The sequence below is a fragment of the Triticum aestivum genome, chromosome 5A, assembly GCF_018294505.1.
Source record: "Triticum aestivum cultivar Chinese Spring chromosome 5A, IWGSC CS RefSeq v2.1, whole genome shotgun sequence".
Lineage (NCBI taxonomy): Eukaryota > Viridiplantae > Streptophyta > Magnoliopsida > Poales > Poaceae > Triticum > Triticum aestivum.
The window spans coordinates 640,977,248-641,121,426 of record NC_057806.1 but is presented as its reverse complement, the minus strand read 5'-3'; the positions used below and the strand labels follow the sequence as shown (position 1 = coordinate 641,121,426).

Here is a 144,179-nt window from a genome sequence, read left to right as displayed (position 1 = left end):
TGCTAATTAATAGCATTGCATGCAATGAGCTAACCACTGCATGTCATGTTTGGTAGTCTCAAGTCATTAAAAGCATGCACGGTCCACATCTTTTATTGGTTGATATGTCACAAAACAAGAAACGAGGAGGGAGTTAATGTATTGTGCCTAAGTGTTTTGGGAATATTTGGTTTTTGTAAAGTGACTTACACACCTAAACGAAGGGAGTAGTAATTTGGAATGTGATGAGACGCGCTCAAAATTTATTGACGGTTCTAGTTTCGAAGTGCAGAACTATTCCCGGATGGCGTAACGTCGGCATGTTTTCTCGGCCGTGGTGTAGCATATGCCATGGTACTAGTTCTTTTTCTATTGTTGTGTACGTGCAAAAACTGGCACCGTCGGATACATATCTTACACTTGGCGTTCGACAGGAATAGCCTCGTGGCAAGCTATAGACTAGTCTTTTTTTTCAGACGCATTACACCTATCTCTCGGGAGTTCTCGCACGCACCATCACTGCTCCCTAAGTCGATGCCACCCACATACACTTGTACTCTGAGAAGAGGTGCACGCACGCACTCATCCTCTCTCACAGACGCATCTGTAGTTACGAATTGTAGTGTTCTCAACCATCCGATTGGCTTTATGATAGGTTTCACGTTGCTCGTTGGCCTTGAGATTGAGAAGTTTAAACCGCGGAGGCTAAGATGGAGGCGCGAGGTTTTGGTCAATGTGCGGGCTGCACACGGCACCAACACGACACGAGCTTCGTCTGCCTGGTGCGCATGCAGTCGGGTGAGTTGTCCAAGTATAGACACAATAAGGCCCTCGTTGGTATCCGCACCTCGACTTTGGCTGGTCATAGTGGAGAGTATCATAGACTAGTTACTAGTCTATGTTACTAGTACCTTCATAGTGGGTAGTGTCATATAGTATATGCATCATTTGGCGACGATCGCTCTCTATATATGCCTTGTTACCCCGAAATATTTAAGATAAATCTTTGTCTCATTGTGCTCCAACAACTCCATGCATCTCAACCCGCGCCTTGCTATTCCAAAATTACAACGCGCGCGAAAACTCCCACCTCCTGTGAAATCCTGACACGCGAAATGCCCGTGATACCCCTGAACCGAAAGAACCGCCTCAAATCGGTGGGGGTACTTTTGTAACTTACCCCACATTTCGGACAAGCGCATCCCTAAGCCATGGTTCCCCACTCCCATCCCATCCGCCCACCCATTCATACACCGAGGCCGGGAAAACCCGCGAAGCCCCACACCCTCCTCCGTCCGCCACCTAGTCGGAGCCTCTTCGCCGACGACGTCATCCACAGCAACACCTCGACGTCCCTCATCCACCGTACCGGATGAGGATCCGTCATCGATATGGTCGTCCCGCCGGTTCAGCCACCCCGTCCTCCACCTCCACGGAGCTGCCCTGATGTTTCCCTCATCTTTCGCGCCACCTCCATTCCCACACCGCCGTCTTCACATGCACCACCGGAAGAGCATCATCATCACCCTTTCCTCGAATGAAGTTGTGGCCTAATCGGCACCACCAAAGAGGTTATACACTAATTGCCGCTTTTTCTTCTTGATTCGATCTCACGGTGCTGCCAGCGCTCGGTCTCGAGCCGACACGGCGCGGCTCCATCCACGGCGGCGTCGCCGACCACTTCCTCCACGGCGTCGCTCCCTCGGCGGCGACGTCCACATCAGTAGGAACTGCTGCTTTAGCTCTCGCTTGCTCTGCTGCTCTGCTCTTGCTCTCGGCCTCCTGCCTTGTCTGCTCTTGCTCTTGCTCTTGCTCGCGCTGCTGCTCTCACTCTTGCTCTTACTTGTGATGCTGCTTCGATTTAGCTACACTTCAGTCGACTGAATCGACTTTGGGTCAGTCAATTTTCAGGGGGTGGGCGGCTCGCCGGAGTTAAGGAAGAACCATCCGCAATAGGGAGGGGGCTCGCCGAAGAGGTACCCCACTATCTATATTATGGTTCAGGGTGGGGGCAGTGGCGTGGGGATCGCCGAAGAAAAATCTTGGAACGGGGGGGGGGGGGGGTAGAGATGACCAGGGCAGCGGTGGACCCACGGTGCGCCATTAGTACTTTGGCCCAAACATTCCCCCGAATGCACATCCCCCCCCCCCCCGTGGACCGCCTTTTTAGTTTCAAAAAAAATAAAAGAAAATGATAGAAATGTCAAAAAAATAAAAGAAAATAAGATTCCCATGTGATATGTGGTCTAGTTGTTAGCAAAATTTACAAACATGAATTTTCGACTTTTTTGAAAAATCTCTCGAGAATTTGTAAAAATGGGCATAACTTTTGCATATGAACTCGGATGAAAAAGTTTTTTATATGAAAAATCATCTACTCAAAAAGTTACATCCGAATTTAATCGGGGGAACCCCGTTAAACATTTTCAAAATCCTCAAAAACCTAACAGAAAAAAATATACGGGGCTTTTAAGATCTGGAGAGGCAAAAAAATCAAAAAATCAAAAAAGTTACTAATGGCGCACCTGCCCATGGTGCGCCATTAGTACCTTCCCGCCTTCAAAATTCAAAATAAATAAATAAAAATTAGTAATGGCGCACCTTCCCATGGTGCCCCATTACTATGCCGTATATATGGCTGGGCGTGTCCTCTCCTCCTTACCTCTTCATTCTTCTCCTCCACTCCATCTCCTCCTCTCCTCCACTCCATCTTCCCTTCTCTCCTCCACCATACTACCCTCCTCCTCTCCGGCGACCTCCTCCTCCTCTCCGGCGACCTCCTCCTTCCTCCTCTCCGGCGACCTCCTCCTCCCTCCTCTCCTCTCCTCCCCTCCCCTCCCCTCACGGTTTCTCCTCCCTCCTCTCCGGTGAGCTCCTCCTCCCTCATCTCCGGTGAGCTCCTCCTCCCTCCTCTCCGGTGAGATCCTCCTCCCTCCTCTCCTCCCATCCCCTCATGGTTTCTCCTTCCTCCTCTCCGATGCTCCGGTGAACTCCTCTCCGGCGACCTCCTCCTCCTCTCTGATGATGTAGGCGAGCGCCTCTCCGGTCACCTCCTCCTCCTCCTCCTCCTCCTCTCCGATGAACACCTCTCCGGCAAAACAACACGACAAAAGAACGTACAAGATCCAAAACGGGAACAAATTTTGAAATAATATTGTGCAAAAAGACAAGCAAAAAAAACGAGCAAAAAATGGGCAAAAAATCGCGATCCAGATCCAAATTCAAAATTCAAAAATAGCAATGGCGCACGGTGGGGGTTAGATGGTGCGCCACTACTATTTTCCCGCCTACAAAATTCAAAAATACTAATGGCGCCCTGTGGTCTATACTAATGGCGCACCAGTGGCCTATACTAATGGCACACCGTGGCCTATACTAATGGCGAACCAGTGGTGCGCCATTAGTAAAAAATACTAGTGGCGTGCTACTAGTGGCCACCAGTAGTGCGCCATTAGTAGGCAAAACTAGTGTGCCACTAGTAAGTCTTTTCCTAGTAGTGGCGTCACCTCTAGTGCGTTTAGTTTCGACAGTAAAATTCAGTTTCGACAGCAAAATTCAGTTTCGACAGTCAAGTTCAGTTTCGATAGTTAAATTCAGTTTCGATAGTTAAGTTCAGAGATGAGCGGCTGATGTATTTTACATCTAGCACTTTGTGGTTATGTATTTTACGTCATCTATTGGAGATGCTATTAGAAATTCCACTCAGGTTAACGTTGTCTCTCTTATCCTGCTTCGTCCACGGCATCGTACAACTCACCGGAGCTGCTCCAACGACGATACCCTCCATCACAGCGGAGCAGTACCTTGGGCTCCATCTCCAGATGCCTAAGATCTTCTTCCCCTCCTCCGACAGCCAAGTCAGCCGGAGCATCCTCACCGGCCAACCCAATCACGCTGAGATCGGCATGGCTTCGCCAAGGTTGTACACTTGGTGCATATCTTTTTTACTCTACATGTTATATATATTATCCACTGAGCACACGGAGTAACAGGAAATGCGATTATTTTATCCTACTATATGACAAGCAGTGAGGTACCAGGCAACTTAGCTATCAGTGATGGACTCTCTTGAACGCCATCATTATTTATCTCTGCGTGTTTGAGCTATGCATTTGTCGATGGCCCTGGGAGTTGAGCTAGTAGGGTAGTGGCCTGGGTCCAAAGTAATAGAAGTAGCACAAAAACATTTTTTAGTGTAGGCTTTTCCTTGCTCAAGCCTGCATACTAGAATCGCCAATGCTTGAAAGGAAAAGTGAATGAAAAACATAAGAATTGGAAAGTTCCCTACGGTACTACTTTTTATGAATTTGGTGCAGGAATGGAGCAAAGGAAAACTGTAGGATTTGTTCCTTTAGTATCTCCTTGAAAGAAAAACCGTAGGAATTTTAATATCCACTTGTCCTTCTTTTCAAATTTCTATTCATGAAGCACAAGTCTAAGAGATAGTAGCATAATAGCATTATAACCGTACATTTTCTTGTGGTTTGACTTAATCTCACCATGCTTCTTTTCATCCTGTGATCTTCCAATTCTTGTGAACCAAACATCCAGATTGGCAGAAATCTTGTGTTTTTAAATTCTCTGTTTTGCACGTGCATTCCTATCCTATTCCTGTCTATTTCCTATCCCTGCATTGTTAGAATCCTCAAATTCAAACAAGCCCTTACACAATTACTTCTGTTATAAATATGTGTCAAAGAAAACCTTGTGTGGTTTGTCCTGCTCCTGCGGTGTTGTGTTCCACCCCAGCTCAGCTGCTCCAACGACGGAAGGGTTCACCACGGCAGGCATCCGCTCTCTAGACTGTCTTTCGCCGCCTCAGATATTCTTCCCCACCGCCGGCAGCCACGACAACTGCATTGCCATCATCAACTGAGCACATGACCTTGAGGACTACACGGGTCCGCAAGAAAGGTCACACTCTTCCGTGTCTGCTTACATTATGCATCGCTTAATATGATGACATGCTACTTTATGACCTTGAGGATTTGTTCACCTATTAGACTCCGAGTCAGGTCCAAACTTATGCTGAAACTTGAGTTTTCAAATGGTTGTGGGTTACATATTGGGGAAGCAATCAGTACTATCTTTCTACTATCTGGTTAATCTCGGGTGTCTACTATGAGTTTCATGTTGGGTGCAAACAAACATTAAAGGAGCCATTATCTATATTTTTTAACTAAAGCTTTTATCTGGCTGCTATCATTGGTTTTGGGTCTATCCACAGTTTGCTACCATCACTCTGGATTTGTGCATGCACTCCTTACAAAATCTCACTATGTTTTATTTCTATGCATGTCAGTTATTGTACACAATGGAACTGAACATGTAGAGCAAAAGAGATGAGCCTTGCATGGCAATAAAATTTCATGCAGACCTCGCTCCATGCTGGGCGCAAAGGCAGCCCCCCCCCCCCTCCACCCATTTCGGATCATAATCAAGAGAAAGATAAATGTTCTAAGGGGGATTCAGAAGCAGAAGACCACTCCTATTTACCCCATGAGGTCTTCGCTCTAACTTGGCATGCTGATGTTGGTAATATCATGCATACGGTGCCTTGCATTGCTTACTGTATACATCAAAGATGTCATCTCCTTAGTTTAGACATGCTTTGTGTCAATGCCATATGTTTAGTTTCTTTATCATATATGTGAATCATGCAATGCCATCTTGTTTAGCCAGGCATTATATATGTGAATTTTGCAATGCCACCATGGTTAGCCAGTCATCTTATATGTGAATTATATCATGACATCATTTTTATTACGTGTTAAATTTGCGAACAATTTTAGTACATTCAATTACTCTTCCTGTGCATCAGCCATTCGTGATGGTTATGGAAAAATCTGGAGTGGAAACAAGGTCTTCAGAGCAGACAATGCTACCTACTGAAGCAGATATCTTGCTGGTTACAGATAGCTCCTCAGAGGAGGATCTAGAGATAGATGACCAGTCCTATCCCCCCCCCCCCGAGGTGCATGCTCTAGCTTGGCAGGGTTATGTTGCTCATATCGTGTGTATAGTATCTTGCATTGCTATGTCATTTGCTTAGTTTAGACATGCTTTGTGTGAATGCCACCTGTTTAGTGTCTAATTACCATATATGTGAATTATGCAATGCCATCTTGTTGCAAGACATTATATATGTGAATTATGCAATGCTATCTTGTTGCAAGGCATTATATATGTGAATTATGCACATGTTGTTTAGCCAAGCGTCATATATGTGAATTATATCATGCCGTCCTTTTTTTGCATTTGTCATTGCTTTTGTCGACAAGGTTTGTATATTCAACTACTCTTCCTGTGCATTAGCCATTTGAAATGGTGATGGAGAAATCTGGAGTGAAAACAAGGTCTTCAGAGCAGACAATGCTACCTAGTGAAGCAGATATCTTGCTGGTTACAGATAGCTCTTCAGAGGAGGATTCAGAGGCAGATGACCAGTCCTATTATCCCCCTGAGGTGTATGCTCAAACTTGGCAGGGTTATATTACTCATATCATGCATATGTTGTATTGCAATGCTTAGTTTTTACATCATATACACGATATTGAATGCCATCTCCTTAGTTGACACATCATATATGTGATTGCCCTCTGCTCACTTCCTTAGTATATAAATCATATATTTGAATTATATCATGCCATGATGTTTACTTAGACAGCATGTATCTGAATTATGGCATGCCAACCCATTTTCTAAAGACATAATATAGTTATATCATCTCATCCTGTTCACATAGTCATCATATTTCGAATTATGTCATTCTATCCGTGAATTATATCATGCCACATGTTTCCATCCACGGCATGTTTGTGATTTATGGCATGCCAACCACTTTAATAGACACATCATATAGTTATATCATGTCATCCTGTTTATATAGTCATCATATTTTGAAGTATGTCATTGTATCCTGTTTAGTTAGCCATCATACATGTGAAATTGTGTCATGTTATCCTATGTAATTAGCCATCATATATGTGAAATTATGTCCTGCTATTCTGCTTGGTTAGACAACATAAATGTGAATTATTTCATGCCATGTTTTCTTCCCTACTATCCATTGCACCTGTCTATCTTACAATGTCTGTACATTCAATTACTTTTCTTGTTTATCATCCATTTCAATTGGAGGGGGTGATGGCAGTATCTGTGAGAGTAAAAAACACGGTCTTCAGAAAAGATTGTGCTACCTGTCAATGGAGATAGAAACACGGTTGTACTTGCCCAAGAACCAGCCCCACCACACATAACCCAGACTCACGCAGATTCTACCCCTACCCAGTTGGACAGAGAACCAGCTACACCCCTTCTAACCCCAACCCCAGCAGATAGTAACCCAGTTCCCGTTGACACAGCACCGTCTCCGCCACAGAGCACCCAAACACGAGCAGTTAGTAAGGCAACTGCAGTGCCCAAAGCACGAGGACCACCCCTCCGAACCCCAAGTCAATGCTTAAAGAAGAAGAAGAATTTTTCTCAGGTCAGGTTCTGTAGCTATGGTTCATACTACTTTGCTCTTGCATCACTGTATTTACTCATACCAACTAGTTTCAAATTTGAAGGATGCAATTGAAACTCCAATGGCGCAACAGGTATGTTTTAAACCTATTTCTTTAATGTGTTTGTTGTTGTAACTTGCTCTATGTTGATTTCGGTTTCAATTGAATAAACAGTTATGTTCTCATGCCATGCACATTACAAGTGTTGTTATTGCTGTGTAGTTTCCCACACTTATATTCTGTCTATGCTGCTTTGTCTTAAATAGGTATGATTCAAACTATATCTATCTTGATTTGGCAACATAAACTAGAATGACATAGACCATACAGTGACCATACTACATAGATATATGTTTGTTTCATGCTGTTATCATGTCCATCTTACTACTGAACTGGTTTACCAAAATGAGTTTCATATACTACATTCTAAACCTATGATGTGTTTGTTTGCTTCTCTTTTAGAATGCGGATAAAATATTGGAGAAGAGTACCCCGTTATGCAGTGGTAAAGGAAGTAATGAAGATAAGGTTCAAGATAGTGAGACATCCCTGTTGGTCTCCAAGAAAGCTGATAAAAACTATATTGGAGACACTGAGACAACCCGAAAGTCCTGCCTTGATGTAGTGTTCAAGTTACTGGCTACTACTGCTGGCACCAGCTCTTCGAACTCGTTGCCTGAAATCAGTTCGGCTTCTTGAGTCTCAACTTCAAGTTGAAAGACATCGATCAGATGTTATGCGACAGGAAGCCGAAGGACTGAGGATGTCCCTGCAGAATTCAGATGCATACTTTCTGGTGCAACAGCAAGTGCTGGAGGATTTAAGCGCCAAACAAGAGAAAGTTAATAAGCTTGCTAAGCATCTTGCCAGCATTATGGGTGCCCAGGATATTGTTTCTTGAGCTCTTCTGAAGCAGTTTCAGTTCGGGACTTGTTTTGCTGCGGCGTTTATATGCTGCTTTGTTCCCTATATTTGCACTGGTGGAGAACTTTGATGCCCAATGGATGTAATATGTGTAATAGTCGTGATAGTGTAGTGTAAGTTGCTTGCTTGTTTATTTCCTTATTGTCTTGTTTATTTGTTTTCTTGTAGTCAGCGTAGTTCTTTTTCCGCGGTTTGGTAGTGGCCGCAATAACCTATTTTTTAAAACTAGACCACATTAACCATGGGCTACATATTTACTGTAGTTAACATGGGCCTCCTACGGGCCGTAGAAACAATGGGCCTTCTAAGGGCCGTAGAAACAATGGGCCTTCTACGGGGCGTAGATACAATGGGCCTAATACGGGTCGTACACACAATGGGCCTTCTAGGGTCGTATCATTAATGGGCCTTCTACGGGCCGTATGATCGGTTGGCCAAACATGGGCCAATAACAGACCACATTATGGTCGTAAATGGGCTAGAGTTGAAATCATATGTTCATGGGCCGACCATAATGGGCCGTCGTTAATCGGCCATATTTGATGACGCTATGAAAATGGACCAACGTATTAACGGGCCACAAACGGGCCAACTGTAACCACAGGCTGAATTTGGCCCACAAGCAGAAAATGACAGTAACGGGCCGAAAGTAAACGAATGCTGGAAATGAGCCCAAGAATAAATTGGCCCTGAGAAGGCCGGAATATAACATGGGCTGGAAACATCCCAATGGAATAATGGGCCGTTAATGGGTATAAAGTGATACACTGTTCATTACGGGCCAGTTTTACCACGGGCCGTTAATGGACCGGGGGTTACTAAGGGCCTCATATGGGTCAAAATACGTCATGGGCCATACATGGGCTAGAAGTTTAAATGGGTTGGAATTATATTGGATGGCCCAGATGATGCTACTGGGCCTAATTCGGAGAGACCGTAAACAGGCCCTGGGTTAGCGCGGTTAGCGGGCTGTAAATAAGCTATATGCGAACAGGTCGTTAACAAGCTTGCCGTGGGCCGGCCCGCCACCTTTTGACCAAGTCAAACGGGCCGGCCTTTTCATAGGAATGGGCCTCTATTGGGCCATGCCACGTGTTGATGTATCAATGAGTGGATGACATCTGTCCCAACGGTGAGCCGACACGTGTTTCCTCCAGCCAATGATGATTTTACACGTGGAAAATCCCTATTGGTCGGGGATGTTAATGGGTTATCGGATCCAAAACCGGACCCGATAGCTTAACGGCGTTCCGATACGGTGGATGCCACATGTCGGTCACCCTTGACGAAAGCACTTCTGTGACGCGCGATTTATCGTCATGGAAGTGGACACTTCCATGATGATAACTTTGGTAATGTCATGGAACACTTCTATGACAGCACAGGTATGACTATCTTGATTCTGTCATAAAACTGTCATCGATGTGCATGCATGACAGGAAACATGACCTACTGTCACAAACACGTATCATCACGCAAGTCTATTTTTTTGTAGTGACTGAAATAGGCAAAAAAATAGCAATTTGCATTGGGCCTTGGGTTAGTAGGTTAGTCCCAAAAATAATATAAAAGTGTATAAAAGCCCATTAAACATCCAAAACAGATAATATAATAGTATGGAACAATCAAAAATTATAGATACGTTGGAGACGTATCAGTTCTATTTCCTCAACTCTTCCATTTCCTCATTACTGTGTTGTGTGCTTGTTCATATCTGTTCGAAGACTTTGAGTGAAGACTTTCTCAATTTCCTCAGTTCAATTTCTTTAGTCTGTTTGTCTTCATCCTGTTTTATCCTGTGCTTATGCTTTATGTACTCTGTGTCTATTTCATTTCATCATGATATCCATGTTTCTGTTATGTCATGTATGCATCTGAGTATTTATTCCGCTGCATGTAGTTCTTCGCTCAGGAATTTACTCACCCTGAAATTCCTCAGTGAAGAATTTATAAAAATCGTCTATTCACCCCCCCTCTAGTCGACTTAACGCACTTTCAAACACACTCAAATCCGATGAGTACCAGGTAACCTCTCCTGAATGTTTTATTACGATATTATTGAAACCATATTAGACACATGATGATGCGGAGCATCCTACGGACAACACCATGTCAAGAGTCCGTTTGGCAAGTGACATGTCTGACATCTACTTCACACACATAAAGGTGGATCATCTCCTTTACATGTGCTCACTTGACCCCTTCAAGGATGGCATACTACTTGACACTTCACTCGTGTGCATGCTTTGGTATTGTTGGAGCTTCATGGGGGGTGAGGAGGAGTGTGAGCACAACGAAACGACTACACCATCTGTGAGGGAAGCATGGAAGCGAAGACAGAAGAAACGGAGCTGCTGCAAGCTATAGCCACCTAACGTCCAGATGCCATCGGACATCCGGTAGCTGACGCATCCCAGATGGCTAGAAGAACTACAGTTGACGAGCGCTATAGCAGCCAGACGACCGACGATCACCGGACGTCCGACAAGTCCCAGCCACCAGACATCCGGTGCCACCTATCTAGAGAAGAAACGTCAGAAATCTGATGCCCTCCGGACGACCAGACCTCCACGAGCGACCGGACATCCGGTAACCGCGGGACGTCCGACACTGCCTGTGCGCAGAAGGGCCATTGGCCTTGTATCCCTCTCCCACTTACCCCTTCATGGCTTAGACTATAAATAGACCACCTGCCCCTCCTTTCTAGGGTTACCATAGGTTTAGCTCATTTTAGAGATAGATCTTTGCTCATCCTTGTGGTTCTCTTCCATCGAGAGATCGCGGCCTCTACGGAGAAGATCCACGCTTGGATTCAAGACCCCTCACGGGAATATTCCTCGCGGATTCAAGGCCTCCTCACGGAGATGAACTAGTTACCGTTTGTATCGTCCTTTGTTGACTTTGGATTGTATATCTCTCTTTGTGTTCATGGATCTAGCACATGTCTGATCGTTTCTCGTTGATTTGAGTGATTCCTCTCTTGTTCCCTTGTGTTCTTCGTGTTCTTCGTGGGATCCCCTCCATTTCGTGAAACATCGGGCCCTAGGGTTCCACCCTACATCAGCTTGGTATCATGAGCCACGTTGATCATGAATTTGGAGTCTCCCCCACCGTTTTCTAGCCTTTTTTGCTTGATTTCGTCATAAATTTCGAAAAACCCCACCAAAAATAGCCCCAATTTTTTTTGTGATTTGTTGGTTGATGATGTTTTGTTGAATTTGATCCATGGATTCGTTGTGTTTCGAGTGCATCTAGCATCTCCACACGTTTCCTCGTCCTTCATCCACAAAATCTCATCAATTTTGACCCCAAAATCGCGTCCTGAATCTCGGATCTTGAGTTGACCCCGACTCACTGGACGACCAATGTTTTCTCGGACGTCCGGAGCCCCAGGAACCACCAGACAATCGGTACTTACCGGAAGTCTGACCCCCCCCCCCCCCCCCCCCCCCCCCCCCGGTCCAAAGCTGGAATCTTGGACTTCCGACCACCGGACTTCCGACACTTCTCGGACGTCCGACACCTGTAGATATCAACTTCGGCTGATTTTTGTTTCAACCATAACTAATTCATCCGGACTCGGATTTTGCATCCTGTGATCTTCCAATTCTTGTGAACCAAACACCCAGATTGGCAGAAATCTTGTGTTTTTAAATTCTCTGTTTTGCACGTGCATTCCTATCCTATTCCTTTCTATTTCCTATCCCTGCATTGTTAGAATCCTCAAATTCAAACAAGCCCTTACACAATTACTTCTGTTATAGATATGTGTCAAATAAAACCTTGTGTGGTTTGTCCCGCTCCTGCGGTGCTGTGTTCCACCCCAGCTCAGCTGCTCCAACGACGGAAAGGTTCACCACGGCAGGGATCCGCTCTCCAGACTATCTTTCGCCACCTCAGATATTCTTCCCCGCTGCCGGCAGCCACGACAACTGCATTACCATCATCAACTGAGCAGATGACCTTGAGGACTACATGGGTCCGCAAGAGAGGTCACACTCTTCCGTGTCTGCTTACATTATGCATCGCTTAATATGATGAAATGCTACTTTATCGTCGTGTTCACCTATTAGACTCCGAGTTAGGTCCAAACTTGTGCTGAAACTTGAGTTTTTAAATGGTTGTGGGGTACATATTGGGGCAGCAATCAGTACTATATGTCTACTATCTTGTTAATCTCGGGTGTCTACTATGAGTTTCATGTTGGGTGCAAACAAACATTAAAGGAGCCATTATCTGTATTTTTTAACTAAAGCTTTTATCTGTCTGCTATCATTGGTTTTGGGTCTATCCACAGTTTGCTACCATCACTCTGGATTTGTGCATGCACTCCTTACAAAATCTCACTATGTTTTATTTCTATGCATGTCAGTTATTGTACACAATGGAACTAAACATGTAGAGCAAAAGAGATGAGCCTTGCATGGCAATAAAATTTCATGCAGACGTCGCTCCATGCTGGGCGCAAAGGCAGCCCCCCTCCACCCATTTCGGATCATAATCCAGAGAAATATAACTGTTCTGAGGGGGATTCAGAAGCAGAAGACCACTCCTATTTACCCCATGAGGTCTTCGCTCTAACTTGGCATGCTAATGTTGGTAATATCATGCATATGGTGCCTTGCATTGCTTACTGTATACATCAAAGATGTCATCTCCTTAGTTTAGACATGCTTTGTGTCAATGCCATCTGTTTAGTTTCTTTATCATATATGCGAATCATGCAATGCCATCTTGTTTAGCCAGGCATTATATATGCGAATTTGGCAATGACACCCAGGTTACCCAGTCATCTTATATGTGAATTATATCATGACATCATTTTTTATTACGTGTTAAATTTGTCAACAATTTTAGTACATTCAATTACTCTTCCTGTGCATCAACCATTCATGACGGTTATGGGAAAATCTAGAGCGGAAACAAGCTCTTCAGAGCAGACAATGCTATCTGACGAAGCGCATGCATTGCTGGTTACAGATAGCTCCTCAGAGGAGGATCCAGAGACAGATGACCAGTCCTATTTCCCCCCCGAGGTGCATCCTCTAGCTTGGCAGGGTTATGTTGCTCATATCGTGTGTATAGTATCTTGCATTGCTATGCCATTTGCTTAGTTTAGACATGCTTTGTGTGAATGCCACCTATTTAGTGTCTAATTACCATATATGTGAATTATGAAATGCCATCTTGTTGCAAGACATTATATATGTGAATTACGCAATGCTATCTTGTTGCAAGGCTTTATATATGTGAGTTATGCAATGCCATGCTGTTTAGCCAAGCGTCATATATGTGAATTATATCATGTCGTCCTTTTTTTGCATTTCTCATTGCTTTTGTCGACAATGTTTGTATATTCAACTACTCTTCCTATGCATTAGCCATTTGAATTGGTGATGGAGAAATCTGGAGTGAAAACAAGGTCTTTAGAGCAGACAATGCTACCTACTGAAGCAGATATCTTGCTCGTTACAGATAGCTCTTCAGAGGAGGATTCAGAGGCAGATGACCAGTCCTATTATCCCCCTGAGGTGTATGCTCAAACTTGGCAGGGTTATATTACTCATATCATGCATATGTTGTATTGCAATGCTTAGTTTTTACATCATATACACGATATTGAATGCCATCTCCTTAGTTGACACATCATATATGTGATTGCCCTCTGCTCACTTCCTTAGTATATAAATCATATATTTGAATTATATCATGCCATGATGTTTACATAGACAGCATGTATCTGAATTATGGCATGCCAACCCATTTTCTAAAGACATAATATAGTTATATCATCTCATCCTGTTCACATAGTCATCATATTTCGAATTATTTCATTCTATCCGTGAATTATATCATGCCATCATGTTTCCATCCACGGCATGTTTGTGATTTATGGCATGCCAACCACTTTAATAGACACATGGTATAGTTATATCATGTCATCCTGTTTATATAGTCATCATATTTTGAAGTATGTCATTGTATCCTGTTTAGTTAGCCATCATACATGTGAAATTGTGTCATGTTATCCTATGTAATTAGCCATCATATATGTGAAATTATGTCCTGCTATTCTGCTTGGTTAGACAACATAAATGTGAATTATTTCATGCCATGTTTTCTTCCCTACTATCCATTGCACCTGTCTATACAATGTCTGTACATTCAATTACTTTTCTTGTTTATCAGCCATTTCAATTGGAGGGGGTGATGGCAGTATCTGTGAGAGTAAAAAACACGGTCTTCAGAAAAGATCGTGCTACCTGTCAATGGAGATAGAACCATGGTTGTACTTGCCCAGAACCAGCCCCACCACACATAACCCTGACTCACGCAGATTGTACCCCTACCCAGTTGGACAGAGAACCAGCTACACCCCTTCTAACCCCAACCCCAGCAGATAGTAACCCAGTTCCCGTTGACACAGCACCGTCTCCACCACAGAGCACCCAAACACGAGCAGTTAGTAAGGCAACTGCAGTGCCCAAAGCACGAGGACCACCGCTCCGAACCCCGAGTCAATGCTTAAAGCAGAAGAAGAATTGTTCCCAGGTCAGGTTCCGTAGCTATGGTTCATACTACTTTGCTCTTGCATCACTATATTTACTCATACCAACTAATTTCAAATTTGAAGGATGCAATTGAAACTCCAATGGCGCAACAGGTATGTTTTAAACCTGTTTCTTTAATGTGTTTGTTGTTGTAACTTGCTCTATGTTGATTTCGGTTTCAATTGAATAAATAGTTATGTTCTCATGCCATGCACATTACAAGTGTTGTTATTGTTGTGTAGTTTCCCACACTTATATTCTGTCTATGCTGCTTTGTCTTAAATAGGTATGATTCAAACTGTATCTATCTTGATTTGGCAACATAAACTAGAACGATATGGACCATACAGTGACCATACTACATAGATATATGTTTGTTTCATGCTGTTATCATGTCCACCTTACTACTGAACTAGTTTACTAAAATGAGTTTCATATACTACATTGTAAACCCGTGATGTGTTTGTTTGCTTCTCTTTTAGAACGCGGGTAAAATATTGGAGAAGAGTACCCCGTTATGAACTGGTAAAGGAAGTAACGCAGATAAGGTTCAAGATAGTGAGACATCCCTGTTGGTCTCCAAGAAATATGATAAAAACTATATTGAAGACACTGAGACAACCCCAAAGTCCTGTCTTGATGTAGTGTTCAAGTTACTGGCTACTACTGCTGGCACCAGCTCTTCGAACTCGCTGCCTGAATCAGTTCGGCTTCTTGAGTCTCAACTTCAAGTTGAAAGACATCGATCAGATATTATGTGACAGGAAGCCGAAGGACTGAGGAAGTCCCTGCAGAATTCATATGCATACTTTGTGGTGCAACGGCAAGTGCTAGAGGATTTAAGCGCCAAACAAGAGAAAGTTAATAAGCTTGCTAAGCATCTTGCCAGCATTATGGGTGCCCAGGATATTGTTTCTTGAACTCTTCTGAAGTGGTTTCAGTTCTGGACTTGTTTTGTTGCGGAGTTTATATGCTGCTTTGTTCCCTATATTTGCACTGGTGGCGAACTTTGATGCCCAATGGATGTAATATGTGTAATAGCCGTGATAGTCTAGTGTAAGTTGCTTGCTTGTTTATTTCCTTATTGTCTTGTTTATTTGTTTTCTTGTAGTTAGTGTAGTTATTTTTCCGCGGTTTGGTAGTGGCCGCAATAACCTATTTTTTAAAACTAGAACATGTTAACCATGGGCTACATATTTACTGTAGTTAACATGGGCCTCCTACGGGCCATAGAAACAATGGGCCTTCTAAGGGCCATAGAAACAATGGGCCTTCTACGGGGCATAGAAACAATGGGCCTTATACGGGCCGTAGACACAATGGGCCTTCTAGGGTCGTATCATTAATGGGCCTTCTACGGGCGTATGATCGGTTGGCCAAACATGGGCCAATAACAGACCATATTATGGTCGTAAATGGGCTAGAGTTGAAATCGTCTGTTCATGGGCCGACCATAATGGGTCGTCATTAGTCGGTCGTATTTGATGACGCTATGAAAATGGCCCAACGTATTAACGGGCCACAAACGGGCCGACTGTAACCACAGGCTGAATTTGGCCCACAAGCAGAAAATGACAGTAATAGGCCGAAAGTAAACGAATGCTGGAAATGAGCCCAAGAATAAATGGGCCCTGAGAAGGCCGAAAGATAACATGGGTTGGAAACGTCCCAACGGAATAATGGGCTGTTAATGGGTATAAAGTGATACACTATCCATTACGGGCCAGTTTTACCACGGGCCGTTAATGGGCCGGGAGTTACTAAGGGCCTCATATGGGTCGAAATACGTCATGGGCCATACATGGGCCGGAAGTTTAAATGGGTTGGAATTATATTGGATGGCCCAGATGATGCTAGTGGGCCTAATTCGAGAGACCGTAAACGGGCCCTGGGTTAGCGGGTTGTAAATGAGCTATATGCGAATAGGTCGTTAACAGGCTTGCCGTGGGCCGGCCCGCCACCTTTTAACCAAGTCAAATGGGCCGGCCTTTTCACAGGAATGGGCCTCTGTTGGGCCGTGCCACGTGTCGATGTATCATAGGCGCTTTGGGTCCAATGAGTGGATGACATCTGTCCCAACGGTGAGCCGACACGTGTTTCCTCTAGACAATGATGATTTTACACGTGGAAAATCCCTATTGGTCGGGGCTGTTAACGGGATATCGGATCCAAAACCAGACCCGGTAGCTTAACGGCATTCCGTTACGGTGGATGCCACGTGTTGGTCACCCTTGACGAAAGCACTTCTGTGACGCGCGATTTATCGTCATGGAAGTGGACACTTCCGTGATGATCATTTTGGTAATGTCATGGAACACTTCTATGACAGCACAGGTATGACTATCTTGATTCTGTCATAAAATTGTCACCGATGTGCATGCATGACAGAAAACATGACCTACTATGACAAACACGTATCATCACGGAAGTGTATTTTTTTGTAGTGACTGAAATAGGCAAAAAAATAGCAATTTGCACTGGGCCTTGGGTTAGTAGGTTAGTCCCAAAAATAATATAAAAGTGTATAATAAAGCCCATTAAACATCCAAAACAGATAATATAATAGCATGGAACAATCAAAAATTATAGATACGTTGGAGACGTATCAGTTCTATTTCCTCAACTCTTCCATTTCCTCATTACTGTGTTGTGTGCTTGTTCATATCTGTTCGAAGACTTTGACTGAAGACTTTCTCAATTTCCTCAGTTCAATTTCTTTAGTCTGTTTGTCTTCATCATGTTTTATCCTGTGCTTACGCTTTCTGTAGTCTATGTCTATTTTCATTTCATCATGATATCCATGTTTCTGTTATGTCATGTATGCATCTGAGTATTTATTCCGCTGCATGTAGTTCTTCGCTCAAGAATTTCCTCACCCTGAAATTCCTCAGTGAAGAATTTATAAAAATCGCCTATTCACCCCCCCTCTAGTCGACTTAACGCACTTTCAAACACACTCAAATCCGATGAGTACCAGGTAACCTCTCCTGAATGTTTTATTACGATATTATTGAAACCATATTAGACACATGATGATGTGGAGCATCCTACGAACAACACCATGTCAAGAGTCCATTTGGCAAGTGACATGTCTGACATCTACTTCACACACATAAAGGTGAATCATCTCCTTTACATGTGCTCACTTGACCCCTTCAAGGATGGCATACTACTTGACACTTCACTCGTGTGCATGCTTTGGTATTGTTGGAGCTTCATGGGGGATGAGGAGGAGTGTGAGCACAACGAAACGACTACACCATCCGTGAGGGAAGCATGGAAGCGAAGACGGAAGAAATGGCACTACTAGGGAAAACCTTATACATAGAATCTTAGCAGCAGCATGGCATAAAAACAGGCGTTGCTGCTAAGTAGTAGCAGCGCGGCTACGGAAAGCTCGCTACTGGTGCAAAATTAGCAGTAGCGCGTGACGCTTAAACCGCGCGGGTACAAAAATCCACCGACGGTACACAACGACATAAGTTTACCAGTAGCGCAGCACCAGGGAGCGCGCTGCTGCTAATGCCATAGGAGCAGCGCACTTTTTTGTCACCTCACTGCTGCTAATTTTGAAATTGTGCACAGGGTTGGCCCGTTTAGCAGTAGCGTGTGATAGGAAAGCGCGCTGTTGCTACGCTCTTAGCAACAGCGCGCTTTCTCTCCCGCGCTACTGCTAAGATGCAGCACCCACCACCTTTTCCACCTCCACCACCCCATCTCCTCTCCTCCCTTTCCCCTACCTCCCACATCCTCCCTCTCTCACTCTTCTTCTTCCTCAATACTTCTCCCCCCATTACTCTCCCTCTTCTACCTACCTTTCTCTCTCTTCATTACTCCTAGCTATAACTACACCACCTCCATTAATTCATCTCCTTTCTCTTTTTCCTCCCCCTCCACTAGTTGAAGTTGTCTTCTCCCAAATTAGCTAGCTAGGTAGATGTAGCATTTAGTTAAGTGACCTATTTGCCCCCTAACTAGATCTTTCTTTGTCAAGAAGAGCTTTGTGCACTTTTGACCTCCCTACATCATCATCTCCACCGTGTGCTCGATCTCGAGATAGAGGTGTGATTAATATTTCATGCTTTTGCAAAATGGAAATATGTTTATGCATGTGTGTGTGATGTTTTTATGGAAATTGTGTGTGTGGCATGAGTTGACGCCGAATTGTGCATTTGAGTTGCCTATGTTTTGCTGAAATGTCGATTTATTTCCGTTTCGGCGTATTCCGGGCAAACTCTAGATATATATATGTCCTACTTTTAAGGAAGGTCATGCCGAATTTTTGTATGACTTTGATGAATGCATGCATTTTTATAATCAATTTGTTTATTATTACCGTGCAGAGTTCACGATGGTCAGTGGAATGATGGTGGACAGGTGGTTGCGGTCGGCGGTGCAGGACATGAAGGAAAATAACCTGACAGAGGTTTTATGTCCGTGTCGAAAATGCAAAGGAATAGTTTGGCTTGACCCCCATGTTGATGGTCGTGTCGAAGCGCACCTGCTCATGACTGGTTTCGTGGATGGCTATACTCGGTGGATAACTGAAGATGAGGATGACGATGTTGAGGATGCCGACGGGGCAGGCAATGATGACACGGGGCAAGATGAAGAGATGATCGATAATGGCGGTGGCGAAGAGGCCGGACATGGCGGCGGAGAAGGGGCCGGACATGGCGGCGGAGAGAACGACATGGACTCCACGCAGCAGAGTTCGTCGGTACTAAGTTCAATCGTGCGGGACCCTCATGTTCAAGCATTGCTTCGCAAGGAGACGAGTACTGAGAGAGCTGCTTCTAGAGAGGAGGCTAAGCTGGAGCAACTGGTGGTAGACTCGAACACTCCATTGTATGATGGTTGCAATCCTGAGGTGACCCTCTTGAGTTTCACGCTCCAAGTGCTGAAGACGAAGGCTAAAAACAAATGGACCGACACTAGCCTCGATGAGCATCTCAAGTACCTAAAGGATGTTCTTCCCGAGGGTAATCTATGTCCTAGTAGTGTTGATGAGGCCAAGAAGATCGTGTGCCCTCTTGATCTGCCACACGTTAGATACCATGCATGCATCAACGATTGCGTAATTTATCGGAAGGAGCACGCGGAAAAAACAAGTTGTCCGGTGTGCAATGCTTCTCAATACAAGAAGGCCGGGAAGAAATGTCCCCAGAAAGTGGTATGGTACTTACCGATCACTCCCCGTCTCCAGAGATATTTTGTAGATCCCAAGGAAGCAAAGCTAATGCGCTGGCATGCGGAGAGGAAGAAGCCCGACCATGGAGATGATCCGAAGCTGAGACACGTCAAGGATGGAAGCCAGTGGAGAGCGTTGAACAGCTTATATCGGTATTTTGAATGTGATGCAAGGAACATCGTGCTCGGCGCGTGTATCGATGGCATGAATCCGTTTGGCAACCAGAGCACCAACCATAGCACATGGCCCGTGTTTGTATGGATGTACAACCTCCCCCCTGGTTGTTCATGAAATCGAAGTACATTCACATGAGCATGCTTATTCAAGGGCCGAAACAACCAGGAAATAGTATTAATTTGTATCTGGGGCTACTTCAGGAGGAGTTAGACACGTTATGGAAAACACCGGCCAAGACATGGGACGCCAGGAAAGGCGAGTATTTCAACATGAGAGCCGCACTGATCACGACAGTGCACGACTATCTTGGTTACGGATATGTGGCAGGCCAGGTGTGCCATGGATATTGCGGATGCACGCGGTGCATGGATGATACGATGTCTCAGCAGCTAACATCAAGGAAAGATGGCGGGTCTGGGAAAATCGTGTACATGGGGCATCGAAGATGGCTCGAACAGGACGACCCGTGGAGAAACCGTGGAGATCTATTCAATGGTCACACTGAGCATCGAGGACCTCCACGTAAGCGGAGCGGTGCCGAAATTGATGAGTTGTTGAAAAACTGGAAGGAGTGCCCCGCGCCGGGAAAGACGATGAGAAAGGCGCCGGAGCCGCTGCTGAAGGTATGGAAGACGAGGTCAGTGTTCTGGGACTTGGAGTACTGGCACAAACTCGATACACCTCATTGCCTTGATCAAATGCATATCTGTAAGAATGTCCTTGAGAGCTTGCTCGCAACACTGATGAACATGCCGGATAAGACCAAGGATGGGCCGAAGGCAAGAAAAGACTTGCAAGATTTGGAAATCAGGGAAGATCCGCACATGCCGCCACGTAAAATGTCAGACGAGACAGAGACGGAGATAGAGGCACGGGAGAAGAAGGGCAAGAAAATAAAGAATGAGGATTATTGCCCCCCTTCTGGCTTCACCTTAAGTCAGGCTGAGATCAATCAATTCTTTAAGTGCCTTACCGGAGTCAAATTTAATTCCGGTTACTGTGGCAAGATAAGTAGATATCTAGACACGGACAAGAAAAGGTTCAGCGGGATGAAGTCTCATGACTGTCATGTGATGATGACGCAGATATTACCTGTTGCCCTTAGAGGGATAATGGACAAGCACGTCCGTGACACGCTTATTGGTCTCTGCAACTTTTTCGATGTCATCTCTCGAAAGTCGATCAGTGTGAAGCAGCTCTGAAGGCTATAGGAAGAGATCGTTGTGATACTGAATGAGCTTGAGATGTACTTCCCGCCCGCGTTCTTTGACGTGATGGTGCATCTGTGTGTCCATATTGTGGATGACATAATAGACCTGGGGCCGTCATTCTTGCACAACATGATGCCGTTTGAGAGGATGAATGGGATCATCAAAGGATTCGTTCGTAACATGTCCCGTCCGGATGGAAGCATCGTCCAGGGCTATTTGACACAAGAGTGCATCTCTTTCTATGAGAATTTTCTATATGGCGCAGAGCAGCTGCCTGGTGTTAGTGTTGGTTTGCCCGTTAACAAGCACGATGGGAGGCTCGAAGGAGAAGGTCACTACAACGGTCGCAGGGAACTGCACGTGGCATACTCATATCGACGCAGCAACTTTGACAGAGCAAACTTGGTAGTGCTACAACACCTAGACGAGGTAGATCCTTTCGTGGCACTGCACAAAGAAATTATCGCAAAGAAGTATCGTGACCGGGGGGTACGCAGGACGGACGCCGAAGTTACTAGAGAGCACAACTCCACTTTCCTGCATTGGTTCAAAGAGCATATTATTGCTAATCCCCTGGAGGAGGGCTCTAAGGACGGATTTCTCATATACGCCTTAGCACATGGCCCCTCGCCCAACCTCGTAACCTATCAGGCATATGATATCAACGGATACACGTTCTACACGGAGGCCAAAGATATGGACAGTGATGAATATCAGAACTCAGGGGTGACGATGGAATGCATGACCGGCAGCGACAACGGCGCAACTGAATGATTTTATGGAAGGGTCGAGGAGATCTGGGAGCTTGACTACTCTGGACTGCACAACACGACGATGTTCCGTGTCAGATGGGCCAAGAATGTCGAAAGAGAAAGCCGGATTTTCACTACCATGACTATACCCGACGCCGAGAGCGCTACCGTGAATGCTATCGCAAAAAACGAGCCATGGGTACACGCTAAGCACGTGACACAATGCTTCTTCATAACCAACCCATGCAATCCCAGTCGTGTTGTCGTGAGGAAAGGCAAAAGAAACATCATTGGAATGGATGGAGTCGCCAACGAGGAAGACTATGATCAGTACGGCAACCCTATGAGGGAAGATGACGATGATGATGAAGTATACGTCAAAAGAAGAATCAATACTACATTACCAAAGAAAAATCGTACTCCATGGAAAAGGCAAAATCACAATGAGGGGCTCAATTATTCTTTGACGAACAAGAAGGGAAAGAAGCTGACTCAAAAACGAAAACGTCAGCGCTGAGGAATCGGTCAAATGATGTAATATATATATATGTTCCTATTTTGTATACACACTTAATTAGCCATTATTATGCATGGGTCCAATGATGTAATATATATATATATGTTCCTATTTTGTATACACACTTAGCCATTATTATGCAAGGGTCCAATGATGTAATATATATGTTCCTATTATGCTGAGGAAAAGAAAAAGGGAAACTGGTTATAGCAGTAGCGCTTTAGTGAAAAAGAGCTACAGCTAGTCAAGGTAGCAGTAGCGGTTTCTGCAGAAAATCGCTATAGCTGCTCGTAATAGTAGTAGCGTGTTTCGTGTAAATGCACTACTGCTACGTCCACTTAACCCAAAATTCTCCCTCTCCCTACTTCATCCCGCCTCTTTTCCCCCAAATCCCCACTCTCTCTTCCCCGGCCCCGTCGCACCGCCGCGCCCGCCCCCGACCTCGGCGCGCTCGCCCCGACCCCGGCGCGCTCGCCCCCGACCCCGCCGCCCCCGACCCCGCCGCGCTCGCCCCCGACCGCGCCGCCCCCGACCCGTCGGCCCTCGCCTCCCTCCTCTGCTTCCTCCCCTCCCAACCTCGGCCATCGTCGGGCCTGCCTCCTCGCCCTACACCCTCTGTAAACCACCCCCCTCTCTCTCTACTAGCTAGGGTTAATTTACTTAGGTTTTAGTTATGTTAATTAGGTTATCTATTTAGTTATGAATTTAGATAGGTTTCAAAATTTGCTGAATTTATATGCAAATTTGAACTGGACATGTGATATGTGGATATGTCATGTTTTGGACATGTCATGTTTTGGTAAATGATTCGAGTTGCCTATGTTACGCCGGAATGTTGATTCATTTTCGTTCCGGTGAATTTCAGGCGCTCGATATGTCCATTTTTTAGCAAAGGTCATGCCGAAATTTCCCGTGAATAAAGGCATGATTTGTGCTACATAGTTGGCATATCGAGTGCTGGCACATAGATTTCTTTTTTATCTCATTTCTCATTTATTCATACTTTTAGAAATAAATGAGGACACTTAATCATAGGAAACATGTCAAACAACGAAGAAACTGGGCCTTCTGACCAAGATGCAGACGAGATGGATTATGAGGGTGAACAAGACTACCTCGACTTTTTGACTGCTAAGCAAGGTTTACAGGTCCGCCTCGATGATGGTACTGATGCCGACACCGACACCGACGGCGGTGCCGAGACCGGTGGGGAAGGTATCGCCGGGGAAGATATCGGCCCCGATGCTGGTACCAAAAAGAGGCATAAGAAGCAGAGGATACGAAAACCTAACAAACTAGGGATTGGACGACTTGTGATCACAAAGATGGCACCTGACAAGTTTGAGCCGTTAGAGCCGGAAGAACCTCGCAAGTGCTATGGGAACCAAGTAGGATGCATCCTACGGGAATGCGCGAGCATCAATGACGATGACTTAAGGAGTAAAGAACATTTGACGCAATTGCTCCTAACGAAGTTGCACAAGAGATTCAAGTTCCCCGATTGGGATGATAACATAGAACAACCGTGGGATGATCCGAAGATGAAAAAGATTAACAATCACGCCATGGGCATGTTCAGCAATGATTTGGCCTCCTGGAAATCGAGGGTGAAACGAGCTATTGAGGCTGAGGAACCCCTGTCCAAGATTCTGGAGGAAAATCCGACACTTACGGAAGAGGAGTTCGAAAAGTTCAAGGACACTTGCGCTACCGAGGACGCCAAGGCTAAGGCTGCGAAATTCAAGAGCCTTCAGCAAAGGAACACGGGGAAGCATCGCCTCGGAAGCCGTGGCTTCCTCGGTAAAAGGCCCATATGGGATAAGGAGGACGCGGAACGTGAAGCCGCGGGTCTCCCAGACCCCTTCGCGAAGTTCACCAACCCCTTGGAGCATGACTTCATCAGGGCCCGCTACAAGTGGGACAAGGAGAAAAAGGTTTTTTACACAGACAAGATCACGAGGAAATTGATTAGACTACTGGAGAAGCAACACCAGCTTGCAGCCGAAAACCCTACTTCTCCGATGAGGCCCAAGTGGGACACCCCTCTCAACTGGGCCTTGAACAAACTTAAGGGACTCCCTTTGGGCCAGCGGCCGCAATATGGTCGTGTGCACAGCGCTGGAGATGGCGCCACGTGGAAGGTGTTTTACAACGAGGGCCCGGAGGCCAAGAAGCAGAAAAAGAAGTTTAGTCAGGTGGACATCGACGCGAAAGTGAAGCTTGCGGTCGAGAAAAAAGCAGCTGAGGACGCGAAAAAAGCAGCCGAGGACAAATATGAGTTGCTACAGCAGGCAGTCAATGCAGCTGTAACTGCCTGCAGAAATGATTTTGCTACTAACTTGGTTCCAGTTATCATCAACTGGACGAAGAAAAATCCAGACAAGACGGTACATGATTTCCTGTTGCCCAGTTTCGTCGGGAGCAACTCCATGAACAACAACACCATCGCACCTTCACTTGCTCACGCAACTGGGCCTCCTCTCGCAGCCGCTCCCGCTCATAGCAGTCCGTCCTCAGTCTCTGGCGCGCTTGGTGGGCCTTCGTCTTTGGTTGAGCTCGACGCCGTCACGGTAATTACATGTCGCACCAACATATATATATATATATATATATATATATATATATATATATATATAATATTCCATTTTTGTTGCCTTTCGGATGTTTTACGCCACAGACATATGTGTTTGCAGGCGAAAGAAACCCCGTGCACCATACTCTACTTGATCAAAGGCCAGAAGGTGGACGTGGGAAAGGGGATGATAATGGACCCCTTGCAACCCACGTTCCACAACCAGCCGATCCCTACTGGGCACTTCAGGGTTAGTTTGTCCAGTGTGAAATCGAGGCACGAGGATTTGCCTCCTCCAGTACATCATGTGGGAGCGGGCGATGAGACCCCGCCGCGGATTGGAAGCTGCAAGGGTTGGGTGCTTCTATGGCCGAAGAATCTTATTCGTCTGGAGCCGGCCGAGAGCACACCAATAACCACACATCAACAAGCATGCGCGGAGACCACCACCCCGCCTACGCAATTACCAGCTCCTGTAGTGCCGGGTGAGAGCGGCGGATGACATGATGAAGGGGGTGCAATAGTGCTGGCTGATGTAATTTGTCTTGTAGAACAGAGAATGGATGATGAGACGGAGGTCGACCCTATGGATTTCCTCAATACAAACGCGTATGACTGTGACATAGAATTGATGAGTCAACCATATGATGAATCGGGCTATCAGCTTGCTAATGAGGATATGGACGATATGCCCAGGCAGGAAGGTCATAGCAGGGATTGCAAAAAGCCTCTCTTCATGAAATCCTCATAGGACATGCCTGAAGATGCCACCTCAACACAGGCTCAACTATCCCAGCGCGAGGGTCGTACAGTACTTAGCCCGGGAACACTGGGGCAGGGGTTAAGGAAGGGTCTAGAAGGTGTGCCCAAGAAAAAGGAGAGAAAGAGATCGGGGAAGATAGCTGCCTCCAAACAAGCCAGAGCACATAGCAGCCAAACGATGCATTCTGAAGAGCGTGTACCCGTGAAAGATGCGGCCATGTTCCATCTCACGGGCGAGCGATGCTACCGCCGAAACCGCTGGAGGCACTATCAGGGAATCTCAGGAGACTGCACGACCATGTGCTGTCGACTGAGAAAAGCCTACTAGCCTCAAAGGATCCAGGATATCCGACATACGCGGCTCGTGTGCCTGAGGGGAAGTGCTACGTCGAGACACGGCCCGCGGAGCTGTTCTTCCTGCGGTTTGACCGTATCTTTGAGATGTTTCTGACAAGGCGGCTCGATTTTACAATCATCCGCCTTTTTGTGCTACATATGAGCTCTATCATGAACGGTGAAGAAGTCTCGCAAATCTGTGTGGCGGATCCGTACTACATGCACGAGTCTTTCCTGAGTCTCGGCGACTTTGAGCGTGAAACTACTAGGGACTACCTCCAAAACTTCATGGTACAGAATAAGGACCGGGAAATTGTCCTCGTGCCTTATCATCCAAAGTAAGTCAGTTTCGAACAACCCTTTCATACATTTCAATCATTCCTTCTCTCTCTATGGGGAATAATTTGAGGTGTCTTTTCCTGCAGCAACGGGCGCGCCGTCCTTATCGTTCTTTATCCGCAAGTCTCCCACGCCGTGTATTTTGACCCTTCCAGAGACTACGAGAAAAAAGACTACACCCACATAATGAATATTCTAGATGATGCTCTCGAAGGCTTCAGCTTTAGAGGTGGCCACATGCAGATCAGGAAACAAAGGAACAAGAAGATGGGTTTCGCGCATAAAACTAACTTCTCCTGCATCCAAGTCCCAAAACCAAGCAAGAAGGATGGATTGTACATCCTCCATCTCATGATTTAGTTCAACACGGATAACTAAAAGCTTCGCATGAGAAGCAGAAATGATGATCATATCCACAAGTAGCTAGAATCTCATGGAGAAGCGGATTATAAACTTAGAGATGACTTCTTTCGCATCCAAAGTGACATTGCGACGATCATCATGAAAGAAGTTGTCGATGAGAAGGGGATGTTCCACCACGGCCCTATATCGCGAGCTGACGTCCGAACTCGCATAGGCATGCAACGTCTAGACCTCACGCCGTTCAAGAAGCTACGGTCCATCCTCGATGATATGGAAGGATGGAACTTCTAGTGATTTATGATGCTGATGATGATGATATGTGTCGGCTGAACTTGTATACTATTTGTAGCGATGCAACTTTGTGATGTCCACGATCCCTGCCGAACTTGCGTAATGCTACTTTGTTAGTTTGCGTACGATGACCTGCGTACCTCTAGTTAATTAATTTGCATATTGTATGTTGCATCTAGTTGCTAACCCTTTCTTTTTCGGTGTTCTCTAGTATATTTTTTTGCATATATATGATTGTACATCCTCTTCATGAACATGCATCTCTAACAGGTACCTAGTTTCTTGATGGCGAGATGGAACTGCTATGTCGTGTACAAAGGGAAAGTTCCGGGGGTGTACAATGAGTGGCATGAGTGTCAGGCGCAAGTGAATGGGTTCTCGGATGCCAGCCATAAAGGCTTCAAAAGCAGACAAGAAGGAGAAGCTAGTTACTTGAGGTTCACGCTAGCGCGAGAGAGGACTCGTAACCGCCATCTCATGTACTGCATTGTTCCGCTCTCACTCATAGTGATAGCTCCTCTCGTGTATACCTTTGTTTAGATGGATGACGTTGTAGTTGCAAGTATTCGAGACTTGCATGTATCGCTATTTTCGAGATTTATGACAAGATACCACTTTGTGTTGGATGATGATTATGACGAGACTATTTGTATGTATATGCTATGATTACATTTGTGGTCTCGCAGGCATTTGTATGTGTATCATGATGACATTTGTATGTGCTAAAGATTCTTCTATAAAGCCTGTTCAAATACAAAACAAATATGCTGAAAAAACAAAAAAACTACTAAAATTAGCAGTAGCGAGTGGAGAAAAGTTAGCAGCAGCGCGGTTGTAGCAATAGCGCGCACAGGGGAAGCGCGCTATAGCTATTAGCAGCAGCGAGGTTCCTTTAAGCGCGCTACTGCAACACTTGTGTAGCAGTAGCGCGGGTGGACCAGCGCTACTGCTATACGTTAGCTGTAGCGCCTTATTAGTAGCGCCGGCCCCCACGCTACTAAAAGGCTGAAAACCGGCGCTGCTGCTAGGCTTTTCCCTAGTAGTGCGGAGTTGCTGCAAGCTACAGCCACCTAACGTCCGGACGCCATCGGACATCCGTAGCTGACGCATCCCAGATGGCTAGAAGAAATACAGTTGACGAGTGCTACAGCAGGCAGACGACCGACGATCACCGGACGTGCGACAAGTCCCAGCCACCGGACATCCGATGCCACCTATCTAGAGAAGAAACGTCGGAAGTCTGACGCCCTCCGGACGACCAGACCTCCGCGAGCGACCGGACATCCGGTAACCGCGGGACGTCCGACACTGCCTATGCGCAGAAGGGCCATTGGCCTTGTATCCCTCTCCCACTTACCCCTTCGTGGGTTAGACTATAAATAGACCACCTCCCCCTCCTTTCTAGGGTTACCATAGGTTTAGCTCATTTTAGAGATAGATCTTTGCTCATCCTTGTGGTTCTCTTCCATCGAGAGATCGCGGCCTCTACAGAGAAGATCCACGCTTGGATTCAAGACCCCTCACGGGAAGATTCCTCGCGGATTCAAGGCCTCCTCACGGATATGAACTAGTTACCGTTTGTATCGTCCTTTGTTGACTTTGGATTGTATATCTCTCTTTGTGTTCATGGATCTAGCACATGTGTGATCGTTTCTCGTTGATTTGAGTGATTCCTCTCTTTTTCCCTTGTGTTCTTCGTGTTCTTCGTGGGATCCCCTCCATTTCGTGAAACATCGGGCCCTAGGGTTCCACCCTACATCATCTTGGTATCATGAGCCACATTGATCATGAATTTGGAGTCTCCCCCACCGTTTTCTAGCCTTTTTTGCTTGATTTCGTCCTAAATTTCGAAAATCCCCACCAAAAATAGCCCCAAATTTTTTTGTGATTTGTTGGTTGATGATGTTTTGTTGAATTTGATCCATGGATTCGTTGTGTTTCGAGTGGATCTAGCATCTCCACACGTTTCCTCGTCTTTCATCCACAAAATCTCGTCAATTTTGACCCCAAAATCGCATCCCGAATCTCGGATCTTGAGTTGACCCCGACTCACTGGACGACCGGCGTTTCCTCGGACGTCCGGAGCCCCAGTAACCTCCAGACGATCGGTACTTACCGGAAGTACGACCCCCCCCCCCCACCGATCCAGAGCTGAAATCTTGGACTTCCGACCACCGGACTTCCGACACTTCTCGAACGTCCGACACCTGTAGATATCAACTTCGGCTGATTTTTGTTTCGGCCATAACTAATTCATCCGGACTCAGATTTTGCATCCTGTGATCTTCCAATTCTTGTGAACCAAACACCCAGATTGGCAGAAATCTTGTGTTTTTAAATTCTCTGTTTTGCACGTGCATTGCTATCCTATTCCTGTCTATTTCCTATCCCTGCATTGTTAGAATCCTCAAATTCAAACAAGCCCTTACACAAATACTTCTGTTATAGATATGTGTCAAAGAAAACCTTGTGTGGTTTGTCCTGCTCCTACGGTGCTGTGTTCCACCCCAGCTCAGCTGCTCCAACGACGGAAAGGTTCACCACAGCAGGGATCCGCTCTCCAGACTGTCTTTCGCCGCCTCAGATATTAGTCCACACCGCCAGCAGCCACGACAACTACATTACCATCATCAACTGAGCAGATGACCTTGAGGACTACATGGGTACGCAAGAGAGGTCACACTCTTTCGTGTCTGCTTACATTATGCATCGCTTAATATGATGAAATGCTACTTTATCGTCGTGTTCACCTATTAGACTCCGAGTCAGGTCCAAACTTATGCTGAAACTTGAGTTTTTAAATGGTTGTGGGGTACATATTGGGGCAGCAATCAGTATTATATGTCTACTATCTGGTTAATCTCGGGTGTCTACTATGAGTTTCATGTTGGGTGCAAACAAACATTAAAGGAGCCATTATCTGTATTTTTTAACTAAAGCTTTTATCTTCATGCTATCATTGGTTTTGGGTCTATCCACAGTTTGCTACCATCACTCTGGATTTGTGCATGCACTCCTTACAAAATCTCACTATGTTTTATTTCTATGCATGTCAGTTATTGTACACAATGGAACTAAACATGTAGAGCAAAAGAGATGAGCCTTGCATGGCAATAAAATTTCATGCAGATGGTGCAAAGGCAGCCCCCCTCCACCCATTTTGGTCATAATCAAGAGAAATATAACTGTTCTGAGGGGGATTCAGAAGCAGAAGACCACTCCTATTTACCCCATGAGGTCTTCGCTCTAACTTGGCATGCTAATGTTGGTAATATCATGCATATGGTGCCTTGCATTGCTTACTGTATACATCAAAGATGTCATCTCCTTAGTTTAGACATGCTTTGTGTCAATGCCATCTGTTTAGTTTCTTTATCATATATGCGAATCATGCAATGCCATCTTGTTTAGCCAGGCATTATATATGTGAATTTTGCAATGACACCCAGGTTACCCAGTCATCTTATATGTGAATTATATCATGACATCATTTTTTATTACATGTTAAATTTGTCAACAATTTTAGTACATTCAATTACTCTTCCTGTGCATCAACCATTCGTGACGGTTATGGAAAAATCTAGAGCGGAAACAAGGTCTTCAGAGCAGACAATGCTATCTGACGAAGCGCATGCATTGCTGGTTACAGATAGCTCCTCAGAGGAGGATCCAGAGACAGATGACCAGTCCTATTTCCCCCCCGAGGTGCATGCTGTAGCTTGGCAGGGTCATGTTGTTCATATCGGGTGTATAGTATCTTGCATTGCTATGTCATTTGCTTAGTTTAGACATGCTTTGTGTGAATGCCACCTGTTTAGTGTCTAATTACCATATATGTGAATTATGCAGTGCCATCTTGTTGCAAGACATTATATATGTGAATTATGCAATGCTATCTTGTTGCAAGGCTTTATATATGTGAATTATGCAATGCCATGCTGTTTAGCCAAGCGCCATATATGTGAATTATATCATGCCGTCCTTTTTTTGCATTTCTCATTGCTTTTGTTGACAATGTTTGTATATTCAACTACTCTTCCTGTGCATTAGCCATTTGAATTGGTGATGGAGAAATCTTGAGTGAAAACAAGGTCTTTAGAGCAGACAATGCTACCTACTGAAGCAGATATATTGTTGGTTACAGATAGCTCTTCAGAGGAGGATTCAGAGGTAGATGACCAGTCCTATTATCCCCCTGAGGTGTATGCTCAAACTTGGCAGGGTTATATTACTCATATCATGCATATGTTGTATTGCAATGCTTAGTTTTTACATCATATACACGATATTGAATGCCATCTCCTTAGTTGACACATCATATATGTGATTGTCCTTTGCTCACTTCCTTAGTATATAAATCATATATTTGAATTATATCATGCCATGATGTTTACATAGACGGCATGTATCTGAATTATGGCATGCCAACCCATTTTCTAAAGACATAATATAGTTATATCATCTCATCTTGTTCACATAGTCATCATATTTCAAATTATGTCATTCTATCCGTGAATTATATCATGCCATCATGTTTCCATCGACGGCATGTTTGTGATTTATGGCATACCAACCACTTTAATAGACACGTCGTATAGTTATATCATGTCATCCTGTTTATATAGTCATCATATTTTGAAGTATGTCATTGTATCCTGTTTAGTTAGCCATCATACATGTGAAATGGTGTCATGTTATCCTGTGTAATTAGCCATCATATATGTGAAATTATGTCCTGCTATTCTGCTTGGTTAGACAACATAAATGTGAATTATTTCATGTCATGTTTTCTTCCCTACTATCCATTGCACCTGTCTATCTTACAATGTCTGTACATTCAATTACTTTTCTTGTTTATCAGCCATTTCAATTGGAGGGGGTGATGGCAGTATCTGTGAGAGTAAAAAACACGGCCTTCAGAAAAGATCGTGCCACCTGTCAATGGAGATAGAACCATGGTTGTACTTGCCCAAGAACCAGCCCCACCACACATAACCCAGACTCACGCAGATTGTACCCCTACCCAGTTGGACAGAGAACCAGCTACACCCCTTCTAACCCCAACCCCAGCAGATAGTAACCCAGTTCCCGTTGACACAGCACCGTCTCCACCACAGAGCACCCAAACACGAGCAGTTAGTAAGGCAACTGCAGTGCCCAAAGCACGAGGACCACCGCTCCGAACCCCGAGTCAATGCTTAAAGCAGAAGAAGAATTGTTCCCAGGTCAGGTTCCGTAGCTATGGTTCATACTACTTTGCTCTTCCATCACTATATTTACTCATACCAACTAATTTCAAATTTGAAGGATGCAATTGAAACTCCAATGGCGCAACAGGTATGTTTTAAACCTGTTTCTTTAATGTGTTTGTTGTTGTAACTTTCTCTATGTTGATTTCGGTTTCAACTGAATAAATAGTTATGTTCTCAAGCCATGCACATTACAATTGTTGTTATTGCTGTGTAGTTTCCCACACTTATATTCTATCTATGCTGCTTTGTCTTAAATAGGTATGATGCAAACTGTATCTATCTTGATTTGGCAACATACACTAGAACAATATGGACCATACAGTGACCATACTACATAGATATATGTTTGTTTCATGCTGTTATCATGTCCACCTTACTACTGAACTAGTTTACCAAAATGAGTTTCATATACTACATTGTAAACCTGTGATTTGTTTGTTTGCTTCTCTTTTAGAACGCGGATAAAATATTGGAGAAGAGTACCCCGTTATGCAGTGGTAAAGGAAGTAATGCAGATAAGGTTCAAGATAGTGAGACATCCCTGTTGGTATTCAAGAAAGCTGATAAAAACTATATTGAAGACACTGAGACAACCCCAAAGTCCTGTCTTGATGTAGTGTTCAAGTTACTGGCTACTACTGCTGGCACCAGCTCTTCGAACTTGCTGCCTAAATCAGTTCGGCTTCTTGAGTCTCAACTTCAAGTTGAAAGACATCAATCAGATGTTATGCAATAGGAAGCCGAAGGACTGAGGAAGTCCCTGCAGAATTCAGATGCATACTTTTTGGTGCAATAGCAAGTGCTGGAGGATTTAAGCGCCAAACAAGAGAAAGTTAATAAGCTTGCTAAGCATCTTGCCAGCATTATGGGTGCCCAGGATATTGTTTCTTGAACTCTTCTAAAGTGGTTTCAGTTCTGGACTTGTTTTGTTGCGGCGTTTATATGCTGCTTTGTTCCCTATATATGCACTGGTGGTGAACTTTGATGCCTAATGGATGTAATATGTGTAATAGTCGTGATAGTCTAGTGTAAGTTGCTTGCTTGTTTATTTCCTTATTGTCTTGTTTATTTGTTTTCTTGTAGTCAGTATAGTTCTTTTTCCGCGGTTTGGTAGTGGCCGCAATAACCTATTTTTTAAAACTAGACCACATTAACCATGGGCTACATATTTACTGTAGTTAACATGGGCCTCCTACGGGCCGTAGAAACAGTGGGCCTTCTAAGGGCCGTAGAAACAATGGGCCTTCTACGGGGCGTAGAAACAATGGGCCTTATATGGGCCGTAGACACAATGGGCCTTCTAGGGTCATATCATTAATGGGCCTTCTACAGGCGTATGATCGGTTGGCCAAACATGGGCCAATAACAGACCACACTATGGTCGTAAATGGGCTAGAGTTGAAATCGTCTGTTCATGGCCGACCATAATGGGTCGTCGTTAATCAGCCGTATTTGATGATGCTATGAAAATGGCCCAACGTATTAACGGGCCACAAATGGGCCGACTGTAACCACAGGCTGAATTTGGCCCACAAGCAGAAAATGACAGTAACGGGCCGAAAGTAAACGAATGCTGGAAATGAGCCCAAGAATAAATGGGCCCTGAGAAGGCCGAAAGATAACATGGGCTGGAAACGTCCCAACGGAATAATGGGCTGTTAATGGGTATAAAGGGATACACTGTTCATTACGGGCCAGTTTTACCACGGGCCGTTAATGTGACGGGGGTTACTAAGGGCCTCATATAGGTCGAAATACGTCATGGGCCATACATGGGCTGGAAGTTTAAACGGGTTGGAATTATATTGGATGGCCCAGATGATGCTACTGGGCCTAATTCGGAGAGACCGTAAACGGGCCCTGGGTTAGCGGGCTGTAAATGAGCTATATGCGAACAGGTCGTTAATAGGCTTGCCGTGGGCCGGCCCGCCACCTTTTGACCAAGTCAAACGGGTCGGCCTTTTCACAGGAATGGGCCTCTGTTGGGTCGTGCCATGTGTCGATGTATCATAGGCGCTTTGGGTCCAATGAGTGGATGACATCTGTCCCAACGGTGAGCCGACACGTGTTTCCTCCAGCCAATGATGATTTTACACATGGAAAATCCCTATTGGTCAGGGCTATTAACGGGATATCGGATCCAAAACCGGACCTCATAGCTTAACAGCATTCCGTTACGGTGGATGCGACGTGTTGGTCACCCTTGACGAAAGCACTTCTGTGACGCGCGATTTATCGTCATGGAAGTGCACACTTCTGTGATGATAATTTTGGTAATGTTATGGAACACTTCTACGACAGCACAGGTATGACTATCTTGATTCTGTCATAAAATTGTCATCGATGTGCATGCATGACAGAAAACATGACCTACTATGACAAACACGTATCATCGGGAAGTGTATTTTTTTGTAGTGACTGAAATAGGCAAAAAAAATAGCAATTTGCACTGGGCCTTGGGTTAGTAGGTTAGTCCCAAAAATAATATAAAAGTGTATAATAAAGCCCATTAAACATCCAAAACAGATAATATAATAGCATGGAACAATCAAAAATTATAGATACGTTGGAGACGTATCAGTTCTATTTCCTCAACTCTTCCATTTCCTCATTACTGTGTTGTGTGCTTGTTCATATCTGTTCGAAGACTTTGACTAAAGACTTTCTCAATTTCCTCAGTTCAATTTCTTCAGTCTGTTTGTCTTCATCCTATTTTATCATGTGCTTACGCTTTCTGTACTCTGTGTCTATTTTCATTTCATCATGATATCCATGTTTATGTTATGTCATGTGTGCATCTGAGTATTTATTCCGCTGCATGTAGTTCTTCGCTCAGGAATTTCCTCACCCTGAAATTCCTCAGTGAAGAATTTATAAAAATCGCCTATTCACCCCCCCCCTCTAGTCGACTTAACGCACTTTCAAACACACTCAAATCCGATGAGTACCAGGTAACCTCTCCTGAATGTTTTATTATGATATTATTGAAACCATATTAGACACATGATGATGCGGAGCATCCTACGGACAACACCATGTCAAGAGTCCGTTTGGCAAGTGACATGTGTGACATCTACTTCACACACATAAAGGTGAATCATCTCCTTTACATGTGCTCACTTGACCCCTTCAAGGATGGCATACGACTTGACACTTCACTCGTGTGCATGCTTTGGTATTGTTGGAGCTTCATGGGGGATAAGGAGGAGTGTGAGCACAATGAAATGACTAGACCATCCGTGAGGGCAGCATGGAAGCGAAGACGGAAGAAATGGAGCTGCTGCAAGCTACAGCCACCTAACGTCCGGACGCCATCGGACATCCGGTAGCTGACGCATCCCAGCTGGCTAGAAGAACTACAGTTGACAAGCGCTACAGTGGTCGGATGACCGATGATCACCAGACGTCCGACAAGTCCCAGCCACTGGACATACGGTGCCACCTATCTAGAGAAGAAACGTCGGAAGTCTGACGCCCTCCGGATGACCAGACCTCCACGAGCGACCGGACATCCGGTAACCATGGGACGTCCGACACTGCCTGTGCGCAGAAGGGCCATTGGCCTTGTATCCCTCTCCCAATTACCCCTTCGTGGCTTAGACTATAAATAGACCACCTCCCCCTCCTTTCTAGGGTTACCATAGGTTTAGCTCATTTTAGAGATAGATCTTTGCTCATCCTTGTGGTTCTCTTCCATCGAGAGATCGCGACCTCTACGGAGAAGATCCACGCTTGGATTCAAGACCCCTCACGGGAATATTCCTCGCGGATTCAAGGCCTCCTCACGGAGATGAACTAGTTACCGTTTGTATCGTCCTTTGTTGACTTTGGATTGTATATCTCTCTTTGTGTTCATGGATCTAGCACATGTCTGATCGTTTCTCGTTGATTTGAGTGATTCCTCTCTTGTTCCCTTGTGTTCTTCGTGTTCTTCGTGGGATCCCCTCCATTTCGTGAAACATCAGCCCCTAGGGTTCCAACCTACATCATCTTGGTATCATGAGCCACGTTGATCATGAATTTGGAGTCTCCCCCACCGTTTTCTAGCCTTTTTGCTTGATTTCGTCCTAAATTTCAAAAATCCCCACCAAAAATAGCCCCAATTTTTTTTGTGATTTGTTGGTTGATGATGTTTTGTTGAAATTGATGCATGGATTCGTTGTGTTTTGAGTGGATCTAGCATCTCCACACGTTTCCTCGGCTTTCATCCACAAAATCTCGTCAATTTTGACCCGAAAATCGCGTCCCGAATCTGGGATCTTGAGTTGACCCCGACTCACTGGACGGCCGACGTTTTCTCAGACGTCCGGAGCCCCAGGAACCACCAGATGATGTCCGACCCCCCCCCCCCCGATCCAGAGCTGAAATCTTGGACTTTCGACCGTCGGACTTTCGACACTTCTCGGACGTCTGACACCTGTAGATATCAACTTCGGCTGACTTTTGTTTCGGCCATAACTAATTCATCTAGACTCGGATTTTGATGTTCTTTAGCTCGTTTTGAAGCTCTTGACATCCCCTTCCCACAAAAATAATTCCAGCATCATTTGACTCCATCAAATTTTTGAAACTTTTGCATCTTTGCCTAGGGCCTTCACCACACACTGGTATGCGTCGGTGCTATACACATCGTTTTTAACCCCTTTCCGCGACGGCATTTGGAACCGTTGCCAAGTGAGTGTGGGCGATAGGGGGTTCCTTCCCACACGACCCAGAAACCGTCATGGATAGGCCCTCCTGGCATACAGGCTGGGGCAAAATGAGCTCCTGTGTGATCGGATGAGGCATCGAAACCAAATCGTTTCCGTTCATATGTACATCCACATGGTGAATCTGAGAAAAACATTTCCGTTCATTTGTATATCACATAGTCAATCCAAGGAATACGTTTCCATTCGTATGTACATCCCACACATTCAATCCAGGGAAAACGTTTCCATTCGCATGTACATCCCACACAGGTTTATGTATAGGCTCATGTGTGATAGGTGTAACTATCACACATGCTCTGTCTTGGTTAACTGTTTGCTTTTATCAACTACATCACGCATGAATTGATGAAGAAAATTGTGTGGCATTGGGCTATCCATCACAATAGCTTTTACTTCTAGAACTGTTCGCAAAGTTCCATGACACATTAAGCAGGTTTATTAGTTTACAATTAATAATTCCAGTATTACGCAAATTCACATTTCATATCGAACAGTTGTTTACCAATTTCATATCAGGCACATAAATATATTTTAACATCACAGTATGATAGCTACCTGAAAACAGCATAGTACATCATATAGCTAGTTCAACTTCATCAGAACAATATTAGACAATATATTCATTTCCCTAATTGAGATCATCCAGGCTCATCTTATTCACCTCTGCTTTTAGTTCAAGAAGAACATGTTTTGCACTGGCCAACTGGGAAAGTGCCTCCGCCTTCGCCAACACCATCTTAGCAAAGTCTGATTAAAAAATCTGAGTTCATTCTCCACCTTCCTCTTTTTATCCCGCATCTTCAAATATTCTTCCGCATTGGAAACACTTTCTCTAAGCCTACCTCTGTTCTCTTCCTCATACATGCTCCACAGCTTTGCTAGGCACATCTTCGAAGACTGTGGCCACTCTTGATCAACCCACTCCAAGTAAGAACACTTGCGTTCATCCTATAATATTTAAAGCTAGATCGGTAACAATTGTAGGGAAATGGGTTTATAGCAACATAGAAAATCACCAATACTTATTTTGAAAAACTGAAGAAACAGGTTAATTATGGCATATCTTCTCAAAAAGATCAATGTGCAAATGAATTAATTGCTACTGAGACAAGAACCATATTCTAAAACATCAGAAGCTATAATTAATTACAACAACGCTACAAGTTCTTACTCATGTACTACTATAAATAATAAATTGAACATTTTATGAGGGAGGTAAATATAACTGCAACAGCAAAGCGACAGTGTTTAGATGACAGCAAATTGATACTAACAGGTGTGTGCATGCACAAATTTAGTAACATAGAACCTATAGCACTAAGGCCATCCACTATGTATGCCAAAACTGATGTAAAGACAATTGTTGCTACATCTCGCACCGGTGCCTTGCACTAGCGAGCCGATGCAGCGGAAAAAAATCAGGGACCCGGACTCCGAAGCACCTAGTTGCTCTGATGCCCAGTTCCTTCGTGCCATAAAGATTTAATATTTTACTGCTTGACTGCTCGGATTTGTGGACCAAAGTTGGCTGCACAAACTGCTGAAGCAGTGCCAAATAATTTTCTAATGGCACCGCTGATGAGATGGTAACATTTTTAGATACTAGGTACAAACTGTAACACTGTCTTAGGATGCGTTAGGTTGAAGGTGTGGTATGAATGGGTTGGGACCATGACTGTGTCTGAATCACATCTAACAAATGATTTGTAACAACGAAAGAGGGTCTAACCTTCTCTGCACATGCCATAAACTTCCTCCCACTATCCACATAATCAAATGCAACTAGTTTCACGCATGGAGATTGATGGTGACAGCGAGCAGACAAATCTTCAGCCACCCCGCTCCATTCATTGCAACTGATGGTCCTAGGGAGCTACAAGAGGAAGAAATGACTCAAATCGATCGTCTAGTTAAAATCCTTCACTCCAAGTCATAGCCCGAGAGAGAGAAGACAGGCCTACACGTATGGTGAAGGAGTTTGAGGAGGAGGAGGAACCGCAGAGGTCATTGAAGAAGACCATGGCGTCCCCGACGATAGGATGCGACATGGCGAGAGAGAGGAAGCAAGCGAGGAAGAGGCTATAGCTTAGGAAGGAAGGAAGGAGGAAATAGGGGAAATGTGATTTGTGGTTAGGGAGAAAAGGGGAGGGAGGAGGGGGCTGGGGTAGATATTTTGGCGGTAGGCCAAAAAATTCAAAATGTGGAGGGAAACATTACGCGCGGTGCCGCCGTACACCATTTACTTTGAACAATTGTGTGCATCGCAAACGATTCTTCTGCTTTACGCGCATGGGATGAGTTTGATAATTCAAATTTTGGTGGAAAATTCCCCGGGTACGTCATTGCGTAATTTAACATCGCATGCTAATTTGGGCACACAAAACAACGTACAGCACATAGACCACACTTACTAAATCGAGCAATTTTAGTAATTAAACAGAGCTAGTTGACCTAAACATTGCTCTAAAAAAAGACCAGCATTAAAAACAAAGCCTATGTAGGCATAATTTTAACAAATCCACTGCCCCGCCGTCCTATGCATCGCCGGTGTGAGATGAGACGTCGATGACTTGTCCTGGCGAAATGCTGCCGTTGGTGGACTCCGTGTCCCCCCTGCTGAAGTCGACTGCGTCCTCGTCCTCGTCCTCGGCACCGCCCTCAAGGTTGTAGTACTTGTAGTAGTGGTTGCGCCAGAGCTCGCGTTGGTACTCCACCGCCGATTTTTCGACAGACAGACTCTTCTCTACCTCGACCTCAGCCACGCGCAACTCCTCCTCCCGGCGCTCCTTGATCTCTGCCGCCTCCTGCATCTCTAGCTCCCGCTCGGCGATCTCATGAGGAAGTAGGTGCTCCATGGCCACCGCCACCTTTTCGGACGTGCGTTGCATGCTGGATTCCGAGGTGGCCTGGAATATCTTGGTGTATGTGTCCTTGATCTTGGCCTGGATGACCTCGACTCGGGCCAAGGCGACATCGGCGGCACGGATGCCAGCTCGAGCGCTCTCAGCGTTCGCAGCCGTCGTCACAGCAACAGCTGCAGCCGTCTCGGCTGCTGCAGCTGCCCTGTCGGCTGCTACAGACGCCCTCTCGGCAGATGCGGCCGCGCTCAATGCGGATGCGGTGGCACTCTCGGCGTAGGCGGCCATGCCCTCGGCACAGGCGGCGGCGCTCAGGGAGGACGCGGCCATCGTACGGGCCTTCACGAAGCGTTTCCAGGGCGTCATCTTTGCAAGAAGGGGTGCGGGAATGGGGATCGGGAATCATGGATTCGGGGGTTGCCGGCACTGGTGCAGACGAGCCGGTGAAGCTTAAGGAGGAAGACTTAAATAGACCCAGAAGTTTTCATCGCAAACGGTTCCTGCAAAAAAACAGTGTGTGATGTTCTGGATATTTTTTATTAGCTGTGAAAGACAGATTTGGAGTAAAGTGGCAACGAATGGTGTTTCAAATGTACGAGAAAATTTGTAGTACTAATACAACTATCATGTCAAATTTTGGAAAATTTCAGTGGTCGTTTGACCTATTAAGACATTTAGGTAATTTTCTAGCCATTTAATGACCGTAATTCAAATTTGAACTACATGTGCATGCAATAGCTAACCATAATGGTTTGAAAGTCATATTTTGTGTATTTGTGTGATATTTAATTCAATGTGCAATAAATTGGAAGGAATTTTCAAACATATTGGTCTAACGGCTATGACACAATTAAGCATGGACTGCCATGGCATTTAAAGTCCAAAAAATTAAAAAGAAAGATCAGAAACACATGAAACCTTGCTTGATGTAATGCTATGCCGCCAAGATGATGTGGTAAAAAAATTGGCATATTTGACGAAAGTTTGGACACACACCCCTCACAAACCGAAACAACTCAGTAGAAGGCTCGTGGTTCCGAGAGGGAACAATGCATGTTTGATGACGAACGGGAGATGGCTTCCCCTTACGACCTTCAAATTGTTTCTACATTTAACATGCACTAATACAACTGTCATGTGAAAATTTGGAATTTCAGGCGCCATTTGACCTTTTAAAGACATTTAAGTGATTTTCTAGCCATTTAATGACTGTAATTTTCAAATTTGAACTACACGGTTTGAAAAATCATATTTTTGTGTACTTGTGTGCGAATTAATTCCATGTGCAGTAAATTAGAAGGAATTTTCAAACATATTGGTCTCACGGCATAGACACATGCATGCAGTGCTATAGCATTTTAATTCCAAAAAAATAAAAAATAATTTAAAAAACATGAAACCTTGCCTGATGCAATGGCATGCCACCAAGATGACGTGGTAAAAAACATTGGCATGTTTTTTTTGAGCAAACACAGTGGGGAAAACCCCCACTATAACTCTGATTTTCATTAATAAGGATAATGTTACATAAACTGTACAATGATCATGGAAATGTGAAGAAAATCTACAAGTAGTCTAGCCAGCTCTGCATTCCTTCCTTCAAGCCAGTTTTGCTTTCTTGATAATCATACCAAAGTGTTCTTTGAAAGTACTGATACAACATGCCATATTCTTTTCGTTGTGATCAAATATGATACCATTTTGTGCTTCCACAAGTCATCATAGAACCAGCACAAGGACGTCGTCCTGGAACGCAACCTGCATGGCAACCTCGACCGAACACCACCAGCCCCCTGTCGCACGCTAGGGTAGGGTCATCAGGAAACTCCTGACGGCACACACACATCAAACTGAGATCCGGCGCGCAGCCACAACACAGCTCGCAAACACCAAAGTCATCGTCGCATGCCCACCACAGATGCCACTGCCACCCGTGCCTGCAGCCACGCCACTGCCCCTAGGCGAGCATGGTGCCTTTGCACATCTAGGCAGCCCCTGCGCCAGCCTCCGGGCCCGGGCAAAGGAGAGGAGATGCCCACTGCCGCTAATCACTACAAGAAATATGTCAACTAGTGACCTTCTGTCAGTGACCCTGGAAGAATTGGTCATAGATCTATGACCATTTCAGACCAATTGGTCGCTGTTCGGGGAGCTCCAAACCCTAAACTATAACGACCATTTTGGTTAGAAAGGTCGTAATTTCCTTACACGAAATGGTCATAAAGTAGATAACACTGGTCTGCTGCCTTATTTCTAGCTGATCATGACCAATATAGATGGTCATAACCTTGTAAATTGTGGTGGGTTGCTATGACTAGGCGCCACCTCATCAGTTTTGCCTATGTGTCATGTCCATGTGGCAGTTTTTTCCCTAGGTTGTGAAGCAACCTATATTTCTGTCATTCCCAAAATTCCCAAAAAAATCTCATAAATTCTTTGGGTCATATCTTCGTCAAATATGTAAAAAACCTTCCTTGTCTAGTTCAAAAATAATTCAAAAATATTCATTTTCCTATTCTGTTCAGAACAACAGTTTGTGAAGGAAGTACCACTTTGGCATGTCCAAATAGTATCCATTTTCTACAGTGCTTTCCTATGCCCAAATAACCATCCTCCACCAAATGCCAGCTCAATCCATTCATTATTTTGAGCCGAGCTTCAACATTCGTATTTATGTCCAGTATGGTAGTTTGTAAAGCAAGTACCACCTAGTCTACTCCTTTTGAGCTGAAATTTTTTGAAGACGGTCTTCTTAGTAACTGATCATCCTCAGCCAAAACTCATGCCCATTAGCCATGTACATTTCCCGTACCGCTAATCAAACACTTGGCTGATAATTCATGTTTGAGCATCAATTGGTCTCCTTGTGAGAATCTTATGTTGTAATTTTCTTCCTAGCACCTACCTGGGGAGTGCCCAACCCACTAGACATGCCTAGGCTTCCCAGAACACATGGCAACACCACAGTCACGCGGTGACCACACGGCGGGCATGCGAGTTTACGCGCTCTAGAGTTGGGGGCCTCGGCCACCACCCAAACCTCGACGTATCGCCACCAAACCATGTATTTATGATTAAATAGGTACTTATGTAACTATAAATGATTTTTGGAAAAAATAAATAGTAAACTATGAGGCAGCTGCAGTTCAAATTTGACCCGCTTCCTACTAAATCGGCGGGAATTTGTCTTTTTCACCAGAGCTGGATCAAAACTTTTGACGCCCAACCATTTTGTCAATTGTGCATTAAATATGGCCTAGTACTTTATAAAATTGATTTGGTCCAATTTTCCAACAAATATATGGTAGGTCCTTCAAAAAAAACTCATTCCGGGCACTCGGAAAATGGAAAATGTATTTTCCGTGCAAAGAAAATGAAAACTCCCTTAGGCAACATTAAGAATTCCAAGATGCACCCTTGTGCACAATATGAGATCATTTGAACAAACTATGCCATGAATGTGGCCATAAGATTGATCATTTGGCTTGAAAGCCCTGAATCTTCATGCATGATAGCTCATTTTTTAGAACACTTTTTTAAAATAATTGTCGTATTACAAGTTTATTATTTTTCCTGGAAACTTGGTCACATATAATGACACAATGCGAAGGTTTCCCAATTTTTTGATTTTTTTGAATTTTTTATGCCCGTTTTAAAATGTGGTCAAAACGGCGGGCTTGACCGTTCCTAGCTAGTGGTTGAATCTTGGAAACTTTTGATGTTTCTCTGATTAAATAGATACTTATGTACCTGGAAATGATTTTTGGAAAAAATAAAGAGCAAAGTATGAGGCCGCCACAGATCAAATTTGACCCGCTTCCAACCGAATCGGCGGAAATTTGTCTTTTTCACGAGAGGTGGATAAAAACTTTTGAAACCCAAACATTTGGTCAATTGTGCATTAAATATGGCCTAATATTTTAGAAAATTGATTTGGTCCAATTTTGCAATAAATATATTGTAGGTCCTTCACAAAATAAACTCATTTCGGGCACTCGAAAAATGGAAAACGAATTTTCCGTGCAAAGAAAATGAAAACTCCCTAGGCAACATTGTTTGACATTCCAATATTCACCCTTGTGCACAATATGAGATCATTTGAACAAACTATGCCATGAATGTGGCCATAAGATTGATCATCTCGCTTGAAAGGCATTGATCTCCACACACGGTAGCTCGTTTCTAAGAACACTTTTTTAAAATAATTGTCGTATTTCAAGTTTATTAATTTTCCTGGAAACTTCGTCACATATAATGACACAATGCGAAGGTTTTCCAATTTTTTGATTTTGTTTTGAATTTTTTATGCCCGTTTCAAAATGCGGTCAAAACGGCGGGCTTGACAGTTCCAAGCTAGTGGTTGAATCTTGGAATTTTTTTGGTGTTTCTCTGATTAAATAGATACTTATGTACCTATAAATGATTTTTAGAAAAAATAAAGAGCAAACTATGCGGCAGCTGCAGTTCAAATTTGACCCGTTTCCTACTGAATCGGCGAGAATTTGTCTTTTTCACCAGAGGTGGATCAAAACTTTTGACACCCAACCTTTTGGTCAATTGTGAATCAAATATGGCCTAGTATTTTAGAAAAATGATTTGGTCCAATTTTGCGACAAATATATGGTAGGTCCTTCACAAAAAGAACTCAATTCGGGCACTCGGAAAATGGAAAATGGTTTTTCCGTGCAATGTAAATGAAAACTCCCTTAGGCAATATTGTTTGGAATTACAAGATGCACCCTTGTGCACAATATGAGATCATTTGAACAAACTATGCCATGAATGTGGCCATAAGATTGATCATTTGGCTTGAAAGTCATTGATCTCCACACATGATAGCTCGTTTCTGAGAACACTTTTTTAAAATAATTGCCGTATTACAAGTTTATTATTTTTCCTGGTAACTTGGTCACATATAATGACACAATGCGAAAGTTTTCCAATTTTTTGATTTTTTGAATTTTTTATGCCCGTTTCAAAATGTGGTCAAAACGGCGGGAATGGCCGTTCCTAGCTAGTGCTTGAATCTTGGAATTTTTTTGGTATTTCTCTGATTAAATAGATACTTTTGTACCTAGAAATGATTTTTGGAAAAAATAAATAACAAACAATGAGGACGCTACAGTTCAAATTTGACCCGTTTTCTACTAAATGAGCGGAAATTTGTCTTTTTTATGAGAGGTGGATCAAAATTTTTGACACCCAATCATTTGGTCAATTATGCACTAAATATGTCCTAGTATTTTAGAAAATTGATTTGGCGCCCATCCATCCACCCATCAATTATCCATCCATCTATCTACAAAAAAAAGAAAATAAAATGAAAAAGAGATACCCCCCACCCGCAGCCCAAACCCTAGGTCAGATCCCATCGACTCCCACCCATCGCACCCCTCCTCTCCTCGCAGTCGCCGCCACCTCCTCCCTCGATCCAGTCCTGTCCCCGGCCTCCTTTCCCCGATCCAGTCCTCTCCCCGCCGCTCCCACCCACCGCCGACCTCGCAGCCCTCCTCACCACCACCGCCGACCTCGTCCCTCCCTTCCCTCACCATCTCTCCCTACCCTATGCCCCAGATCGAGTCGAGCAGGTCGGCCGACGCGCTAGGGTTCCGTTTGGTCAGCTCCGCGCCGGCTCTCCGGTTGGCCGCCCGCCCGACGATGGATCTCCCGCGGCTCTCCCACCAGGCGCTCTTCGCGGTCGTCCGATCCGCGGAAGCCGAGGACGTGCGCCGCCTCCTGGCCAGCGCCGAGGAGTCCGCGCTCTACGTCACGGCGGAGGCCGGGGCGCTCGTGGTCGTGCGCCTCCTCCTCCCGCTCTACGACCTCGAGGCCGCCAAGCTCCACTCCCGCCTCGACCTCGATGCCTTCCACGTCGCGCCAAGCAAGGGCACACCGGTGAGCCCCTCTTCTCGCTCGATTAGTAGCTTCCGCTGGGTTTTTAGAACGAGCCAAGTCCAGTGTGTTTTTGGAACTATTTGATGTTTAGGACCAGTGTGTTGCTATATTTTAGCTCAGCCCAGGGCTGCTGCCTCGACCTCGGCCAGATTAGGCTGAATCCAGGATAGCTTTTTGAGCTGTTTGGTGTTCTGGGCTTTGCAGTTCGATCGATTGCGCTATGGCACTGGATGTGTATGTGAATTATCTAGGGTTGTGGTTGTACCGGTGATAATAATGGTGGCTTTTGATGTTAGATATTAATATTATGCGTGGATGTGAGTAGCTTGCTGAATCAATAGGGGATGAGCTTCTCTGCAATTTATTGCGAATCCGCTGCCCGTCACTCGTTAGGTACTTGAGATGGTACTTGGTCCACTCCATTGTGGCCATAGCTTTGTTAATTGATGTATTCTTATGAACTGGGTACTGCAATTGTTGCTGCTGTATTCATCTCCTTCATCACCAGCGAGTAGGTGCCCCCGCTCTGTTTCGCCTGCCTGAATCAAGTGTGTGTGGTCTGGTGCTGACCTGTCGCCGTTTTGTTTCGTCTGTTTTCTGCAGGGCGAGCGACAAGTGCCAGAGGGAGAAGCGCAAGACCATCAACGGCGACGACCTGCTCTTGGCGATGGCAACGCTGGGGTTTGAGTGCATCGAACCCCTCAAGGTTTATCTGCAGAAGTACAGAGAGGTGCGTGCCTATTTAGTCATGTGGTAGTTTTTTTCTGAACTAATTCAGTATGTTGCTGTTGTGGCCTGAATCAGCTCTGTTTGGCACTTTGTTAGTCTTAGTTGGCAAGATTAAACACTCCTGTTCAGCTAGGTGACTGATGATACCCCACACTGTCTAGCACCAATCAGCTTATTGTCCTTAGAACAAGTGTTGCTTTATCCTTCCAATTGCTGTCATTCAGATTTTCAATTCTTTTCTGTACTGTTAATTCAGATAACTGAATGATTTGAAACACTAAGAAATATCTCCGGAATCCATTATTAAAATGAAGTCTTTTATTCAACTGGGACATGCATGTGTACACTACTTTCTCTTGTGTAGGGCCCAGCTATTTGACCCCAGTTAGCGGCAATCTAGTAGATGTAAAATTTATAAGAGAATAATTAGTGAATATTTCTCCTGCCTGTATCTGCTACGTGTTGTTTTCATCTTGATAGCTAGCAGCCTAGTACCATGAACTTTTATTGTGAAATCTCTATATGCTGTAAAATTAATTGGGTCAGTCACGAAATTGTTGTGAATTGTAAGATGCTTCGAGTAAATGTTTCTTTGCCTTCTCGCGTGTAGGCGGTCAGGCGAGACAACAAGCAGAGGTTCAGCCTGTTGGAGGAGAATGGCGAGCTGGTGATTTGGGTTAACCAGGGGCACACTATGGCAGTATGTTTTCTGCCTAACCCTCCAGACCGTGGAGAAGCAGAGTCGGCCGTTGGCGGGGACCTCGGCAACATGGACAAGATGCTCCGCTGCACCGGCAGTGACGGTATCATCACCATCAAGGCCGACGACGGCCCCGGCACCGTCACCTTCATGTTCGAGTAGCCCATTAAGAAAACCACCCCCTCGATCTGATCCCCCCCCCTTTGCTCCTCGTTGTTCGCTCTTGGTTCCATTGGTGACCCTGGTCTGGATGGATGGATGGACAGATCAGGATAAGATCATGGACTTTGAGATGAAGCTCATGGACATCGACAACGGGCACCTCGGGATCCCCGACTCCGAGTACCAGGCCATCATTCGCATGCCGTCCTCTGAGTTCTCCAGGATCTGCAAGGATCTCAGCAGCATCGGTGACACTGGTATGCTGAATACCAGTTTCCTGTAAATGAAATCTGCTGCACTTGTCGTCTCTATTTCCTGTAAAAGAAATATGCTGAATACCAGTTTCTACCAGTCTGACGGCGACTTGTGTGTGTTGCAGTTATTATCTCTATCACCAAGGAGGGTGTCAAGTTCTCCAATTCGGGAGACATTGGAACTACAAACATCGTTTGCAGGCAGAACAAGACTGTTGACAAGGTATCTTGTGTTGCTTCTCCCCTACTTAGTACTGTGAATCTGTTTCCTCTAGGCATTTAGATAGTGTGACTTCTTAGATATACTGCATACTGAAAGTTAAGAACCCCAACTGAATTGTTCTCAATCTGATTGCTTGCTGGTTACTCAGTTTTTATATCTGGACATAGTGTTGTAATACACTATTGTGTCCCTATGATGTGAAAGTTATGGTCTGAATAGCTTTATATTAGGATCTGCTTGAGTCTCTATGATGTTAAAGCTGGCAATATTACTAATGTTGAAGCTGAAGCTTTAGCTTCAGATTCTCTTGTGCTTCCAACAATATTGCTGGCAATATTACTAATGTGTTAAGTTGTCTAAACATGCTTGCTGCTAGCTTTGAAGTTGATCTAAAGAACCATTCATGCATTTACACATTCATGATTTCCTCTGCTGTTTGTAATTGTTCTGGTTAATTGTGCTAGTAGATATTGCCTGGAATTTGTAGCTGGTAGATATTGTGTCATGTCCTCTTTGACGAGTAGATATTGTTTCATGTCCTCTTAGACGAGTTCATTTATTGAAAAATGTTTCACATGTAGAGTAAATATGTCACAGTAAATCTGTAAAATATCTTCTTTATAGTTTTTCCTCGCATGCTCAGTATTGTGTCTGGCATGTTCATAGAGCCACTTGTGTAGTGAGATGAGAATAACAATTGTACTAGCTGAATTTGTGTTGTCATTCTAAATAACTGTCCTTTTCTGAAACCCTTCCTAATTTTTTGTTCTTGTTCTATTTGGAAATGGATGCAGCAGGTGCTCTTCTCTTGCACATGTCAGGCACCGTCTCCGGCGCGGTGGTGCTTTTTGAGGCGACCGGCATGATGGCGGTTGTGTACGACGGCGACCACAAGCTCTCCGGTGAGTCGGCTCCATCTTCTAGCCCTAGCTCCCACTTTTCTGCTCCTATAGCATGCTCTGTTGGTTTAGAACACTAGCAGCAATATTCTGCATAAGTAGAATGATCTGGTTAATAATAGCCATATTCTGGATAAGTAGAATGATCTGGTTAATAATAATAATAAGTAGAATGATAATATACCAGTGTATCTTTACTTTTTATTTTAAAAGTACTTTGTATTCTATCAGTGACATACCTTTTGTTCTCTTTTGAATGCTCAGATATTTTGCATCAGCCTGTCATTGCTAAGGGAGAAGAGGGACTTGGAGAAGAAATTTTTCCATTAAGCAGATTACATGTTTGGTTGCTACGAAGTACCAGATAGGCTAGTTCTATTTTTTCACAATCCTGGAGTATTTCAGCAGCGCCATGCAAATGCAGTAGCGTTAGGTTTCTGATTCACCTTTTGTAAAAACTTAGTTAGCCCGCAGCGAGCCTCAAATAGTATTGCTGGAATGAATGGTTGTAATATAATAACATTGCACGTTGCTTTTAAAATGTATCAGTGTGTTGTAATGTCAATGGCATAATATATTTTTTTGGATTGGATCAATTTTTAACTGGGCTAGGCCCAAGTTATATTGGACAATTATTTTTGAGGGAAAAACATGAGAGGCCCAGCAAAGAAATGGCCCAGAAAAATACATGATCAAAAAGAAAATCTGCTGGTAAAAGGCCCATGCAAAGAAATCAAATGCTGAATTGTTGGGCCAGACCCATGTACCTAATAAAAGCACAGGAAAAAAATACATTAAAAAGGCCGAATTGTTGGGCTAGGCCCATGTAGAAAAACGAATTGGACCGGGCTGATTCTTGTGCCACATCAGATTGCCACGTCGGATGCCTACGTGGTCTGGGTAGGCTGGTAGTGACCAAAACAAAACAATAGACATATTTTGGTCGTAAACGTCTACGACCTTCGTTAATTTCAGTTTACGACTGCCAGCTTTTGACTTTTTGTTTTTGGTCACAAAAAGGTCGCAAATGAAAAACAATGACCTTTCAGTGACCAATAGTCAAAGTCACAAATTGACATATTTGTTGTAGTGAATGCAGCCAGGGCTTCGCCCGGCGGTGCATGTCGGCGGTGGCGGGGGAGGGGGGCGGGAAGAGAGGGTTGTCGGTGGGATCGATACTCTTACGTCGAACACTTGCAAGCCATCAGCCATCCTCGAAGACACGACCAACACATCCATGGATCCTCCGAGCTCCACCACAACTTTGTACCGTCAGCACCGATCGAAGCTCCAAACCCACCATTGCTGCCCATGTCCATGGCCGCTCAAATATGGTGAGTTGGTGAGGTAACACCCAAACACATTGCTGGTAGCCAGGAACCGTGTCCATGCGGTTGGACGTTGAGGCCGGACTCCACCTAGCCCAAGTAGAAGCCACTAGAAAGAGGCCCAGCCTAACCACCGCAAGGGGCTTTGCCCAGGCATCCTGGGCCTTCACCTCAAAAAAAAAGGCATCTTGGGCCTGCGGCGGTGAGGGGGAGAGTAGGCAGACGACCGGCTAGAACGGCGCAGCAATTGTGCTGTCCGAGCCACCCGCAAGGACCACGTGGGACCGAAAGAAGTGACTGAAAGTCCAAAAGGTGATTTGGTGTATCACTAAACCCCAAGGTGACATGACATATAGTAGTATTTATCATGATATTTTCAAATTAAATACTTTCAGCTCGGGTATTCATAGGAAATCCGAGCATCTGCTGGTCCTCTTTACCTTGTACTCCTTGGAACACCGAGATTACGTGCTCTGGCCAGCTGCCGACGAGTTGTGGTGCGTCGTCGCTGCAAGGAACCTCGCAGGTCGAGGTGGTCGGCCGGAGGGCGCACACCAAGGTGTACCGTGCCGTGTGCAGCACTCTGTAGACCAGTAAACGAAAGGAGCTGAGAGACATCAAACATGGTACTCTGCTGTACCTGGCTGGGAGGAAAAATCAGACACGTTGTATGTACCCGGACGGGAACCGAGACCAGCATGCAGCAACCTCTCGGCCGCGCCGTGGCCTGCTCTGGGTCTCCCGTTCAGAATTCAGATTCCTCCCAAGTTTTGGTTTCAGATTCACAGAATCCACGCGAGAGGAGGCGCCTCGTCTGCCCGGTCCACACACGTACGCGCCTTGTCAAATGACACGCGGGGTCACACGAGAATTTCATTTTCTGAATCTTGCTGCCAAATTTACCCGGAATTGTTGAATCTTCAGTGGGTTTTCCCCTGGTGGTGCTAAGCTGAAAATCGCGCGCGTCCTGGGCCTCAGAAAATTTGGTTGGTGAGCGTCGCAGCCAAGCCAGCGCCAGCCACGGCGACCCAGCAGCAGTTCAACACCACCTCTTCTTCCTCCGCCGGCCACTTACTTGGACACCTCCCCCAGCTCCTCCCTCGATTTTTATATACCACATACTGACACCAACCAAGGAAATCACTAGCTGCTCACGGTGACGGTGAGGATGACCGGAGTTCAGGTGATGCCGGGGGTGGGCGCGGTGACCACGGTCGACGTGAGGACGGAGGGCGGCAAGGCGGTGGCGGGGCTCGCGAGGAGGCGTGTGGCGGTGGGGAGCAGCTCAAGCACGAGCCTGTTTGCTGGTGACTGGAGGAGGAGGCCTCGCCGGGCGACCTGCTCCGTCAGGCTCAGGCAGTGTGGCCGGGGCAGGGGCGGCAGGAGCGGCGGCCTCGCCATCGTCAGCAACCTCGGGGGCAGTTACGATGTTGGCTTTGGCGACGTCGACCTGGTAATTCATCAGCCTCTCCTCCGCCATCTACTTGCTGGAATTCTTCTACTTCTTGTTCTCAATCATCCATATATGTCATGTTACGACCTTGGGGAATTTCTTGGAACATCTCTTACAACAGTTCCTCGGCTGAAAGATTCAGATGATTTTGTTTAGGGATGGTCAAGAATAGGTTTTTTTTAATTGTTGTTGCAGCTTTGTTGCTTTAGGGTAATGAATATGTGAATAGTATTTCAAGTTTCTTGAAGAAAAGAAAATGAAAAATGTTTCCTGTTCATGATGATGCAGCAACTGATGAACTACTTTACCTACAAAGCCGTGAGGACCGTGCTGACCCAGCTCTACGAGATGAACCCACCCAGCTACCGCTGGCTCTACAAGTAACAACATATTTGATCTCTCTCCAGTATGAAAATTCTAGCAATTAATTAGTACTAGTAATTTTGTTATTAAATCTTGGATTCTTGTTCCCCTGACAGCTTTGTTGCTGTAAACAAGCCCACCGATGGCAAGCTGTTCCTCCGCGCTCTTGGAAAGGTATGAACAGATCCACACACATATTTTTGTTCTTCTTGCACTGCTACAAATTAGCATGCAAAATTCCTCGCATGAATATATGTTTTCTTTTGCTCTTGTAACTTGCAGGAGAGGCAGGAGCTTGCAGAGCGGGTTATGATAACCCGGCTTAGCTTGTACGGGAAATGGATCAAGGTAATAATATTTTCCAAAACCAATCAACATGCCACAAATTTTCACCGCAAAAGGAAAAACATCCACTAATTTTACGCACGACATGCCGTATATTTTTTAGCTGCTTAAAAAATTTAAATTATTATTAACATCTGATTTGCTCATGTTTACTTAACCTGCAGAAATGTGACCACGCAAAAATGTACGAGAAGATCTCCAACGAGAACCTGGAGCTGATGCGGGAGAGGCTCATGGAGACGGTCATCTGGCCAACCGACGACACCAACACGGAGAAGATCGGCTGATATGCATGCGGTTTCAGTAATTTCAGCCGCTGAACTTCATTAATTAATTAGCTCATCGGTTAATTAGGTAGAGCGAGGACTATGCATGCACACGATTGAGTCAAACATGTGTATATATGTATGTGATCTAGCACAGAGTCTATATGGTTGGGTCTTTTGGTGGAGATACTGCAAGCTGTTTGTGTTGGTGTCGGTGTGTAATGTGCCGCCTGTGTTGATAGGCACATTGACTAGCTGGGTTAAATGTATGGATTTAGTCATCACCCATCAGTGCAAGGGTGTGTTTGAGCCCGGAGTTATATACAAATGCTCACGTGTTATGTGCCTCTCCATCTCAGTTTTATGCATCTCTCAATACTGTCATTACAACACTACAGAACAAGTTTGTCTCCACCACCCCTTATGTAAAAGCCATGAGTTGTGGCCGATCTAAAACGTCCAAACCGCTCGGCTCTACCATTGCATTTGACGGTCCTAGATTGATTCTATGTTTAACACAACACAATACACCTTATACCTTTGAACGTACAGCAAAGTACTCGTTAGTCATGACTGTCGTTACTCGTATGGCATTCCGCACAATTCGCTATAAGAAATTTGTTGATATATGACAGGTTTTTGGTGATGTTCTTTGGAAACATCATATAATGGCCTAAATCCGGTTTCAACTTTCCTTCAGTGATCAAAAGCGGGCTAACCAGTCCCAATTGGGTGACACTTCTTTATGTTGAAATGATGATTGCTGTCATAGATGTACAAGTAACATAGTTACTTAAATTAAAAATAAAGATGTTCATGCTTTAGATGCTACCCCCACTCAATGTTCAAACTTTTTTTCCAAAATACACAAAGAGTTTGTCATGAATTTAATAAATTCAAATCACACACTTGTAGTTGAAACTTAATTTTGAATAAAAAAAGGTTTATATTTAAAAAGTTCAAGTTTGGAACTAGTAAGATTTAATTAAATTTTAACATGTGCTTGCAGCAATCCAGGGCTGGCTCCTAATATTTTCAAAAAGTTTGAAAAATATTTCAACCTCAAACATTTTAATTTTTTTTCAACCTCAAACATTTTAATAACTATCTATTTTTTCTTAGGCCTTCTATTTCTTAAGCGGATCTCTATTTTGAGTTGAAATGGCGAAAAGAAGGAAAACAAATGGGCCAAAGCCCATTTCTTGATCCTGCCCTTCTATTTCTATTTCCTTTTCACCCACCAGTAAATGGGCTGAAGCCCATCTTTGCTTTCTTCTTTTTCCTTTTTTTTTTGTTTACACACCGGGCCATGGACCATAAGCTAACCGAGGTCAGCCCAAACTACCAATCTAACACTCTCCTTTCTTCCGTTTCTTCTGTTTATCCTTTTAACAAAAAATATAACTTTAAGACCAACTTATTCTTGGAAACAACAAAACTATTCATATTAACCAGAAAAAAATTAATATTATGTGGAAATCTTCTTAATATTTCCACATTTGCATTTATGTCTCCAAAAATAATTAAGTATATCTATTTTGAAATGTAATAATGAATAAATAATAAAATAAATTGGGCAACGCCCATTTTTCTCCCTGTACCTTTATTTTCTTTCCATGTCTACAACTAACAAATGGTCCAAAGCCCATCTTTACTTTCTTTTTTCCTTTTATTTTTACCCACCGGGCTATGGTCAAGAAGCTAACCGAAGCCAGCCCAAACTGTCCAGCGCTCTCTATCGTTTTTCTCTCTCTTTCTTCTATTTCACACTTTTAGAAAAACTAAAATTAAAATAAACTTACTCTTGTAAAGAGAATAACTACTTCATGTGAACCCACAAGAGAATGAATAATATGTGGAAATCCCCCATCAATATATTTATGTCATTTGCAGGCATGCCAATAGTAGGATTCAATATGTTTTTGGGAAAAAAAGGTGTAATGTAAGATTGCAAAAATAATTCTAATAAGCTTGACATTAATTTTTTAGAAGATTTGAGTAAATTACGACAATAGCTTGCTTTCTCGTGGGACACATAGTTTGCCTTGAATATGATGATGCTTCCTGAGAGATGCTCGTGTTAAAACACAATGTGCAGTCCAGGTTTTCTGAAAATCCCCTAAAAATTTAAACAGGATCTTATCAAGTCACATAGGGTCCCATGTAAAAAAACACATGATACTTAGACTGAATAAATAAAAATAAAAATAAAACTGAAAACCAATAATATGCATTTAAAGGTTCAAAGTTTCAAAAAATAATACATTAGATTTATTTATGTATTTTTGACAGGAACTAAATCTTTACAAAATTACTTAATATGCTTTTTTAGTTTAGAGACTTATTTGAGGTATATGCAGTTCAATAAGGAATCAAATCTTGTAGATAGATAGAAAACAATTTAATACATAAATAATAGTACTCCTTCCGTGCCGAATGTTTTATATTCCCGAGTGTGAAAAGCCAATGCTGGATAGACGGTTTAGATACGTCACTGAGTGCCCCATGGGTCATCTTGTTTCCTATTCAGTGGAAGCTACGTAAAGCATCCCTATATTAAGATGAAGTAAGAATGCATCAGTCATCTTATTTTCTCTCTTCGATGAAAGAATGTAGCTCCTCTTTCAACCCGGGCCTCCCCTCTAGGGAACTGTTTGAGTTTTAGCATCGCCCCCTTTTCCTTTTGATCATATTACACTTGACTCGCTGCACAACATTCCGCTTTCTGCGCCACGCTCGTATGTGTTTTTACACTCCTTGAGACCAAAATTGGGTAAAGAGATACAAAAGGAGAGGAACACCCTCTCGATGAAAGAACGTGAAACACTTCGGTTTCTATAGAGGTACAGGAAACGGTTGGGGGCAATATGATAGGTGAAGTGGTTGGATTTTGCGAGCTTTTCCAACCACTGTTGGATGTGATTCCAAGAGACAAACGAGAATGAATACCACACAGAAGAGTTAAGACCGGGATAGTATGATGCATCCTTGAATATTCAGCAATTACAAAAAACATTGAAAATTTCAACTTATATGAAATTGTTGAAAATTTAAACATAGTATTATGAGGACATAGCATGATCGCATGTGCATACTAATTTTAAATGAATCGTCAAAATATTAGAAGAAATTTATCAAGAAGATGTTTCATGGAGTACAAACTTCATAGTTTGCCTTGAATGGTGTGATGTATCCTCAAATATACATCCATTAAAGAGAAATGCATTGTCCAAGTCTGGTAAAATTGCCTAATACTTTGTAATGGTCGTATGACAAATTTCATATTTTTAGACCAAAAGTAGTTTTTTTAAATAAAACCAGTAGTATGCATGTTTGACTTTCCCGAGGCCAACCCTAGAATTAATTATATATTTTACAGGTAGGAGCTATAAAATTATGGAATTACTTAAATGTGAATTTTATTTGAATTTTAAGGTTTGTTTGAGTCACGTGTAGTTTAATTTAAATTATAGCCAAAAATTCATTTAATATGTTATCAATAACATACTAATTCAAAACAATTCCTAACTATGACAGGAACAATATAAGTTAGTATGTTCCATGTTGGAATAACTGGCACAATCTAGATAGATGCATTTGGAAGGTACTACACAAGGTACTTCAGTTAGTATTTCAAAAAGATAGAAAATACAAAAATTTACATGAACATTAAGATATAATTGTAAATGGGTGTGGGTAGAACTCAATCGACTCAGACTGTCTCAGTCGAGTGACATCAGCATAGTTGTGGTTTTACAAGCGGCACAACTAGATGTTGCAATCGGCGACGAAAAATGTTGCAAGCAACGGACACTACAACTGTTTTGACTAAATGCTTCAACCATCAATTGCGGCCGTTGTGACCGGTGAGACGACATGCTACAATCAACAAGGGGCAGATGTTGTGTCCGATGAGAGCACGTTGAACTCCCGATTTTCTCTGAGGCGATTACACAATTTCAAGGGTTGATCATCAGGCCAGCTCATAGCTAATTAACGGAATAATGTAGAAGGACTGGTACCAGTCGTCCAAGTAAAGGTACATGCATGCACGGATCGAACGGCTTCGATGAGTTATTAGGTAAGCGCCGCTGGCCTAGTTCAGGTCCAGATCGAGAAAAGCTTGTCCGTCGCTTAATCATGGCTCCATTGTATCAGTAAGTATACGTACGTCCGTGCGTGCAAGCGACGTGTCAGTCTCCTGCTGATGGCAACCGCTTTGCGCCAGCAGGAACGGCGCTACTTTTCCATTATTATTAAGCGGCTGCCTTTTCGTGTTCTCGAAGGAGTCATGTTTAATTTAGTGCCGATCATCAATCAAAACTAAAGAAGGCCAATGATGATTGCGGTGCCATCTGAAGAACCAAGGCCCGTGCACTACTACACACTAAGTACGTACTACTATAGAAGAGACGAAGAAACACGCCTGCATGGGCATGGAGTTGGATTTTTGTGGTGCGAAACATGCATGCATGAATGCAACAATGCCTACTCTCGCACCCTTTGCTCATGCTCCTGCACGTATGCATGGTGATGTATGCAATGCAATGCGTTCGGTTCACGAGCTAGCTAGCTAGCTATGTCGCTGCATGCCGCACCCAACCAAACCACGCACCGAACTGCACGCCCAACTCCAGAGCCTAGCCCTGTCTCTCTCCATTGATCACAACCAGCGCCACACCTATAAATACGCCTCGCCAACGCCCCTTCGTCTTCATCCATCCGTTACTCACACAACTCTTCTTCTCCCATCAAACACATAGCTAGAAACTAGAAAGTCGTCACTACGCCTTCATCTGTCCATCCAAAACTCATACTTCGATTCCTTTTGAGATCTCTCCCAAAATGGCGTCGACCACCACCAGGCTCGTGTGTGCACCCCTGTTCCTGCTCTTGCTCTCCATGTCCAATGCCAACTCAGTCCAAGAGACCGGCAGCTCCCTCAAAAGCTCCACTCAGAAGAATGTGTTCGTCCTCGACAACTACGGCGCCCGTGGCGACGGGAAGCACGACGACACGCAGGCCCTGGCCAAGGCGTGGAACGCGGCGTGTTCCTCGTCCCGGCCGGCCGTGCTGCTCGTACCCAAGGGCAAAACCTATCTGCTCAAGGCCATCACCCTCTCTGGCCCGTGCAGATCCAGCATCGTCTTCAAGGTGAAGGGCACACTCATCGCTCCTCCGAGCATGTCGGCGTGGACCGAGAACAACAGGAGGCGCTGGATCTTCCTCCAGCGCATCACCGGCCTCACCGTCAATGGTGGCGGCACCATCAACGGCAACGGTGAGATCTGGTGGCAGAACTCGTGCAAGACCAACAAGGCTCTGCCGTGCAAGGGGGCTCCCACGGCCCTGACGTTTCACCTCTGCACTAATCTAAAGGTGGACAACCTGAAACTTGTAAACAGCCAACAAATCCATGTGTCGGTTCAGGACTGCAGCAACGTGCACTTGGCCCGGCTGACCATCACCGCGCCTGGCACCAGCCCAAACACCGACGGCATCCACGTCACCCACAGCAAATATGTGCAGGTCAGAGATTGTCTCATCAAGACCGGCGATGACTGCATATCCATCGAGAACGGAACTCACGATCTTCATGTCACAAAAGTTGTTTGTGGCCCGGGACATGGCATCAGCATTGGAAGCTTAGGAGACGGCAACTCCAGAGCCGAGGTATCCCGTATTTACATCGACACCGTGCGATTGTATGGCACGACCAATGGAGCCCGGATCAAGACATGGCAGGGAGGGAGTGGATACGCCGAGGATATCGTATTCCAGAATATGATCATGGATGCCGTGCAAAATCCAATTATCATTGACCAAAACTACTGTGACTCCGCCAAGCCATGCAAGAGCCAGAATTCGGCGGTAGAGGTACGGGATGTGGCGTTCAAGAATATTCGAGGGACTACCATTTCCAAGGATGCCATCAAGCTGAGTTGTAGCAAGGATCTCCCGTGTTCTGGCATTGCCTTAGAGAACATCGACCTTAAATTGGAGGGTGGGAAGGGTGACACCGAGAGTACCTGCCAGAACGCAAAATGGAGGAAGTCAGGAAATGTTGTTCCACTACCATGTAAAGGAAAAAATTAAGCTGTAATGGAAATGAGCTAGTTTAGACATGTATAATGTACAATATAAAGCTTCTATGGAAATTCATTAATAAATCCTACTTTTGCATACATCGTTGTAGTTCCTTTTGGGGGTTTCTACCAATAATATGAAATGTGTTACCGGTAGGTGTTTTCTTGTTGAAATGAACAATAATGTTTAACACTCTTAGCTTCCAATGCTCATTGACAATTTAATTTCAATCACGTAGTAAAGTCAATTCTTCCTATAATTCATGGTTCTATATTTACATCTAGGAAGAGTAAAGGTTTTCCAAAGCTATGCTGATGTTTCAAATGAGGCATTGTCCTATATTAATAGAACACCATCACTACAAGAAAACCCTAGAAAATAAATGGAAATTACTTACTAGTCCTTGGGGATTCCGCTATCTTGTTCATCCTGCACATGTCAATGGCCCGCCGATGTTGCCACCACTGGAATTGGAAGCGGGAAAGTGGAAATTTAACGATCTCCACTCTACTAGCAAGAATCAAATCTACTAAACCCAGACCAACATGTGCAAGTTAGAGATTTTCTCAAACTTAGAGATTGTCTCAAACACTGACGGCATCCACATCACCCACAACAAATATGTGCAAGTTAGAGATTGTCTCATCAATACGAGGGATGACTGCATGTCCATCAAGAACGGAACTCACAATTTTCATGACACCAAAGTTGTTTGTGGTCCGGGACATGGCATCAACATTGGAAGCTTAATTAGGGGATGATAACTCCAGATTTGACATTTTCTATATCTACATTGACACTGTAGGATTATATGGCATGACCAACGGAGCCCGGATCAAGAAATGTCAGGGACGGAGTGGATATGCTAAGGATATTGTATTCCATAATATCATGGATAACCTGAAAAATAAATTGATCAAAACTAATGACTCGGCGAAGCCATGCAAGAGCCAGGAATCAGCCATACAGGTGTTGAATGTGGTGTTCAAGAATATTAGAGGGACTACCATTTTCGAGGATGACATGGGATCAAGCTGAGTTCTAGCAAGGAACTCTTTAGAGAATATCGACCTTAAATTGGAGGGTGGTAAGGGTGGCATGGGGAGTACATTCCAGAATGCAAAATGGTGACGAGGCTCTTCCTAGCACCCTTGCTCGTGCTCCTCTTGTTCTCGGTGTCCGATGCCAACTCCTTTACTTCAAACGGCGTGTTCCTCTGAAGTCAGTTGTCTTCAAAGGCCGTTGTCTCCAATGCAAACTCCCAGGTTTTGGAACGGTCCCAGAGTGCCACCACAATAGCGAAGCCAAAGGACAAAATTCCACACCAAAAGGCTACCACCACCAGAAAACCTTCACTTGAAGTCGAAGGAGAGCACACTTATTCACCACTACCTTTGTTGTTGCCAAAGCCACATGGCAAGTTGCCAGAACCCTAGCTGGTAGAACATAAAATCATTTATCAAATGTTGTCCCAATGCAAGGTCTGGCAACCCTTCCTACTCACTAGAAACCGTGAGGTTGTAAAGTGCAGAGAAGTCGAGAGACCGGTGCCAGAAGCGAGAGCGTCTAGAGTAAAGGCCGGGTTGCTTCCCTCTCTCTCACACACATAGGGAGGGAGGGGGAGAGAGAGAGAGAGCATTTTGTTTGTTTTGAAAGCTTTATGGCCTTGATTTAACATTTAGTCCACTAATCTTCTAAGAGCAACATGTGATTTGAGTTAATTGAGGGCCATATGACAACAATGATGCGTAGAGGGTAGAAACTCATACTGAAGGGTGGGGGTTTGGCAACCCCTCCTACTCACCAGCTGCCGCGAGGCCGTGAAGTGGAGAGAAGAGAGAAGTCAAGAGAGACAGGTGCTAGAAGCGAGAGCATCCTCTCTCTCTCTCTCACACACACACACGCGCGCGCGCAAGAGAAGTGAATTGAACTCTTAGTGCGAATGTAGTGTGTTTTGAAGCTTTTGCGGCATTGATTTAACATTTAGTCTACTAATCTTGTAGGAGCAACATGTGATTTGAGTTAATTGAAGGCTTGCAGCCATATGACGGTAATGATGTGTGGAGGGTAGACAACTCATAAAGTGTGCAATGAGAAAAGGAATCTACAAACGAGAGTGGCTATTCTGAGCCCTAGCTTATCTACACCTGTGTGTGGATAGTAAATTCCTAAAAGAAAGAGCACCAAATAAATTTTAAAAACTCGAAACATTTTTTGGAATCCAAGATGCTCGAATACGCAATGTCTTGTAAAAATTATGGTGTTTGAACATTCAAGGAGCTCATGGGAAAAAAATGGCTCTCAAAGAAACTTTGAAGAACTGCACTATTTAAGCTCAATTTTGTTTTTCTTGGCATGAGCTTTCTCGAATGTTACTTGGGCACGAAAATCTGCACGCTCCTAGAAAACACAAGCATCTTGGATACCAACAAGATTTAAGAGTGTTTTGCTGGGGGGTTTTTCTCCCTATTTTTCTTGAACTTACTGTTCGTCGAAAGCATCTAAGTATGGGCTCAGACGTGGATTACCGTCTACGTAAGAGAGAAGAGTAGCATTTCGGTTTCTCTTGCCCAAACTTGTCAATTTCTACACCGAGAATACATTAGTCGCAATGTACAGTGGTTCCTCGTACGTGGATTAGTTGTGGCCTCGTTAGGACGGGAGAAAGAATGCACCATGCACGTACGCTGCCCCACTTCTTGTTTCATGCCATGCACGAATCTGGATGCGGGTGGCCGGGCTTAATTTGGCCTTTGGGGGAGTGTTGAGCGTAACCAAGGCGTGGCGTGCCATTCGTGGCGAAACGTACGTACGTGAAGCCTGCGGTGTTAGATTTGTGTGGGCACACACGATCCCACGTGTGGATAATGCGTGTAAGAGTGGCATAGGCGTGTAGGAACGTCCACGTACGTAGCGTGCAGCTAGCACGTTTCAGTAGTTTGAACTTCGCGGACTCGACAACGTACGTCACTGGGTTACACGATAGCTAATGGGCTACACGATAACATGCTGGTCCACGATGAATAGTCTTTCCGCTGTTAATTAGCATGGGCTACACGATAGCTAATGGATTGCCTCGGCTAATTGTACAAGTCACCCGTCAGAACTACAACTAAACAGATGATCTACACTAGTTCACTTTTCTCAACATGCAAACACGTTATCTCAACCTGCTATCTCAATATACAATCATGCATGAATAGAAGTCCACCTTGGGGGCAACATACAATTTGAAAAGTGTTAGACTCAAAGGACTCCCCCCTCCCCCTCCCCCCACCCGTGTCGCTCCCCCGAGCGACCGGGGCAAAACCTAGCCGCCGGCCTCGGTCCTCCTTCCTCCCCTCCTTCCCTCCTCGCTGCCGCCGGGGCACACTAACGGGCAAAGCCCGTCGGCGTCTTTGGTGGCGCGGGGCACTTCATCCTTTCGCCTAACGGCGGCGGCGGGGGGGGGGGGGGGGGGGGGGGGACAGGGGTCATGTTGGCGACGGGCGTGCGCTGGCAGCGGGGTCGCGTGTGCATGTCGTAGCGTGGTGGGCTCCGCGGGCATGTGCGCATCCAGGGCAGATCGTCTCACCGGCAGGGTGCAGGTGCGTCTGCCAGTGGCCGGTTTGCAAGGCCCAACGTGGCATCTCCTGTGGTCGTCGCCGAGACGAATTTAGACCGTCTGGGCGCCCTCGTCGTCGGGCGGGTGTCCAGCGTGCTCCTTGCCGATCTGACCTGGAGGCCGTGGTGGGGCGTTGCAAGGGGCAACGTGAGGAGGCTGGCAGGAGGGATGGGTGGTCTGCCTAGCCGTCACCAGTGCGGGGATGTGCCGGTCGAGGTCTCGCACCGTTCTGCCCCCTCCTCTTTCCCCTGGTCTGGTTGCCTCCGGCTCCATCTGTCGAGGCGTGTCGGCGTTGGCGGCACCAACTATGGTAGCGGTCTGCTGGTCGTGGAGATTCGCTCCTTTGGGAGGCTGATGGCGGTGTCGGCTGGCAGGGCGGCGACTCTGTGGTGGAAATTACCGTGTTCGCGGGTGGAGCTCCTAGCTCGGGTGCGTACTAGTGACCTTGGTCGTGTGGCGGCGGGGTGCCTCAGGCTCGGTGATATGTGGTGGTGGTGCGGCAGGTCTCTTCGACTGGGCGCACCCCGGAGGTGGAGTGGTACGCCGGGGTGAAATCCTTGTCTGACTATTGTCAGACCGGCGGTGGCAGCGCCCGCACGCGTCGTCCCCTTCTTGTAGGCTCGGTCGCAGTCTCTTCTGATTCTCCATGTTGCTCCAGATAAAAATATTGATCCTTTGGATCGGGTGGTGGTGGTGCTCTAGTGTCGCGTCCTTCCTGAAGGAACTACCTTGGGGTTCACGGTTCATCGGCGGTCAGCCGTGTTCTTCACGATAGCTTGCTCTCGGTGGAGGGCTCCGCCATCTTCGTAGTGATGCTTGTTGTACATTTTTTGTTCACTTCGAGTTGGCTTAGCTGATCTCCGGCACATTTGTATTTTACTTTGGGTGTCTGTGTTTGGGTGCCGTGTTGTATGGTTCGGATGTATGAGGGTCATTAAAGCAGCGGGGCGAAAGCCTTTTTCGGTAAAGTCCACCTTAATATAAAATCATGAATGCTTTTTTTATAATTATGCAATTTTTGATCTATTCATCTTCAATTATGGCAATACAATGAACACCGAAAATAATAAAAATTACATTTAGATCCGTAGACCACCTAACGACGCTACAAGCATTAAAGCAAGCTGAAGGCGCGCCGTCCTCATCGCCCCTCCATCATCACATAATTTTTTAATAATTATGCTATTTATATTAAATCAATATCTCACAACTATTCAATACAAAATACAATAAATCATATATATGTTTGGTTTCAGTTTATATTTTAATTTGAATATGTTCCAGACAATCCAATCTCAGTGATTCAGTGAATATACTGTAACCAATTTCCGTAGCAACCTACGGGGTATAATCCAATTAGTCATACAGTTATTACGCACCAAGTTTCCTTCAACTCTTTCAATGTGAAGTCATTCTTTCCTCAGGCTGTTGCGTATGAGCTTTTCTTTGTAGTGCATTCAATGTTCTTTTTTCTTAGCATAATTCCATGATCTTATTACACAAGAAATAAAAAAAAACCATGTCCCTAGTTGCACACCTCTTTGCTGGGACTTATAAAATAAGGACAGGCTAAACTAGCGAAAGTCAGCCGGGAAGCATAGCAATTGCGGACGATTTGCATGGCAATTTATATTGGCTGATGAAAGCAAGTTTAGTTGGCAAGTATGAAAATTCTACATCAGTTTAGTTTTTTACCAAGTAAATTTGCCATCCTCGCGACAATATATATTGCTGCAAAAAAACGTCTGATTTGCCATTCCCTCCCGGCGAACGTCAGCTTAATAGCATTACCATAAAATGTAAACTACTCCATGTCATAAAAATTATACCATTGAAAACCTCTTGCTTCAAAAAAGAGATTAGGGTTTCTCTACCTCCCGCCGGCACCATAGCTGGTCTATCTCATCTCCGGTGGCCTTAGGGCCATGGGGGCAGGGTGGATCCTGGACCTTACCGGCGGGAGGGCTCTGTTTTTATATGTTTCTTCAATTTTTGTTAGGGTTTATTTCCTCCTCAGGAAGACGAGACGGCGGCGGCTCCTTGAAGATGAAATAAGGTTCTTTCCGCCTAGCCCCAATCTTGGTGGCGCATCTAGCATCATCAGTGGACGTGTTGAAGTGTGTTTTTGGTGAATTTGCTCGAATTTGGTCGTCGTTCGTCTACGTTAGTTTGGCTTCAGGTTGGATCCTTCCGATCTACGCTCTTCATTAGCGGCGGTTGTTGTTCTGATGCGCTGGTTCTATGGGGCCTTAGGACGACGACTTCCTGACTGTCTACTACAACAATTTTTCCCTGGCTCCAGCGAGGGAGTGGTGATGACAGGCGTTCGGCTCGCTTTAGTTCTTGCAGTCGTCCCTAGGTGATCTATGGATTTAGACGTAATTTTTATTATTTCTGATGTTCGTTATACTGGCATGAATAGATCAGTTAGTTTTCTTAAAGAAAAAATCTTTATAATAAATCAAACATTATACTTTTTGTGGCACATAGTTTATATTTTGTTAGTCAAATATATAGATGGTCAATGTTTGATTTATTATACGATGGGGTCTAATAAATCCGGACGAAGCGAGTACTATTGTATGTAACAGCACTACACCTGGTTAGGTGATACCTTTGGGACAACGCAAGGGGGCCTTCCGAACCATGGATATATCTAAGTTCGCGTGGGCACTACGTACAGGGGAGCTGGGTATATACGTGAAGATTCAGATTTTTGTCGTGCAAAGCCTGCGAGTCGGACAAATCTGGCATGTTTATCCCCTTTGTTGCCAAGTGGCCATGCACAACACCTGGCTGAACCGTTCGTGCACGCAGTCAGCACGGGTGATGGATGGACGTGCGTTTGCAGCTCTGCGTACTCCACAACACATGCATCCACGCCTAACTCTTGCCAAGCTAACTAAACTAGCTTCTCCATCACAAGCAACGCCGAACGACATCCACATGCATGCCGCCTATAAATACTCCTCGCCGGCGGCACTTCGTCTTCATCGGCTTGATCACTTGTACGCTTCTCTTAGCGAGTCCTACGACCAAACACCACGCTACAAACCAGGCCACGTACGTACAGTGCAATCTCATCTTCACTCTTGCGTTTGCTTTGTCTCTAGCTGCTGCACATGGCGTCGTTCATGGCGGCCGCTCTAGTCCTGATGCTCTTGGCATCCAGTGCAGGGGCGAGCGAGGCCAGCCCGGCGCCCGCCGAGACTCAGCAGAATGTCTTCATCGTCGACAACTACGGTGCCCATGGCGACGGGAAGCACGACGACACGCAGCCACTGGCCAAGGCGTGGAACGCGGCGTGTTCCTCCTCCCGGCCGGCCATGCTGCTCATTCCCGAGGGCAAGACCTACCTGCTTAACTCCGTCACCCTGTCTGGCCCATGCAAGTCCAGCGTCGTCTTCATGGTCAAAGGCACGCTGGTGGCTCCACGGAGCAGGTCGGCGTGGCGCGACAACGACACAAGTCGCTGGATCATGATCCAAGGCGTCACCGGACTCACCGTCTCCGGTGGCGGCACGATCAATGGCAACGGCGACGTCTGGTGGACGAACTCATGCAAGACCAACAAGGCTCTGCCGTGCACCAAGGCGCCCACGGCTCTGACGTTTCACCTGTGCACCAATCTGCAGGTGGAGAATCTGAAGCTTGTAAACAGCCAGCAGATCCATCTCTCCGTGGAGGACTGCAACGCAGTGCAGCTGGCCCGCCTCTCCATCACGGCGCCCGGCACGAGCCCCAACACCGACAGTATCCACATCACCCGCAGCAAAGATGTGCAAGTCAAAGATTGTGTCATCAAGACCGGGGACGACTGCATCTCCATCGAGAATGGGACCCGCAATCTTTTTGTCAGCAAAGTTGTTTGTGGTCCGGGGCATGGAATTAGTGTCGGGAGCTTAGGAGACGACAATTCTAGAGCCGAGGTCTCCGGCATCACAATCGACTCGGTGCAATTATACGGCACCACCAATGGTGCCCGGATCAAGACATGGCAGGGAGGAAGCGGGTATGCCAAGGGCATCACGTTCCAGAACATGATCATGGACAATGTGCAAAACCCCATAATCATTGACCAGAACTACTGCGACTCCGCCAAGCCATGTAAGAGTTGGGGGTCTGCGGTAGAGGTCAGCAATGTCGTCTTCAAGAACATTAGAGGGACAACCGTCTCCAAGGATGCCATCAAGCTTAGCTGCAGCAATAGCATCTCATGCTCCGACATTGTCTTGGAGAATATCGACCTCAAAATGGAGGGCGGCAAGGGTGACACAGAAAGCACTTGCCAGAATGCAAAATGGCAAGAATCAGGAACCGTTATTCCACAACCCTGCCAATTCCAAAACTAGCTAGAAGGTGGTGTAAATTGGACAGGTTCTTGTTGTACCCTGTAGAAATACAGCTGTATCAAAACTAGAATGTACAAAAAAAAAACAAGTCATATACTTGTGCATACATAGTGCAAACTACTCTCTCCTATGTTTTACTATAACATTATTGTAAATTCTCCCATATAAAGGAAGTTGGTATGCAAATATATATAGCAAAATATGCCATGAAAAATTTACATGCCTCTCTGAAATTAGCAGAAAGAAATACAAATGACCAATTAAAAGTCTGAAAACAGGTGATAAACTTGCATAGACAGTTGCGGTTCTAACGTCAAGCTAGATTCTGATCTCCCTAAACTTACTTAGCCCATACTCAGTACAAGTCCTAGCACCACATGGCATCAATCTCAATAAGAGATGGACCAAGTTGGCCTTGAGGAAGAGTAATTCCTACAATTGTGACAAGCTCGATCACTTCATCACAAATTGCCCCATCAAGAAAGAAGGCAATTCAGACAAGTTAGAGACAAAGGACAAGAAAGTGACAAGCCATGGAAACTTGAGGCCACGGCTCGCCGCTGGCTAGGTTGGGCTTGTCGAGGTACGAGTAGATTACACTGGCATAAATCAAAAAATCTTATCACGTGCACCAAGAATTGTTGCAGTAATAAATCACGAGATTATCACTAGAAGCACATGCCCATAACAGAAGTAACGTCGATGTAGCGCATTGGTGCACGTGTAGTCGTACTATCTTCTCCTCCGCATTATTCCCTCGAGCGACCATTCGAGTACCATAGCTAGAACACCTCCAAGGTATCCACACGTTCGAGAAGCAACACCATGTTGGAAATATGACCTAAAGGCAATAATATTGTATTATTATATTTCTATGTTTATAACTAAGAGTTTATATTCTATGCTATAACTGCTATGATTCTGGAATATGTGATTCAGTGGAAAACTCATATGCACGTGTGGAATGATAAATTATCGGGGATATACCCCGCGGTATGACCCAGCCGGAAGTATGACCCGGCTGGACTTGGCGACTCACTGGTGACCCGCCCGAAGACTGGTGACTCATTGGTTAACCGGCAAGAGGGTCAGAGGAATAACAAGGTCCAAGGCCTAGAAGGCGGCTTATGAGAAGACCGACTCAAGGTGTGTGTCCGGTGGGCCGGCTTAAGAGGAAAGTATAAGGAATATTTCTATTAGGACTAGTCATGTAACCCGCCTCTTCAACTTATATAAGGAGTGGCAGGGCACTCCGAGAGGGACAAGTTTGACAAGTTTAGATAGACAAGTCAATAGCTCTCGAGATAGAGGTAGCCAAAGAGCACCCTTGTAATCGTGAGCACCATGGTCAATATCAATGAAGCAGGATGTAGGCTTTTACCTCCACCTTAAGGGGCCGAACCTGGGTAAAAAACCTCGCGTCCTCGTCCCACTCAACCCCTCTCAAGCTACCACATAGATGCATTGGCCTCACGACTAAGTCCTCACACTAAGGACATATTGAAGTAAATATGCCCTAGAGGCCATAATAAAGTTATTATTTATTTCCTTATATCATGATAAATGTTTATTATTCATGCTAGAATTGTACTAACCGGAAACATAATACATGTGTGAATACATAGACAAACAGAATGTCACTAGTATGCCTCTACTTGACTAGCTCGTTGATCAAAGATGGTTATGTTTCCTAACCATAGACATGAGTTGTCATTTGATTAACGGGATTACATCATTAGGAGAATGATGTGATTGACTTGACCCATTCCGTTAGCTTAGCACTTGATCGTTTAGTTTGTTGCTATTGCTTTCTTCATGACTTATACATGTTCCTATGACTATGAGATTATGCAACTCCCGTTTACAGGAGGAACACTTTGTGTGCTACCAAACGTCACAACGTAACTGAGTGATTATAAAGGTGCTCTACAGGTGTCTCCGAAGGTACTTGTTGGGTTGGCGTATTTCGAGATTAGGATTTGTCACTCTGATTGTCGGAGAGGAATCTCTGGGCCCTCTCGGTAATGCACACCACTTAAGCCTTGCAAGCATTGCAACTAATGAGTTAGTTGCAGGATGATGTATTACGGAACAAGTAAAGAGACTTGCCGGTAACGAGATTGAACTAGGTATTGAGATACCGACGATCGAATCTCGGGCAAGTAACATAACGATGACAAAGGGAACAACGTATGTTGTTATGCGATTTGACCGATAAAGATCTTCATAGAATATGTAGGAGCCAATATGAGCATCCAGGTTCCGCTATTGGTTATTGACCGGAGATGTGCCTCGGTCATATCTACATAGTTCTTGAACCCGTAGGGTCCGCACGCTTAACGCTACGATGACAGTTATATTATGAGTTTATATGTTTTGATGTACCGAAGGAGTTCGAAGTCCCGGATGAGATCGGGGACATGACGAGGAGTCTCGAAATGGTCGAGACGTAAAGATCGACATATTGGACGACATTATTTGGACTTCGGAATGGTTCTGAGTGATTCGGGTATTTTTCGAAGTACCGGAGAGTTACGGGAATTCGCCGGGGAGTATATGGGCCTTATTGGGCCATACAGGAATAGAGGAAAGAGACCAAAAGGAAGGAGGCTTGCGCCCCCCTCTGGTCCGAATTGGACAAGGGGTGCAGCCCCCTTTTCCTTCTCCCTCTCTTCCTCTTTCCTTCTCTCCTACTCCAACAAGGAAAGGAGGAGTCCTACTCCTGGTGAGAGTAGGACTCCCCCCTTGGCGCGCCCTCCTCCTAGGCTGGACGCCTCCCCCTTTCTCCTTTATATACAGGGGCAGGGGGGCACCTCTAGACACACAAGTTGATCAAGTTGATCGTCTCTTAGCCGTGTGCGGTGCCCCCCTCCATCATAGTCCACCTCGATAATACTGTAGCGGTGCTTAGGCGAAGCCCTGCGTCGGTAGAACATCAACATCGTCACCACGCTGTCGTGCTGACGAAACTCTCCCTCAACACTCGGCTGGATCGGAGTTCGAGGGACGTCATCGGGCTGAACGTGTGCTGAACTTGGAGGTGCCATACGTTCGGTACTTGATCAGTCGGATCGTGAAGACGTACGACTACATCAACCGCATTGTGCTAACGCTTCCGCTTACGGTCTACGAGGGTACGTGGACACACTCTCCCCTCTCGTTGCTGTGCATCACCATGATCTTGCGTGTGCGTGGGAATTGTTTTTGAAATTACTACGTTCCCCAACAGTGGCATCCGAGCCAGGTTTTATGCGTAGATGTCATATGCATGAGTAGAACACAAGTGAGTTGTGGGCGATATAAGTCATACTGCTTACCAACATGTCACACTTTGGTTCGGCGGTATTGTTGGATGAAGCGGCCCGGACCAACATTACGCATACGCTTACGCGAGACTGGTTTTACCGCTGTGCTATGCACACAGGTGACTAGCGGGTGTCAGTTTCTCCAACTTTAGTTGAACCGAGTGTGGCTATGCCCGGTCCTTGAGAAGGTTAAAACAACACTAACTTGACAAACTATCGTCGTGGTTTTCGATGCATAAGTAAGAACGGTTCTTGCTAAGCCCATAGCAGCCACGTAAAACTTGCAACAACAAAGTAGAGGACGTCTAACTTGTTTTTGCAGGGCATGTTGTGATGTGATATGGTCAAGACGTGATGAGATATAAGTTGTTGTATAAGATGATCATGTTTTGTTGAAGTTATCGGCAACTGGCAGAAGCCTTATGGTTGTCTCTTTATTGCATAAGATGCAAGCGCCAAATAATTGTTTTACTTTATCGCTATGCGATAGCAATAGTTGCAAGAGCAATAGTTGGCGAGACGACCTTATGATGACACATTGATATAGATCAAGATGATGGATATCATGCTGTCATGCCGGTGACGATGGAGATCATGACGATGCTTTGGAGATGGAGATCAAAGGCACAAGATGATGATGGCCATATCATGTTACATATTTTGATTGCATGTGATGTTTATCTTTTATACATCTTATTTTACTTAGTTCGGCGATAACTTTATAAGATGATCTTTCACTAAATTTCAAGATAAAAGTGTTCTCCCTGAGTATGCACCGTTGTCAAAGTTCGTCGTGCCCAGACACCACGTGATGATCGGGTGCGATAAGCTCTACGTCCATCTACAACGGGTGCAAGCCAGTTTTGCACACGCAGAATACTCAGGTTAAACTTGGCGAGCCTAGCATATGCAGATATGGCCTCGAAACACGGAGATCGAAAGGTCGAGTGTGAATCATATAGTAGATATGATCAACATAGTGATGTTCACCATTGAAAACTACTCCATTTCACGTGATGATCGGTTATGGTTTAGTTGATTTGGATCACGTGATCACTTAGAACATTAGAGGGATGTCTTTCTAAGTGGGAGTTCTTAAGTAATATAATTAATTGAACTTAAATTTATCATGAACTTAGTCCTGGTAGTATTAGCATATCTATGTTGTAGATCAATAGCTCGCGTTTAGCTCCCCTATTTTATTTTTGATATGTTCCTAGAGAAAACTAAGTTGAAAGATGTTAGTAGCAATGATGCGGATTGGATCCGTGATCTGAGGTTTATCCTCATTGCTGCACAGAAGAATTATGTCCTTAATGCACCGCTAGGTGACAGACCTATTACAGGAGCAGATGCAGACATCATGAACGTTTGGCTAGCTCAATATGATGACTACTTGATAGTTTAGTGCACCATGCTTAACAGCTTAGAATTGGGACTTCAAAGATGTTTTGAACGTCATGGATCATATGGATGTTCCAGGAGTTGAAGTTAATATTTCAAGCAAATACCCGAGTTGAGGATATGAAATCTCCAACAAGTTCTATAGCTAAAAGATGGAGGAGAATAGCTCAAGCAGTGAGCATGTGTTCAGATTGTTTGGGTACTACAATCGCTTGAATCAAGTGGGAGTTAATCTTCCAGATAAAATAGTGATTGACAGAATTCTCTAGTCACCATCACCAAGTTAGTAGAACTTCGTGATGAACTATAGTATGCAAGGGATGATGAAAACGATTCCCGAGCTTTTCGTGATGATGAAATCGATGAAGGTAGAAATCAAGAAAGAGCATCAAGTGTTGATGATTAACAAGACCACTAGTTTCAAGAAAAGGGCAAAGGGAAAGAAAGGGAACTTCAAGAAGAACGGCAAGCAAGTTGATGTTCAAGTGAAGAAGCCCAAGTCTGGTCCTAAGCCTAAGACTAAGTGCTTCTACTGCAAAGGGACTGGTCACTGGAAGCGGAACTACCCCAAGTATTTGGCGGATAAGAAGGATGGCAAAGTGAACAAAGGTATATTTGATATACAAATTATTGATGTGTATTTTACTAGTGTTCGTAGCAACCCCTCGGTATTTGATACTGGTTCAGTTGCTAAGAGTAGTAACTCGAAACGGGAGTTGCAGAATGAACAGAGACTAGTTAAGGGTGAAGTGACGATGTGTGTTGGAAGTGGTTCCAAGATTGATATGATCATCATCGCACACTCCCTATACTTTCGGGATTAGTGTTGAACCTAAATAAGTGTTATTTGGTGTTTGTGTTGAGCATGAATATGATTTGATCATGTTTATTGCAATATGGTTATTCATTTAAGTAAGAGAATAAATTGTTGTTCTGTTTACATGAATAAAACCTTCTATGGTCATACACCCAATGAAAATGGTTTGTTGGATCTCGATCGTGGTGATACACATTCTCATAATATTGAAGCCAAAAGATGCAAAGTTAATAATGATAGTGCAACTTATTTGTGGCACTGCCGTCTAGGTCATATTGGTGTAAAGCTCATGAAGAAACTCCATACTGATGGACTTTTGGAATGACTTGATGCTTGCGAACCATGCCTCATGGGCAAGATGACTAAGACTCCATTCTCCGGAACAATGGAGCGAGCAACAGATTTGTTGGAAATCATACATACTGATGTATGTGGTCCGATGAATATTGAGGCTCGCGGCATGTATCATTATTTTCTGATCTTCACAGATGATTTGAGCAGATATGAGTATATCTACTTGATGAAACACAAGTCTGAAACATATGAAAAGTTCAAAGAATTTCAGAGTGAAGTGGAGAATCATCGTAACAAAAATAAAAGTTTCTACGATATGATCGCATAAGTAAAATATTTGAGTTACGAGTTTGGCCTTCAGTTAAAAATAATGTGAAATAGTTTCACTACTCACGCCACCTAGGAACACCACAGTGTAATGGTGTGTCCGAATGTCATAACCTTACTTTATTAGATATGGTGCGATCTATGATGTCTCTTACCGATCTACCACTATCGTTTTGGGGTTATGCATTAGAGACAACTGCATTCACATTAAATAGGGAACCATCTAAATCCGTTGAGACGACACCGTATGAACTATGGTTTGGCAAGAAACCTAAGCTATCGTTTCTTAAAGTTTGAGGTTGCAATGCTTATGTGAAAAAGTTTCAACCTGATAAGCTCAAACCCAAGTCGAATAAGTGCGTCTTCATAGGATACCCAAAAGTAACTATTGGGTACACCTTCTATCACAGATCCGAAGGCAAGACATTTGTTGCTGAGAATGGATCCTTTCTAGAGAAGGAGTTTCTCTTGAAAGAAGTGAGTAGGAGAAAAGTAGAACTCGATGAGGTAACTGTACCTGCTCCCTTATTGGAAAGTAGTACATCGCAAAAACCGGTTTCTGTGACACCTACACCAATTAGTGAGGAAGCTAATGATAATGATCATGAAACTTCAGATCAAGTTACTACCGAACCTCGTAGATCAACCAGAGTAAGATCCGCACCAGAGTGGTACGGCAATCCTGTTCTGGAAGTCATGCTACTAGATCATGATGAACCTACAAACTATGAAGAAGCGATGGTGAGCCCAGATTCCGCAAAATGGCTAGAAGCCATGAAATCTGAGATGGGATCCATGTATGAGAACAAAGTGTAGACTTTGGTTGACTTGCCCGATGATCGGCAAGCCATAGAAAATAAATGGATCTTCAAGAGGAAGACAGACGCTGATAGTAGTGTTACTATCTACAAAGCTAGACTTGTCAAAAAAAAGGTTTTTGACAAAGTTCAAGGTGCTGACTACGATGAATTATTCTCACTCGCAGCGATGCTTAAGTCTGTCTGAATCATGTTAGCAATTGCCACATTTTATGAAATCTGGCAAATGGATAAACAAAACTGCATTCCTTAATGGATTTATTAAAGAAGAGTTGTATATGATGCAACCAGAAGGTTTTGTCGATCCTAAAGGTGTTAACAAAATGTGCAAGCTCCAGTGATCCATCTATGGACTGGTGCAAGCATCTCGGAGTTGGAATATACGCTTTAATAGGTTGATCAAAGCATATAGTTTTATACAGACTTGTGGTGAAGCCTGTATTTACAAGAAAGTGAGTGGGAGCACTACAACATTTCTGATAAGTATATGTGTATTACATATTGTTGATCGGAGATAATGTAGAATTATTCTGCAAAGCATAAAGGAATGTTTGAAAGGAGTTTTTCAAAGAAAGACCTCGGTGAAGCTGCTTACATATTGAGCATCAAGATCTATAGAGATAGATCAACACGCTTGATAAGTTTGTTCAATGAGTACATACCTTGACAAGATTTTGAAGTAGTTCAAAATGGAACAGTCAAAGAAGGAGTTCTTACCTGTGTTACAAGGTGTGAAATTGAGTAAGACTCAAAACCCGACCACGGCAGAAGATAGAGAGAGAATGAAAGTCATTCCCTATCTCAGCCATAGGTTCTATAAAGTATGCCATGCTGTGTACCAGACCTATTGTATACCCTGCCCTGATTTTGGCAAAGGAGTACAATAGTGATCTAGGGGTAGATCACTTGACATTGGTCAAAATTATCCTTAGTGGGATAAGGATATGTTTCTCGATTATGGAAGTGAAAGGTTCGTCGTAAAGGGTTACGTCGATGCAAGTTTTGACCCTGATCCAGATGACTCTAAGTCTCAATCTGGATACATATTGAAAGTGGGAGCAATTAGCTAGAGTAGCTCCGTGCTGAGCATTGTTGACATAGAAATTTGCAAAATACGTACGGATCTGAATGTGGCAGACCCGTTGACTAAACTTCTCTCACAAACAAAACATGATCACACCTTAGTACTCTTTGGGTGTTAATCACATAGCGATGTGAACTAGATTATTAACTCTAGTAAACCCTTTGGGTATTGATAGCATGTTGATGTGAACTATGGGTGTTAATCACATGATGATGTGAACTATTGGTATTAAATCACATGGCGATGTGAACTAGATTATTGACTCTAGTGCAAGTGGGAGACTGAAGGAAATATGCCCTAGAGGCAATAAGAAAGTTATTATTTATTTCCTTATATCATGATAAATGTTTATTATTCATGCTAGAAATGTATTAACCGGAAACATAATACATGTGTGAATACATAGACAAACAGAATGTCACTAGTATGCCTCTACTTGACTAGCTCGTTGATCAAAGATGGTTATGTTTCCTAACCATAGACATGAGTTGTCATTTGATTAACGGGATCACATCATTAGGAGAATGATGTGATTGACTTGACCCATTCCGTTAGCTTAGCACTTGATCGTTTAGTTTGTTGCTATTGCTTTCTTCATGACTTATACATGTTCCTATGACTATGAGATTATGCAATTCCCGTTTACAGGAGGAACACTTTGTGTGCTACCAAACATCACAACGTAACTGGGTGATTATAAAGGTGCTCTACAGGTGTGTCACTCGGATTGTCGGAGAGGTATCTCTGGGCCCTCTCGGTAATGCACATCACTTAAGCCTTGCAAGCATTGCAACTAATGAGTTAGTTGTGGGATGATGTATTACAGAACGAGTAAAGAGACTTGCCGGTAATGAGATTGAACTAGGTATTGAGATACCGACGATCGAATCTCGGGCAAGTAACATACCGATGACAAAGGGAACAACGTATGTTGTTATGCGGTTTGACCGATAAAGATCTTCGTAGAATATGTAGGAGCCAATATGAGCATCCAGGTTCCGCTATTGGTTATTTACCGGAGTCGTGTCTCGGTCATGTCTACATAGTTCTCGAACCCATAGGGTCCGCACGCTTAACGCTACCATGATAGTTATATTATGAGTTTATATGTTTTCATGTACCGAAGGAGTTCGGAGTCCCGGATGAGATCGGGGAAATGACGAGGAGTCTCGAAATGGTCGAGACGTAAAGATCGATATATTGGACGAGTATATTCGGACTTCGGAAAGGTTCCGAGTGGTTCGGATATTTTTCGGAGTACCGGAGAGTTACGGGAATTCGCCGGGGAGTATATGGGCCTTATTGGGCCATACGGGAATAGAGAAAAGAGACCAAAAGGAAGGAGGCCTGCGCCCCCCCCCCCTCTGGTCCGAATTGGACAAGGGGTGCAGCCCCCTTTTCCTTCTCCCTCTCCTCCTCTTTCCTTCTCTCCTACTCCAACAAGGAAAGGAGGAGTCCTACTCCCGGTGGGAGTAGGACTCCCCCCTTGGCGCGCCCTCCTCCTAGGCCGGCCGCCTCCCCCTTTCTCCTTTATATACAGGGGCAGGGGGGCACCTCTAGACACAAAAGTTGATCAAGTTGATCGTCTCTTAGCCGTGTGCAGTGCCCCCCTCCACCATAGTCCACCTCGATAATACTGTAGCGGTGCTTAGGCGAAGCCCTGCGTCGGTAGAACATCAACATCGTCACCACACCGTCGTGCTGACGAAACTCTCCCTCAACACTCGGCTGGATCGGAGTTCGAGGGACGTCATTGGGCTGAACGTGTGCTGAACTCGGAGGTGCCGTACGTTCGGTACTTGATCGGTCGGATCGTGAAGACGTACGACTACATCAACCACGTTGTGCTAACGCTTCCGCTTACGGTGTACGAGGGTACGTGGACACACTCTCCCCTCCCATTGCTGTGCATCTCCATGATCTTGCGTGTGCGTAGGATTTTTTTGAAATTACTACGTTCCCCAACGCATATGTCGTGGTAATTCCACGACATAAACGGTAAATTCTGATTCCAAGTTTCGCCTCTAAGACTAGCTCAAGTGTTGTTTTCTGATCATGTTTTCCGGATCTTGAGATATCATTACGTGTAATGATAGTCTTAAAACAAAACTGAGAATATGATGTTCGAAGAATGATCACATTGAATTGACCCAAATTTTATTGTTATACTTTGAGATGCTGTCATCACAAGTCAATCGTTATAACACGAAGAGTTAAAGTATGCTTTAGTTCCTTAGACCATGGAGTATCGTAGTCACTTCTTAACGTATGATGGACTTCAGGGTTGCTCAAACATCATCTATAACACGGTGATCATAACGACAAGTTACAGATTCACCGAAAAGTTTGACATTAAAATGTATTATGAAGTTTCCTTTATTGTTTGCCCTTGCAGAGCACTGGAACAACATTTCCTGTTTTTCTCCATTTTGCATTCTCGCAAGTGCTCTGTGTTTCACCCTCGCCACCTTCAAAATTCAGATGGATGTTCCCCAAAGCAATTTGGGAGCATAGGACATTCGTGCTACAGCTCACCTTGATGGCCTCCTTGAAAATCATAGTACCTCTAATGTTCTTGAAGGTGACATTGTTGACCTCAACTGATGACTCTTGCATGGTTTCACGAGTCGCAGTAGTTCTGGTCAATGATAATTGGGTTTTGCACGTTGTCCATGATCATGTTCTAGAACGTGATATTCTTCGCGAACCCACTTCGTCCCTGCCATGTCTTGATCCGGGCACCATGGTCGTGCCATATAATTGCACCGAGTCAATTGTAATACATGATACCTCGACTCTGGAGTTGTCATCTCCCAAGCTTCCGATGTTGATGCCATGTCCCTGACCACACACAACTTTGGTGACAAGAAGATTGTGCATTCCATCCTCAATCGACATGCAGTCATCCCCGATCTTGATGACACAATATCTAACTTGCTCACTTTCAGGGGGGTGTACTGGGAGCCGACAGACATGGTTTGGAATAAGGGGTCTATAGCCCCTGTGTGACATCTTTGAGATGAATTGGATGAGGGGCGATGTAGTTGACGAAAATATCTTTGATGCAACCTATTTGTAGTCAACAATAGCTTCAATGCGACATGGCCCTGTTTAACCATGAAATGCAAAACATAAGGGGTTAGTGGTTTGAGTTATGACACGCGGGACCCATCACTTATCCACATGAATCACTACAAGAAATATGTCAACTTATGACCTTCTGTCAGTGACCCTCGAAGAAGTGGTCATAAATTTATGACCATTTTAGACCAATTGGTCAAAAGCTGTTCAGGGGGCTCCAAACCCTAAACCATTGCGACCATTTTGGTTAGAAAGGTCGTAATTTCCTTACACGAAATGGTCACAAAGCAAACAGTGCTAGTTCGCTGCCTTATTTCTAGTTGTTAATGACCAATATAGATGGTCATAGCCTTGTAGATTGTGGTGGGTTGTGATGACTAGGCGCCATCTCATCAGTTTTGCCTATGTGTCATGTCCATGTGGCAGTTTTGCCCTAGGTTGTGAAGCAACCTATATTTCTATCATTCCCAAAATTCCCAAAAAATCTCATAAATTCTTTGGGGCATATCTTCATCAAATATGTAAAAATCCTTCCTTGCCTAGTTCAAAACTAATTCAACAATATTCATTTTCCTATTCTGTTCACAACAACACTTTATGAAGGAACTGCTATTATATATTCTTGATTGCCCTCAGAATTTTTGGGCACTCTTTCCTATCCAAATCATTACCGCATGACAAAATTCAACTCCATTTGCCTAGCAAATCTTCCTCGGCAAATTTCCAAAGTTTTTGTCCACCTAGAAGCATTGTGAAGGAAGTACCTTTTTTATATCTCTAAATGACATGAAATTTATACAGTTCCTTCATATGCCCAAATTATCACCCTCCTCCAAATTGCAGCTCAGTCAAATCATCTATGTGAGCCCAGGTTCAATTTATATTTTATGGCCAAATTGGCACGTTGCAAAGCAAGTGTTATATAGACCCCTCCTATTACCCTCAAACTTTTCGGGCACTCTTCCATACCCAAATCATTGCCACATGATAATATTCAGCTCAATTTTCCTAGTAAATCTTTCTCAGGAAATTTCCAAAGTTTCTACCTCGAGAGAAGCTTTGTGAAGTAAGTACTAGCTAGGCTTACCCAAATGATCTGAAAATTTACCAGCGCATGACCATACCTATGTAACTTACCTACACCAATTTTTAGCTCATTTCATTCATCCAATCTCTCTCACTAGTTTTCCCAAGTTTTTGTCCACAGAAGAGCATTGTGAAGGAAGTACTACTTTGGCATGTCAAAATGATATCAATTTTCTACAATGCTTTCCTATGCCCAAATAACCATCCTCCACCAAATTTCAGCTCAATCCATTCATTATTTTGAGCCCAGCTTCAACATTCATATTTTTGTCCAGTGTGGTACTTTGCAAAGCAAGTACCACCTAGGATCCTCCTTTTGAGCTGAAAATTTGTTAATACATTCTCCTTAGTAGATGATCATCCTAGGCCAAAACTCACGCCCATTGGCCATGTGCATTTCCTGTACCGCTAATCAAACACTTGGCTGCTTATTCATGTTTGAGCATCGATCGGTCTCCTCGTGAGAATCTTATGTTGTGATTTTCTTCCTAGCACCTACCTGGGGAGTGCCCAACCCACTAGACATGCCTAGGCCGCCCAGAACACATGGCAATGCCACGGCCACGTGGTGACCATGCAGCGGGCATGCGAGTTTACGCGCTCTAGAGTTGGGGGCCTCGGCCACCGCCCAAACCTCAACGTATCGCCACCAAACCATGTATTTATGATTAAATAGGTACTTATTTAACTAGAAATGATTTTTGGAAAAAATAAATAGCAAACTATAAGGCAGCTGCAGTTCAAATTTGACTCGCTTCCAGCTGAATCGGAGGAAATTTGTCTTATTCACGAGCGGTGGATCAAAACTTTTTACACCCAACCATTTTGTAAATTGTGCATTAAATATGTCCTAGTATTTTAGAAAATTGATTTGGTCCAATTTTGCAACAATTATTTGGGAGGTCCTTCACAAAAAAACTCATTTTGGGCACTCGGAAAAATGGAAAATGAATTTTAAGAAAATGAAAACTTCCTTAGGCAACATTGTTATCCATTCCAAGACGCACCCTTGTGCACAATATGAGATCATTTGAACAAACTATGCCATGAATGCGGCCATAAGATTGATCATTTGGCTTGAAAGCCATTGATCTCCACACGTGATAGCTCGTTTTTGAGAACACTTTTTAAAAATAATTACTGTATTACAAGTTTGTTATTTTTCCTAGGAACTTGGCCACATATAATGACACAATGCGAAGGTTTCCCAATTTTTTGATTTTTTTGAATTTTTTATACCCGTTTCAAAATGCGGACAAAACGGCGGGAATGGCCGTTCCTAGCTAGTGGTTGAATCTTGGAATTTTTTTGGCGTTTCTCTGATTAAATAGGTACTTATGTACCCAGAAATGATTTTTGGAAAAAATAAATAGCAAACTATGAGGCAGCTGCAGTTCAAATTTGACCCACTTCCAGCTGAATCGGTGGAAATATGTCTTTTTCACGAGAGGTGGATCAAAACTTTTTACACCCAACAATTTTGTCAATTGTGCATTAAATATGTCCTAGTATTTTAGAAAATTGATTTGGTCCAATTTTGCAACAATTATTTGGGAGGTCCTTCAAAAACAACCCTCCTTTTGGGCACTCGAAAAATGGAAAATGGTTTTTTCGTCCAAAAAAATGAAAACTTCATTTGGCAACATTGTTTGCCATTCCAATATGCACCCTTTTGCACAATATGAGATCATTTGAACAAACTATGCCATGAATGTGGCCATAAGATTGATCATTTGGCTTGAAAGCCATTGATCTCCACACGTGATAGCTCGTTTTTGAGAACACTTTTTTAAAATAATTGCCGTATTAGAAGTTTGTTATTTTTACTGGGAACTTGGCCACATATAATGACACAATGTGAAGGTTTCCCAATTTTTTGATTTTTTTGAAATTTTTATGCCCATTTCAAAATGCGGTCAAAACGACGGGAATGACCGTTCCTAGCTAGTGGTTGAATCTTGGAATTTTTTTGGTGTTTCTCTCATTAAATAGGTACTTATGTACCTAGAAATGATTTTTGGAAAAAATAAATAGCAAACTATGAGGCAGCTACAGTTCAAAATTGACCCGCTTCCAGCTGAATCGGCGGAAATTTTCACGAGAGGTGGATCAAAACTTTTTACACCCAACCGTTTGGTCAATTGTATATTAAATATGACCTAGTATTTTAGGAAAATGATTTGGTACAATTTTGCAACAAATATATGATAGGTCCTTCACAAAAAAACTTATTTTGGGCACTCGAAAAATGAAAAATGAAATTTCCATGCAAAGAAAATGAAAACTTCCTTAAGCAAAATTGTTTGCCATTTCAAGATGCACCCTTGTGCAATTATTTGGTAGCTTCTTCTTAACAAAAAAAATCATTTTGGACACTAAAAAAATGAAAAATAAAATGCTGACATGACTTTACATTTTATTTTTATTTGACCACGACCAATTTTGGATGGTCATAACGTCCAATTTTAGATGGTCATAACGTTATACACACGTACTCCATTCTGATTGGGCCATAGCCATCTCATGCGGATCATGCATCAAACATCGTTGGATGCTCCTGGATCCAACGGTAGCCCTTGCCCCCTCACCTCTCACGCACACCACAGCCCAAACCCTAGCTCACATCACACCCCTTCCCTCATCACACCCCTCCTCCCCCCATCTCCTCACCACCACCACCACCTCCCGATCCAATCTCTCCCTGCCGCCTCCCGATCCAACCTCCCACCCACTGCCGACCTCACCGTCCCTCCCTCCCCTCACCATCTCTCCCTCGTCTCTTCCTCTCCCCCGCACCACTCCTCGCCTACTACATCAACCGGATGGGCCAGACGTTGCGCCTCGTCCGCCCGCCTGTCCTCTGGGTCGTCGTCGAGGCCAGCAAGCCCTTCCCGGAGGCCGTCCTCGCGCTGCACCGCACCGCTGTCATACACCGCTATGCCGGCTTCTGCGACGGCCTCAACGCCTCCCCCCGCAGTCGACTTCCGCCCGCACCAGCTCAACGCCGGCCTCGAGGTCGTCGAGAACCACCTCCCCGATGGCGTCGTCTACTTCGCCGACGAGGAGGGCGTCTACTCCCTGCCGCTCTTCGACCGCCTCCCCCAGATCAGGTATCTCCCCCTCCACTCCGCCGTCCCGCTTCATCTCCGTCGTGATCCGGTGCCGCCGACCACCCCCGCGTCTCTGTCGCCCCGCCATCTAAGCAACGATGCCCACTCATCCTCTGCGTCGCCCCTCCCCACACGCACCTGGGCCACCTCCCCTTCGCCTGCTGTACGAGGCCCAGCAGCCCTCTGTTGGATTCGGTTTTCAAACTGAACATTTTGGTGTGGTGCCCTGTATCAAGAATTCGATCTGAAACTTCTGAAACTGAAGGATCGAATAGGAGCCTGTAGTTGACAGACTAGTATTCCCTTGTCAAATGCTTACTCCATTTTACTAGATTCAGTTATACCCTGCAATTTTTTTACAAAGGTTATACCCTGCAGTTTAGCTCTGTGTTATGAGGTATTGACTATCTGTGTGTTGATATTGATGTATCTGATAGTTCACTTGCAGCAAATCTTGCATCAATTAGGGATTCTTCAACTGAACTTGTCTTTCATTGTACCACCAAATACTGAAGGTTTGCTATGTGTTTTTGTCTATATAGAATTGCATTGATTCCCTCTTCTTTCAGTAGTTACATGGCTTGAGGTCTCTGTATTCTTTTGAATAGCATGTACTGTTCTATGCAAAAGATCTGATTTGCACAAACATAGTTATCTGCATGTGCTTCCTGACTTGGTATTTTGTTATATCTTGTTGGTTGAATGTACGGTGGTTCCAGTACAGTGGTAGTATATTCAGGTTTGGTGTGTTGCTGTGAGGTTAATCCCTTCGGAAACATTATTTGAGAATTTTGTAATGCCTCCTTTGGGGTGTTGATACACTATTGCACAAGTTCTATTGTATGTGAGTTTCTTTTGTTACTGCAAAGCATTGATACAATATGTCATTTGCAGGGAGCTCGCTCTGCATCCGAGTCTCAGTCACCCTGCACAGCAAGGAGCCGGACCAAGGGAGCAAGCAGTGCTGCTGGTTCCTTGAGACATGTGCATGTGTGGAGTAATTTTTCTTAGAGTATTTAACAAGATTGTAACGAATGTCACCGACACAACTTATATAGTTTGGTCTTCGTCTGATTTAGTTATTGCATCTTGTGTTCCTGTAGTATACTAACAAATGCCTCGCTGTGAGTTGTTGGCTGTTTTCATTCTAGTCTGAATATGATCATGTATCCTGTAGAATTGGATTTCTCTGGCTGTTCCGTAAACTGAATTTGGTTCAGTTAAAAAACTGCATTACCTAACAGTTTTGGGCAGCGAGCTTCTAACTGAAAAACGAGTTTGTTATGCTCATAATTTCAAGTTGTCCTCTACATATGAGTTGTAAAGCATGTTCTAAGGTTTCCGTAGAGTACTCGTTTGCTTCGTTTGGATGTATGGTTTGAGAGCAGCCGTCTATTTAGTTTGCTGTCTAGAAATATAGTACAGTTTAATGTCGGTGGCGGTCTTGTCTTAGATAGATTCTGTAGTGTATTAATCTCACTGGGTAGAGTGGCCTACTTGCACATATAGTACAGTTTAATGTCGACATTATCATCATCAGGTCCCTGTTCCCTCTATTCTCTCCTGCCTTGTGATGTTAGTCTGTGTGCGCTCACTAGTATTGTTAGATCCTGTAAGTTGAATCGATGGTAGTGGTAGTAGAGTAGTATTTTTCTTCAGGTGAACCTGTTATAACTGACCATATCAGCACTAGTATCACATTTAGATTTAAAGTGCTGACTGGAAATGTGTGTACTCGGTATTAGTCTTGTAGCATGGTCAGATTTAGAGACTCAACTCGTTTCTTCTTTTGTTCCTACAAGACGATTCAGCTTAACTTTAAAAAGTAACAGTAAATTTGGATACTGCCAGACACAAGAGAAGACTATTACAACGATAGTATGTGCTACATTTGATCCCGGGTTGTATAACATATCTGTTACTGCAGGTCACCCATCCTTGAGGAGCAGGAGGGAGGCATCTAGCTGGCCATCAAGGGCCTGCTCTGCTCCTCTTCTTTCTTGACCATCGGTAACTCCAGGTTCCCGGGCTTCCAAGGCGCGCCAGCACACCGCCGCCATGCCTCCTCTGCTCTCCGGGCTCGGACCAATCGCTCGACCCTTCAGGTACGCACGTCTCCTGCTATTATCTCAACCCTGTGAGTGCCAACTTGCCTCTTGCCTGCCAAGAGTGTTGACTGAATTGCTTCTGATACATGTATGTGTATGTTTGTGTGCAGCACAAGCCCTGCAGCAGCTGACGTGGGTTCAGGTGTCCCCTCCCCTGATGGCTATAAATCTACCATGCTCTGCTAATTCTATGCGAGCACGGTTAGGTGTCCATTTGTATTTGCAAATTAGCAGTAGCTTGCAGAATATGTGCCGTCCAAAGCGTTGCCTTAATACGATATGCGTATCATTAGCTGGTATCCATATGGAGATAGTTTAGCAGAGGAAGAAATAAACACCTATGTTTCTTGGTCCGTGAAATTGCATTGGAGAGATGGGTCTATTATGTATAGGCGATACATTACACTAGTTGAATTTGACCACGCACCAACTCCAACAAGTGATACGTGCATGCTAATTGTTATTAGCTTCAAAACCTAGTAAATGCCTTCTTGCACTAGGTACACCCTTGAATTTTTGTCCTTTACAACCTGATCGATGTACAACCTGTTTGCTTGAAAGTAATTTTAGTTGATTCTTTGATGGAGCACTAAGACTAAGCGTGGAACATTAGTTTTTATTATCTAAAACTACCGTCGTGTGATATGCAGGTGCCTAGTTTGTTTTTATTAGTTTTTATTATATAAAGTACCTCCCTGGAACATTGTTTGTCACCTTGTTTCCACTGATATGCAGGATATTGTTTGCTGCTTATGCTTTTCTGATCGACAGTATCAGGCAGTAACACATTAATTAGTCTCTTGGTTACTTGAAATCAAATCCATGATTTTGTTATGTACAGTTTGCTCACAGTTAAGTACAAGTTAACCTTTCATGTTAAGGCAAACCTGAGAACACTTGCTTGTGAGAACCAACTGGACTTCTTAGATATATCCAAGTGAATATGTACTGTTACTATGGCAGTGAATTTTATCTATGTGAGATTAGAATTTGAGTGCCATCATTCACCTTATGGTATCTTGTTCTCTATGATAATTGTTGACTTGCAAGATACAATGTTGATTTACTATATATACCCGCACAGCAAGTATATGGTGTTGTCTTATGGTTATGCTGCCTATGTCACCGATATTTAACTCTGCTATCTCATTCTGTCTTTATTATAAGCTTGGCTAACCTTGTAGATGTTGTCCTTCGTTCATCTACAGGACACCATCATGCATATGTTTATTCGGTTTGAACTTTGCATATGTTTTTTTGGTTTGAACTTTGCATATGTTTATTTAGTTTGAACTCTGCATGACTTGAAGTAATTATTTCCAGTGTTTTTTTCAACTTTTTTTTCGCTGTCACTTGATATATACTTAGCTTGTACTTGAAGATGTGGTTTAATAATGGTGATTTTGTTCTACATGGATGCATTGGTACCCCCCATCATAGAGCGCACGGATGCAATGGCGGCAAGAAGATGATGGTCATGTGCATCATCAAGCACACCATGGTGATAATCTACCTCCTCACAAATGCTAACTAAATCCAGATCGACGTTGTCATCCACATGTGTCTCTCTCGGTTCCCTTTATCCTGCGTTTGTGATGTTAGTGTATGTGCTTTGACTAGTAATGTTAGATCTTGCCTATTGAATGGATGGTCGTGGTAGTAGAATGGCATTGTTGTTTTAGGTGCAATGTGTTGCGGTGAGGTTACAGGACCTGCACTTCATGCATATTCATAGTCTCTGTTTTCTTGTATGAATAAAAAAGCATGGTACTAGCTGGATTTGTGTTATCATTCTATATACAGAACTGTTCTTTTTTGAATGGAATGTTGATAATATATTGGTTCTATTTGTTCTGATTCTTCTCAGCTTATTCATGTAACAGGGTGGACGGCATGTTGCTGTTCTGTTAGCCCAGTTCTGAATGATCGCTATCGAAGGAGCTCCATGCTGAAGAAGAAAACACTTGTAGAGCTTATGAAGTATCTAGTTGTTACCCTATAGAGCTTGTAATTGTGATTGCCATACCTGTAGAGCTTGTATCGTTATTCCACTTGTAGAGCTTGTAAAGTTTGTGTTAAGAGTATTACGTGTTATTTGGAGAGTAGGAGCTGCATGAATCTGGTTGATATAATTTGAAGTATTACATGTGTTTTCTGTCAGTGTAATTTGAATACTGCCAATTTAAATACCATTTATTTATTTACTATTAAATTGAAATATGAATAATATGACCCTAATAGCTGGGACCCATGTGACAAGTGGACCCCTTTTTATATAAAAGAAAAAAAACTGTTGAGAAAAAGGACCCAGCCTAGAAATAAAAAGGCTAAAATGTGGGCTTGGCCCATGTAGTCAACCAAACTAATAGGGAAAAATACATTAAAAAGGCCGAATTGTTGGGCTAGGCCCATGTAGAAAACCGAATTGGACTGGGCTGATTCTTGTGCCACATCAGATTGCCACGTCGGATGCCTACGTGGCCTGGGGGTGCTGCTAGTGACCAAAACAAAACAGTAGGCATATTTCGGTCGTAAACGTCTTCGACCATTCCAGAAGAAAGGTCGCTATAGTCAGTTTATGACGGCCAACTTTTGACCTTATGTTTTTGGTCACAAAAAGGTCACAAATGGAATTTTGTGACCATTCAGTGACCAATAGTGGTGGTCACAAGTTGACATATTTCTTGTAGTGAATGTGGGACCCAGCACTTACTCACATGCGTGTGGGACCCACAACTTATCCACATAAGCATGCCCCGACCCGAGCCATCCACGAGCCCGAGCCAGCCCACCCCCATTGCTTGCCCTTCCCCTTTCCCCTTTCCCCCTCCTTGTTCTTCCTCTTCTCCGGCAACGAAGCGCGCCGCCGGCGAGTGATGTCTAGCTCAACTTTGGCCTCCCGCCAATCATGGCCGCACTACGGTCCAGTGTCGTTGACAAGATGCCCCGATTGCCCGCGCATTGAGCCTCTAAAGCGTTTGACTTGTGTGAAAGAGGAAAATGGCAACCGTGGGCGCGAGTTAGCCAAATGCTTGAGCAAGCCATAACCGGGACAGGTTAGATCCGTGTACCGCACCAAGCAGATGGATCAATTTCTTTATTTTTCTGTCGAATTTGGGCGGCGGATCTGATCCGGGGTTCATGCCGCCGTCGACCCCTGTTTACCATGTTTTTCAGGTTCTGAAGAAATGTGGACATTTTGAGCGGCTCGATGAGTATGTTGAGAGGTTGAAATTGGAGGCTTCAACACAGGAGCTTAATTTCGATTTTGGGGGGCAGCTTGGTGTGGAACACGCCTCACATTTGGTGGACAGAGCCGATCCAATGATGGATAGTGTTGAAGTGAAGTGTGAATTGAATAAAATGGGCAAGCAACTAAAGCAGTTGATCTATTTGAAGCAGCAAGCAAATATGATGGCTGGAGCATTTTATTGTTGTGTGTCATTGCTATGGGTTTCTTTTACTTGATGTTCATCAATCGCTAGAAATTGTTACAGTTTCAGTATGTTTGTCAAGCTAGTTTCGGAGTCAGGGGTCCCTAGTTTCAGTTATTGTGTCTAGCTAGTAGTTTCAGTAAGTCAAGGATCATTTGTTAGCTGAATTTGAATTTGTGTGAAGCGAAGCCTGAATTCTGGTAATGATATTTAGACCCAATGATATTTTGGTAATAGGATGCGATATGTGCGCCATGCCAAGTTCTTGTAACTGAATCGAAGCAGAGATATCCAGTGTTCAGGCTCTGTTCTTGTTCTTCAGTTAACAGAGTGCAGACCCCCCAAATTCAGAAAAACAAATCTTGCTGCCAAATAGATGTTGGGTCGTGAGAAAATAATCAGGCCCAAATTGAGACAAGCCCACCCGCGTACGGGCACCAGCCCAGTTTTATAGCATAGAGGCGCCCATGTTTAAAAAAATTCTTCGACTAAAACCTCTAAAATAAAATGTTGCTTCGGCAAATAAACCTTTAACAAACATATACTTCTTTACTTGTTTTTTCTTTAGCCAAATTTTTGTGTCGGATAAATGTTGGGCCGTATGTATTGTACTTTTTTGTTTTGCTTTACATATTTGTTGCTTGTCCACTATTGTTTTGTGATTCTTTTTATGCATGTCTATGGCTCCATGAAACCCAAATTTGATGGGGACATGTGAAAGCCTCAGAAAACATTTTTGGAAATGATCAAGTTAAAATTCGCTTGAAATAGGTCCAAGAAAATGTTCATGTTTTGCTCTAAAAATAATGGCCAGATGTAAAATTTAAAGCAATATTTTTAGGAGCACAAAAATATTTCTTTTGGGCATTTCAGTTGCATGTCCATGGTTGTACAAAAATTTGCACCCTACACCTACTAGCTAGGGTGACCCTATTAGCTAGGGCCTAGATACATGCATGCACACATGCAGCACACCACGATATATATCAACTGGCCAATATCAACTAGATAGAAAAAAAACAGATAGAACACATCACAATATAGTAGCATAAGTAGTAGCATTGCATGAGCTAGATAGTACCACATTAAAGATAGATAAACGGGTCCAAACCACGACATACATAGTACCATTACAACTTATATAGATAGTTCATAGTTCAACCCAACACGACAATGATAAAACTACACCCTAGATAAGATAACACCACCGGCTTGGTTGCTTGCTCCAGGGCTCCAAGGACAACTCCTCCATGGCCAACTCCTCTCCTCCATGGCCAACTCCTTCACTCGTCGTCGTCGGTGGGGTACGGGAGGGTGTGCATGCGCTCATCGGCGGGGAAGGCGTTGTTGAAGTCGGTGAAGATGTTGTACATAGTGAATGCAATGAACTCGCATCCACACCAGAAAACATGGCCGAGGAGGTAGTAGGCGTCAAAGGGGTTGGTGAACCTCACGATGAGCCCGATAGCATAGCCATTGTTACTGACCTCTTCGACTCGAAACATGACCGGAGAGCCCCTCGGGAGGTGGCGGTAGCCGGCGGAGAGGAAAAACTCGGTCAGCCCCCTTGCGCCCCTCCACCTCGACATCGCCCACACTCATAGGGTGTTCTCCACCCGGACTACGGCAGGGTAGAGCCTCTTGGGGAAGGTGGGCGGCACACGATAGGTAGCCCCCACTAGTAGAAAAAGGGCCTATTGTCCCGGTTCGTAAGGGCCTTTTGTCCCGGTTCCTGAACCGGGACTAAAGGGTTGGTACTAATGCCCTGTCCCTTTAGTCCCGGTTCAATCCAGAACCGGGACAGATGGGCCTCCACGTGACCTGTGTGTGTAGCCCAGGTAGGAGGGCCTTTGGTCCCGGTTGGTGGCACCAACCGGGACCAATAGGCATCCATGCGTCAGCATTTCTGCGGATGGGGTTTTTGTTTTTTTTTGAAAAGGGGGGGGGGTTGGGGGTTAATTTAGGTGTTTCATATATTGTGTTAGCTAGCTATAATTAATAGAGAGAAGTGTCCTCTCTTATGTCCGTGCTTGGTCGACGCTACGTACTATACATACGTATAGAGAGGACTAGACATGCTAGCTAGCTAGTAAGCAAACGAAGGAAACAGAAGATCGTCATGAACATATATGCATACAGAGAGAAGTGATATCGACCACCTCTCCTTCTCCGAGAGATTGGTCGAACAACAAGTTCTCGTATATCTATCTGACACTACCGGCTACATATATACAATAATTATCTCTTACAAATATAATCATACGGACTTAGGGTCCACATAGTATTCTCCGTCTTCAGGGATCACGTGGTCAAGAAAGAATGCCGCCAATTCCTCTTGAATTGCTCGCATGCGAGTTGGTGCTAGGAGTTCACCCCGCTTCCGAAACATCTAATTTAAAGAAGGTGGTCAATACATATATATATATATATATATATATATATATGAATGAATGAAACTCAACACAAATGATGGTAATAAAATAAAATTGTGAATGTTGTTATTTACGTACTTCATATTGTTCGTCAGTGTAGCCCCGCTCACAGGTCGTGTGGCAGATGGACTCGCAAACATAGTATCCACAGAAAGCATTCCCTTGTTCCCGCCACAACCACTTTACAAGAAATAGAGGTCAATCAAACTGATAAGCAAGAATGCCAAATGGTATTAATGAAACTAGCACTTGAATCACCAGGAGATGCGCGGAACATGCTACTATAGTACTTACTTTCGGGTGTCTAAATTGCAGCTTCTTCGGGAGTCCCGGAGCTTTAACTTACTTTACAAGAAAACAATTACTTGATATCAGGAAATGAACAAAGTTGCTGATATGGTGAATAATGATCGATTTAACTTACTTCTCGAGCATTTGAGTCATGTCCGCATAGTCCTGGGGGTCTTTTCCTCTTGAGTCTAAGACGGTTACTAGTCCCTGCTCAAGCTTAATCTCTAGGAGAATATAGTGGAAACTGCACACGCATGCATAACTCATGAATTACATTACTATAACCTTGACTAATATATAAGGGAAACCGAATATGCACAAGACAGTAACACTCACTTGAAGTTGTAAGGAAAGAGTATTATAACTTTGTTCTCATTTATTACCAACGATCGTAGCAAGTTGGCCTCGGTATCTGCGGCATGAAATTTAACCTGAGTTGCATCTATGAGATTTGTGTTAATGAACCCAATATCACCGATTTGTCTTTTCTTCAATTCGGCGATCTTCAATCTGCATAATATAGTGAGGATAATTATAAATACATGCAATGAAAGAGCTGAGCTATATAGAGAGACCTAATGACAGAAGTAGTACTACTTACAGACAGTAGCAGGTGATCGTTGCTTTATCGAGGGCCAATTGATTGAAAAACTGAAAGAACTCCTCAAATGGAATAGGCAACAGTTCAATTCCAACGAGGTCATGCTCCTTTTTAACTCTCACTTACAAAGTACTCCTCCCCCAGACTCTCTGCAGATTTTCAAGTACCAGTCATGCAATCTTCGCATCATCGTTGATAGAGATCTTTCATCTTTGACGAGAGGCTTCCCGTACTCGTATCTTTGTATCTGCACCTCCATGAAATCATAATGTACATCATCGGGCAGGTAATCTCCAAGATTTCTATAACTGGGCACCATCCTCGGATCATTAGCGACGATGTCGCTAGGCACCTTGAGCAGGGGGCACGATTGCTTCGCTTGTTCGCCGAGCTGGGCAATTTGTTTCCCAGCTCGTCGTTCTTTCAGCCTTTGATCACTGACAGTACTTCCCGACCGCTCCGCTTCGACAAATTCCTTTCCAATAATGCGCTCATAGTTGCCTTTCGATGGAGACTTGGGTGGTTTTGTCAGGGCAGCCAGAGTGCGCTTCGCTTTCACCGGATCTACCTTCTCCTCCGGAGGTGGATGTTTCTTTGCTTTCACCCCTTCAAAGTAGTTCCTCACTTCTTCTCACGCGATCTCGGCATTCTCCTCCGGGGTCCTCTCGTATGGTAGCTTCTCTGGAGTCTTCAGAGAAGGACCGAATCTGTATGTCCTCCCGCCTCTGGCTGTACTGCTAGACGCCGGTAGAGCAGATAGAGCTGATGTCTTCTTTACTTGCTTACGAGGCAGAGGAGAAGGACTACGACGTGCCGGAGCGACGGCTGGTCTCTTCCGCCCTTGCTGACAAGGCGGAGAAGGAGGAGGCTGGCTGCTCGGGCGCGCCGGCGCAGGCGGAGTGCCGCCACGCGCCGGAGAAGGAGCCGGCCGAGTTATAGGATCGAAAGTATGTCTAGAGGGGGGTGATTAGACTACTTGACCAAATAAAAACTTAACCTTTTCCCAATGTTAGTTCTTGGCAGATTTTAGCTAATTTAGGACAAGTCAAGCAATCATCACATAATTCAAGCAAGCATGCAAAGAGTATATAGGCAGCGGAAAGTAAAGCATGCAACTTGCAAGAATGTAAAGGGAAGGGTTTGGAGAATTCAAACGCAATTGGAGACACGGATGTTTTTCCCGTGGTTCGGATAGGTGGTGCTATCCTACATCCACGTTGATGGAGACTTCAACCCACGAAGGGTAACGGTTGCGCGAGTCCACACAGGGCTCCACCCAAGGGTAACGGTTGCGCGAGTCCACACAGGGCTCCACCCACGGAGGGTCCATGAAGAAGCAACCACCCACAAAGGGTCCACGAAGAAGCAACCTTGTCTATCCCACCATGGCCATCACCCACACAGGACTTGCCTCACTAGCGGTAGATCTTCACGAAGTAGGCGATCTCCTTGCCCTTACAAACTCCTTGGTTCAACTCCACAATCTTGTCGGAGGCTCCCAAGTGATACCTAGACAATCTAGGAGACACCACTCTCCAAGAAGTAACAAATGGTGTGTAGGTAATGAACTCCTTGCTCTTGTGCTTCAAATGATAGTCTCCCCAACACTCAATTCTCTCTCATAGGATTTGGATTTGGTGGAAAGAAGATTTGAGTGGAAAGCAACTTGGAGAGGCTAGAGATCAAGATTCATATGGTAGGAATGGAATATCTTGGTCTCAACACATGAGTAGGTGGTTCTCTCTCAGAACATATGAGTTGGAATGGTGTGTGTGTTCTGATGGCTCTCTCCAAGAATGAAGAGGAGGTGGAGGGGTATATATAGCCTCCACACAAAATCCAACCGTTACACACAGTTTTCCAATCTCGGTGGGACCGAATCACAAACTCGGTCGGACCGAAAATGTAAATCTAGTGACCGTTAGAGATTTTCGGTGGGACTGACATGCAACTCGGTAGGACCGATATGATTAGGGTTTGGGCATAACGTAATCTCGGTGAGACCGATTACACAAACTCGGTGAGACCTAATTTGGTAATTAGCTAACCAGAGAGTTGGTCAGGCAAACTCGGTGGGACCGATTTGCTCTTTCGGTGAGACCGAAAAGTTACAAAAGGGAAAAAAAGATTTTGCAACCCCATCTCGGTGAGACCGAGATCCCTATCGGTAGGACCGAATTGCTAGGGTTTGGCAGTGGCTTATGACAAATGAAAACTCGGTGGCGCCGGATTGGAAGAATCGGTAGGACCGAGTTTGGCTTAGGGTTTAGGTCATATGTGGATATGGGAAAGTAGTTGAGGGTTTTGGAGCATATCACTAAGCACATGAAGCAAGAGGCTCATTAAGCAACACCTCATCCCTCCTTGATAGTATTGGCTTTTCCTAAAGACTCAATGTGATCTTGGATACTAAAATATAAAATGAAGAGTCTTGAGCTTTTGAGCTTGAGCCAATCCTTTGTCCTTAGCATTTTGAGGGTTCCACTTTCACATCCATGCCATGCCAATCATTGAGCTTTCCTGAAATAATTATCTTGGAATAGCATTAGCTCAATGAGCTATATGTTGTTATGAATTACCAAAACCACCTAGGGATAGTTGCACTTTCACGAGTGCCATGATCATCACTCGCCGGAGGAGGAGGCGGAGTGCCCTGACTTGCCGGAGGAGGAGGAGTAGGCGGAGGCGTCCAGTTCAGAAGGTTGATGAGCTCCTTCCGCCATAGGTATGGAGTCTTCAGAGCAGAACCCAACCGAGTCTCCCCTTCACTGGTAGGGTGGTCAAGCTGGAGGTCCTCAAATCCCTCCGTTATTTCATCCACCATCACCCTAGCATATCCTTCTGCAATCGGCCGACATTGAAAAGTTGCGCCAGGTTCAGTAGGAAAAACAGAGCCAACAGGCGCCTTGACCTTCATATTAATCCATTGCGTCATAAGGTGGCAATTTTGAGACTCTGTGATAGCATCCACGGGATAGATGGCAGGAGCCGTCAAGACATGCTCCGGCTGAAGCAGCTCGGTGGAAGCCACGCTGCTTCTCCGCTGAGATGGCGGGGTAGCTTTGGGGGAAGCTTAGGCAGTTCGTTTGCTGCGATTTGCTTCTTGTTCCTCTATCGCTTGTACCCTAGCGTGCAGCGTCTACAGTTGGGTCTGCTGCACTTTCTTCCTCCTCTCGTGGCATTTGTAACCGCCTGCGTCCGGAAACCCAACCTTCCACGGAATGGAGCCTGGCGTGCCCCGTGTCCGTCCAGGGTGCTCAGGATTCCCGAGGGCCATTGTGAGCTCGTCGTTCTCTCTGTCTGGAATGAACGTCCCTTGCTGTGCTGCTTCGATATAGTGCTTAAGCCTCTTGACTGGTATTTCCATTTGATCATCCGTCCAAATGCACTTCCCTGATACAGGGTCCAAGGATCCGCCAGCCCCGAAGAACCAAGTCCGGCAATGGTCTGGCCAGTTAATTGTCTCTGTTTCGATCCCTTTATCAACCAGATCATTCTCAGTCTTGGCCCACTTAGGTCGGGCTACGAGGTAGCCACCTGACCCCGTGCGATGGTGATGCTTCTTCTTCGCAGCATTTTGCTTTTTTGTCGCCAACATCTTCTTACTCTTTTCCGTTGTCTTGTGGGCCACAAATGCGGGCCAGTGATCTCTGATCTTCTCATATCTGCCCTTGAATTCTGGTGTCTCTTTTTTATTGACAAACTTATTCAGCTCTTTCTTCCACCTCCTGAATAGTTCTGCCATCCTCTTAAGATCAAAAGACTTGATTAATTGCTCTTTAACTGGCTTCTCTGGATCATCCTCTGGCGGTAGGGTGAAATTTGACTCCAGCTCAGTCCAAAGATCATTTTTCTGCATATCATTGACATAAGACACCTCAGGGTCTTCTGTAGCCGGCTTTAACCATTGTTGGATGCTGATCGGGATCTTGTCCCTAACCAGAACCCTACACTGAGCAACAAATGCGCTCTTTGTCCGGAGGGGTTCAATTGGTTGGCCGTCGGGCGCGATTGCTATGATCTCGAACCTTTCATCCGAGCTCAACTTTTTCTTCGGGCCTCGTCTCTTTAACGAAGTTGTGCTTGATCCGGAGGGCTAGAAAAAAGAACAAAGACTTAATTAATATGTGTACATACCAAAACAATGAATGCAACAATTAGCTAGTCAGCACAGGCTTAACTAATATATATACCTGGCCGGACTCGGTTCTGTCACCGGAGACGTCATCACGGTCACCTTCTTGCACCGGCATTGGGTCACCGGAGCCATCCTCACGGTCTCCTTCTTGCACCGGCATTGGGTCACCGGAGCCATCATAATCATAGCCAGCTGCTTCAAGACCATCGGTGTCGTGCGAAACAACGAGCAGACGGCATCACTTCCTCGTGCGATTATGTCCCCAACAACTCTTCTTGTACTTCGTCTCAGGCGGTGTCCATAGTTTCTACAAATATTTACAACATGACCATTATTATTCAAACATGAAAGATGGATATATTAGTGGAAAACGTAGAACTAATATTAATTAGTGGCCTCGATGCTGCTTCTCTAGGGTTTGGGGTGGCCTCGACGCTGCTTCTCTAGGGTTTGGGGTGGCCTCGACAACACTTCAAGGATAAAAAAGAAGAGGAAGAAGAAAAAAAGAGAGGAGAAGAAAGAAAAGAGGAGTAAGAACTCCTCTATTCTTTCTTCTCCTCTTTTTTTCTTCTTCTTCCTCTTTTTTTATCGGGAACGAGGGTTGTCGAGGGTCGCCGAGCGGTAGAGGAAACCCTAAATAGCAAGTATCGTGGGTGTGAGATACATGTGGCCGTCGGTGTCGGATACTACATCCACGTCCCACAACGATTCTTTTTTCTACATCGAGGGTTAGGGTCGCCGTAGGTGTTGGGAGGGGTATATCAACGACGACAGACCAGATAAAACATAAGAAAACGAAGAAGGAATAAAAAGAGGAGAAGAAGAAAGGAATAGCTAGAGGAGAAGATCGAAGAAAAAAAGAAGAAAAAAAAAGAGGAGAAGAAGAAAGGAATAGTGGAGAAGAAGAGAAAATAGACTTCTCCTCTTCTTTTTCTTCTTTTTTCTTCTTCTTATTTATTTGTCCTCTTCTTCCTATCCTCTTCTTCTTTCTTTCCTCTTCTTATTTTCTTTCTTTCCTATCCTTCTTTTCCTTCCTTCTTAATATCACTTAGCAAATTTTGCAACGATAGGGAGGGGGTGCTCCCGTGGTCTAAATCCGTCTATGCACGATAGAAAATTCTGAAAAAATACATCTATGATCCCTCAACGTCCCCGCCTCTCTCATGAACAAAAAAAATCTGTGAATTAAAAAAACATCATGTTCTATGAACAAAAAAACATCATATTTCATCCACATTTGTGCATACATCATATATGTGATCATCTATGAAAAAAACATCTTATTCTATAAAAAAATCATTACATATATATATATATAAACAAGCATATATATATATATATATATAAACAAGCATATATATGAAAAAAAAATTGCAAAGGGAGGGCGCCGGCGGCCGGACCAAGCTGAGGAGAGGACCGCGCGCGCGGGGGGTCGGCGGCGAGGATGGCGTCGGAGCAGGGGCGCGGGCGATGGCGAGGGCGGGCCGGGGCGGTGCGCGTCGGGGCAGGGGCGCGGGCAACGGTGATGGGGGTGGGCCGGGGCGGCGCGCGTCGGGGCAGGGGCATGGGCGACGGCGGGCGATGGCGAGGGCGCGGGCGACGGCGACGACGGGCACGGGCACGGGCGAGGCGACCGCGACGGCGGGGGCGGCGGGCGGCATCGGGGCAGCCTGGCGGCGTCGGCGTCGGGGCGGCAACTGCGAGAGATGAGAGTGAAAATTTCCAAAGTGTGAACTTATATAGCAAAGTCTTTAGTCCCGGTTCGTGGCACAAACCGGGACTAAAGGTGGGAATTAGTCTCGGTTGGTGGCACCAACTGGGACCAAAGGCCTTTTCCAGCAGCCCAAAGGGCGGGAAGCGGCGGCCTTTGGTCCCGGTTGGTGGCATCAACCGGGACTAAAGGAGGGCTTTGGCCTTGGTTTGTGGCGCCAACCGGGACCAATGTCCCCTTTAGTCCCGGTTGGTGCTACCAACCGGGACCAAAGGCCTGCGCCTGCCAAAGCCGCGGTGTGGTGGGATGTTTAGTCCCACCTCGCTAGCCGAGGAGCGGCAGGACCTTGCCCCGCCATCTTCATTGAACTCCTCTGAATTGAAGGCCTCTAGGCCTAATCTCGCACTGTTATGCCTGTGGGCCTGCTGGGCCTTCTGCGGGCCTGAATCCTGGCCCATGGATGGGTTTCTAGTCGTATTCAGGCCGTGGTGGCCCAGTAGGTGGCGTTTTTTTGCTATTTATTTTTTCATTTCTACTTAGAATTAAATACTTATAGTTTTTTAGTGATTTTTTTCTTTTAGGTCACAAAAATTATAAACTTTTTGTTAGTGCCATTAGTTTTAAAATTTGAATAGTTTAAACTTGAATTTTTTAAAATTTGTGTGAATCACTAGTTTATGAATAACTTTACTATAAAAATTGATTTTTGAGTCATTCTTTTTCCTGCTATTTAATATTACTGTGTTTTATCATTATACTCAATTTGGTAATTTTAGTTAGTCATAACAAATATTATAGGCATTTTTTTCATTTTTGCTATTTATTTTTTCATTTCTACTTAGAACAAAATACTTATAGTTTCTTAGTGATTTCTTTTTTCTTTTAGGTCACAAAAATTATAAACTTTCTGTTAGTGCCATTAGTTTTCAAATTTGAAAACACTTTATTAGTTTCTTTTGCTTTTAGTGCCTATTTTTTTCCAGTTTTTTGTTTTGTTTTCTGCATTATTTATTTTGTTTTGTTTTTTGCTTTATTTTTTAATTCTTTTTGCTTTTAGTTTTAGAAAAATTATAAACTTTCTGTTAGTGCCATTAGTTTTCAAATTTGAAAACACTTTTTTTAGTTTTTTTGTTTTCTTTGTTGCTTTATTTATTTTATTTTATTTCTACTTACAACAAAATACTTATTGTTGCTATTTTTATTTTTTTTCCAGTTTTTTGTTTTGTTTTCTGTATTATTTATCTTCTTTTGTTTTTTGCTTTATTTTTTAAAAATCTTTTTGCTTTTAGGTCAGCAAAATTATAAAGTTTCTGTTAGTGCCATTAGTTTTAGAAAAATTATAAACTTTCTGTTAGTGCCATTAGTTTTCAAATTTGAATAATTAAAATTTGAATTCTTTGAAATTTGTGTGAATCACAAGGTTGTGATTAACTTTACTAAAAAAATGAACATAGATGCACCTATAGACAAAATTTGACCTAAATTCATAGTTTTCAAATGAACTCTGTAAAAGTTGGGATAGCATATCGTGTGTTACAAAGTTGGCATGGTATCATCATAATAGTTGCGGGAGAAAGTCTTCACTTTTTCTTCACTTGTGTCATTTGCTTATTGTGCCGTAACCATGGATAGTCTTCATCGTTTATCAGGATGCTTGAGTCAGCCTTGACATTGAAGGGAGGAATTTCATGAAACTTTTCATAATCTTCAGACATGTCTGTCTTGCCCTCCACTCTCAGGATGTCCCTTGTTCCTGAAAGAACTATGTGGCGCTTTGGCTCATCGTATGATGTATTCGCTTCCTTATCTTTTCTTTTTCTCGGTTTGGTAGACATGTCCTTCACATAGATAACTTGTGCCACATCATTGGCTAGGACGAACAGTTCGTCAGTGTACCCAAGATTTTTCAGATCCACTATTGTCATTCCGTACTGTGGGTCTACCTGTACCCCGCCTCCTGACAGATTGACCCATTTGCACTTAAACGAAGGGACCTTAAAATCATATCCGTAGTCAAGTTCCCATATGTCCACTATGTAACCATAATATGTGTCCTTTCCGCTCTCGGTTGCTGCATTAAAGCGGACACCGCTGTTTTGGTTGGTGCTCTTTTGATCTTGGGCGATCGTGTAAAATGTATTCCCATTTATCTCGTATCCTTTGTAATTCAATACAATCAAAGATGGTCCCCTGGACAACAAGTACAGCTCATCACAAACAGTGTCGTCACCTCTGAGACGTGTTTCCAACCAACTGCTGAAAGTCTTGATGTGTTCACATGTAATCCAGTCGTCGCACTGCTCCGGGTGTTTGGAGCGCAGATTGTTCTTGTGTTCATCGACATACGGGGTCACCAAGGTAGAGTTCTGTAGAACTGTGTAGTGTGCTTGAGACCAAGAATATCCGTCCCTGCATATTATTGAGTCACTTCCAAGAGTGCCTTTTCCAGTCAGTCTCCCCTCATACCGCGATTTAGGGAGACCTATCTTCTTAAGGCTAGGAATGAAGTCAACACAAAACCCGATAACATCCTCTGTTTGATGGCCCATGGAGATGCTTCCTTCTGGCCTAGCGCGGTTACAGACATATTTCTTTAGGACTCCCATGAACCTCTCAAAGGGGAACATATTGTGTAGAAATATGGGCCCCAGGATGACAATCTCGTCGACTAGATGAACTAGGACGTGCGTCATGATATTGAAGAAGGATGGTGGGAACACCAGCTCGAAACTGACAAGACATTGCACCACATCACTCCTTAGCCTTGGTACGATTTCTAGATCGATCACCTTCTGAGAGATTGCATTGAGGAATGCACATAGCTTCACAATGGATAATCGGACGTTTTCCGGTAGAAGCCCCCTCAATGCAACCGGAAGTAGTTGCATCATAATCACGTGGCAGTCATGAGACTTTAGGTTCTGAAACTTTTTCTCTCGCATATTTATTATTCCCTTTATATTCGACGAGAAGCCAGTCGTGACCTTCATACTAAGCAGGCATTCAAAGAAGATTTCTTTCTCTTCTTTCGTAAGAGCGTAGCTGGCAAGACCTTTATACTGCTTCGGAGGCATGCCATCTTTTTCGTGCAAACATTGCAGGTCCTCTCGTGCCTCAGGTGTATCTTTTGTCTTCCCATACACGCCCAAGAAGCCTACCAGGTTCACGCAAAGGTTCTTCGTCACGTGCATCATGTCCATTGAAGAGCGGACCTCTAGGTCTTTCCAGTAGGGTAGGTCCCAAAATATAGATTTCTTCTTCCACATGGGTGTGTGTCCCTCAGCGTCATTCGGAACAGCTAGTCTGCCAGGACCCTTTCCAAAGATTACGTGTAAATCATTGACCATAGCAAGTACGTGATCACAGGTACGCATGGCGGGCTTCTTGAAAGTGCTAGTGATCGACTAGAGGGGGTGAATAGGCGATTTTTATGAAAGTCTTCAAAACATGTAAGTTTCAAAGACAAACGATAGAAATAAACCTATTACCATGCAGCGGAAGGTAGACTACACTAGGCAAACCATAGTCAAGTATTCAATGAAGTTAAAGCACAATGACTAATAGCAGCTAGGCAGTAAAGATCAGGTAGGAAGATATTGTGAAGCCAATCAGAACAAGCAGTCACTCAGTGAAGACAAAAGATAATGCAATCATACAATGACTTCACAAGGACCAATAGTAAGTAAAGGGAAGGGAAGGATGAAGCCAGTGACTCGTTGAAGACAATGATTTGTTGGACCAGTTCCAGTTGCTGTGACAACTGTATGTCTGGTTAGGGAGGCTGAGATTCAACTCAGAAGACCTCGTCTTCACCTTATTCCCCTTGAGCTAAGGACACCCAGTCCTCGCCCAATCACTCTGGTAAGTCTTCAAGGTAGACTTCCAAACCTTCACAGACTTCGTTCACCGGCGATCCACAATGACTCTTGGATGCTCAGAACGCGACGCCTAACTGGCTGGAGGATTCACAGTCCTCAAGTGTAATAAGTCTTCAGATCACACAGACAGGAAGACTTAAGTGATGCCTAACACTCTTTGGCTCTGGGTGTTTAGGGCTTTATCCTCGCAAGGAATTCTCTCTCAAAGGCTTCGAGGTGGGTTGCTCTCAAACGACAAAAGCCGTACTCTAACTCTGAGCAGCCAACCGTTTATGGTTGTAGGGGGTGGGCTATTTATAGCCACTGGGCAACCCGACCTGGTTTGTCCGAAATGACCCTTGGTCACTAAGGAACTGACACGTGTTCCAACGGTCAGATTTCAAACACACACGGCAACTTTACTTGGACTACAAGCAAAGCTGACTTATCCAACTCTGGACAAGATTTGCTCTCATAGTCTTCACTCGAAGACATAGGATTTTGGTTAAGCATCACTTCAGTCATTCTGACTGGTTCTCTTGGACCCCACTTAACAGTACGGTGGTTCCTATGACTCAACAAAGAAAAACACAGAACGACGAAACTGCTAAGTCTTCGCGCTCCATAGTCTTCACGCGATGTCTTCTCTTATCATAGTCTTCAATGTGAATGTCTTCACATACCACCTCTGACTTCAATGTCTTCATACATTTTTAGGGGTCATCTCTGGTAGGAAAACCGAATCAATGAGGGACTTCTACCTGTGTTATCCTGCAATTCTCACAAACACATTAGTCCCTCAACTAGGTTTGTCGTCAATACTCCAAAACCAACTAGGGGTGGCACTAGATGCACTTACAATCTCCCCCTTTTTGGTGATTGATGACAAACTAGTTGAAGTTTTCAACGGGGAATATAATATGTGAAATTGTAAAGGATAGGGGATTGTCTTCATAAGTTGCAAGGGCTCCCCCTGAAGATGTGCATATAAGTAATTTGCTTTTGGAATGCAAATGCACATGGCAGGTTGTACTTGTGGAGATCCTCTTCAACTTATGATGACAATTCATTATGCAAGATATGATGTAACAAAGATAATGATATGCATAATGAAAAATGGACGTCTGCAAAATGATCTAAGTGCGGAATTTATCGTCGCACATGTGGAATTTATCATCGCATCACAGAATAGCAAATAAGTAGCAGACGACCATCGAGTTTGAGTGTTACAACTCAAAGAACCAAATGTATCAAGACGCGAGAGTTGTAAACACTAGGCAAAATATAAAACTACCGCCCATATGAACCCGCTTGAAGACTATCAAACTCATATGCTTCTCCCCCTTTTGTCAGTAAGGACCAAAAAGGTTTGAAGACATAGAGCACCTACTCGTCCCCGTGAGGAGTTGGTGAAGCAGCAGGGTCTTCGGTGTTGGTTGGCGGTGCAGACGAACTCGGTGCAGTGTTGATTCGTGCTGAAGGTGGTGAAGTAGCATCGTCTTCATCATCGATGACACGTGCATTCACTGTTGCAGTAGAGGAGGAGAACTCAGAGTCTTCAAGAGACGGAGTTCGTCGCAGCACAGTCCTTCTTGGAGGTGTTGAGTCAAACTTGAAGCGTTCAGAGAAGCCATCCTCTTGAAGATCATCTTCAGAACACATAAGCGTCAGCCCTTTCCATGTACGCCGACAGGTTTCATGGGCAACAAAGGCATTCTTGGTGGCAAGGTTGCGAATCCTGTTTACGTCCACCAAGAGGCTTTGCATTTGGCGCTTCATCCAGTCATGATGCTTATCATGTTTCTGATGAAGGGTAACCAGAAGCTCTCGGTCATTGAGAACACGGGATCGCTTCTTGGGCCGTTGTGCAATGGTGCTTTCAGTGGCTTCAGTGAGGGCACGGTAGGTGCACGGGTAGTACCAGCCAGAGGATAAACACGAGTGACTGCTAGGTCGCCTTCAATGTGTTGAGAGAAACTTTGCTTATCAGCATTCTGAAGACTAAGGGGCTCCTTGGCAGGCTCTGGATAGATGGCTTCAACTGACATATCGACGTCAGGCAGAAAGATCCGATGATTGCGAGCAGAGGGCTGATAGGTGATAGCTGAGTGCAGTTTGATCAGCTGCATAATCCATGGAGCGTAAAACTTCAAGCCAAAGAGATCAGATCCTGATGCAGCAGGTTGGTGGATGAAGAAGTCTTGTGCATTGAAGCATTTGCCGTGAAGAATATGGAAGACCAAAGTCTTCATTGCACCTTCCAACTTTGCATGTGGAGAATGTCCTTTGATGGGCCAGAGAGTTCGCCTTATAATGTGATAGATAGTTCGTGGCAGATACTCAAGGTCTTCAACAAAGAACTCCTTAGGATATGCAGCATCTGGAGGCAAAGGCTTCATCATGCTAAGCATCTGACTCATGTTTGGTTCAGGCTTGTGAAAAATGCTCTCCATAGCTGCACTGTGAAGCTGACAACCAGGTTCATAAAGATCTCCTGGAGTGGGCAGGCCAGTGAGCTCAATGATATCAAAGGCTTTGGCTTCGTGATGAACATTGCCTGTCATCCACTCAAGGACCCAAGTCTTCGGATCTCTGTTGTAGCCACGAATATGAAGAGTGGCATAGAATTGGAGCAGCAATTCTTCATTCCAGTGCTCCTTGTCAGTGACGAACAGCAACAATCCAGACTCTCTGAAGCAATCCAGAGCTTCAGTGTCAAGACGCATATGGGGGAAAATGCGACCTTGATTGTACAGAATGCATGAGTAATAACTGCGCTGCTGATAGCTCCAGAACCGATCAGAAGATATTCTTGCCTTTGAGTAGGGGTTCTTGGCGCTATTGAAGAAGGTGTTGTGTGCTTTGAAGCCATTGATATTGAAAGATCCGGGTGCAGATGCAGTACCTGGAAACCTGGGCAACCTTGGCATTGGCTTCTGAACCTGAGGCCTGTGCTCAACGTGATAGTCAAACTGAGGACCAGCAGCAGGCGGAGGAGTCAGAAAAGGCCATTTGATAGTGATCAGTTGGCCATAGTTGAATGCTTGCTCGATAGTGTGTGGCCTTGGTGGCGGAACAGGAGCAGTGGCATCAACAGAGGCGTCAGGCTGCACATCTGTTGCAGGTGCATCATTGGCTTCATTGGCCTCTGGCACAGTGTTAGGTGCAGGCTCCACATTTGCTTCAGCCATGACTACGTCATTGGCTTCATTTGTGTTGGTGGTGGCATCCTCAAGATTCTCAACCTCCACTTGATGAGCTGGAGGGTCGGGCACAGACACATTCACTTCATGAACAGCTTCTTCAGAGATTGGGGGTGTAGGGACACGATCTTCTTCTTGTTTGTCATCGGCTGATGCAGCCGGATTGTCTTCAGCACCTTTGGCTTCAGACACGGAGACATTCACAGTCGGAGTGGCATCTGGAAACACTTGACGTGCAACAGATTGATGGGCACTTCTCCTTCTGGAACGCTCGAAAGAGGGACTTGAGGCCTTGGTCCTTTGCGAAGCCTGCGTAGCGCTGGCGACGCCTGTGGAGATGGAGTTGGCTGGGCCTCAAAGTCATCATCTTCTTCTTGTACGGGTGGTGTGACTTTTGGAGTACTCGGGGTGTCTTGTTGTTGTGGGTGATCAGCCCATGATGCATCCTGAGCAATTGGCGTCAGAGGACGACCAATGCTGATGAGTTTACTGTTCATGAGAACAGGCGATGATACCAAGTTGTGCTCGATCTGAGGAAGAACTACATCATCTTCAACATTGTCATGGTGGCCAATGTCTTCAGCAGCGGTGAGATCAACTACTGGAATGTCTTCAGCGGTGGGAACAATCAGTTGGCGCTCGTGGTGTTCAGATGCAGGGCGAACCATTGAGATAGGTTCAACAACTAAGGGCTCTGTGGGAGCAGCCCGATCCTTCTTGGTTTTGCGCTTCTTCTTAGAGGGAGCGACATCAGAAGCTTCAGGATTTTTCCTTTTTCTGGCTTCAGCCTCGGCAGTCCTCGTCTTCTTCAGTTCTGAAGCGGTTGACCTGACCTTTGGCTTCGAGCCAGTCATGCTGCTTGGGAAGACTATGCGAGGTCCTTCCTTGCCTTGCAGGTGCAGATTGGTCTGTTGATGGCTTCTTCTTCTTTGCAACCATTCTTGGGTCGATGCCAGGACGACCAAGAGCCTTGCGCTTCTCAGCCTCATTGTAGGCTTGCACACACTTGTCAGCCAGGCTCTTCATGCGCTCACGAGAACCTTTAGCTTCTTCACGCTTCTTGAGAAAGGCTTCCTTGAGCTCGTGCAGCATAATCTTGAAGTTTTTCACATCTTGCACGCTGAGCTTGGCCATGTGCTTCTTGAACTGAGCTTTCTCATAGTCGATCTTTTGCTTCAGTTCAACGATGCGCTGAGCTAGAGCTAGCTCAGAAGCAATGGCGCCAGTGAAGGCGACACTGAGGCCAATTGGAAGTTGCAGATCTTCAAAGCTGAGGTTGGGCGTGTCAAACCACTCATCAATGAAGTTATGGATGATTGCCACATCAAAGAGAGGCAAATCATTGAAGATCTCTGCTTCTTCCTTGCTCTTGATCAGTTGCTCAAGAGCGTCATCTGCAAGATCTTCATCGCTGGACAGATCAATGGCGTCATTGCGCAGAATAGCAGCAGCAGTCAGTTTGGCCTGATCAGTATTCTTTCTCATCTCAGTCTTCTTGGAGATACGTGATAGATCTTCAGACTGCACACTGTCTTCAGGAGGTGCAGTAGCCAGTGGCTTCGCCTGTAAGACCTTTGGTGCAGGAGCAGGCTTTGAAGCTTTAGGCTTCTTCAGTTCTTTGGCTTCGGCGGTGCAGGCGCTTCATCAGATTCAGCGTCATCTGCAGGCTCATCCACGGCTGTCCCTTGAACCATGATATGAGTGATGAGACCTTCCAGGTTGTAGAAGGGCCCAACAAGATTGGGTTCAGCTTCGCGGGTGCCATCGGCACGGGGAGCAGAAGGACCAGGGTTGAAGTCTAGTCCCAATGACTTCTTGTTTTGCTTAGCCGAATTCTTGGCAAACTGGAAGTTGCGCTTGAACAGATTGTCGTCACGACACCATAGCAATGACGATGGGTCTGCATCCGCAGGCTGTGGTCCACGGACCATGCAGGGATAGAAGCCTTGTTCAATGGCTTCATCTCTGGACCTGGGTTGAAGATTTCTGTATAGGATGTCTCCCCATGGTCGCTTGATGGCATTCTTCTCAGCATATTCCTGGGTCACAAACCTGTACTTGAACCATTGCTCGGCCCAGTATCTTCGAATCCATTGGATTCGTGTCTTGCGCTGATTGTAATCCTCTTCTGGATCTGTCTTGTACAGCTCTGAGAGGTCATCAGGCAGATCTCTTGATGTTCCCCCTCGACGCTGTCTGCCACCCTTCCTTGCTGATTTCTCTGTAGCCATGAACTTCAAACTGAATGGCTTCAACACGTTCAAAGGTTTCAAAGGCTTCCGCTTGCTGGTCAAACAGGAACTGGCTTCGGGAGAATTTATATGATGCTGTAAGAATTCTGCAAATGAATGCAGACTATGAGAACCAAGGGATTCTCCCACGGACATGTACCTGTGACAGCATTAAGGTGTGAGGGAAGGGGAAGAGGTCATATGCATTCTCAGAAGATTTTGAAGACAAATCAGTTTAGAAGACATTGACCTCATAGTGCGAAGACATTCACTCATAGATAGAGAGTTGGTTCCAGATTTGTACGAATCCACGAATAAGTACAAGTGAGGAATCTAACTACTTTGTGAAGCATAAGTGAACATACTAGGCATATTATGAGATGCAGTATGAAATAGATCCAACTTGTGTGAACAGAAACTGCTTGTGGTAGAAAGTGATGAATCTATAGGATCAAAGGGGCCGTAAAAAGGAAGTTTTATTTACCACACAAAGAACTGCTAGACGGAGTGGGAGAGGAGGCCGAGCAGTTCGATCGTCCGCGCCCTAACTTGGCAACGGAGGACACCTACGGCGACGGCGGAGAAGACGATGTCCGCGGCTGGCATGAAGACGGTGTCGGTGAGGTCGCGGCAGCTAAGCGCTTCGTTGCCGACGTTGTCGAGGGCTAGCGGTGGCGCTAGGGTTTGTGCGAGAGTGGAAGAAAGGATAATGACTGTGGTGAGGCGTGTATTTATAGGGACAGGGACGGCACAGTGTTATTACACAGGTGCCCCTGGGGATTCACATCTGAAGGGCACGTGGCTATCATGCAACATATGGGAGGTTGTTCCACGTTCCCACACATGCCTGGATTGTCGGGTGGTCGTTCCCACTTCTCCGGGTTTCAGGTGAAAGGATTTAGCATTGAAAACAGACTTAATGTTTGTCTCTGTATCTTCTGCTGACAAGGACGCAGAGAAGATATTCGACAGTTTCAATAGAATGCATATGATTTGGAGAGATAGAGTTTGAGATAGAAAGCATAGAGATGTTAGGGTCCGATTACATTCACTTAGTTCAAAAGATTCAACAAGAAGACATAGCTATAAGTGAATGCAGTAGAGGACAGAACACTAGTATATATATATATATATATATATATATATATATATATATATATATATATATATGAGAAAGACAATCAAATCAACATAGTGAAGATAATCATGAAGACAAGTTGAGATTGAAGCCAAACCAAATGTGAAGACATACCAAACGTAACGCCATGAGTGAAACACTTCAAACAGAAAAATTTGGTGGTGGCGTTACCCACCGTATAGGAAGTATTAGACCCAGACACGGCGCACAATTATCGTGGCGCTCCGAAGTCAAATTCCACATTAATGTATTCACACTTAGAATGTAAGTCTTCATTGATTGAAGATATACTTTACTTCGTGTGTTGCACATCTAAGTCATCAATATGCATAAGTGTTAGGATGTGTGCCTGATCACAGGACATTTGAGGATTCCAAGATATTTAGCTCACACCGTAACTTGCAAAACCTCTTCTCATCCAAGGGCTTGGTGAAGATATCTGCCAATTGCTCTTCAGTGTTGACGTGTATGATATCAATATCTTCCTTCACAACATGATCTCTGAGAAAGTGATGACGAATTTCAATGTGCTTTGTCTTCGAGTGCTGAACTGGGTTGTTGGCAATCTTGATGGCGCTTTCGTTGTCGCAGTAGAGTGGCACTTGCTTCAGATGAATGCCATAGTCTTTGAGTGTTTGCTTCATCCATAGAAGCTGAGCGCAGCAAGATCCAGCAGCAATGTATTCAGATTCAGCAGTGGAGAGAGATACACAGTTCTGCTTCTTTGAAGACCAACATACAAGTGATCGTCCCAGAAAATGACATGTGCCTGATGTAGACTTGCGATCCACCTTGTCACCAGCATAATCAGCATCCGAGAATCCAACCAGATCAAACTCTGAGCCCTTTGGATACCATAATCCTAATGTTGGGGTGTAAGCCAAATATCGAAGAATTCGCTTCACAGCTAAGTGATGCGATTCCTTTGGTGCCGCTTGGAATCGAGCACACATGCAAACACTAAGCATAATATCTGGCCTAGATGCACATAGATAAAGTAAAGAACCAATCATGGAGCGGTATACCTTTTGATCGAACTCTTTACCATTGTCGTCGGGACCCAGATGATGTTTGGCTGGCATTGGCGTCGTGAAGCCTTTGCAGTCTTGCATCCCAAATTTCTTCAGGCAATCTTTGAGGTACTTCTCTTGAGATATGAAGATGTCGTTGCGTTGCTGACGTATTTGAAGACCAAGGAAGAACTTCAGCTCACCCATCATGGACATCTGATATTGCTCTTGCATCATATATCCAAACTCTTCACTGTATTTCTGATTGGTGCAGCCGAAGATAATGTCATCCACATATATTTGGCACACAAACAGTTCACCATCATATGTCTTCGTGAAGAGAGTGGGGTCGAGGGAACCAGGTTTGAAGCCTTTGCTCTTCAGGAAGTCTTTGAGTGTGTCATACCAAGCCCGAGGGGCTTGTTTGAGGCCATACAGTGCCTTGTTGAGCTTGTACACCATGTCAGGATGTTTTGGATCTTCAAAGCCAGGCGGTTGTGCAACATACACTTCTTCTTCAATCTTGCCATTGAGAAAAGCGCTCTTCACATCCATTTGATACAGAAGAATGTTATGATGATTTGCATAGGCCAGCAGTATGCGTATGGCTTCAAGTCTAGCCACAGGAGCAAATGTTTCATCGAAGTCAATCCCTTCAACTTGAGTGTACCCTTGAGCAACGAGACGAGCTTTGTTTCTGACAACTTGACCATGCTCATCTTGCTTGTTGCGATATATCCATTTGGTGCCTATTATATTGTGCTTGCGAGGATCAGGACGCTTAACCAGTTCCCATACATTATTCAGCTCAAACTGTTGAAGCTCTTCTTGCATAGCTTGAATCCATTCAGGTTCCATGAAGGCTTCTTCAACTTTCTTGGGTTCAGATATTGAGACGAATGCGAAGTGCCCACAGAAATTTGCTAGCTGTGTTGCCCTTGAACGAGTGAGTGGACCTGGTGCATTGATGCTATCAATTATTTTCTCAATCTGTACTTCATTTGCAACACGAGGATGTACAGGACGAAGATTTTGCTCTTGCTGATCATTGTCATCGTTAGAAGGATTGTCTTCAGGCTGAGCATTGTCTTCAGTTTGATCAGGTGCGGAGATGATAAGTTCCTCTTCAGGCTGAGATTCAGATGGTATGATTTCTCCAGTTCCCATAAGTTTGATTGATTCACTGGATGGAACTTCATCTAGCACATTTGGCAGGTGCTCTCTTTGTGAGCCGTTAGTCTCATCGAACCGCACATCCACTGTTTCAACCACTTTATAGTGAAAAAGGTTGAAGACTCTGTAGGAGTGCGAATCCTTTCCATATCCAAGCATAAAACCTTCATGTGCTTTTGGTGCAAATTTTGAAGTGTGATGTGGATCCTTGATCCAGCACCTGGCACCAAATACTCTGAAGTAACTGACATTTGGCTTCTTGCCAGTAAGGAGCTCATAGGATGTCTTGTTGAGAAGCTTGTGAAGATAAACACGGTTGATGATATGGCATGCAGTATCAATGGCTTCAGGCCAGAACTTTCTTGGAGTCTTGTATTCATCAAGCATCGTCCGGGCCATCTCAATAAGTGTTCTGTTCTTGCGTTCCACGACGCCATTCTGCTGCGGTGTGTACGGAGCTGAGAATTCATGTGTAATGCCCAAAGTATCAAGATAAGTGTCTAGACCAGTGTTCTTGAATTCAGTGCCATTGTCACTTCTGATGTGCTTGATCTTGACGCCATAGTTGTTCATGGCTCGATTGGCGAAGCGTCTGAAGACATCCTGCACTTCAGTCTTGTAGAGGATTATATGCACCCAAGTATATCTTGAATAATCATCAACAATGACAAAGCCATAGAGACAAGCAGTAGTAGTAAGAGTTGAGTAATGAGTGGGACCGAAAAGGTCCATGTGGAGCAGTTCGAAGGGTTGAGTCGTTGTCATGATTGTCTTCGAGGGATGCTTGGCCCTCGTCATCTTTCCTGCTTCACAGGCACCGCATAAGTGATCCTTCTTGAACTTGACGCCCTCGATGCCTATGACATGCTTCTTCCTTGCAAGGGTGTGGAGGTTCCTCATGCCAGCATGCCCTAGCCTCCGATGCCAGAGCCAGCATTCAGAAGCTTTTGCTAGAAGACATACGGCAAGTTGTGGTCCTGCTGAGAAATCTACCACGTACAAATCATCTTTCCGATACCCTTCAAACACTAGAGACTTGTCAGATTCCATTAGAACAAGGCAACGATATTTTCCAAACATCACAATCATGTTTAAATCGCAAAGCATTGAGACAGACATTAAGTTGAAACCAAGGGATTCAACAAGCATGACTTTATCCATGTGTTGATCCTTTTAGATTGCAACTCTACCTAGACCCAATACCTTGCTTTTACCAGTGTCAGCAAATGTGATGTGACTTTTGTCAGATGGACGTAAGGTTGAGTCCATGAGAAGGCTTCGCTTGCCAGTCATGTGATTAGTACACCCACTATCAATAATCCATTCTGAAGCAGCTGGTGTCGTACCCTACAGTGCAGTTAGGGGGATAGGCTTCACGAAGAGAATTGTGAAGCATAAACATTTGACGAGCAAGTGGATTATGAAAGCTTAGATCGAGGTTAGGACTGATAGGGCAAGTGGCAAGCGACTCAGGAACAAAATACATAATAAGACCATTTGGGCATTTGATCTTGCGCCCTACAAGATGTTTAAGGTCCCCAACAATGGCTTCAGACGATTTTGGTTTTCGGCTGGAGACCTTTCCCTGCAAAAGAGAGTTAAGCTTTCTTAGCCACCCACATCTTCAAGGGTGGCTTCGAAGCAATGAGTCTAAGTGCAGCATCTGAGAACTTTGGCTTTGGAGCCCTAGCAAAAAGTCTTGCAGGTGGACAATAGTACTCATAAGGATAAGCAGAATTGTTTTTGGTCGTATGAACATGGCGGTTTGATGAAATGCGCTCATATTCATAGGCCTGAGTAAGGTTTCCCTGCAAAACATTTGCGTTAGTGCGACTCAGGTGAGTCCTCTGTCTGTATGAAGCCTTTGGACCATATGAAGCCTGTGGTCTGGGGTTTGTCTTCTTCACTTGTGGTGTCATGACGACATTCACAGGAAGATTCTCCAAACACCTTTTCGGCACCCAGACTTTCTTCATAGGCGGCCCATTCCTGCAGTTACTACCAATATACCTGGCAAACACTTCACCATTCTGATTCTTAAACAGTTTATAGTTTGCATCAAAGGATTCATCAATAACAATGGGATTAGCACAAGTGAAGCCAGATAGGGTGGATGGATCCGCTGAAGGTTCTTTTGCAGTAACCCATGTGGTTTTGGGGTACTGCTCAGGTTTCCAGTAAGAGCCATCAGCATTCATTTTCCTTTCGAACCCAACACCCTCTTTCCTAGGGTTTCGGTTCAGGATCTGCCTTTTGAGGACATCACATAGTGTCTGATGCCCTTTGAGACTTTTGTACATCCCTGTTTCAAGCAATGTCTTCAACCTAGCATTCTCATCAGCAATAGCAGTGGTATCCTTAGCAGAGGGGTTAGTTACCACATCAACAGTTGAAGATATTGCAATAGTAGCAGCAGTAGAACACCCAGCAACAGAAGTAGCATTGTCACGCTCGATGCATTTAAGACATGGTGGTTCAAAATCCTTCCTGAGCTGAACTGATCTGTTCGGCGCAAAGTGACTCGTTTTCCTTTTGAAGATCTTCATGAGCCGCTCTCAATTTCTCAAGATCTTGCTTCCTTTGAAGATAATCATAGGAAAGCTTTTCATGAATTGTTGAGAGCGTTTCATGACGACTTTCAAGTTCCACATACTTAATGTGAAGATTTTATGTCTTCAATTAAGGACTGAGATCGAGTCATTTCAGTGTCTAACAGATCATCGCTTTTGTCTAACAGTTTTTGAATATGTTCCATAGCTTTCTGTTATTCAGTTGCAATTTTAGCAAGTGTTTTGTAGCTGGGTTTGGAACCACAATCAGAGTCATCTTCACTAGATGTTTGATAGTGAGTAGTGCGTGTGTTTACCTTGGCACCGCGTGCCATGAAGCAGTAGGTAGGAGTGGAGTAGTCCTTGTCATTTGCATCGGTGTCGGTGATGAAGTCATTGTCTTCAGTGTTGAAGATGGACTTGGCAACGTATGCTGTAGCCAGACTCGCAATGCCAGAATCGGACTCCTCCTCAGACTCCACCTCCGCCTCCTCAGAAGCGGACTCCTCCTTTGAATCCATTTCCTTGCCAACAAACGCACGTGCCTTGCCAGATGAGCTCTTCTTGTGTGATGAAGACTTTGAGGAAGACTTGGAAGAAGACTTTGAGTATTTCTTCTTCTTCTTGTCGTCAGAGTCATACTCCTTGCTCTTCTTCTTGTTGTTGTTCTCATTGTCCCACTACGGACACTCAGAGATGTAGTGGCCAGGTTTCTTGCACTTGTGGCATGTTCTCTTCTTGTAGTCATGAGCAGAAGCTTCATCATTCCTTGAGCTTGATCGTGAAGACTTTTTGAAGCCTTTCTTCTTGGTGAATTTTTGGAACTTCTTCACAAGCATAGCAAGCTCCTTTCCAATGTCTTCGGGATCATCAGAACTGCTGTCAGATTCTTCTTTAGATGAGGAGACAACTTTTGCCTTCAAGGCACGAGTTCGCCCATAGTTGGGACCGTAGATGTCTCTTTTCTCAGAAAGCTGAAACTCGTGTGTGTTGAGCCTCTCAAGTATGTCAGACGGATCGAGTGTCTTGAAGTCAGGACATTCTTGAATCATCAGGGCTAGGGTGTCAAACAAGCTGTCAAGTGATCTCAGGAGTGTCTTGATGACTTCATGCTTGGTGATCTCAGTGGCGCCGAGAGCTTGAAGCTCATTTGTGATGTCAGTGAGTCGATCAAACGTGAGCTGGACATTCTCATTGTCATTTCTCTTGAAGCGGTTGAAGAGGTTGCGAAGGACACTGATTCTCTGATCTCTCTGGGTTGAGACGCCTTCATTGACCTTGGAGAGCCAGTCTCAGACTAGCTTAGATGTTTCCAAAGAACTCACGCGGCCATACTATCCTTTGGTCAGATGACCACAAATGATGTTCTTGGCAGTGGAGTCCAGTTGAACGAACTTCTTGACATCAGCAGCGGTGACACCTTCACCAGCCTTGGGAACGCCATTCTTGACGACATACCATAGGTCGACATCAATGGCTTCAAGATGCATGCGCATCTTATTCTTCTAGTAGGGATATTCAGTTCCATCGAAGATGGGGCATGCAGCGGAGACTTTAATTATCCATGCAGTCGACATAGCTAAAACTCCAGGTGGTTAAACCGAATCACACAGAACAAGGGAGTACCTTGCTCTGATACCAATTGAAAGTGCTAGTGATCGACTAGAGGGGGTGAATAGGCAATTTTTATGAAAGTCTTCAAAACATGGAAGTTTCAAAGACAAATGATAGAAATAAACCTATTACCATGCAGCGGAAGGTAGACTACACTAGGCAAACCATAGTCAAGTATTCAATGAAGTGAAAGCACAATGACTAATAGCAGCTAGGCAGTAAAGATCAGGTAGGAAGATATTGTGAAGCCAATCAGAACAAGCAGTCACTCAGTGAAGACAAAAGATAATGCAATCATACAATTACTTCACAAGGACCAACAGTAAGTAAAGGGAAGGGAAGGATGAAACCAGTGACTCATTGAAGACAATGATTTGTTGGACCAGTTCCAGTTGGTGTGACAACTGTACGTTTGGTTAGGGAGGCTGAGATTCAACTCAGAAGACCTCGTCTTCACCTTATTCCCCTTGAGCTAAGGACACCCAGTCCTCGCCCAATCACTATGGTAAGTCTTCAAGGTAGACTTCCAAACCTTCACAGACTTCGTTCACCGGCGATTCACAATGACTCTTGGATGCTCAGAACGTGACGCCTAACCGGCTGGAGGATTCACAATCCTCAAGTGTAATAAGTCTTCAGATCACACAGACGGGAAGACTTAAGTGATGCCTAACACTCTTTGGCTCTGGGTGTTTATGGCTTTATCCTCGCAAGGAATTCTCTCTCAAAGGCTTCGAGGTGGGTTGCTCTCAAACGACAAAAGCCGTACTCTAACTCTGGGCAGCCAACCGTTTATGGTTGTAGGTGTTGGGGAATGTAGTAATTTCAAAAAAATTCCTATGCACACACAAGATCATGGTGATGCATAGCAACGAGAGGGAAGAGTGTGATCTACGTACCCTTGTAGACCGATAGCGGAAGAGTTATGACAATGCGGTTGATGTAGTCGTACGTCTTCATGGCCCGATCGATCAAGCACCGAAACTACGGCACCTCCGAGTTCTAGCACACGTTCAGCTCGATGACGATCCCCGGACTCCGATCCAGCAAAGTATCGGGGAAGAGTTCCGTCAGCACGACGGCGTGGTGATGATCTTGATGTTCAAGTGTCGCAGGGCTTCACCTAAGTACCACTACAATATTATCGAGGTATATGGTGGAAGGGGGCACCGCACACGGCTAAGAAAACGATCACGAGGATCAACTTGTGTGTCTAGGGGTGCCCCCTGCCCCCGTATATAAAGGAGCAAGGGGAGGAGGCCGGCCGGCCCTATTGGCGCGCCAAGGAGGAGTCCTCCTCCTAGTAGGAGTAGGACTCCTACTAGGAGGAGGAAAGGAAGTGGGGAGGGAGAAGGAAAGGGGGCGCCGCCCCCCCCCCCTCTCCTAGTCCAATTCGGACCAGGGGGGAGGAGGCGCGCGGCCCACCCTGGCTGCCCTTATCTCTCTCCACTAAGGCCCATATGGCCCATTACTTCTCCCGGGGGGTTCCGGTAACCCTCCGGCACTCCCGTTTTCTCCGAAATCACCCGGAACACTTCCGGTGTCCGAATATAGCCGTCCAATATATCATTCTTTATGTATCGACCATTTAGAGACTCCTCGTTATGTCCTTGATCACATCCGGGACTCCAAACTAACTTCGGTACATCAAAAACTCATAAACTCATATAACTGTCATCGAAACCTTAAGCATGCGGACCCTACGGGTTCGAGAACAATGTAGACATGAACGAGACATGTCTCCGGTCAATAACCAATAGAGGAACCTGGATGCTCATATTGGCTCCCACATATTCTACGAAGTATCGGTCAGACCGCATAACAACATACGTTGTTCCCTTTGTCATCGGTATGTTACTTGCCCGAGATTCGATCGTCGGTATCTCAATACCTAGTTCAATCTCGTTACCGGCAAGTCTCTTTACTCGTTACGTAATACATCTTCTCGCAACTAACTCATTAGTTGCAATGCTTGCAAGGCTTGTGTGATGTGCATTACCGAGAGGGCCCAGACATACCTCTCCGACAATCGGAGTGACAAATCCTAATATCGAAATACGCCAACCCAACATTTACCTTTGGAGACACCTGTAGAGCTCCTTTATAATCGCCCAGTTACGTTGTGATGTTTGGTAGCACACAAAGTGTTCCTCCGGCAACGGGAGTTGCATAATCTCATAGTCATAGGAACATGTATAAGTCATGAAGAAAGCAATAGCAACATACTAAACGATCGGGTGCTAAGCTAATGGAATGGGTCATGTCAATCACATCATTCTCCTAATAATGTGATCCCGTTAATCAAATGACAACACATGTCTATGGTTAGGAAACATAACCATCTTTGATTAACGAGCTAGTCAAGTAGAGGCATACTAGTGACGTTTAGTTTGTCTATGCATTCACACAAGTATTATGTTTCGGATAATACAATTCTAGCATGAATAATAAACATTTATCATGATATAAGGAAAAAATAATAACATTATTATTGCCTCGAGGGCATATTTCCTTCAGTCTCCCACTTGCACTAGAGTCAATAATCTAGATTACACGGTAATTATTCTAACACCCATGGAGCTTTGGTGCTGATCATGTTTTGCTCGTGGAAGAGGCTTAGTCAACGGGTCTGCAACATTTAGATCCGTATGTATCTTGCAAATCTCTATGTCTCCCACCTGGACTAGATCCCGGATGGAATTGAAGAGTCTCTTGATGTGCTTGGTTCTCTTGTGAAATCTGGATTCCTTTGCCAAGGCAATTGCACCAGTATTATCACAAAAGATTTTCATTGGACCCGATGCACTAGGTATGACACCTAGATTGGATATGAACTCCTTCATCCAGACTCCTTCATTTGCTGCTTCCGAAGCAGCTATGTACTCCGCTTCACATGTAGATCCCGCCACAACGCTTTGTTTAGAACTGCACCAACTGACAGCTCCACCGTTTAATGTAAACACGTATCCGGTTTGCGATTTAGAATCGTCCGGATCAGTGTCAAAGCTTGCATCAACGTAACCATTTATGATGAGCTCTTTGTCACCTCCATATATGAGAAACATATCCTTAGTCCTTTTCAGGTATTTCAGGATGTTCTTGACCGCTGTCCATTGATCCACTCCTGGATTACTTTGGTACCTCCCTGCTAGACTTATAGCAAGACACACATCAGGTTTGGTACACAGCATTGCATACATGATAGAGCCTGTGGCTGAAGCATAGGGAACATCTTTCATTTTCTCTCTATCTTCTGCATTGGTCGGGCATTGAGTCTTACTCAATTTCACACCTTGTAACACAGGCAAGAATCCTTTCTTTGCTTGATCCATTTTGAACTTTTTCAAAACTTTGTCAAGGTATGTGCTTTGTGAAATTCCAATTAAGCGTCTTGATCTATCTCTATAGATCTTAATGACCAATATGTAAGCAGCTTCACCGAGGTCTTTCATTGAAAAACTCTTATTCAAGTATCCCTTTATGCTATCTAGAAATTCTATATCATTTCTGATTAGTAATATGTCATCTACATATAATATCAGAAATGCTACAGAGCTCCCACTCACATTCTTGTAAATACATGCTTCTCCAAAAGTCTGTACAAAACCAAATGCTTTGATCACACTATCAAAGCGTTTATTCCAACTCTGAGAGGCTTGCACCAGTCCATAAATGGATCGCTGGAGCTTGCACACTTTGTTAGCTCCCTTTGGATCGACAAAACCTTCCGGCTGTATCATATACAACTCTTCTTCCAGAAATCCATTCAGGAATGCAGTTTTGACATCCATTTGCCAAATTTCATAATCATAAAATGCGGCAATTGCTAACATGATTCAGACAGACTTAAGCATCGCTACGGGTGAGAAGGTCTCATCGTAGTCAATCCCTTGAACTTGTCGAAAACCTTTTGCGACAAGTCGAGCTTTGTAGACAGTAACATTACCGTCAGCGTCAATCTTCTTCTTGAAGATCCATTTATTATCAATTGCTTGCCGATCATTGGGCAAGTCAACCAAAGTCCATACTTTGTTCTCATACATGGATCCCATCTCAGATTTCATGGCCTCAAGCCATTTTGCGGAATCTGGGCTCACCATCGCTTCTCCATAGTTCGTAGGTTCATCATGATCTAGTAGCATGACTTCTAGAACAGGATTACCGTAGCACTCTGGTGCGGATCTTACTCTGGTTGATCTATGAGGTTCAGTAGTATCTTGTTCTGAAGTTTCATGATCATCATCATTAGCTTCCTCACTAATTGGTGTAGGTGTCACAGAAACTGGTTTCTGTGATGTACTACTTTCCAATAAGGGAGCAGGTATAGTTACCTCATCAAGTTCTACTTTCCTCCCACTCACTTCTTTCGAGAGAAACTCCTTCTCTAGAAAGTTTCCGAATTTAGCAACAAAAGTCTTGCCTTCGGATCTGTGATAGAAGGTGTATCCAATAGTTTCCTTTGGATATCCTATGAAGACACATTTCTCCGATTTGGGTTCGAGCTTATCAGGTTGAAGCTTTTTCACATAAGCATCGCAACCCCAAACTTTCAAAAACGATAACTTTGGTTTCTTGCCAAACCACAGTTCATAAGGCGTCGTCTCAACGGATTTTGATGGTGCCCTATTTAACGTGAATGCGGCCGTCTCTAGAGCATAACCCCAAAACAATAGCGGTAAATCAGTAAGAGACATCATAGATCGCACCATATCAATTAAAGTACGATTACGACGTTCGGACACACCATTACGCTGTGGTGTTCCAGGTGGCGTGAGTTGCGAAACTATTCCGCATTGTTTCAACCAAACTCATAACTCAAATATTCTCCTCCATGATCAGATCGTATGAATTTTATTTTTTTTGTTACGATGATTTTCAACTTCACTCTAAAATTCTTTGAACTTTTCAAACGTTTCAGACTTATGTTTCATTAAGTAGATATACCCATATCTGCTTAAGTCATCTGTGAAGGTGAGAAAATAACGATATCCGCCACGAGCCTCAACATTCATCGGACCACATACATCTGTATGTATGATTTCCAACAAATCTGTTGCTCTCTCCATAGTACCGGAGAACGGTGTTTTTGTCATCTTACCCATAAGGCACGGTTCGCAAGTACCAAGCAATTCATAATCAAGTGGTTCCAAAAGTCCATCAGTATGGAGTTTCTTCATGCGCTTTACACCGATATGACCCAGACGACAGTGCCACAAATAAGTTGCACTATCATTATCAACTCTGCATCTTTTGGCTTCAACATTATGAATATGTGTGTCACAACTATCGAGATTTAATAAGAATACACCACTCTTTAAGGGTGCATGACCATAAAAGATATTACTCATATAAATAGAACAACCATTATTCTCTGATTTAAGTGAATAACCGTCTTGCATCAAACAAGATCCAGATATAATGTTCATTCTTAACGCTGGCACCAAATAACAATTATTTAGGTCTAATACTAATCCTGAAGGTAGATGTAGAGGTAGCGTGCCGACCACGATCACATCGACTTTGGAACCATTTCCCACGCGCATCGTCACCTCGTCCTTAGCCAATCTTCGCTTAATCCATAGTCCCTGTTTCGAGTTGCAAATGTTAGCAACAGAACCAGTATCAAATACCCAGGTGCTACTGCGAGCATTAGTAAGGTACACATCAATAACATGTATATCACATATACCTTTGTTCACCTTGCCATCCTTCTTATCTGCCAAATACTTGGGGTAGTTCCGCTTCTAGTGACCAGTCTGCTTGCAGTAGAAGCACTCAGTTTCAGGCTTAGGTCCAGGTTTGGGTTTCTTCTCTTGAGTAGCAACTTGCTTGCTGTACTTCTTGAAGTTCCCCTTCTTCTTCCCTTTGCCCTTTTTCTTGAAACTAGTGGTCTTGTTGACCATCAACACTTGATGCCCCTTCTTGATTTCTACCTCCGCAACTTTCAGCATTGCAAAGAGCTCGGGAATAGCCTTATTCATCCCTTGCATATTATAGTTCATCACGAAGCTCTTGTAGCTAGGTGGCAGTGATTGGAGAATTCTGTCAATGACGCAATCATCTAGAAGATTAACTCCCAATTGAATCAAGTGATTATTATACCCAGAAATTTTGAGTATATGCTCACTAACAGAACTGTTCTCCTCCATCTTGCAGCTATAGAACTTATTGGAGACTTCATATCTCTCAATCCGGGCATTTGCTTGAAATATTAACTTCAACTCCTGGAACATCTCATATGCTCCATGACGTTCAAAACGTCGTTGAAGTCCCGATTCTAAGCCGTAAAGCATGGCACACTGAACTATCGAGTAGTCATCAGCTTTGCTCTGCCAGACGTTCATAACATCTGGTGTTGCTCCAGCAGCAGGCCTGGCACCCAGCGGTGCTTCCAGGATGTAATTCTTTTGTGCAGCAATGAGGATAATCCTCAAGTTACGGACCCAGTCCGTGTAATTGCTACCATCATCTTTCAACTTTGCTTTCTCAAGGAACGCATTAAAATTCAACGGAACAACAGCACGGGCCATCTATCTACAAACAAGCAAGATACTATCAGGTACTAAGTTCATGATAAATTTAGGTTCAATTAATCATATTACTAAAGAACTCCCACTTAGATAGACATCCCTCTAATCCTCAAAGTGATTACGTGATCCAAATCAACTAAACCATGTCCGATCATCACGTGAGACAGAGTAGTTTCATTGGTGAACATCACTATGTTGATCATATCTACTATATGATTCACGCTCGACCTTTCGGTCTCTGTTTTCCGAGGCCATATCTGTATATGCTTGGCTCGTCAAGTATAACCTGAGTATTCTGCGTGTGCAACTGTTTTGCACCTGTTGTATTTGAACGTAGAGCCTATCACACCTGATCATCACGTGGTGTCTCAGCACGAAGAACTTTCGCAACGGTGCATACTCAAGGAGAACACTTCTTGATAATTAGTGAGAGATCATCATAAAATGCTACCGTCAAACAAAGCAAGATAAGATGCATAAAAGATAAACATCACATGCAATCAATATAAGTGATATGATATGGCCATTATCATCTTGTGCTTGTGATCTCCATCTTCGAAGCACCGTCATGATCACCATTGTCACCGGCGCGACACCTTGATCACCATCGTAGCATCGTTGTCGTCTCGCTAATCTTATGCTTCCACGACTATCGCTACCGCTTAGTGATAAAGTAAAGCATTACAGCGCAATTGCATTGCATACAATAAAGCGACAACCATATGGCTCCTGCCAGTTGCCGATAAGTTGGTTACAAAGCATGATCATCTCATACAATAAAATTTAGCATCATGTCTTGACCATATCACATCACAACATGCCCTGCAAAAACAAGTTACACGTCCTCTACTTTGTTGTTGCAAGTTTTACGTGGCTGCTACGGGCTTAAGCAAGAACCAATCTTACCTACGCATAAAAACCACAACGATAGTTTGTCAAGTTGGTGCTGTTTTAACCTTCGCAAGGACCGGGCGTAGCCACACTCGGTTCAACTAAAGTTGGAGAAACTGACACCTGCTAGCCACCTTTGTGCAAAGCACGTCGGGAGAACCGGTCTTGCGTAAGCGTACGCATAATGTCGGTCCGGGCCGCTTCGTCCAACAATACCACCGAACCAAAGTATGACATGCTGGTAAGCAGTATGACTTATATCGCCCACAACTCACTTGTGTTCTACTCGTGCATATAACATCAACACATAAAACCTAGGCTCGGATGCCACTGTTGGGGAACGTAGTAATTTAAAAAAAAAACGTACGCACACACAAGATCATGGTGATGCATAGCAACGAGAGGGAAGAGTGTGATCTACGTACCCTTGTAGACCAACAGCGGAAGCGTTATGATAACGCGGTTGATGTAGTCGTACATCTTCACGGCCCGATCGATCAAGCACCGAAACTACGACACCTCCGAGTTCTAGCACACGTTCAGCTCGATGACGATCCCCGGACTCCGATCCAGCAAAGTGTCAGGGAAGAGTTCCGTCAGCATGACGGCATGGTGACGATCTTGATGTTCAACTATCGCAGGGCTTCACCTAAGCACCACTACAATATTATCGAGGTATATGGTGGAAGGGGGCACCGCACACGGCTAAGAAAACGATCACGAGGATCAACTTGTGTGTTTAGGGGTGCCCCCTGCCCCCGTATATAAAGGAGCAAGGGGAGGAGGCCGGCCGGCCCTATTGGCGCGCCAAGGAGGAGTCCTCCTCCTAGTAGGAGTAGGACTCCTACTAGGAGGGGGAAAGGAAGTGGGGAGGGAGAAGGAAAGGGGGGCGCCGCCCCCCCCTCTCCTAGTCCAATTCGGACCAGGGGGGAGGAGGCGCGCAGCCCACCCTGGCTGCCCTTCTCTCTCTCCACTAAGGCCCATATGGCCCATTATTTCTCCCGGGGGGTTCGGGTAACCCTCCGGCACTCCGGCTTTCTCCGAAATCACCCGGAACACTTCCGGTGTCCGAATATAGCCGTCCAATATATCAATCTTTATGTCTCGACCATTTCGAGACTCCTCGTTATGTCCGTGATCACATCCGGGACTCCGAACTTACTTTGGTACATCAAAAACTCATAAACTCATATAACTGTCATCGAAACCTTAAGCGTGCGGACCCTATAGGTTTGAGAACAATGTAGACATGACCGAGACATGTCTCCGGTCAATAACCAATAGCGGAACCTAGATGCTCATATTGGCTCCCACATATTCTATGAAGATCTTTATCGGTCAGACCGCATAACAACATATGTTGTTCCCTTTGTCATCGGTATGTTACTTGCCCGAGATTTGATCATCAGTATCTCAATACCTAGTTCAATCTCGTTACCGGCAAGTCTCTTTACTCGTTACGTAATACATCATCTTGCAACTAACTCATTAGTTTCAATGCTTGCAAGGATTGTGTGATGTGCATTACCGAGAGGGCCCAGAGATACCTCTCCGACAATCGGAGTGACAAATCCTAATCTCGAAATACGCCAACCCAACATTTACCTTTGGAGACACCTGTAGAGCTCCTTTATAATCACCCAATTACGTTGTGACATTTGGTAGCACACAAAGTGTTCCTCCGGCAAATAGGAGTTGCATAATCTCATAGTCATAGGAACATGTATAAGTCATGAAGAAAGCAATAGCAACATACTAAACGATCGGGTGCTAAGCTAATGGAATGGGTCATGTCAATCACATCATTCTACTAATAACGTGATCCCGTTAATCAAATGACAACACATGTCTATCGTTAGGAAACATAACCATCTTTGATTAACGAGCTAGTCAAGTAGAGGCATACTAGTGACGTTTAGTCTGTCTATGTATTCACACAAGTATTATGTTTCCGGATAATACAATTCTAGCATGAATAATAAACATTTATCATGATATAAGGAAATAAAATAATAACATTATTATTGCCTCTAGGGCATATTTCCTTCAGTAGGGGGTGGGATATTTATAGCCACTGGGCAACCCAACCTGGTTTGTCCGAAATGACCCTTGGTCACTAAGGAACTGACACGTGTTCCAACGGTCAGATTTCAAACACACACGACAACTTTACTTGGACTACAAGCAAAGCTGACTTATCCAACTCTGGACAAGATTTGCTCTCATAGTCTTCACTTGAAGACATAGGATTTTGGTTAAGCATCACTTCAGTCATTCTGGCTGGTTCTCTTGGACCCCACTTAACAGTACGGTGGTTCCTATGACTCAACAAAGAAAAACACAGAACGACGAAACTGCTAAGTCTTCGCGCTCCATAGTCTTCACGCGATGTCTTCTCTTATCATAGTCTTCAATGTGAATGTCTTCACATACCACCTCTGGCTTCAATGTCTTCTTACATTTTTAGGGGTCATCTCTGGTAGGAAAACCAAATCAATGAGGGACTTCTACCTGTGTTATCCTACAATTCTCACAAACACATTAGTCCCTCAACTAGGTTTGTCGTCAATACTCCAAAACCAACTAGGGGTGGCACTAGATGCACTTACACTTCTTCCGGTGATCTGCCTCGCCTTTTAAATGCTTGCCTTTCTTTCGACATTGATGGTTGGTCGGAAGAAATCAATGATGGCCCAGGTACACATTCTTCCTGCATTTGTCTAGGTATATACTTTCAGTGTCATCTAAATAGTGTGTGCATGCGTGGTATCCTTTGTTTGTCTGTCCTGAAAGGTTACTGAGAGCGGGCCAATCATTGATGGTCACGAACAGCAACACCTTTAGGTTAAATTCCTCATGTCTGTGCTCATCCCACGTACGTACACCATTTCCATTCCACAGGTGTAAAAGTTCTTCAACTAATGGCCTTAGGTACACATCAATGTCGTTGCCGGGTTGCTTAGGGCCTTGGATGAGAACTGGCATCATAATGAACTTCCGCTTCATGCACATCCAAGGAGGAAGGTTATACATACATAGAGTCACGGGCCAGATGCTGTGATTGCTGCTCTGCTCCCCGAAAGGATTAATGCCATCCGCGCTTAAAGCAAACCATACGTTCCTTGGGTCCTTTGCAAACTCATCCCAATACTTTCTCTCGATTTTTCTCCACTACGACCCGTCAGCGGGTGCTCTCAACTTCCCGTCTTTCTTCCGGTCCTCACTGTGCCATCGCATCAACTTGGCATGCTCTTTGTTTCTGAACAGACAATTGAACCGTGGTATTATAGGAGCATACCACATCACCTTCGCAGGAACCCTCTTCCTGGGGGGCTCGCCGTCAACATCACCAGGGTCATCTCGTCTGATCTTATACCGCAATGCACCGCATACCGGGCATGCGTTCAGATCCTTGTATGCACCGCGGTAGAGGATGCAGTCATTAGGGCATACATGTATCTTCTCCACCTCCAATCCTAGAGGGCATACGACCTTCTTTGTTGCGTATGTACTGTCGGGCAATTCGTTATCCTTTGGAAGCTTCTTCTTCAATATTTTCAGTAGCTTCTCAAATCCTTTGTCAGCCACAGCATTCTCTGCCTTCCAATGTAGCAATTCCAGTATGGTGCCGAGCTTTGTGTTGCCATCTTCGCAATTGGGGTACAACCCTTTTTTGTGATCCTCTAACATGCGATCGAACCTCAGCTTCTCCTTTTGACTTTCGCATTGCGTCCTTGCATCGATAATGACCCGGCGGAGATCATCATCATCGGGCACATCGTCTGGTTCCTCTTAATCTTCAGCAGCTTCACCCGTTGCAGCATCATTGGGCACATTGTTTGGTTCCGCTTGATCTTCACCAGCTCCCCCCATTGCAGCATCACCGTATTCAGTGGGCACATAGTTGTCATCGTACTCTTCTTCTTTGCCGTCTTCCATCATAACCCCTTTTTCTTCGTGCCTCGTCCAAACATTATAGTGTGGCATGAAACCCTTGTAAAGCAGGTGGGAGTGAAGGATTTTCCGGTTAGAGTAAGACCTCGTATTCCCACATTCAGTGCATGGACAACACATAAAACCATTCTGCTTGTTTGCCTCAGCCGCATCGAGAAACTCATGCACGCCCTTAATGTACTCGGAGGTGTGTTTGTCACCGTACATCCATTGTCGGTTCATCTGCGTGCATTATATATAATTAAGTGTCCAAATTAATAGAAGTTCATCATCACATTAAAACCAAAGTACATACATAGTTCTCATCTAACAACATATAGCTCTCCAGAGCATCTAATTAATTAAACCATACATTGAAACTATGTAAAACATTTCAATGCGAAAACAAATGCGATCATAATCGCAACCAAGGTAACAATTGATCCAACGGCATAATGATACCAAGCCTCGGTATGAATGGAATATTTTCTAATCTTTCTAATCTTCAAGCACATTGCATCCATCTTGATCTTGTGATCATCAACGACATCCGCAAGATGCAACTCCAATATCATCTTCTCCTCCTCAAGTTTTTTTTATTTTTTCCTTCAACAAATTGTTTTCTTCTTCAACTAAATTTAACCTCTCGACAATAGGGTTGGTTGGAATTTCCGATTCACATACATCCTACATAAATAAAATCTATGTCACGTTGGTCGGCATAATTTTCATAAACAGTAAATGAACCAATAGTTATAAAGATAATATATATACCACATCCGAATCATAGACATGACGAGGGCCGACGGGGGCGGATACCAAAACCATCACACTATATAAGATGCAATAATAAAAGTAATAAGAAAATAATACAAGTATCTATGTAAACATACAAGTAAGAATATTTTTTCCTTTCAGAAAGAAGATAAGAACAAGAGGCTCACCACGGTGGTGCCGGTGATGAGCTCGGCGCCGGTGATCGACGGCGGTGAAGACGGGGACGGGGCATGACGGACCGCTAAACCTAGACAAATATTGAGGAAAATGGAGCTTGGAGGTCGAGCTTGGAGAGGAGAAAGCTTAAGTAGTGTGGCTCGGGCATTCCATCGAACACCTTGTGTGCATAGGAGGTGAGCTAGAGCACCACCAAGCCCTCCCCTCCCCTCGGCCAGAAAAAAACAGAGCAGTGTGCTCTGCTCTTACGCGAGGGGGTATATATAGGCACCTCATTGGTCCCGGTTGGTGGCATGAACCGGGACTAAAGGGAGCCTTTGGTCCCGGTTCAAGCCACCAACCGGGACCAATGGTGGTGGGTCAGGAGCGAGGCCCATTGGTCCCGGTTCGTCCCACCAACCGGGACCAAAAGGTCCAGACGAACCGGGACCAATGGCCCACGTGGCCCAGCCGGCCACCTGGGCTCACGAACCGGGTCCAATGCCCCCATGGGTCCCGGTTCTAGACTAAACCGGGACTAATGGGCTGACCCGGCCTGGGCCGTTGCCCCCTTTTCTACTAGTGCCCGGTGAACTGCATGGTGGCTCGATCGGGTTTGGTTTGTGGAGAAGGAAGAAGGAGAGCAGATGGGAGAGGATGGGGTAGGGGGTATGGATGAGGAGGGAGAGGAAGACGATGTGTGTCGCTTAAATAGATCATGTGCGACGTGGTTTTCACCGGGTCGAATTAATGAGCGGGCGGCGTTTGGTGGCGCCCCATCGAGGTGTGTACACGAGCGTGGGAAACCAAGGCTTCCATCAAACACTGGATTAATAGCCAGGATGCGACGCGTCTGTGCCATTGGTCGTGGGTCAAGGGGTCACGCCTGCCCGTTCTTCTATCCCGTGCATCAATTGCCATGTTGCGACGTCTCGCACGCGTCTGTGTCGTCATGGGTCAAGGCGACATTTCTCTGCATGTGCTGCCATTTCTCTGTGTGTGCTGCCATGCATGCATGGCAATGTAGCCTGCTGGCTAGGGCCTGGCTAGAGGAGGCAACGTTCGGTCCAAAGGTCTAACGGGTGGGCTTCTTTTACCAGAGCCCAATGGCTAGCCCACGCAGCGTAAAAAACAAGGGCAACGGCTACTGCATGGCACTGCATCCTCTAAAAACCACTACAGCAAATCAGAGCATAGCCCGTGGATCGCTGACATGGCACTGCATGCTGATCCACACCGTTGAGCGTGCAGTGATCCAGCGATCCAGAGAAGAGGGGGGTTATCTAGAGTTGTCGAATGCAGCCAATCACAGAGCATCACATGGATCAGTGATGTGGCCCTAGCGCCTGATCCAGACCGTTCACTAAGAGGGATCTAGTGGCTCGGAAGGATGCGTGGTTTCAGAACGGGTTATGAGGGGTTATAAGGGGTTTTGAGAGGGTTTTGAGAGGGTTTTGAGGGCTAGGGTTGAGCATAACTAATTCAAAAAAATCATAAAAATATGAAACTTTCACCCATCATCATATTATGTGAGTGAGTTGCTGGGAAAAATAAGAAATTTGGTCTATGGGTATTTTCATGAAAAACCCTTCACAAAACAAAGCTATCATGAACGAGGTTACATGGGATTCAAGCTAGGGTTGAGCATAACTAATTCAAAAAAATCATAAAAATATGAAACTTTCACCCATCGTCATATTATGTGAGTGAGTTGCTGGGAAAAATAAGAAACTTGGTCTATGGGTATTTTCATGAAAAAACCTTCACACAACATAGCTATCATGAACGAGGTTGCATGTGATTCAAGCTAGGGTTTAGGGCTAAGCTTGTCATAATTTATCCAAATGATCATATATTTGGCATGGACCCTATATTTGCACACTAGATGTCAAGTTTTCATTTTTGGCTCATTTATAAAAGATCGAAATTTTTTGCTTAGAAATGGGGTGTTTAGCCTAGCTTCGGAGCTCATTGAGGCAAGTTTTTCAAATCAACAATAAGTGCTCGGATTGATCGCTTAGCATGCATATGACTAATATTAAAGCATTGTACCATCAATACCACATATTAAACAAATTTAAATAGCATTACACAGATGTCAGTTTACACAAATTGAGACAAGTTTATTATTCTACAACACACGTCACCATTACACAAGTTTGACAAATGAAGTTTTCACTTCTTCTTAGCACTCGATTTCTTCTTCTTACCACTTTTTGATCGTACGACACCTAACTCACTCAAAAGCTTGATTTTCATAACTGGACTAGCTAGGACAGCTGGAGTTGGCACCACACCATCTACATGAGGCTCAGTTTTCACAACAACTCTAGTAGCTTCAATTGGTAATACAACTTGCAATATAGGCTCAGTTTGCATCACATCTGCCGCAACAGCTTAAGTTTGTAGAACATCTTCGGTTTCAGTTTCAGTTTGCAGAATATCTGCCACAACAGCTTCAGTTTGCACCATATTCTGCACCACGTCATCATCCAAATGTTGGTCATGATGCATCACAAGATCAAAGACTACCTCATTTGCATCACAACATCATCCAACTCTTGCTCATTTTGCACCACAACATCATCCAACTCTTGCTCATTTTGCACCGAAGCATCATCCTACTCTTGCTCATTTTGCACCGCAGCATCATCCAACTCTGGTTCATCACCATAACCTCTCTTTTTTGTACAGCCATTGATTCTTGCCTTTTTGATTGCCCAGCAATCTTCAACAACAAGGGGTTGACCTCCACGCTTCCTCCTGGAAAAAAAAGCTTGTAATTTGGCTAGTAATTAAATACAACAACCAAATTAAAAAAACCACAAACGTAAACATACTTTGGCCTTTCAGGAGCGTAACGACATTTTGGAGATCATTTTCAGTGCCCAAGTTCCTGGCACAACTTGCATCTATTTTTGTTACCTTTTTGGGACCTTTTTGGCTTTGCATCCTTCTTCCCCTTCCCCTTTTTACTACTCCCATCTTTCTCAAACCATGCCTTGAATCTACTCTCTTTAGGCCTGCCAGCTTTTCTTTTTGTTAGGGGAGGACACATGGAAAATTCAATTTCCATTTCAGGCCGCTGAGACTGATCTGTAAGTGCTGGAATTGGAGTTGCATATGCAGCCTTGAATCTTGCCACTGAGTAGTATTCATGCAAGTATGGGTGCATGTTTATCTTGGGTTGGGAGGCCAAGAAAAGTATGGCATGGTCACAAGGTTTCCCGGTGTGTTGACACTCGAGGCAAGTGCAGTCATGCAACTCAGATTTAACAACATGCCTCCTTCCAGTCTTGGTATCTCTAACTTCAGCACCCCACAATGAAGATTTTTCAACAGACAAATGTGTAAGATTACTGCTCCTGTTCGCCACCTATTGTACCATCGCAGGAAGCTTATCCCCTTGCAGACAATCACCAATGCTTCTTCTCAATTCCCACATGCGCATGATCATGATCCTGATCTGGTCAACCATGTCATGCACAGGCAAGTTCTTTAACTACTCTATCTTGTTGTTAAAACTTTCTGCCAAGTTATTGTTGATATGATCACACTTGATGGCACTGTTAAATCTTGACCTGTACCACAATAGAGAATGATATGTGTTCAACCATGGACCAAACTCACTGCATGCTGCTTTTATCTTATCAAGATGATATGAATGTGTTTGTTTGGTGTAAGATCTTGCTGCTGGCCACATTCTCCCAAATTCTTCCCCTCTGAATTTTTTGATCAAATTCATCCACATATGGCCAAAGCACTCCCTCTGCTCACAATGAGGAAAAACATTCTTCACTGCATTTTCTAGCCCTTTACATGCATCTGTGTGTACTGCCAAAGGTGACACTGGCCCTATGCATCTTTTCAACTGCATCATGAACCATGTCCATGAAACCTCTGTCTCTGACTGGAACAAACCAATAGCAATAGGGAACATCCAGTTGTGTCCATCTAAAGCATTGCATCCTGCCAATTGGCCATTCCATTTGCCTGTCAAAAAAGATGAGTCTATGCTCAAATATGGACGGCACCCTGCTTTGAAGCCATATATGCAAGGCTTTAAAGCCATAAAGAACTTGGAGAAAAGAACTCTACCATCCTCAGTTACCTCGGTATCTATCTCCACAACACTGCGAGGTGACCTCTTTTCCACCTCTGCTTTGAAGTTATAAAGCATCCTAAAAGTATTTGCCCAATCACCATATAATTCTTTCATTGCCCTCTGTTTTTCTTTCCACACTGTGGTATACTTCACCTTAATGGGGTACTGCTTCTCCAAGTCCACTTTAAGTTTCTTTGCTGTAGTGTTTGGTTTCTTGGCTAAAATTGGAGTGATCTTTTCTGCAATCCAAAGCTGTTATGTCATGGTTGATACTCTCTGTGAACTTGTAATACAAGTATGTGGATTTGGGATTTGATTAACCCTAATGGTACTTCCATCAGGTTGAATTCTAGCAGATATGTACCACTTGCAAGGCCTGGCACTTCCATCGAAACATCTGCACCTTGCATAAAATTTCTTTCTGTTAGTCCACATAGTCTTGGCATCAAACTCATGTTTGACTGCATAAGTCTTGAAACACATCCTAAACTCCTTCATGCTTGGGAACAACTTGCCTACTTCAATAACAGGATTTTCTTTGTCATACACACTTACAAGCTCATCTTCATGTGCATCATCTACATCATCTGCATCATCTTTCATCAGCTGTCCATCCACATCTTCACAAGCATCTCTGTTAGCATCATTAGGAAAACTATATTCATCACTCTCTTCCTCATCTTGATCATCTACTGGATCTACTGGAATGCCAAAATTTTTGGCCATCTCAGTGTCAGCCATTGGTGCAATGACCAAATCAGTAGTGTCTTCTAATTGTACTGAATTTCAATCAACACAAACAACCCTTGCAGCACCATCACAACCCTCTTCTACATCTTGATCAACCCTCCCTATTACAGTCACTTCACCCATAAACATGGGTATTATTTGTCTCTGTGAGGCCCAATCATCATCTACCATCTGTGAAGCCAACTTTGAGGGCACATATCCAACCTTAGAATCTGATTTCAGATCAACAAGCTCTGCATGAAAGGTAGTCTGTTTGCTTGCCCAGCCGTCTTGCCGATCGATTTCATCAACCATCTCTTCACCATTCTCAATTCTCACATACTCACCCTTCCAATTATCAAACCATAACAATGCTACCTCCTGCTCTAGACCCCAAAAAATGCTCTCCCCAATTTTCTCCACGACATTTCTCACGGCCCTCCCTTCCATGCTCTGTATTTCCTGAGGATTAATCTCTGCACATTCAACCTCCCATTTCATAATGGTATCTCTCTCTATGTCTCGCACGCTACCATCACCTAGCTTCACCTTAGAGGAAAGAATTCGACAGTGAATTCGAATGTCCTACCCCCGTTTGTCAATGGCAGGCAGTGTGAGCTAGCGGAAGTAGACGACGCACAAATCGCATAGGTTGGAAAGTATGCGCATACCTAGTCGATGTTGTTGTCTCTGGCGGCTCCATCGCGGTCAGCCCCCTCCCCCGCACCCAAATCTGGATCAAATCGACCAAAAACAGAGGAAACAGAGGCGATGCGGTGAGATCTAACTCAACAAGAAAGGGAACATGACAAGGGTTCAGGATTTACTCACCACATCTGCCGCCGGCGCCAAGAACGACAGCTCCACCGCTACTATCACTGAGAAAAAAAGCTCTGGCGTCATCGCCGGCTCACCGCCGAGAACGAAGAGGAGGAGCAATGGGTCACTGCTCACCTAATTCACACAGGCACAGAGGCACATCTCACCTGATGCACTGCCAAGTGGGGCCGCAACTAGATGCTCTGTCAAGTGAGACCCACATGTCTTAAACATAATCTCACAGCCGTTGACGACCATTTTAATCGCCCCAGTGGGCCTTGGCTATTTGGGCTTCTGAAGCATTGCACTACAGCTATTTTCGTCAACCACCTCGCACTCCTTCCAATTCACGTGAAATGTGTTCCACAGGAGCTATTGGCCCTTGGAACAAGACGATTCCCAAGAGATGGCGAGTTTTTCTTCGGCTTTCTCACAAAGGGCGCTTGAACGTAAGAATTGTCATACTTCAGAAGCAGTGGAAGAATATTGAGCATCCTTTCTATAATCTCTGCCCCGCGGAGGAAAGTATAGATCATATCAGTTTAAGACGCGCGCCCGCCCACTCTGTGGCAGAAGCTGGAGGTATCTCAGCAAACAACAACATCACATTCCCTGAAGGATTTTGTGCTCAAAATGAGAGCAATCAGCCACCATTGGGTTGTGCTGGTCGCTGCTTGTGCAACTCAGGTCTGGAAGGTGTGCAATGCTAGAGTGTTTGACAAAGTAACGATGATGCATGCGCTTCCTGGGCTGCTGTCACGGAAATGCTCCGACTGTGGTGCTCTAGAAAGAACAGCTATTCTTTGCAGGTTTTCCTTCGGTGCAAGGCATATTCTTTATCGACCGCCTCTTGGGCTTGTTCCTCTCTTCCTCCTGTTGTTTTCTTTGCATTCACTAGTGCAGAACCGGGCAATAGCACCGGTTCGTAAGGCCCTTTAGTGTCGGTTTCATAACCGGCACTAAAGTGTGGGCACTAAAGCCCCCCCCCCTTTAGTACCGGTTCAGCACGAACCGGTGCTAAAGGGAAACCATGTGGCACGAGCCAGCTCCGGGGGCCGGGAGCCCTTTAGTACCGGTTGGTAACACCAACCGGTACTAAATGTTTGTGGGTTTTTGTTTTATTTTGTATTTTTCAATTAAATTTGTGTTATCAATTTAATTTAGGATTGTTTTACGTTATAATGAGTTGTAATCGTCATCATCATCATCCTCATCATCGTATATTAATAAATAAATAAACTCTAGCTAGCTAAAAATCATCGTAGTCGTCTAATTACCACTATTTAACCATCATAGTCATTACCGCTAGCTATCTAATCATCACCAACACTGGCTAGCTTAAAGAGGAAACATTCACTTTGTAACAGAAGCAAAGATATCATCGAGTTCAACATAATCATCACCAACATCAAAGTTCAGGACACGGACATGAGACACTAATTAAGAGCATGAACTAGTGCTGCTCCCTCTCAGGTAGAATAGCATAGAACATGTATAGCTCTCCTGATTCATCATACTGGAGCATGCAGATGAATCTGTCTCCTAATCTTGGGTTGCGCTTCTCCTTGCTGCCCCCTAGTACTTCTCTGCGATCGTTAACAATTTTGCTCCAATCTTTCACTATTAAGCATTCTTCGCTTTCAGAAATCCTGAATGCACTCATGTGCAATGTAGGATATCTTGGCCGTAAGCTAACCATTGACATGTCACCTTTAGTCTCGATCCACTGAGGCACAACCGTCATCGGAAGTCCCTGTTGAAGAACATCGTATAGTAATTAATATACTAAGCAATGAAAGTTTAGCTTCAAAAATAATGTATGCAAAAGATGCACTAATTAAGGACAAATAGTTAAAATCTTACCATCTTTCGATTATAGATGTGACCGTAGTTCAATACGATCACCATTGGTCGCACGTTTTGAGTACTAACATTTCTAAGTTCAGGAAAAAAATTGTCTTGACAGTATTAAGATCCTCAAGCCATGAAACATAATGACTTATCTCCTCGCAGTTTAGTTGAGCCCCGGGGCAGTAGTAGGTCCTGTCTACCAAGCGCCGGACATGTTTGCTTGAACCGAAATAAGCTGACAATACAAATTAGTTGTCAACTATTTTTGAATAAACTGTATCAAAGACATAAACATATGCATGCATGGTCGAGAAAAACTCACATAATGATAGAACTGGAGGCGTTTGCACATCGACCCAGATGTCTATATTACCTTCAATATCATCTTCCGGATGAATATCAAAGGTGACAACCATACCAGGCTCAAATGCATAAGCCTTGCATAGTGCTTGCCAAGTTTTGCATTCAAAATGGGTGTATGTGTCTCCATTATATAATTTGACGTTGAAAGTATACCCATGATCCGTCTTCAAGTAAACTCTCTTTACCTCCGTATCATCTATAGCACTAAAACCTATCTTATCCAAGACAAAAATTCTTGCATGGCAGGGGATGCGCTAGTAGAATAATGAAAATTTAAAATTATAAGTTGAAGCAAATGAAGCATAAGTTTTGTATTCAAATAATAATTGACAAAGTGACTTACTGTGTCAACTTCGAATGTCTCATCCAGCTTGATGCTGAAGCGCCTACCATCAACAAGGAAATTTCTGTCGCACAGGCCGCGCTGATCTTCACAGTGTTCACACATAATGAAATCTTTTTCATCGTTAGATGACATTTCCTATGTTCATATAGGTGAAACATTAAACACCTATTACAAATTAGTTGTCAACTATTTTTGAATAAACTGTATCAAATCTCAGATACCTAAATTTTCTTACTAAAAATAAACTAGTTATATTAATTATTGAACTAGTTCAAATCTCATATACCTAAATAAACTAGTTCGAAAATTTTCTTACTAAAAATAAACTAGTTATATTAATTATTGAACTAGTTCAATTCTCATATACCTAAATAAACTAGTTAGATAATTTTCTTACTAAAAATAAACTAGTTATATTAATTATTCAACTGGTTCAAATCTGTAGTTCGACAATTTTCTATCTATCTAACATTCGACATTAATCAAACATTCGATCATCTAATTAACTTTTCTAAAAAAATAGAAAATAAGTAAAACAAATGTGTGTGTATGTGTGTGTGTATGTGTGTGTAGTGTGTACGTGTATATGTGTGTGTATGTGTGTATGTGTGCGCCCCGTACGCCGCCGCCCCATATGTACGAGCGGGGGCGCCGGCGTACGGGGCGGCGGCGGCGGCGTACGTACGGGCGGGGGCGCCGGCGTACGGGGCGGCGGCGGCGGCGTACGTACGGGCCGGATGCGACGACGACGGACGGCGGCGCGGCGGGTATATGCGAGAGCGAGAGACGTACAGGACCGCGGCGGGACGACGACGGCCGGCGGCGCGCAGCGTTCGGGGCGGCGGCGCGAGACGGCGACGACGACGGGCGGCGGCGGGGACAGCGACGGCGACGACGGACGACGGGCGACGGACGGCGAGGACGGGTTCGAGCGGCGCGCGAGAGGTTGGAGACGAAAGAAGTGGGGAGATCTAACTGAATTTTCGTAAGTGTTGTATATATAGGAGAGGCCTTTAGTACCGGTTGGAGCCACCAACCGGTACTAAAGGCCAACTTTGGCCAGGCCAAGAGGCGGGAAGAGCAGACCTTTAGTACCGGTTGGTGGCTCCAACCGGTACTAAAGGGTGGTCTTTAGTACCGGTTGGAGTCACCAACCGGTACTAAAGGCCTCGCGCTGCCACCCCAAAGTTTAGTCCCACCTCGTCGGGCGAAGGGCAGCCGCACTGGTTTATAAACCCAGCCGCGGCTACCTCTTCGAACTCCTCTATATAGCAGGCTTGTGGGCCTAAACTCTGCGCACTGCCCTGTGAGTCTGCTGGGCCTTTAAGGCCTGTAATTGCACGCCTGTGGGCCTAGCAGGCCCACAGGCCAGCGCCCCAATTTTTTTATAGTTTTTTTCTTTTCTGCTTTCTTTTCTTCTATTTATTTCTGCATAGTTTTTTGTATAGTTTATACTTTTCTGTTATATTTATTTTCTTCTATTTATTTGTGAGTAGTTTTATTCATCTAGTTTGCCAAAATTCAACATTTTCAGAGTTCATTTTGTAGTGATTTTCAATTTCACGGTCATTTTATGAATGATTGAAAAATAGCAAATATATTTTTTTTCTTTTCTGCTTTATTTTTTCTTCTATTTATTTCTGAGTAGTTTTTTCTTTTCTGCTATATTTATTTTCTTCTATTTATTTCTGAGTAGTTTTTTATATAGTTTTTTCTTTTCAGCTATAGTTTTTTTTCTTTTCTGCTATTTTTCTTTCTGCTATTTTTCTTTCTGCAAAACTTGATGGTCAAAGTCTGGAGTTATAACCAAAGTTTAAAAAAAAGAAATGCCGACGTGCAATTAGTTTTTGCCATAACAGAAGAAGTCCGGAGTTGTAATAAGTTATTAAAAATAAAAAAGAGGTGCAATGCTCGTTAATTTGCTTCAAGCCTTTTAGAATAGTGTAAACTGCACTACGCGTAGCTCCGTGCAATCTACCATATTCCTGAAGGCTTGAAGCTAAGCAACGTGAGCATTGAGCCTCTTCTTCATTGTCTCTACACTCAGGGCTTATAAACCGCTCCTAGTCCCTCTCTCTTGGCAAGGTGGGACTAAAAACAGCTTGCCATAACCTCATTAGTACCGGTTCATGGTACGAACCGGCACTAAATGGTGATGGTGGGGCCATAGCCTGACCGCAGGCTGACACAGCCTCTTTAGTACCGGTTCGTGGCATGAACTGGTACTAAAGGTTCGCCACGAACCGGTGCTATTGATCGCCGCCACGAACCGGTGCTATTGTACACATTAGTGCCGGCTGAAATTCAAACCGGCACTATTGTGCTTCACATTTGACCCTTTTTCTACTAGTGATTGCTCTGATGCGGTGATCCCATCGGCATCCTTTTGTACTCAAACAATCCTCAGACCTTTTGGTCTGGCTTTGGAATATATAAGGTAGACTGCGGCCTGCCTTTTTATCCAAAAAAATATCTAACTTGCATGTCATTGCAGTGATGTGGGTGCCATCGCTGTTCGGGCTCGTGCCAGGCGCCGTGATGGATAGACGCGCCAAATTGACATTGTTGTAGTTTTCCACGGAGATATGAATTTGTTGGCTGTCTATAACTTCCAAGTTCTCCACCGTGAGATTGTCACACTGGTGAAACGTAAGAGCTGTAGGGGCCGCAGTGCATGGAAAGCCTTGTTAGTTTTGCATGAGTTCTGCCACCAAATGTCTCCGTTGCCATTGATATTTGATGGTGCCGCCGCCAGTGATGGTGAGGCCGGTGATGTGCTTGATCATGATCCAGTGCCTCATGTTGTCCTCGGTCCAGGCGGATCTGCTCCGAGGAGCCACCAGTGTGCCCTTCACCATGAAGGTGACTCTGGATATGCATGGCCCTGAGAATGTAATGGACTTGAGAAGGTAGCTCTTGCCCTTGGGAATGAGCAGCACGGCTGGACGGGAAGAGGAGCACGCCGCATTCTTGGCCAGCGCCTGCGTGTCGTCGTGCTTCCCATCGGCACGGGCACCGTAGTTGTCTACGACAAAAACGTTCTTCTCGGTGGAGCTGTTGAGCGAGCTCCGGCCGAACGCAGAATCACCATGATGTGTGCACTGCATGCCCGATATCCAGGACAGGTGTCGTGGTATTTCTCACGGGGGGCTTGCGAGTCGACAGATACCACAAGGGCTTAGTGTGTGGGTAAGACTGCTGCTGATAGGCCCGGGAGCGGGTATGCGAGTAGCACGCGGTGGTTTACCCAGCTTCGGAGCTCTCCGGAGAGATAATACTCCTACTGCTGCATGTCTGAGTGTATCTGATATATCTAGTACAGAGTTGCTCCTGGAGATGTATCTGGGATCAGTGCCATAGGCATCTGACTTGGTAAATGCATGTATGTGGTATGCTAGTGGCCGGCCATGTATGGCCATGGCTTGCGGCCGTGAGTGTGTGTGAGTGTCCCTCCTGCTGGATGGATGGACGAGTGCCCCTTTTATAGTGTGGGCTAGCTTACTATGTAAGTTATGTGGGTAGGCATGGGTAAGGCATGGTGCATGTCATGCTTGTCCCCTGGGTCACTTCATAAATAGTGCCAGGGGACAAGTGACACTGTACATGATGTCGTCGCGGTACGGTTGTCTTGTCCGCGGTATGGCCGTCTCGTCGGTGTCTTGTCGATGTCGGGTCGGGCTGCCGTCGGCAGCCGGCTGGTTGGCGCAGTCGGCAGCCAGCTGGTTGGCGCAGTCGGCAGCCGGCGAGCAGGCTGAGGGGCTTTGCTAGCCCCGATGTTTTGAAATATCGTCTTGCGGTCTTCGGGGTATCCGTGTCCAATTACTCCGACAGTAGCCCCAAGCCTCCGGGCAACTTGGCAAAGTTGGGCGGAGGTTTTTTGGCGAGTGTTCATGGAAATGATCATAAAAAAGGACAAAGTTAGTCCATGCAGATATATCATATGTTTGCTTTTAGTATTGCAAGTTTTATGCGGAGGGTGCCGACTCGATTTCGTCCAAGCCCCCTTAATCTTTTTCATGTTCCCTCCGCTTTTTGGCTTGTGCTCTTGCTTGCCGAACAGCCGCTCTGCGGTCTGTGGCTAAGAGTGGGCCGCGAAGTGGAGTGTACAGTACTCAGAGTCTAGGAGCATATTCAACCGAGTAGATACTTGTAAAGGAAACGGCCGGATCGCCTGATCCATTTTTCTTCCCGGGCGTTTTTCGTGTGGGTGGCCTCCAGCGTTCACTCTTGCTAGTCGGACAGCCGCTCTGTGGTCTGTGACTAAGAGTGGGCCTTTGGTACCGCGCACGGTACTAAGCCGTCTGCGGGAACTAACGTCTCGGGCCAAGCGGCCAGCCCCTGGGCCAACTCTGGCTGGCGCCGGGGCAAACAGTGATGCTACTGTAATAGAAAAAATGCGGAGATAGTACCCGAGCATTGATCGGGGTTATCCGTGCTTGCGTGATGCAAAAATATGCGGGCGAGGAGCTCAAATTGATTTTCATGTAGTCGCGGTCGTCGGAGACAGCCGGCGCGACTCGGCGCTCGCGGAGCGCGTCGGCGCACCCGCTGGGTGCAGCTTTCGAGCCCCCGGGTGCTCGAAGGGGGATCCCGGCCGGTCAGGCTCGACCGGCCAGGCGGTGAGGCGTCTTGCAACGCCCTTTTTCTTCTTTTCCTCTTCTGCCGGCTGCTGGCGGCCGGACAGAATTTTTCTCTTGTCTGCAATCTTCGCAGGGGCGCGTCAGCGCACCCGCTTGATGTAGCCCCCGAGATTCGGGCCGACTGCTGAGCAGTCGGGCCGGATCTCCCGGCAACTACTTTGTCTTTTCTCTCGCGGGGGCGCGTCAACGCACCCGCTGGGTGTAGCCCCCGAGATTCGGGTCGACTGCTGAGCAGTCGGGCCGGATCTTCTGGCAACTACCTTGTCTTCTTTCTCGCGGGGGCGCGTCAGCGCACCCGCTGGGTGTAGCCCCCGAGATTCGGGCCGACTGCTGAGCAGTCGGGCCGGATCTTCCGGCAACTACCTTGTCTTCTTCTTTTTCGCGGGGGCGCGTCAGCGCACCCGCTGGATGTAGCCCCCGAGATTCGGGCCGACTACTGAGCAGTCGGGCTGGATCTTCCGGCAACTACCTTGTCTTCTTCTTTTTTGCGGGGGCGCGTCGGCGCACCCGCTGGGTGTAGCCCCCGAGATTCGGGCCGACTGCTGAGCAGTCGGGCCAGATCTTCCGGCAACTACCTTGTCTTCTTCTTTTTCTTTTTCAGACGGCTGGGCGGGCGGACCCCGACACAGCAGTCGGGCTCTTTGTAGCCGGCCAGGTAGCCAACGGTCGGACGCACATTTCTTTTCTCTCTCTCTTTTTTTCTTTTTTTTGGTAGTCGGCCACTTGTTTTTCAGCCGACTTGATGGGAGCAGCCAACTGTGGGCACCCGGCCACTTCTTTTCCAGCCGGCCTTTTTTCTTTTGCAGTCGGCCCTTTGACTTTTCTTTCTTTTCTTTCACTGCCCTGAGCAGTCGGCAGGAGCGGGACGGCAGTAGCCGGCGTCTGGGTCACGGCAGAAGCCGGCAGGCCGGGAAGCGGGCGGAAGCCGGCCAGCGCGGGAGCCAGCCGGCCGGGGAGCGGGGGAGCCGGCCAGGGCAAAGCTGGCAGGCCGGGGTGCGGAGGAGCCGGCAGGCCGAGTTGCAGGGGAGCCAGCCAGTGTAGGAGCCGGCCGGTCGGGCGCGCGCGTAGCCGGCGGGCCGGCGGGAGTCCCGCAGGTGCGTAGCCGCAGGCGCGGCTTGGGCAGCAGTCGGCGCTGCGGCGATGCGGAGCCGGCCCGACATAGGCCGAGTGGCGGAGGTGACTCGGAGCAGAAGCCGACGAGGGGCGCGCGAGGCGTGCGGAGCCAGCTGCGGACCGACGAGGCGGAGGCGGCCCAGCGCAGCCGGGTCGTTGGGGAGGCGCGAACGCGGTGCTGCGGGCAATTGGAGCCGGCTGCCGGAGGCGCGTACGAGATGTCGGCAAGGCCGGCTGGCGGATGGGGCCGGACCCGGAGCAGGTCTGGGTGGGCGCGCGGATACGGAGGAAGCCGGCCGCGGGGCGAAGCCGGCGGAGCGAGGAGTCGACCGGAGCCGGCGCGCCCAGACGCAAAGGCGGCTGATGCGAGCGCGTGGAGGTGGAGCAGCCGGCCGGCGAGCGGGCGCGGCAGCGACGGAGTCGTCACAGGGCCGGCGCGCGCGGGAGGAGTAAGCGGAGCCGGTGGCGAGATGTGTCCGGCCAGCGCATGTAGCCCCATCCCGCGGGCGCTTGCACGGGGCAAGCTAGCTAGCTAGCATGCATGCAGCCTAATCCATTGGGTTTGCTAGCTAGCTAGCTAGCCATGCACGAAGGCGTGTACTTACAGGAGCGATAGCAAGGCGTGGTCGTAACTGCGGCTACAGCGAAACGCTGCATGGCAGCGACACCTACAGCGATGCAAGCATGCAGCTACAGCAAGCGGCGGGCAAGCTCACAGTGGAGGCAGGAAAAGAGCCATGGGAGTGGAGGAGGCAGTGAGCGCAGCCACGGAGGCCGGAGCAAGGCGCTGCACGGAGGAAAACAGACGCGAGCGGCGAGGGGACGATCATGGCCGACCGAAGCTAGGCCCCGCGTGCGGCGCGCGCGGACGGACGGCCGGCATTGCGTTGGTGATGACGAAGATGGCGAAGCCGACGGCGAGGGCGCGCCGTCCCGCACGGCCGCTCGGGGGGCGGGTCAAAGTCGAGCCCCCGAGCGCTACCGAAGAGACGGCGCGACGCCGTGGCGGAAGCGAAGAAGAAAAAAGGGTCCCGCCTGGACAGCGAAACCAGCAGCAGCATGGTAGCGTAGTAGTAGTACCGCCCCACGGTGGGCGCCAACTGTCGTGGTATTTCTCACGGGGGGCTTGCGAGTCGACAGATGCCACAAGGGCTTAGTGTGTAGGTAAGACTACTGCTGATAGGCCCGAGAGCGGGTATGCGAGTAGCATGCGGTGGTTTACCCAGCTTCGGAGCTCTCCGGAGAAATAATACTCCTACTGCTGCATGTCTGAGTGTATCTGATATATCTAGTACAGAGTTGCTCTTGGAGCTGTATCTGGGATCAGTGCCATAGGCATCTGACTTGGTAAATGCATGTATGTGGTATGCTAGTGGCCTGCCATGTATGGCCATGGCTTGCGGCCGTGAGTGTGTGTGAGTGTCCCTCCTCCTGGATGGATGGATGAGTGCCCCTTTTATAGTGTGGGCTAGCTTACTATGTAAGCTATGTGGGTAGGCATGGGTAAGGCATGGTGCATGTCATGCTTGTCTCTTGGGTCACTTCATAAATAGTGCCAGGGGACAAGTGACACTGTACATGATGTCGTCGCGGTACGGTTGTCTTGTCCGCGGTATGGCCGTCTCGACGGTGTCTTGTCGATGTCGGGTCGGGCTGCAGTCGGCAGCCGGCTGGTTGGCGCAGTCGGCAGCCGGCTGGTTGGCGCAGTCGGCAGCCGGCAGGCAGACTGAGGGGCTTTACTAACCCCGATGTCTTGAAATATCGTCTTGCCGTTTTCAGGGTATCCGTGTCCAATTACTCCGACAACAGGCCAGGTGAAAAGGTGCGCCAACTTGAAGGTCCATTGGCAGGTTTTTCACGAGAAAAATATTTCAGATCTGCTGCAGCCATGCCCATGCGTGTGTGCTGCTTCTGCTACCTCTATCTCTGTCTGCCAAAAGTAATACTGACATTGGACTGCGGTGACCAAAATAGCATCTGTCCAAGCCAACAAAAAGACCACCACTCGAACATTCAGAAGTGTTGAGTATTGTGATTATTAAGAAAGCTAAGATAGTGTAGCATATTATTCTATCTTAACTTGTACTTCAATATAATCATGTACTTCTATATATATGCCCATTAGACTTAAGCAATACAATAACTATTCCCACATCTAACTTGGTATCAGTTTCCGGGTTCTAAACCCTAGCCGCCGCCGCTTCCGCACCGACGCGCCACCCTCGGGGCGGTCGGCCTCCATGACCGCCTCCGGGGGCCGTGCCGTCCGTACCTAGGGTTCGTCCGCCGTTGTGTTGACCGACTGCCCTAGAGAGTCTTTTTCCCGAGCCCTTACTCCAGGGTTTTTTTCGCTCTCTCGCCGGTCGTTTTGATCGGCATTTTTCTTTTTGCTTTTCCAATCTATGCTTGACCGGTTTACGTCACCCGCCGACGTCGTTGACCACCGTGCGTCTCTACTCCGACACTGGCATGACCCGCCGGCCTCTTCACCGACCCGGCGGCCCCGCGCGACAGGCAGCCCCTAACGACCGTCGTCCGTGCGTCTGCCCGCCCGTCGCCCCGATCCGGCGGCCTCGCGCGACAGGCAGCCCCTCACGGCCGTCGTCCGCGTGTCGGGCCGCTCGTCGACCTAAGCCGGTCGTCACCGCCCTATCCCCGAGTTCAGTGCGCACCTCCACCGATCGAGCAACGGGCTGCCGCTGCTTTGCCCCATCGGGCCGCAGCGCCGCCGCCCCGTGGTTCTCCCCATGGCTGCACCGATCCACACCGCCGCAGCGTCGCCCCTTTGGGCTGTAGCGTCGCGGCACGTGGTCCCCGCCGCCGCCCTGAGGCTGTTCCCGTGGTTGCACCACTTCGCATGGTGCCGCTGCGTCGCCCGTTCAGGCCGTAGTGCCGCGACCCGCGGTCAACCGTCGCACCGAGGCCGTCTGCTCCAGGCTGTCCCTGAGGCTACACCGACCCTCGCGCTGCCATTGCGTCGTCCCGTTGGGCCGTAGCGAGCGTGGCACGCGATCCCTACAACCTCCCTGAGGTCTTCCCCGGTGTCGCCCCAACCAGCCCGTCGCCGTTGTGTCGCCCCTTCGAGCCATAACGCTGCGGCCCGCGGTCCACCGCCGTCCACGCGCGTTGACTTCCACATGATATGCGTCGCGCGGCCTCCCCTAGCGCAGGAATATCACCGTCTGCGCCGGTCTTCGTCACGCTGTTGGGTACATTATCGCCTACTTCGAGGACCGCCGCCACGCTCCTTCTCTAGCCGCCGCCGCCTCCTCCTTAGGCCGCCGCCGCCGCTGCACTTCTTCCGCGGCTCCACGGCGACTACCTCGACACCGGCGATCCCCGACTCGACACCGACCATGACGTTCTTCGCACGGCTACCTCGACTACGGCTACACCACCTACGCTCTCGGCTACCTCGACAAACGGCACAAAGGGCTACCGCCTTGCTTGAGCAACCTCATCGGTTTTCACTCCAGCCACGACTCCGCGATGCATCGACCGTTACGACTGTGTGTGTGGGGGGGGGGGGGGTCCGTTGGCTTCCCTTCGGTTTATTCTCCAGTCTCACCGTCTGCGTCGCTACCGTTGTGACTGCGGGGGATGTTGAATATCGTGATTATTAGGAAAGCTAGGATAGTGTAGGATATTATTCTACCTTGACTTGTACTCCAAGATGATCATGTACTCCTATATATATACCCATGAAGCTCAAGCAATACAACAACTATTCCCACATCTAACTAGAAGAAGAGAAGGCAAATTCAGAGAAACTGGAGCCACAGATTTCAGCAACCAAACTCGCATCAAACACTGACATCTTGTGGTCTCTTGCAAGCACACCAAACTAATAGCATTTTGCCAAACGCACGATCTGGCAGATCATTCGCACACCACCAGTTCATTTGCACGTTTAAGGCATGTGGCGGCCTGGATATTTGCGGTAAAATGGTGCATGCGGCAGAAAGAAATACGATTGTTAGGTCAACTCTAGCCGATCCCCTATCCGGCTATAGAGCAGGATAATTTCGGTTTTACCTCTTTATGCCACACCTAGCCGAAGTCCTAAACCGAATAGAGGAGGATAAATTTTAATCCTCATCCTATCCGGCGCCTATATTTACTCGGCCGCTATCGTTTGGAGTAAAAAATCCCCTC

General features: G+C 45.1%; 3 protein-coding genes and 2 pseudogenes across 3 annotated transcripts; 4 read left to right on the top strand and 1 right to left on the bottom strand.

Annotated features, from left to right (window-relative positions):
• Positions 1-45,953: 45,953 nt before the first annotated feature.
• Positions 45,954-46,216, top strand: LOC123101690 (ankyrin repeat-containing protein At2g01680-like; annotated as a pseudogene).
• Positions 46,217-51,465: 5,249 nt separating this feature from the next.
• On the top strand, positions 51,466-53,259 carry LOC123105550 (chaperonin-like RbcX protein 2, chloroplastic). The gene is made up of 5 exons (XM_044527634.1): positions 51,466-51,938; positions 52,227-52,318; positions 52,418-52,475; positions 52,584-52,649; positions 52,811-53,259. Exons 1-5 carry the CDS (start codon positions 51,654-51,656, stop codon positions 52,931-52,933), a joined length of 624 nt encoding a protein of 207 aa, XP_044383569.1. The 5' UTR covers positions 51,466-51,653; the 3' UTR covers positions 52,934-53,259.
• Positions 53,260-57,634: 4,375 nt separating this feature from the next.
• LOC123108128 (polygalacturonase) lies at positions 57,635-59,154 on the top strand. Its single transcript, XM_044529974.1, has one exon. The coding sequence runs from the start codon at positions 57,758-57,760 to the stop codon at positions 59,006-59,008; it is 1,251 nt and encodes a 416-aa protein (XP_044385909.1). The 5' UTR covers positions 57,635-57,757; the 3' UTR covers positions 59,009-59,154.
• A 6,460-nt stretch (positions 59,155-65,614) lies between these two features.
• On the top strand, positions 65,615-67,141 carry LOC123108127 (polygalacturonase-like). The gene has a single exon (XM_044529973.1). The coding sequence runs from the start codon at positions 65,726-65,728 to the stop codon at positions 66,953-66,955; it is 1,230 nt and encodes a 409-aa protein (XP_044385908.1). The 5' UTR covers positions 65,615-65,725; the 3' UTR covers positions 66,956-67,141.
• A 10,239-nt stretch (positions 67,142-77,380) lies between these two features.
• LOC123101689 (polygalacturonase ADPG1-like) lies at positions 77,381-139,444 on the bottom strand (annotated as a pseudogene).
• Positions 139,445-144,179: the final 4,735 nt, after the last annotated feature.

What these genes read in the sequence shown, in the direction of transcription:
- LOC123105550 (XM_044527634.1), top strand. Translation starts at nt 51,654, where the DNA reads ATGACCGGAGTTCAGGTGATGCCGGGGGTGGGCGCGGTGACCACGGTC. An exon ending in GCTTTGGCGACGTCGACCTG is followed by an intron (nt 51,939 to 52,226) that starts GTAATTCATCAG and finishes ATGATGATGCAG; the next exon opens with CAACTGATGAACTACTTTAC. An exon ending in AGCTACCGCTGGCTCTACAA is followed by an intron (nt 52,319 to 52,417) that starts GTAACAACATAT and finishes TTCCCCTGACAG; the next exon opens with CTTTGTTGCTGTAAACAAGC.
- LOC123108128 (XM_044529974.1), top strand. Translation starts at nt 57,758, where the DNA reads ATGGCGTCGACCACCACCAGGCTCGTGTGTGCACCCCTGTTCCTGCTC.
- LOC123108127 (XM_044529973.1), top strand. Translation starts at nt 65,726, where the DNA reads ATGGCGTCGTTCATGGCGGCCGCTCTAGTCCTGATGCTCTTGGCATCC.